The 127,500-nt window shown below is 44.6% G+C and overlaps 4 protein-coding genes across 12 annotated transcripts; all 4 read right to left on the bottom strand.

The window, feature by feature from the left end:
• Positions 1-8,683: 8,683 nt before the first annotated feature.
• LOC125308542 (putative glycerol kinase 5) lies at positions 8,684-28,008 on the bottom strand. The gene is made up of 16 exons (XM_048265104.1): positions 27,603-28,008; positions 27,370-27,463; positions 22,301-22,376; positions 22,070-22,163; positions 20,547-20,678; positions 19,706-19,781; positions 19,543-19,604; positions 19,259-19,332; positions 16,534-16,594; positions 16,045-16,171; positions 15,681-15,785; positions 14,708-14,802; positions 13,890-13,993; positions 12,918-12,977; positions 12,670-12,803; positions 8,684-9,385 (listed from the first exon to the last, which is right to left on the bottom strand). The coding sequence occupies exons 1-16, from the start codon at positions 27,723-27,725 to the stop codon at positions 9,237-9,239; spliced, it is 1,566 nt and encodes a 521-aa protein (XP_048121061.1). The 5' UTR covers positions 27,726-28,008; the 3' UTR covers positions 8,684-9,236.
• A 6,660-nt stretch (positions 28,009-34,668) lies between these two features.
• rffl (ring finger and FYVE-like domain containing E3 ubiquitin protein ligase) lies at positions 34,669-60,222 on the bottom strand. 6 transcript variants are annotated; one of them, XM_048264618.1, is made up of 8 exons: positions 59,864-60,222; positions 55,585-56,426; positions 52,103-52,288; positions 46,007-46,531; positions 45,258-45,365; positions 38,233-38,443; positions 35,865-35,888; positions 34,669-35,576 (listed from the first exon to the last, which is right to left on the bottom strand). In XM_048264618.1, exons 3-8 carry the CDS (start codon positions 52,277-52,279, stop codon positions 35,395-35,397), a joined length of 1,227 nt encoding a protein of 408 aa, XP_048120575.1. In that variant the 5' UTR covers positions 52,280-52,288; positions 55,585-56,426; positions 59,864-60,222; the 3' UTR covers positions 34,669-35,394. The 6 variants fall into 6 exon arrangements, with proteins under 6 accessions (XP_048120575.1, XP_048120573.1, XP_048120572.1 ...); XM_048264616.1 differs by lacking the exon at positions 55,585-56,426 and adding an exon at positions 52,687-52,696; XM_048264615.1 differs by lacking the exon at positions 55,585-56,426.
• Positions 60,223-61,903: 1,681 nt separating this feature from the next.
• Positions 61,904-73,864, bottom strand: eif4h (eukaryotic translation initiation factor 4h). 4 transcript variants are annotated; one of them, XM_048265002.1, is made up of 8 exons: positions 73,695-73,861; positions 70,796-70,983; positions 69,399-69,463; positions 69,199-69,292; positions 65,856-65,942; positions 65,112-65,276; positions 64,522-64,637; positions 61,904-63,111 (listed from the first exon to the last, which is right to left on the bottom strand). In XM_048265002.1, the coding sequence occupies exons 1-8, from the start codon at positions 73,757-73,759 to the stop codon at positions 63,106-63,108; spliced, it is 786 nt and encodes a 261-aa protein (XP_048120959.1). In that variant the 5' UTR covers positions 73,760-73,861; the 3' UTR covers positions 61,904-63,105. The 4 variants fall into 4 exon arrangements, with proteins under 4 accessions (XP_048120959.1, XP_048120961.1, XP_048120963.1 ...); XM_048265004.1 differs by having other exon boundaries at positions 65,862-65,942; positions 73,695-73,860; XM_048265006.1 differs by lacking the exon at positions 65,112-65,276 and having other exon boundaries at positions 65,862-65,942; positions 73,695-73,864.
• Positions 73,865-88,235: 14,371 nt separating this feature from the next.
• On the bottom strand, positions 88,236-90,897 carry si:dkey-35i13.1 (uncharacterized protein C11orf87 homolog). The gene is made up of 2 exons (XM_048264851.1): positions 90,533-90,897; positions 88,236-89,909 (listed from the first exon to the last, which is right to left on the bottom strand). Exon 2 carries the CDS (start codon positions 89,755-89,757, stop codon positions 89,278-89,280), a length of 480 nt encoding a protein of 159 aa, XP_048120808.1. The 5' UTR covers positions 89,758-89,909; positions 90,533-90,897; the 3' UTR covers positions 88,236-89,277.
• Positions 90,898-127,500: the final 36,603 nt, after the last annotated feature.

Genomic DNA, 127,500 nt, shown 5'->3' with positions numbered 1-127,500 from the left:
CATCGTTTTGCTTTCCCCCTTGTTCTGTGATTGGTCCCCTATTTCAGGCGAAAATTTGCTCCATGGTCTCCAGGCTGCCTTAGCAGCGTGAATCAAATCGTGCGCAAGGCAGCATGGGAACACCCAGGCTACTATCTACTAGCCCAAGGATAAGAATGAAAATGGCTTCCAAATGTCTCGGAGTTTGGCCACTTCTCAATGGTGAGCTAGTCTCATTTATGATGTGTGAGTGTGATCGTTGCGAGCTGCACGACTAAATGCAGCCTTGAGATTTGCTAATTGCATTAGTTAAAATTGTGAGACTGATTAAGAATTTATTAATCTTTCAGTCGTAGTTGTGTGTGTGTGTGTGTATTTCACCATGTAGCCGATATATTTCACGATGTAGCCAATCAACACAAACATGGCCTCATAAAGATGCTGCCACACACACACACACACTGTACCACCCCCTACTGCTATGAGAGTTCTACTCAGAACGTCACAGTGGCACTCATCCTTCTCTGGCTCAGAGCCACCAAATTCCTCCAGTCGTGGTTGCAGCCGTCGTCCTCCCCTCCCCCTCCCCTCCCACTCTTCTATTCTATCATCCTCTTTTTCTCCACTCCATGCGCTCTTCTCCACTTTCTCGAGACGCGCTCTTCTCCACTTTCTCCGAGACGCGCTCTTCTCCACTTTCTCCGAGACATCTCTCTCTCTCTCTCTCTCTCTCTCTCTCTCAGAGAACAATGCTCCAGCAGAGGGGGATGGAGGCCCAACAGGACTGCACAGAGGAGGAGAGAGGAGGAGAGAGGAGGAGAGAGGAGGAGAGAGGAGGAGAGGAGGAGGAGAAGAGAGGAGTGGAAGAGGAGAGAGGAGGAGGAGAGAATATGAGGGGTTGAAGAAAGAGGCTGGTGGGGGGTTGGTGACCGTCCACTCAACGAGGCAGAGCTGAGACACCATGCTGCACTGGGTGACCAGCGACCCCCCCTCTCTCTACACACACACACACACACACCGCCCCTTCCCACCCCACCCTCTGCTTCCCTCCGTCACCATCTGTCGCGGTAGCAGGCAGCCTACAGCGACCCTGCAGGAACAAGGTCACACACTGGAGCACTCACACACACTGCTCTCTCTCTCCGTTTCTCGGTCTCTCTCTCTCTATCTCTCTAGAACTCTCTCCGTCTCGGTCTCATCCATTAATATGCAAGCACCCAACACCACCACCGTGCTACACTGCATAGCGCTGCCTGCTGCTGAATTATTGAGTGCATTGCACGTCGGCAGCATCCTATAGATCTATAGGCATCCGAGTGCTAATCTGGCATGCTAGCAGTGGTGGTGCTATCTTAACTAGGATGAGGGGATAGTGAGACTAGGAGGACAAGAGGAGGAGAGAGGAGAGGAGGAGAAGAGAGGAAGAGAGGAGGAAAGGGAGAGAAGAGGAGAGGAGGAGAAGAGGAGGAGGAGAAGAGGAAGAGAAGAGGAGAGGAGAAGAGAAACACACTGAAGAGTTCTGCACGGAACACACAGATGAGTTCTGCACGGAACACACAGATGAGTTCTGCACGGAACACACAGATGAGTTCTGCATGGAACACACTGAAGTCTCGGCACAGCTGCCTCTACCTGCAGAAAGAGAAGTACTAGGCACACAGCTGGCAAATATGAGCCAATGAGCCATACCAAATATGAGCCAATGAGCCATACCAAAACAAGCTGATGAAACAGAAAATGGTGACTGATTCTGGTAATCCCATGTTCTGCTCTTTTTACCTTGATCTACATATGCGGGCTCTGCACTCAGGCACACACACACACACACACACACACACATATACAGCTGTCTGCAAGAATTGAAATGGAACCACAAAGACCAAGTGTGAGTGTGTTTGTGCGTGCGTGAGTTTGCGCGCGTGTGAGCATCTCTGCAGAAGACCTTCGCGCTTAAACGTCAAGAGAACGTGACTCATGGCAGGTCTAAACCACACCCGCTTACTGAAACACGCGACACACACACACACACACACACACAGGCACAGTGAGGGCAGGGCTGCAGTGGGTGACTACAAACACCAGGCTTGCAGTGCAATGCTACAGGACATGGTAATGCTCACTTCCTAAGCTCAGCGGGGGTCATCTATTTAGCTGAACTTGCTTTGCAATGCAATCAGTGGCTCCGGAAGGGACATCAATTTAGCTCATTTGGCAATTATAAGCACCTGGGCATTTGAATACTGCAGGCAGCTCAGCAGCGCATGTCAGTTTAACTCAGTTCATCATGCAGCGTGTTGTGCATGTGGATCAGTAATGGAGAGAGCCAGTCTCTGTTGCTTGGTGCTCACTAGGGATGCACAGAGTTCTGTACTCGGTGCAGTCATATCAGCCAAATAAGAATCTGTGTAATGATGGACAAGTGAACCCACTGACATGTCTGACAACATTTCCTGTTTTCTACGAAAAAGTCACACATATAGTTAAAGCTCACAATAACACACACACATGTTTCCAATGTCTCGCCTTGCAGGTTCTGCCTTGAGACACACACACACAGAGAGAGAGAGAGAGAGAGAGATACCCAGGAGTGGCATTTCTTACAGCCCAGCTCCAGATTCCCGTGCCAGCCCTTTTAAGGTTGCAGAGTGTGTTGCAGAGTGAAAAGCCAGCGGTTTGGAGAGTCGCCTGTAGCCTGACTCTGGGCACGACAGCCACGGCAAAGCCAACAGAGGTCTTCACGACCGGCCTGTGGCTGACTAACATAGGCCTACTGCTGATAAAACACACTTTAATGTCTGTGAAATAATGGGAAGATTTTTACTCACACACACACATGCACGCGCACACACACACACACACACACACACACACACACACACACCGTCAGCGGGTTTGAGCAATCAGGGAAGGGAGAGCAAAGTGGAGCAACAGGAGGCCAGAGAAACGTCACACACACACACACACACACACACACACACAATCGTCCTAGCTCAGGGTGTATGCGACTTCTCTGTGTGTGTGTGTGTGTGTGTGCTTGCGTGCGAGTGTGTCAGTGCTGGTTTGCTGAGTGCCTGCTGTGTGTAACTTATGCCCTTCTCTCATGGGACACTCTACACTAGCGACAGTGGAACGTGCCCTGCATGCCTGACAGCTGGGAAATTGGCGCCAAATGGTGACAGGCAGGCAGCCACACACACACACACACACACACACACACACAACAAAGACACACAAACACAGGTGCACATCCCATGCTGTACTACCTCCGCCATGTTGCAAACCACGGGTTGTGCAAGCACAAAAAAAGACTGTACACCACCAAACCGCCAAACAGGGTGCTTTGTACTTATGAAATGACCAGAGTAGCAGGAACAGAGAGTGCTGACTCAGGACTACAGCCTTCATCTACCTCTCCTGACACTGGCACAAGGATACCACACACACACACACACACTTTTTTCATAGACAACAAAGCCACTCTTTCTGCCACTTGCCTCTACCCTGTAGTGCCAAAATACCAGGATGGGTGGGTGAGGGAGGGGGGACACCTGTCATACAGGCACTGATCTTATGGATGACTGGACCCCCCTCACACACACACACACACACACACACACACCACTCCCACCGACTGGGTGGATTAAAGGTCCAGGCTGTTTGTGCTGTGTGCGGGAACAACAGATGTCTCCCTCAAATCTGACAGCCTGCTCTCCATGGTCTCAGTACAGTAAGCCAACACCAACCCAGTAACCCCTCATGGGCTGGCTCTCCGCACTACACCAACCCAGTAACCCCTCATGGGCTGGCTCTCCGCACTACACCAACCCAGTAACCCCTCATGGGCTGGCTCTCCGCACTACACAAACCCAGTAACCCCTCATGGGCTGGCTCTCCGCACTGCAAACACCCCGACTCCAGTGACCTGATGAGCAGCACACCCACAGGCCTGCCTGCACACTGCTACAGGCGGTCTTGTCTAGAGCTGGAGTTGCTGAGAGAATGGCTCTGTAAAAAAATGGTTGAAAATGGATTTGTAGAATTTTGCAGAGAAAAATGCATCTGTAGAATTTTGCAGAGAGAATGCCTCTGTAGACTCTTGCAGAAGGAATGGTGTGCCGTTTTACACAGAGAATGGTCCTGTACAACACTGCACAGAGAAAGGAGTGGTACAATTTTGGCAGTGCTGCATCTATTTGAGGAAAGAGGAAGCACACTCCAGCACCACATCCAGCATCCTGCCACTGCAACATAGTGATTACATGACTTCTGGTCCATCAACTTGGACAGAATTGGCCAATCTTTTTTTAGTCCAACAAGTTGAGACTTTTCTTTTGAGCAATGGGAAGCACAGCTGTGTTAGCGCACGACACAAACAGGACAGAGATGACCCAACCAGGAGGACCGAGATGACCCAACCAGGAGGTTGCAAATTGAGCACACAGTGCTGCAGCGCACTGTGGTTTTGAGATCATCTGCACTACAGCATCCAGCTCCTCTTCTTACAGGCCGACCCTGCACCCGTCTCTGAACACAAAGACACCACAACACGACCCCATGTGTCACATGCCAGTCTAGGGGCTGGAAACTGGGTCTCCCGACACAAGCTCTCTCACACAAAGGCGTGAACACCAAACACCAGACAAGCCCACCGCACTATGGGACTTTGCTCCTTTTGAAGTGGGACTCACCTTGTCATAGGTACCCACCCAACCACACAGGGCAACCCAACTCCCTTTCTCCCAGGGTCCACCATGAAGTACTCCTATGACACCACATCAATCATGTCAGATATTTGTCCCAGACTTATACCTTTACTTGACCTACACAGACAGACAGACCTATACTTGAATTTCCCCTAGGGATCAATAAAGTATCTGTCTATCTAATAGCGTACAAATACTTATAGCAAATAGTGTTCCAACAATGCACCGACCAACAGCTCAGTACTGCATGGAATATTATTAGCTGGAACCTGCACACAAGCCGTGCAATAGACGATTCACGAGTGTGGAAGGCAAGTGGTGTGCGTTTATTTTTACGCTGCGATGTCTCACCAAGCGGGAGGCATCTGCATTAACTGCTGCTTACATCAGATGTGATGTGAAGGATTTTGTCCATTAAGTCATCCAGATCACAATCTAGACAACAGGGATAATTCTGGTCTTGTGGGTAGTCTTGCTCGGTCTAGCACAGAAGGCTTAATCAACACGGCGGAAATGTGCACAGTAAAAAAAAAAAGTTTACAAAGGACAACGCCCGGCACGAACATCGTAAATCTTGGTTTCAGTATGACCGACAACGATAACGGGTGCGACAAACCTTCACCATAACGTTATTCGTTTATCACCAGCTAGCTACAAAAAGGGAATGAACACTAGGAATACACTTCCGACGTCCAATAATACCAGTACCACAAGACAAGACCGCTTTCAAGATACATGATATCAGCAGACTAACATATTAAACGTTCAATCATGTTAATATGGTCTCTAATAATGTTCATGCAAAGAACTGTAGAACCGCGAATTAGCCATTTGATAGCTAGCTAGCATTACAATGATGGCCAGTGGAATTTCATCCATCGGCCAATTGACATTTTTCCATATTCCCCAAGTGCAATAATAGCTGCGTTAACAACTCATCTAGAAGTAAATCCTGCGACCAAGGACAAACGTACTGCTAATTTTTAAGTCATGGAAGGCACTTTCCAGAAGTTTTCCTTACAGGTAAATATTATTTTAACCTGTCTACGACTGCGGTCAGGTCAAAATTGCCATTTTGGGTTCGGGCTAACAAGCTGACACAAGCAAGGCACTAACATTAACATCATTCATGTTAGCCGAGCAAACAAACCCATTCTACTAGTTTCAATGAGATAAAGTGATGCTCTCTTAGTTTACCTTTTACTTGGCTCCGGTCTGCAACACGTCGGAAATGGTTCGATAAAACAGAAAACAAAACTAAAATCCAGTTCTCTTTTGTCTAGTTCTGTGACAGTAACGACGAGAGAACTCTTCTGGCCCTATCCTCACTTCCTGTGTGCCGAACTCCGCACACAAGCTTGGCGGTGGCAGCCAGCTGTCGTCTCTGATTGGTTACACCCAATCGTGATGAGAGACGCCAGATGGACGCAGATTGGATGTCCCCTCGGAGATGTAAACAGCTTTGCTGCACACAAAAAAAAAAACACATGCTATGGGATCATCAGACAAAAAGTCATTAAACCCCATGCGATTACTCCCAATTAGTTTCAGAGGACAATAGAAAAGTAAGGTGATGAATGAATTTAATTTCGTGCTAACTTTGTTTGTTCCCTTTGCAGTACGGAGAAGTTACCGTGACAGCTGCTATTCACGACCCAGTGATGAATGGTTATGCCCAAACAAAGACAGATTTCACTTCTAGCTTACAGTAAACTTTGCCCCCCATTGATGACAGTGGCATCCCCTGATTACTGAAAAGTCAGCAGTTTGGGTCATTGCTATCCTGCTCCCTATGCAAACAAAGCACATGAGTGACAATAATATTTGCAAACAGAATTTCTCGGAGAAAAAACACTAGGCTAAATGACAGAACTGAGAATTCTTAAAGCCAATCTATGGATCTTTTACCTTCTAATGCACACATCATCATGTGTTACATAAGGGAAGGGAATGGAGTAGGTGATTATTCAAGCTGCAAACTTCCTTGGCATACAACACCCCAATTCATGTCTTAGATATTTTAGTGCTGTTGCCACAGTTCAACCTTTAAAACCAAACACATACACAGAAGTCCAGGACAAATGTATATGAAACATTTACCAAGGTGCATTTCCGCATAATTCTGACATTCTTGTGTTTTCCTCTATCCTGGGGCTATACATGTACCTGTGAAACTCTTTTTTGAAGCGATTTCTATTGAAAGATATGGAGATGTATGAAGAGTTTGGTTTCAAAATGCTATATCTCCATTTTTTAAAACATTTGTCTGTGTGTCATGTTATTTAATTGTGCATTTCAGGTAATATAAAAAATGCAGTTGTATTGTTCTGATTAAGTAAAGATAATCAAATAACAATAACCCAATTACTTGGAAAACAAAATAAATCAAAACAAAATGGGAGGACAAAGCGTTTTGGAACCAAACACTTTGTATGTTTAAATTCTGTGGCTGTTATTGATAAACAGTCTGAAAGATAATGCTTATTTTACTGTGTGGTCAAGGGGGTAATACAACTGAATCAAATCATGTAAAAATTAATCACATTTGTTTTGCTAAAAACAATGTCAAACATATTTATACAAAAACAATGTCAAGAAATTACACTATTAAAAAAAAAAAAAAAAAAAAAAAAAAAAATGTTAATACAAAAACAGTTTTGAACAGCATTTTAAAATAATCGTAAAAATTACATATTCATAGTATCTAGATTGTGTTTAGCTCATGTGTTAAAAAGTGTTTTCTTGGTTTCCTTGCACTAAAAACACTCAAACCTTAGGCGAGGCAAACCTTCACTCATTGAAGGTGTGAGGTAAACCACATCTTGCATGTTAGAGCACATAATCAGGGCACAAACACACACATTTTTATCACGCAGTCAGTTAGAGTGAGTGCTGATGAGATGCTGATACCAGGGTGAATGTGGAAGGGAGTGGTGCTCCCCAGCATACCCAGAGGCCACACCTGTTCCTCTACACATCTGCCCTGCTGTAGAATTATGATGCCGCCGCCGCCCCCCCCCATCTCCTCTTGCAGAAACAAACGTCAGACAAACGCACAGACAAACCTGATGCAAACGTACAGACAACCGTGATGCAAACACACAGATAAACGTGATGCAAACGCACAGACAACCGTGATACAAACGCACAGATAAACGTGATACAAACGCACAGACAACCGTGATGCAAACGCACAGATAAACGTGATACAAACGCACAGACAACCGTGATGCAAACGCACAGATAACCGTGATGCAAACGCACAGATAAACGTGATGCAAACGCAGACGCAGAGACCTACATGAGAGAAATACTAAGACCCATGTGAGTGAAATGCTTACAAACGAAAGAAAGATGCACATATAGACCAAAAAGAAACACAGAAAAACATCAGAGAAACACAGAAAACCATGACTCAAATTCTCAGAGCGACATGAGAGAAATGCACAGGCAGATGTAAGGGAAATGCACAGACAAATGCAAAGATGAGCTGTGGAAGTAATGCACAGATGAGCTGTGCATCGATTCATTGGAATACATTACGCAGTGCCACAGGAAGTGAGAAATTCACATGACCTTCAAGCAGCTTAGTGTACTTCTTTCAAATGACATACTTCAAATTCTGCAAGTTCACAGTACTTTCAAAATCACTCAAAGTGATAAAATGCTTGCTAATGATAAACTTTTGTTGATCTGCTAAGTTTGGCTTGGCATATCAAGAGCATTTAAAATTTCAGCAGCAGCAGCCGAAAAAACAAAACAAAACAAACAAAAAAAAAAAGACGACAAAAGAAAATAAATCATAACTGCCCTTGGGACAGCCTGATGACAACATCATCTTTCCAGGCTGTCTTTCCAGGATTCATCAAGAGGAGGATTTCCTGTTGGGGAGGGGGCCAACAGTGTGCCCCCCCTCCCCCAATACCCAGAATACTCAGGGTGTGTCCATCCCATATCATCCTGTCTTAAGACCCAAAGCCCTAGCACCCCCCACACACACACACACACACACACACACATCTAACAAAGGCACTGTATCCGTTACTGAGGGACTTTGACATGAGGTAATCTTGTTAGCAGATGAGGCCATCGCAAGGTCCTCAATGTGAAGGGTTTTTAAGCTACAACCATTCTACTTGATTGTTTACTTCAAGTCTACTCGTACTAGTAGTAGTAAGTGGACCACAAAACTGATTTCTCTTGGTTTAGTTCCTCAAAAATATGAGTCCACTCAGTCAAATAATACAGTTCAAGAGTTCAAGTGTGAAAACACAAAATGAAGTAACTTATATTCTCTGTGACACTATTTACAGATAAAAAGTACTAAAATGATGTCCATCCTGAGATCCAGTTCCGAGAGTGCAAGACTGTCTGCATGGCAGGAAAGAGTTCACACACCTTTGTGTGTTTGACACTAAAGGCACCACTTAATCTTAATAGAGTATGCTGATACGCAAACTGAACCGAGATACTGTCGTCCACCTCAGTCAGTCTGTCTGGCTGTGGTCAGGCTGTGGGGACTGTGGGTTGGCTTGGGAGGACAGCGCCCCCCCCTCAGGCCTGGCTGTACCAGTGCATGGAGCGCCGCAGTGCCCTCTCCCAGCTGCGGAGGTTGGTGGCGTGGTGGCGTGCCGGGCTGCTGGGCACGAAGACCCGCTCAGTGGTCCTCAGCTGCTTCAGCTCCTCCTGGCTCTTCCACAGACCTGCGTGGAGGACACACACACACACAAAACACAACAAGTACATTTATATGTATTCACTTAGCAGATGCTTGGATCCAAAGCCACTTACAGAAGAGTAGCACATTCAAGCTACAGTGCAGAGGAAACCTTAGCTAGGAATCACTACTGCATCTGCCAACACTATTACTAGAGAATAGGAATTATAACTACATCTGTCAACACTATTACTAGAGGATAGGAATTACTACTACCGGTACATCTGTCAACACTATTACTAGAGGATAGGAGTGCAGACATTAAACATAGTCAAGCAGGAATAGGAGGAGGAAGTGGTAAGAGGAGGTAGAGGGAAGAGGGAAGTGTATGGTTATTAGAAGTGTTGGAGAGGAGGAGGAAGAGTCACACAGTGAGGAAGAAGATGAGGAAGAGTGTCCACTGGGCCACCAACACATGCTCACACAGACTCTGCTATCACATACACAACGGCTGACAAATGTCTGAACTGTCACTTAAACGTAGTTAGTCCACTTCAAAGCATTACGCCTGTCGGAGGAACTTGTGACTTCCATGAGAGGAAGGGAGAGTATATGGAAATAGGAGAGAGTGAGCAAATAAGCGGACACACACACACACAAACACACACACACACAAACACAAACACACACACACACACACACACAACAAACACACACTGCTGTCCATAAAACAGAAAGAAAAAAAGAGACATAATAAAAAAGAAAGTGAGTGTGAGTAAATATAAACCATGTGAAGAGTATATTCACAGCAAAGTCAAACCCACAATGACACTGTGAGATTGTGTGCGACGCATGAAGGTGGATGCGGAAGGTGGAAGGTGGCCTGCTCTGTTTTACACAAAACCCTATGTGCTACCAGAGAGACATCATCACACTACAGTACAGTACTTACTTATTCATTTGGCTGCCACTTTTACCCAAACCCACTTACACGTCAATTAGTACAACTGTCTGCCCTGAGCAACTCGTGGTTAAGTGCCTTGATCAAGGGCACAATGGTGACAGCCCGGAGTTGCTGCATGCTAGCCCAGCTCCTTAGCCACTACGCTACCACCGCCCCATTCACTGGCTACTGCATGCTAGCCCAGCTCCTTAGCCACTACGCTACCACCGCCCCATTCACTGGCTACTGCATGCTAGCCCAGCTCTTTAGCCACTACGCTACCACCGCCCCATTCACTGGCTACTGCATGCTAGCCCAGCTCCTTAGCCACTACGCTACCACCGCCCCATTCACTAGTTACTGCATGCTAGCCCAGCTCCTTAGCCACTACGCTACCACCGCCCCATTCACTGGCTACTGCATGCTAGCCCAGCTCCTTAGCCACTACGCTACCACCGCCCCATTCACTGAATACTGCATGCTAGCCCAGCTCTTTAGCCACTACGCTACCACCAAGCTCAATATTATCTGAGAAGCTGCTGCTCCAGTATATGATTACACATGTATCCCTATAATGTGCACTCCCTGCACTGGGCCATTTGCTTAGATGGAGTGTGTGTTAAATGTAACAATAGCCCAACTGTATATATTGATAAGAAGATTGCTTTTCTTAATGTTGTGTGTTGTCCCCAGCTGTGGTCAGGAGAAGCTGATTTGCTGATGACCGATCCGGTTGTGCTGCGTAATGTGCATCTGGAGAGCAAATACAGAATCTTCAATAAAAAAATCGATATGTTTGAGGTTTGAGAATCATTTCAGAGCACCGCTGTAGATCTAATCGTTGCACAACCTTGCAGCAGTGTACAACAGTGAGTCAGTGATTCGAGGACAGGGTGATTTCACCTACTAACTCCTATTACTCAAATCAAATCAGTCACGCTGACCTCCTTAGAGAAGTGAATGAAATTAACCTCTGAAAATGCTATGAAAAACGCTGCAACCGCTCGCACAAGACACACATGGATCTCTGCATGCAGTCCTGCTCGGTACTCTGTACGGCAGCATGTTGATCACAGTGCCCAACAGATGGCGTCCACAATGATTCATCTCTGTAGCAGATGAGAGGAAACACGAGTAAACATGGCAGAGACCGAGACAGTAGATGGATCAGACTCGGCATGGCAGAGACGTACATGCACACTTCAGCCACATATACTTCCTGCTTTGCACAATTCTTGAATTTCCCCTGGGGATCAATAAAGTCTCTATCTATCTATCTATCTATCTATCTATCTATCTGTTCAGAATGTGCAGATGCATGGAAGATATACAGTTAGCAGGTCTGTGCAGCTAGTTTGATGTGGTAGTTAAATGTTGCATATCTAGATCATATTACATCTAATATCATCCCCATTTTTGCAGATTGTGCTTTCTGTTAATAACTTAATAACGCAATAAACCATACATGCCCATACATGCCTGCCAGGACACCCACTGCACCCACTTGGCAGAGAGTGCGGGCGTCAGGGGTGGAGGGCAGAGAGGGAAAGGTGCTGAAGCACGAGCGTAGACAGAGGGCCTGAAACGGCAGCGTCCGCAGCTCAGCAGCAAGCAGCGCACATGAGCAGCATCCTTGGCCAGCTGTGTGTGACTTACAAGCCCAGCTACAGTATGTAAACACTGACTCAATTAGGTCAGCCCCACCCAGCCGGGGAGCCATGGAAACCAGCCGCCCGTTACAGCCTCAGAACCGGACAGTCACCAGAGCACTGTAGGCTAGGATGGAGCTGGGTATAGAAGGACTATCGGAACGTCCCCTATTACCGCCCTCTTACGTGTATGTGTCACTTAATATTCATTTCTATACAAACCAAGACTATGTACCAAAAATGACATTTTACCGTGACTCGAAGAGCTGTAAACAGTGTTGTAAGGCTGCGTGTACAAATCCGCTTGGAGCCCCAGTGGAATTTTGATTTCGCAACAATAATTCTCGGTCTAACCGTTGATGTGCCTGTGAAAGGGCAGAAATAGAACTCCCACCAGCCCAGCACTAAACTCCGAGCATGGTAAACATAATCGGATATTTCAGGCAGTGAAAGCCCCGGTAAGACCCAAACCAGATTTTGTTCAAATCTACACACCAATAGCTACTGAAAATGTAAGGTTCATTTATCAAATGTTATTTTGAAGTATTAAAAAACACTGTTGTTTTAGAATTTTCGAACGAAAGGGGCGGTAATTGGTGCTTTTACGATAGGCTCCTTAACTCCATTCCAGCCTCAAAACCAAAGCACTGTAGGCTAGGATAGAATTGGACATAGAAGGACTAGGCTCCTGAACATGGTAGAGGACCACAGGATGTCGGAAGCGAAGGAGGGTCTTACCTGCACCAAGGCCGGCGACAAACGCAGCGCCGAGGCTGGACATGTCAAAATGATTAGGCCGATCAATCGTCCTGCCTAACAGGTCAGCCGTCAACTGCATGACGAAGTTGTTGGAGCAGACACCTCCATCTGCCCTGTAGCCACACACACACACACACACACACAGCAGTATATATTATGATACGATAAAAGCAGAACAAAACCCCCCTGATAAAATAACCATAGCTTAGGAGTGTAGCTGATATTACCTGATATTTGTTATGGGTATCCGTGTTTCACGAATCATGATGTCAAAAAGCTGTTTGTTCCTGGAATAAATATCAACAGTGTTCATTGAATCCATTGTAAAATCGATTTTTCATGTCTAAAGACGTTTCCATTTTCAACGCCAAATATAGGCCAATTCACAAACAACTAACAGGCATTAGGGCCCTAAGCGTAAAGAGGGCGCTTTTGTAGGCGCTTAAGCCAGCAATATTTCTGATGTTTTATTGGCATGAAGTTTCGCGCACAATGACAAACAGGAGTGCAACATTCTCGAAAAACAATAAGCCGACTGCCATTACATCAGTGACAAACATTACTGCAGTCTTCAGCGTATCTGTGCTTACGATTAGAAATGTCAAACAAATTTCGCCTACATAGAACTCGACTGCACAGTTTGCATAGCCTACCGCTTTGTTCTTCTCCATAGTTTGATATACCAAAAATCCAAAGTACTTCCACATCGAACTCCTCAAGTTATTAGGGCCTATCACTCGTCTCTCTCATGTCGCACAGGTTGATCGCGTGGTCCTCCATTTTTTGGAAAAACACGAGCAGCACAGCAGCTGATTGAAACAGCGGTTTCCGATGCGTAAAATTGGTGGGAATTTTCTTTTTAGCTTTCGCAATGCTTACTGCACTTCTTTTATATTCTTATATTCTTGTTTGTGAATTTTGAGAGTTGAACACAATAGTGTGACTACACAGCTCATATGTGTGTAAGAGTTAGGCCATAAGAGAGTTGAACACAATAGTGTGACTACACAGCTTGTATGTGTGTAAGAGTTAGGCCATAAAAGAGAGTTGAACACAATAGTGTGACTACACAGCTCGAACTGTATGTGTGTAAGAGTTATAAGAGGCTATAAGAGGCCGTAAGAGAGGGCTCATCTGTAGTTATAAGAGAGCTATAAGAGGCCATAAGAGGCCATAAGAGGCCATAAGAGAGGGCTCACCTGTAGGCCACAGACTCCAGGATGGCACGCAGCAGGTGGGACTTGGTGGTGGAGGGTTTCAGGCCCATAAATGCAGCACATGCCCCAGGGTCGTTTAAAGGCGCCTGGAACACATATTGGACATGCTGTGCATTACATCGGGGACACCCTATCTGTGCCCTGAGCCCTGCCACTGAAGCTTCACTTACACCACAACAACAAACCACCCAGCTCTGCTCCATACTACAGACATGCTGAAGCCAGCGCACTGCTCAGTTTGCTTACATTACAACAGTCAGATTACATTCACAGGGCAAGATGCTTTGAAGAGAGAGATCCATAGCCACAGAACTGTAATCCATTTCCTCTCGTCATAAACCGTAAGCATAATCCCAGCCCTCTGGTCAACAATATGTCCCTGTCTTTATAAACGCAGGAAATGGATTTACAAAAGGTACTGGGACAGACGGCTCAACAGTTCAACGGAAGAAATGGATTACAGTACATTTACTTTGGGGATGCCTTATACATGAAGGGAACAGATTACAAATCTGTGGCTATGGTCTGTCATTCCTCTGTAGACTACTATGTCCACCTTCAGTCCCACTTCAGACCTCGTTCAATGAAAAGACGATCACATATCAATAACCCTACTGTAACGAAGAATACAATTACATATCAGAAACGTTTCTGCAAAACAGTCATGGGCCTAGCGGTGAGTGCTCCTGTGGACATGCTAAAGGCTGGGCCTAGCGGTGAGTGCTCCTGTGAACATGCTAAAGGCTGGGCCTAGCGGTGAGTGTTCCTGTGAACATGCTAAAGGCTGGGCACATGTTTACCTGTAGGCCACTGAAGGAAGGCACAAAGCACACGCCGTCAGAGTTGTCCAGAGCGGTCACTATGTCCGCCGTCTCCGCCACCTCAGAGAAGAGCTCTGAAACACACACACACACACACGTTTCTTTTAGCTCTACACAGTAAGTACACACACTGAAGGCTTTAGTTCATATCATACATTTTCCTTGTCATTTCCATATCTCTTGCTTCAATCCCAATGAACTAGTACACAAAATGATATGGCAAATGGCACTGTCATATGATTATGCGAAGCCATTACTGTATCTCCACGGGGCAGGTGTGTACCGGTATGTGCGGTATGTGTGTGTGGGTGTCTATAAGTGTGTGTGTATGCTATAATTGTATAAACTCGGGGTAGTGGTTTGCAGTATTTGCACTTGGGCTCTCCCCTATCTACCTCCATCTATACTTCTTAGAAAACGTGGAAAAAACATGGGAAAACGTGTTCTGCAAGGGCAAGCCGGCTAAGCTGACACATATGGCTGTGAGATTAGTCAGCATTGTGCTCATCACAGAGATCATCTTTACTTTTCAAGTCTTTCTTTGCATTTCACATGAAAAGATAAAACTGCTCAGAGTATTTATCCTTTTTCTCCTGATTCAAAACCAGAACACAACAGACATTACAGACAAAGACACCGCCAGCTGCAAGGACTTTGGTTTTGTCTACAGCCGACACTGGACAAAGCATCAATCAAGGGAACGTAGTAACACCAGTGACAACAAGATCTTCATTTTCTCTTGTCCGATCAACTGAGCCAAGCTAATGTACAATTATATATTGGCAAGAGTTGTTCTTTTCGATATACAAAAGTGTATCTAAAGCATTACAACGTCTTGACCATCTGGTGAATAAGTAATGCAATTATGACTCATTATAATAAGGCAGTCTCTAAACCTCTTAACCTCTAAAACTTTGGATTATTTACATGAGTTTCCATGCCAACACCTTACCCAGTTCCTGTGCCCACTTGATGGCAGTGCCCGTGTCCGCAGCGTTGCCCTCTGCCAGGTACGTCACTTCTGAGCCGATCTTCCAGCCAACGATGGGGTACAGTCCTGAGAAGGGCCCGGAAGCATTTAAACAGGTGTTTAAGGAGGGGTTCTCCTGTTCTAGCAGGTGTTTCTAATCATTCCTGCTCTGCACACCTGATTTCAAATCATCATACCTGAACTCTTGGTCGATAAACATCATTCTTCAGGGCAGGACAAGCTTAGAGAACCCCTGGTTTATTGGATTTGGTGCAGGGCTCCCCAAAATATTACTGCCCCTTTGATCATAAATATGTCGGTGAAATACCGCAGGCCACAACCTCACCTGTGAATGAGGTGTGGGGCTCATTTCCTGTGTTGATGTCCATGAATGTTCCTGTTCCCATGGTGATCTTTACATCTCCCTTGTTAAAGCAGCATTCTCCAAACATGGCCGCCTGCTGGTCTGCCATCTGCAGGACATAAATGGTACTACTGAACACTCAAATGGAACACTACCCATGCTTCATCACAGTGGAGGGAGATTACGTAAACTATGTTTATGGCATAGCATGTAGCTTTATAGGGGTGTGCCGAATGTGATAAATATTTTAGTGATAAATATTATGGTATGAGAAGGTGTTGGAATAACTGTAGAATACAGCTTCAAGTGAAACACTGCTGGTCAGTTCAAGTGGACTCACATGTCAGGGATTCATTAGGGACCCCATTTTAAATACGATGCACTAATATTGCACTCCAGTCAACTTCAGGGACCCCATTTTAAATACGATGCACTAATATTGCAATCCAGTCAACTTGGCTTGAAACTCACCAGGGACATGATGGGAACAGGCACACCGAAGATACCCTCATCTGTACAGCCAAAGAAATAGCTGCAAAGAGAAGAAGGGGGAGAGAGAGAGGAATTTAGTGGACAGATAGTGGACTTCGGCTCTAACAGGCAGGCTACAGGCACGCAAGTGTTCCATTCTCCGAGTGTCTGCAGCAACATTAGTTCCCACTATACATATGTAATCACTGGGACTGAACCAGACATGATAGTGGCGCATACATGCAAACCATTTAGATAGAGCGCTACATAAATGTAATGTGTATATATGTACATAAAAGTAATGTGTATAAATGTATATAAATGTAATGTGGATAAAGGTATATAAATGTGTATAAATGTGTGTAAATGTAATGTATATAAATGTAATGTGTATAAATGTAGTGTGTTTAAATGTATATGTAATGTGTATAATTAAGCAATAAGCGCCGAGAGGCCGTAGGTTACACTGATTCTACAACTGTTACTATAAATACCTAAAATACATAAAGGCAAAGCAACTAGATATATAATGACTTATTCTTAGATAATCATTCTTCCGCCAAGAAATATATTTCCTGTCTGAATTGTTGCCAAGCAACGTCGAGACGCAGCTACTTTATCTTTTGTATCAAGTTATGGTAGTGCAGTAATGTAGAACGAAATGCATTCAAGGTGTATGTTTATACTGCATCTTACAACGGCATCGAACGTGATTCAGCCAATCACAATCAAGGACTGGAACTATCAGTTTTAGAAATGTATATAAATGTAATGTGTATAAATGCAATGTGTACAAATGTATATAAATGTAATGTGTATTTATAGAAATGTAATGTGTATAAATGCATATAAATGTAATGTGTATAAATGTATATAAATGTAATGTGTATAAATGTATATAAATGTAATGTGTATTTATAGAAATGTAATGTGTATTTATAGAAATGTAATGTGTATAAATGCATATAAATGTAATGTGTATAAATGTATATAAATGTAATGTGTATTTATAGAAATGTAATGTGTATAAATGCATATAAATGTAATGTGTATAAATGTATATAAATGTAATGTGTATTTATAGAAATGTAATGTGTATAAATGCATATAAATGTAATGTGTATAAATGTATATAAATGTAATGTGTATTTATAGAAATGTAATGTGTATAAATGCATATAAATGTAATGTGTATAAATGTAATGTGTATAAATGTATATAAATGTAATGTGTATAAATGTAATGTGTATAAATGCATATAAATGTAATGTGTATAAATGCATATAAATGTAATGTGTATAAATGTAATGTGTATAAATGTATATAAATGTAATGTGTATAAATGTATATAAATGTAATGTGTATAAATGCATATAAATGTAATGTGTATTTATAGAAATGTAATGTGTATAAATGTATATAAATGTAATGTGTATAAATGTATATAAATGTAATGTGTATAAATGTATATAAATGTAATGTGTATTTATAGAAATGTAATGTGTATAAATGTACAGTACCCTCCAGAATTATTGGCACTTCTGCTAAAGTTGATTAAAAACCGGTATAAAAAAACAATCTGTTGGTGATTTATTGTAATCTCACAATGAAAAAAATTAGGGAAAATCCAACCTTGAAGGGAAGCAAATTTGTGACACTGGCCCACATTTTAGCAGGGTGCCAAATCGCTCTGGCTCAGGGGAGATATAGGTGGCGGCATGACCAAGTGCTCCGAGTGATGGCTGACATTTTCGAGCAGGCCAGGAGAAGACCACAGCTGACCAAGCCACAAGTACCATCAATGCAATTCGTCAGGGCAGGAGGAAAGCCATCCTCTGTTAAAAGAGCCAGGACCAACATCCTCCAGGGGGCACAGGGGTGGGAGATGTCAGTCGACCTGGGGAAGAAGCTCACTTTCCCACCCATCGTCCAGACCACCTTGAGGCCTGACGTTGTCATCTGGTCAGAGCAAGCTAAGAAAATCATCCTGGTGGAACTGACTGTGCCTTGGGAGGAAGGCTGTGAGGAGGCCCATGAGAGGAAGAGCCTAAAATACCAGGACCTCATCATTGGACTGCAAAGACAAAGGCTGGCAAGCATGGCTGTTTCCAGTGGAGGTCGAGTGCAGAGGGTTCCCAGCACAGTCGATGTGGTCTGTGCTCACTGCACTTGGCATATCTGGCAAGGAGAGGAAGACAGCTGTGCGCAGGGTTGGGGAGACAGCAGAGCGAGCCTCATGCTGGGTGTGGTTTAACCCTTAAAGGGTTAGTTTTTTGAACGTTCTAAGTTCCGCAACAATTGAAGGTTCTAAAATTCTATGTTGAATTCAATGAACCCAGATATTCTTTAGAACGTTCATTTCTCAACATTCCCGTCACACCAGTGTGACGGTACTCCTTTAAGGGTTAAGAGGGAGGAGGGGGGCTGGAGGCCTGGAGATGATGGGCAGTGACCTGGCCACCACTGCTGACCCGCCAGCTGGAGGGTGTAGCGGTTAAGGGTCGAAACACCCGAGAAGGTTGGGCACCGTCTCATGACATCAGCTCCAGGCCAAAAGCCACCCACAGTCACTTTAGGGAGTGGCTGTATGTATAGCATCACGTGATGTATTCAACAAGTATATAAATGTAATGTATATAAATGTGATGCATATAAATGTATATAAATGTAATGTATATAAATTTAAGGTGCTGCTGTTGGCCGTTTCTAGTCCTCACTCACTCACCCTGTGTTCTCTACTGCAGGGAAGATGCTCAGAGGAAGAGAGACAAGGGAGCACAGCAGTCCACTCCAGCACATCTGAGGACACACACACACACACACACACATCACGCAAAATACCACAGGTCACATGGCAGCGCACACACACACACACACACACACACACACACACACAGGTCACATGGCAGCACAAACACACACACCTCATTTCAGCATTCAATTTTATTTCCACACGGACAAAACAACAATTAGGCTGCCTCAGTACAATACATTGGTGCAGTTGTGTACCTGGTACGTGTCAAACACTCCTGTGGCGCTGGCGTTGGAATAGTCAGTGAGGTATGCTGATCCTGCGCCACATCAAAGGAGAAATGAAAACTGAATTGAGTACAGGGGGCTCCATGCGCTGTTCAGCTGTACTGGAGGGAACTGTTGTGTGAGCTGTATTTACCCTGTGTGAGTCTATAAAGCAGCCAGGTATCAATAGTGCCAAAGCAGCAGGTTCCTTTTTTTACGGCCTCCTGCACCTAAAACAATAAACATTCAAATCTCAACAACTTAAAGTTCCTCGCCAAAAGTTGCCAAAAGTTGATTCGCCACATTTTCACAGCAGTTTCTCTTCATATTTATAGAAAAAAGAAGAGGTGAGGACTCAACCAGAGCTATGCTGACCATATCAGTACCGCTTGACCCCTCGTCTATGGCTTGACCCCTCGTCTAAAGCAATCCGCATATAGGCACCGACATCAGTGCGCTGACACTTTCTGTCAATTGCCCACACACACCAGTGCGAACATTTTTAACTGACCAACATTGGAGAAGCAATGGATTTTACTGCAAACAGAAACAGAACTGGAGCATGATACACAGCAGTGGCGGAAGGGCAGTGGTGTGAGGGGTTGTGTTGGATGGAATGGAATGGACCAATGAGAGCGGAGTGAGCCACCCATGTGGGTGCCTATGTGCGGAGGCATTTAGGCGGGGATCACATTAGCCAGCAGCAACGGTAAACGTAACGCAACGCTCAGACCATAATAAGTTTTATCTCGTTCCCAAGCAACACAAACGGTTTGTCAATTGAATACACTCGCGTTGTGCTTTGAAAGTTGAACCAAGTTCAAGGCTCAGCTTGTTCAAGGCTAGCGTTACGCCAGCGCTGCCACCGTTCTGCTGCCGAACCATAGAGAACAATAGGAAACATGCCGCTTGCCGCTGGCTGATGTGTTCCCCGCCTTAGAGTAACATGAAGCAGATGGCCATCCGTCTTCCAGTGGTCCAAGCAGCACGTTTACCTCAGGGCAGTTCTGCAGGACCCAGGCCAGACGGAATGTGACGTGCTGGGGAGAGAACACCATGATGCTGGCCGCCTGGAAGGTCTTCTGCCGTGTGACCAGATGCAATATAGTGGACACACCATGGACGACCTGCAGTCAAAACACGCGGTCACGGTCACACTCCTTCAGCAGCCTCCTCATTACAACCAATCTTGATGGCGTAATTAGTTCGCCAGGCACCAGGTGCATTGCTGAAAAGGGTTGTTCTTATGTTTCTAAATCAGTCATGGGTGTGTTTTGGGTGTAACTACCATTGAGCAAGGAGCTCAAATTCAAGCATCAAACAGCACGTCGGTATTTTGACAGACGACAACAACAACAACAACAACAACAACAACAACAACAACAACAACAACAACAACAACAACAACAACAACAACAACAACAACAACAACAACAACAACAACAACAACAACAACAACAACAACAACAACTTCACACACAGTCAGGGCATCTGAAGGAATCTGCTTGCACGCGAGATCGTGTACTGTCTGCAACACTAAACCTTGCTTTACTGAAACCTGTGTGTGACTAGCAGAGTATAATCCTACATGCATCATTATTTGAACTCATAGGAAAAGTGAAACTAACTTCACTGTGGTCTCATAGGCAACGACAAACCAGTTCAACAGTTATTTACTTTCACTATTGACTGACAAAGGGTTACAATCGAAAACATAGCCTTACCCCAATAATGTTGCCTGGGACTTGTTGCTAAGGGCTGCTTACATCTTGTGACTGAGTCTTTAAAATAGCTTTGTTTTATATTCCCCATTCGCTATAGACCAGGTGTTTCAGTCTGTGACATAATGATTTTTAGTGGGTGTAAGACAGCGATTTTTGGGTCATGTGCCTGACCACACCTATTTTTTTAATTGACACGGCGGTGGGCGCGACGTTCTATTGAACTGAGCGCATGGTGAACATTCTATGACTGCCTTGGGTGTAAGATAGGAACAGGGCTTGCGTCGTGCTTGGCGCCATGTTGTGCCGGGAGTAAGATAGTGGCCATAGTATACACACATGTTACACCATACTTACTTACTTAACTTAGTGTAGTTACAATGTAACAAGAGAGCACTAGAATATAAACTGTATCCACTGCCGGTGGAGATTTCAGTAGAAGTCAAAGAGGCACTTCCCTAATGTCCACTTCTAGATCAGGATGTGGAATAATAGAGAGCAAAGCACACATTCAAAAGAGCAGGTCTGATCTATGAAACACACACACACACACACACACACACACAAGAAAGGGAAAAACATCCACACATTGCTTTACCCTCCTTTTAACACCCTAAAATGAGTTTAATCATTTATAACTAAGGTGACCTTAAATTGTTTTGAACCAACGTGGACAGGTCAGGGCCATGATAGGTAAAAAAAAAGCAGTAACGAAGCAAACTCAGAGTAGGAGGAAGATAAGGCAGTTAGATTGCTATAACTGGTTTACAATGCTGTTGTGCAGCATTCCCAATCACCTTCATTGTGAAAGATTCATTCCATGAGGTAGTGAGCTCCGCGCCACGCAGATCCTGCCAGCTGATGAAGTTATGGAAAGGCACTCCCGTGCTCCTGCAGGCCAACACAAGTGCAGGAATCACATCCTTATGTGTGCACATACATAACTGCATCTTTGTGCATCATGTACACATTCCTCTACGTGACTCAATGAAGTAGTCAGTAATTAACTTGCCCTCTGGCAAACTCACTTGTCCCAGGTAGTGAAGGTCCCCCTCTGTGTGGATATGCCAAGGGCCTGGATTTGATTCATTTGCAAGCCTGCATCTAAAGATCAGATTGGAGATGTTAGTACTGGAATCACCCAAGCCTTAAAGTCCCTGTAAAGTCCCAAAATTGGATATTTGTATTTATAAATTGGATATTTATAAACTACTCCAGAAAACATGTGTAAAGACTGTAAACTGTGGTCCTGACAGGACATCATCATTTTCAGTGATTCCATTTTTGGGGCGGTCCTATAAAGGCATTTTGATGATGCAATAATTTCCCAATTTAGCATATCCCCTCCCCTTAAAGCAGTACTTATAGAAGCCAACATGAGTCATTTTTTATTTTCCCACACTCATCTGTGGCACCGTGTTTAACTGACACGCATTCGATAAACAACAGGCTTAATTGAGTGGCGCTCAACAGCTTCACGTGAGCACATGAAACTAAACTTTAGATTTTTTTTAGCTCATGTCCCTTTAGGAGCTCCGTAGAAAATGCTATGCTAAATGGTTAAATATCTGGGAAATGCTATGCTAAATGGTTAAATATCTGGGAAATGCTATGCTAAATGGTTAAATATCTGGGAAATGCTATACTAAATGGTTATATCTGACAGAAAAAAGGGAGTGCAGAGGTGAGATGATAAAGGAAAACACTGACTTATGTTGACAATAATCCTGTCTTGAGCCCTCGCTTACTGTGTGTGACAGTTGTAGAATACTATGGAATTATATCATGGAATTAGAAAATACCGATTGGAAACAGGGGATGTACAGACTGGTCAATATTTCTGAGAAATGACACACTTCCTTCTCTCTCTGCCCTTCCTCTCCTGTAGCATTTGATCAGTGCTGTTTAAGTTGAACTAGGATAGTGCTTAACTACTAGCTACTACACACTGTTGTTAACTAGAATACATTCTTCTACACATGGCCATATCAATGTTGACACCGTTTTAATTTTGTAGCATTTGTTGTGATTATATAATCAAATTACACTCATGTTAATTTGAGATTGAAGGACAGAATATAGGAATGACATGTAATTGATGTCCACAAGCACAAATCTCACGAGACAAATAGGAACAAAGTGTTCCGGTAAATGCAACCCAACTGTTGTAGCTAGCCTACCACTCTGCCTAGCCTAGCCTACCACTCTGCCTTGCCTAGCCTACCACTCTGCCTTGCCTAGCCTACCACTCTGCCTGGCCTAGCCTACCACTCTGCCTGGCAGAGTCTGCCTAGCCTAGCCTACCACTCTGCCTAGCCTAGCCTACCACTCTGCCTAGCCTAGCCTACCACTCTGCCTAGCCTAGCCTACCACTCTAGTTGTAAACAAACGGTAACGTGACATTATGACGTAGGTGCAAAACCTTAATAACGGTGAGTATAATCCAGCTGCCATAACCCAATTAAGCTCATATTCTGAATACTAAAAACCGGAATAACACCCCTAGCATATTAGCCTGGCTAACGCCAGTCCTCATCTCAATCTATTACATTGAGATTCTGGTCTGGGAACCACATATTCATTTTCTCGTATTTGAGGTGTGGTTTACGAATGCCCAGAGCCGTTTATTGGACGCTATATCTATCAAATACGTCTGTACTGTAGCTCATAGCCAATCGTATCCAAAGATCCGCTTTAACCCTCTCTGTCGTATCTGTTGGTAGCAGGGCAAAGACATCCTTTTGGTAATGAAATAGTTTAACGCCAAAAAATGCTCTTTTTTCAAAATAAACTTGCGTTCTAAACTACTTAGTACACTATCTAAGGCTGCATTGAAAGGTAACTTTGCATCTGCTGCCATGTTGGATCCATAGATATAAACAAGCAACAAGCTTCGGTGTGTCGCAGAGACGTCGTCGTAATCGTCTTGCTGCCGTCCATTCTCGTTAATAAAGTCTCTGACAGTAGCATTTTTTTCTTACAGCGCAAATTTTAAAGATGGCACGGCTGCAAATGCAGGATTGACCGTCTGGCTTAAGAGTTGGACCAAACAATGTAGACCTAAAGTTTCACGCAGCTTCACGTCACGTAATGCGTGAATGAAGTGGCCATTTCAAATTAAAGCCCACTGTGGGTTACTAAGGGTTCCTATGCACAGTGAAAAGTCCCTGCCCTGAGGTAGGAGCTGAAACAGTTACAGGAACTGGGGTCGGAGGAACCCAATAGTCCCTAGTTCCATGCTGACCGAATGCTCAGAACAAGGTGTTATGGGAACTGCAAAAAGTCCCATTTAAGAAAAAGAAAAAAAAAAAAACTCCCACATGTCCAAATTCCCCTATGATCACAGGGAACCATGGTAACCATGGTAATATAGCCACACAAAGCCATACCCAGAAAGCAAATGCAGATGTTACACAACCAGGTTTTTGAATATTTGCTTCTTTGACCACAGAATTTGGACTTATTTTCTATACCAATGCACAGATTTATGTTCATATGATTATAGTTCTGGTTGTAATGTGTTCAACCCTCAATGAAATAAGATAGAATGGCACACGAAAATGAGAAAAACAGTATTAGACATTATTGTTTAAAAGAAAACATAATAATATAAACATCTCATGTGTTGGTGAATTTGTGCAACAGAATGGCAAAAACTGATTTCATTTGGTCCCCCCAATGTGCATTCTCCAGCTGCAACCTTGATTGGAAACATCCATTGAGCGCTGTAAGCGCAGGATGCCGCACTTATGTTGCCACCTATGTGTGTGTTGCTGGCGTGTGTGTGTGCGCGAACGTGCGTGTGTGTGTATGCCCATGTGTGTGTATGTGCGGAGCGCTTTAAAATAGTTGATTGAAAAGATGGACAACCTCCAAAAACATACAGTCACATGGATACCGCCTGTGCACTTAACACAGGTGATATTAGCTATTAGTTACTAATTAGCTGATTTACTGGCTGAAGAGATTGGTTAGCAGTCAGCAGACCTGCTACACACAGTTTAGCAGAAGATAACCCTCAAATGTTCCTCATTTTGAAGCATAATTTAACAATAACATACATGCATAACATACATTTTTTCTGAATGATTAATGATACTTCTCTGATATGATTAACTCAAATAACATATTTATTTTTGATTAACAGGGACTCTAAGATCAGAATGAAAGTGATGTAAGAGTTTATCCAAAAATGAAAAAAGCCCCTCAGACCCTATCAATGTTTTACCTTCTCAGATGAAATCAAAATACCTTCAGTCCCCAAAGTTTTGCTTTGGCGGCTTGAATGTTGCAGCGTGGGCATTGATATTAATTAGCATGATAAAGTGATGTCATGATAAAGTGATGTCAATGGTGCATTTTGCCCATGTTCAGGGTGGAAAGTGAAAAAGAAAGATTTGCATAAGACAAGTCAAATTGGTGTTTTTAAAAAGAAAATGGAGAATAAAGAAAAAAATATTTTAAAAAATCTTTGTATATTCCCACAAGGTGTTTAGGTGCTCTGAAAATGAGAACCAAAATGATTTTTTAGACTTCTAAGGTCTGCTGTTCAGACCCTGAAGGAATTTATTTTCTGTTCATTGTTTTTTGTGAGAGTGTTTCTACTTATCTCAGTAAGGAAAATAAATCAAGAGCCTATGTTGAGTACAAATATGTCTTCTGAAGGCTTAAACAGAGCCCAGCCAAAAACTCCAATAAAATTTGTATCAACTTTGAGGGACAGCTATGACCATGCAGGATTATCCAGACCAAACGTGACGATTTTGCTACATACTATTCCTATTTATGTACCAGCATGCACAATTTGAGCCTCCTACATGGTTTAGTTCTTGCGCTGTGGGCTTGTGAACTTTGACAACAAAAAAAAGAGGCTGGACAAAAGACACCCCCCTCCCCCTGTAAAACTGGCTGTATCTAGGAAAATATTGATCTTACAGAAGAGTACTTTTACAGTGTGTCTCCTGAGTAACATAGGTACACCTGGTAATTTTTTCAGAATTTTTTGAGACCTAAGTGCGTGGGCCCTGGTTGAACTGACGTGGAATGACCCACATACTTTGCCGAGGTCATTTTCACACCGCCAGGGACCCTAAAGGGGCCTACCAGCTCTCTCTCCATGATTCTGGCCCAAAACATGACTCCGCCACCTCCTTGCTGACGTCTCAGCCTTGTAGGGACACGGTGGCCATTCACCAACCATCCATACTCCATCCATCTGGACCATCTAGGGTCTACTCATCCATAAACAAAACTGTTCGAAAATTAGTCTTCATGTATTCCTGAGCCCACTGCAACCATTTCTGCTTGTGAGCATTGTTTAGGGGTGGCCGAATAGTAGGTTTATGCACACTTGCAAACTTCTTGAGGATCCTACACCTTGAGGATCACGGGACTCCAGAGGCAACAGCGGCTTCAAATACCTGTTTGCTGCTTTGCAATGGCATTTTAGCAGCTGCTCTCTTAATCCTATGAATTTGTCTGGCAGAACCCTTCCTTATTATGCCTTTGTCTGCATGAACCCGCCTGTGCTCTGAATCGGCGACAAATTTCTTCACAGTACAATGATCACGCATAAGTTTTGGGGAAATATCCAATATTTTCATACCTTGTCCAAGGTAGTACACAATTTCACGCTTTTCAGCAGCAGAGATCCTCTTTCTTTCCCATATTGCTTGAAACCTGTGGCATGCTTAATAATGCGGAGCATCCTTCTTAAGTAGTTTTCCTTGGGCTCACCTGGCAAACTAATTATCACAGGTGTCTGATATTGATTTCAATGATCCAAAGAGCCCTGAGACACAATAGGGCCTACCATCCATGAGTTTAATTGAAAAACAAAAAAATAAATGTTTATGGCACTTAAATCCAATTAGCATTATCATTTGGAACACAGTGTTTGCTTGATGTCTGTCAGTGGGCTACCGAATGTGGGGTAGGGGGTCAAATAAGTAAAGACAGTGCAAACAGGGATTACATGACGATGTGAAGGGGAGTTTATTTGGTGCCAGAGTGCCAGTCAGGCAGTCACTAATCTATACGTCTAAACTTTGTTTACCCCCACACACACACACACACACACACACACACACACACTCACCTTGAACAGCACCTTTCACCACTGCTACGAAACTCTGCCACAGGTCTTCTGGATCCATTTCGACCCAACCCGGTTTGGGATATAAGGGAGACACCTGAAAATATTAAATTAGCCCGCCATAAAATTGACATGTGAGTTACGTCTTGATAAGCACACACGTGACATGTCAGTCTATGCTATTAACTGTCTTATCCATTAACATTTCCTAAAATCGGTGGATTGCTTCATGTTACCTTTCTCGTGGATGATCCTCTAACATCAGCCTCCTTGTCATACACGTGACATTTAATTCCCGTTGTCCCCACATCAACAGCGACAATGTAGCTTTTCTTACAGAATCCATTGCGAGTAGCCATCACAATACAAACTTGAGATAGCTTGGGCTCAAGCTAAATGTATGTCACCGCAGTACCTACTCGCAGCAAAATCGTACAAAGTGGTTTCTTGAAATTGTCTACCATGCCCTGTCGTTGACACAATCTGATCGTTAGCTCGTGACAGAAGTTACAGCTGGTGATAGTTCTGGTACGCGTCGCCCACAACACCACCATCGATCATCAAATTAGTGTTTTTCTGTCAAAGGCTTGCTAACGCTTTCCGCTCCGTTCCCTGAAAAGCATGTTTTGTTGTGAACCACTTTGCTCTCGCCCACTTTATGAACACGCCTAGAAAACAACCAAAGACCCGCCCCATATTGTGAAAGGGCGCAAAATTACTTGGAAATAAGACCCCCCCACACACACACACACTCAAAAACACTCAAAAACAATCGTTTGTATCGGCTGATTTTTTCCCCCTTCATGACTAACACTTTCACGTTCAACTGTCAAAGTAGGCCTAATAGTGTCATCTAAAGCTTTTGTCTGACTATGAGCACTGATGACATTACCACTGTTTTGCCATCTCTAAGGATGACTCGATTTTTGTTATGTAAACTTTGGTTAAGTGCTCTTAACACTGATGATAAAAGTGAGGCCCTTCATTGATAAATCTACATTGGTTCTACAAAGCGTAGCTGTTTTTCAGCCGTTTGAAACAGTTGTCCCAAGTTTCCTCAGCAGTGATAGTACGAATTTGAGGTGCTATAAGACACAAAAATTCATTTTAAAAAACATTAGCCTGTGATTATAAATTGGTGCCTATGGAGTTTTGACCTTGCCTGTGAGTGTGTGTGGAATGCTCTATTAGAATTAATACATTCTAAGAAAGCATTCCATATTCCGATTTAGTTTCTGGAATGCAGTACAACAGACGAAAGGAAGGAGGACAAAAGAAAAGCTGGAGGTGAGGCACACTTGCACTGGCTAAAGAGGGAAGTTCACACTGGGGAATGGATCATGCAGCTGGCCAAATAAGGTGAGAGCATCAGGTGAGGGCTGCAACAAGAGCTGAGGGCATAACCAGCATGGCAAAGCTCCAATTACAGTTAGCAAGAGAGGGCAAAAGAGGCCTAGCACAGGCTTGCCCATAGGACTAACCCTGCAGTGATTGGATGGTATTATTTCAATCAATTAAACTTGATTATTTGAATTATTGTATTATTTTACTGAAGTGTATTATAATATGTAAGTACATGCACAATCTATTCTATTTCAGAGTCATCTAGGGCCTAATAAACAATAAATAGTCTACATAGTCTTGAATGGAATGTCATGATTGATTTGACAAGAAAACAGTTCACAAGCAACTTGTCTCTTTCTCTGTTGTGTATTGATTTTTAGAGTAGCACTCAATAACAATGTTTTCATGTCATGAGTTCATGAGGCCACGTATTGGAGCTCACGTTTTGATATAATGGACCCAACTTTACCAGAGTAAACTGTGCCATGCGCAGTGTTGGGAAGTAATGGAATACATGTATTCTGGATTACGTATTTTAAAATACAAAAAATGAGTATCTGTGTTTTAAATACAGTTACAATTTAAACGGCTGATATTCAGAATACAGTTACACTGATACATTCAAGGGATTACAATTTAAATCATTATAAAATGTAGGCCAAGCTCAAATTAAAATACTTTAATCACAACATGTAGCCTCAGGTGGCTCCTTTAGCTTTCCCTCTCAGTTTACATTGATGGCCTAAATGAAAAACATCTGAGGGCATGTAGAGTAAAATGAGTTTTGTTGTAGGCCAATAGGACCTATATCCAGCCAGCATGTCTTAGGTCAGTACAGGTTCTCGTTTCTTGACAGTGTTTTGCAAAAAGGCATGTAATTCCTCTTGTGCTGTTGAAATTCATAAAAATTAGCCTTTCATCCAATGCGTAGACAAAACATCTCTGTTGTAGGTTCTGTTTCATAGCACATAGGGTTATATATCAATCCATCCTCACTGTAAAGCAGGTTGTGGGTTGTTGTTGACACTATGGGTCTTACAACTTCACATGACCTCACATAAATGTTTCAGCCACTGCTAATAAAATATAACACAATGCTAATGTAATCCAAAATACGTTACTCACTTTCAGTAATCTATCAGAATACATTACAACATACATTTTAGGGCATGTATTCTGTAATCTGTAGTGGAATACATTTTAAAGGTAACCTTCCCAACACTGGCCATGCACTGACATATTGGACCCAACACAACACACTGTACATGAGCTAACTGAGCCCTGTTCCGGTGCAATGTGGTGCAAGGATGGCCTGGTGAACCTCATACCTAACTGCGCTCCAGTGGGACCATTGCCAGACAGATCTGCAGAGCAAATTCAAATGCGCACACAGATTGGTCTGGGTTCACCCAGGCTAGTTCAGTGATCCGCCCACAGATTGGTCTGGGTTCACCCAGGCTAGTTCAGTTATGCACCCACAGATTGGTCTGGGTTCACCCAGGCTAGTTCAGTGATCCACTTGTTGGTAGACATTAGTTTGAGAGAAACACAGACACTATAACCCAAGACCGGTGTTAGATTATTTGAAAGTCATCTAATCTAACTCCAGGCATTATCTCTTAGAGAATTTTGTATTCAAGTTCGTTATTCAGCTCAGGTAGACACCGTCACTATCTAACTTAACTGTGTTAAGTTCGTTATTCAGCTCAGGTGGACACTGTCACTATCTAACTTAACTGTGTTAAGTTCGTTATTAAGCTCAGGACACCATCTAACTTAACTGTGTTAAAGGGGATCACATAACTTTAGGACAGTTGAGAGACGGGAAGCGAGTGAGGGGGGAGAGAGGTGGGGTGGGGCATGACTGCAGGTCGGAACTGGACCTGGGTCCCCATGGCCTCTGAGTCCCAAATGTGGTATGGTGCTGCCGCTTGCGTCTCAGCTCTCCAAGTGCTCTTGCTTTTGAATTAGAACCCTTATTTAATTTTTTTAAAGTAATTTCATTGTTTTAACATAGTCAATTCTATCAGATAAGTCAATGTGAATTTAGACACAATGACCACTAGAGTGTGGTGTTGCTCAGTTCATAACTAGTGTTCTCAATATTGAGGAAAGGCCATATCTGCCTTGGCCACTCCAATTCAAATAACACAAGTGTCACTTGCATATTGCTGGACTGAAGTTGGACTTTTACTTGGCTAGCTGCTAGTTAGTCTCTTTCAAAAACACAAAGTTGCTTCCAAGATAACAGGATTTTTGCACAACTAGAATTTTGTAAAGGTATTCATCTGTTTGAACTGGAATTATGGCCAAATGATTGGATTTCTCCATAGCCACAAACTTGTGTAACCCATACAGATAACTCTGGAATGTCAACATAAGGATGCTGAAATGTTCATAGATATTGGAAGATAACTCAGTAATACACATTAAAGAAGATAATGTCAAACTACACATAGGTCTACAAACGAACCACGCCTCTCTCCTGACTAGAGGCTTGACAAACAGTGACATGACTGTTTTTGATAGGAGACTGTTACGTGCAAAAAAAAACAAAACCCTGGGGCATTCCACTAAGCAGCACTAACTGACTGAATTGTCGACATATCCGCAAATACGCAAAGTAAATGTGGAACTAGCACTTCTTTATAAAGAAATCAAGCCACTGTTCCAGATTTAGGGTATTTCTGGCCATACCTTGGCTCTGCTAACTCTGGAGATCACAGAGTTGGTCTAGGTTTGTTTGTGTTTCTTCCTAAGCCGAGGCTCATTTGAACAGTAAAACTCTACCACAGTGCCGGTCCTCTGAGACGTGATAACATTACATCATCTGCGTAGATACCGGAGGACGCTCGTACGCCCCTGGGACGTCACTACCCAACTGGGTGCTTGTGTTTGAGAGACAACAATAACCAGGAACTTCAGATGAAACCTCACCTTCCTGAGGTAAATGTTATTAATCCACAGAGAAATACGACTCCTTCTCCCAGCTAAGTTGAGTACCTTAATTAAATTCTGTGCACATGATTACACACCCATACAGACACCAGAAAAACCTGTTCCTATGTTTTCAATGAGGGAACGTGTACAGATCGGAGACACCAGTATCAAGTGACAACTGAGTGATAGAATTACTTTTTATTATCAAATGTCAACAAGCAAACAAGAGCACACAAGAAAAAATGGTAGTTCAGATATGTAAAAAAAATATTTCCACAGTATTCAGAAAAAAATAAATCATTAGCTCTTATTAAGAAATTAGAACATTTGGCTCACACAACTATCAGATCAATAACTTTGAGAAATAGTTTGAGGATAGTCCCTTTGTACAGCATAAACTCTAAAGACTAAACAATGATTCAAAATAAGTCAACCTTTGTTTAACAGTTTCAGGTATTTTGCTTCGGTTTCATATTATTAATCGATATTCACAGTCCCAATATTGAGAAAATATATAGTTTTTTTTGTCATTGTTTTTTTTTTTTTTAATCAGCTAACATGTCACAGCATCACTTAACGCTTATTAATAGATTAGAAATTCCCACTGTACATTTGTCACTGCAGTCTGACATATGAATGCTTACTGTAATTAAGGGCTTGGAATAACTATTTGGTTCAATCGTGATTTATTGTTAAAATAATAAAAACATTGAAAAACAAAAATATTTTCAAAGTTGCAGGGACGTGCTTATAACACACTACTTCCTGGAATGTGATGTCCATTCCATTGCTGCTTGGGTGGAAGGCCAATTATGAGGGGCATCTCTTAAACCTCAGTCTGAGGTGCCACTGGTCAGGTGGAAGGCCAATTATGAGGCACACTTCAAAAACCTCAGTCTAGGCTCAAGTGCCAGCGGATGAAGTTTCCATCAGCTCGACTGACTGCACTCATAGCGAATTATAGATCAATACCCACTGTCGGAGAGAGGTCTTCAAAAATAATGGATGGGTGTGTGTGTGTGTGTGTGTGTGTGGAGGCGATCGATGCAAACATGGACATTTGCCGGTCATCTGAGACGCAGTAGCTATAGATAGTAGCAGAGGGAGGCAGACTAAACAGCAGCTTGTGCTGGAGAGGTTGCGGCCCAGATCTGGGATGGATCAGGGCCAGATGCGGCAGCAGCTAACAGGAAATCTGCACGAGGAGCACCGACCTACTGCCCTGTCCAAGCAACCCCATCCCGTTCCCTTTTCAGGCCAGTTCGGGGCAGTAGCACGTCCATGCTATAAAGCACTTTAGCTCAGGGCTAGGCTACCAAAGGTCAGCCCGATGCCTGTCCACAGCCTAATGACAGATGAAAGCTGATAGAGGCTCTTTGGGTAAAAGGTGTGTGTGTGTGTGTGGACAGTGAGTGGAAGTCTTCAGTTAGCTAAGGACTGTACTGCACATGATCAACACAGGAGAAATGATGTGAAACTGTGAAAGGATGACTCACTCCAAATGTAGAGCACACATGAGCAGGGAGCAGTACATGAGTGTGCAGTCGTTGGTAGCCTAAAGGAGCTTGCGCACTGCTCCAACAAACACCAACAATCTCAAACATTCTAAAGTTGGCAGTTGTTGGAAATAGTCTTTAGAATGTTCATAAAACCAACTGCCAGTCCACACTCGGTGTTGTGGGTACCTGATCTGCATGTCTCCCGGCCCACACTGACCCAACTGTTGGTGTTTGTTGGAGTTTGTTGGCGCAGTGTGCAAGCTACTCTTCCTCCCTCTCAAACTAAAACCCACATTGAGTCGCATGAAAGTAGATAACTAGCAAAAGTTTAGCACATCTTTTATCAATTAGCATGGAAAATGCTATGCAGTTTGAGACCACAAATTAACACTCAAATATGCAAGGAGATTTTTTTTTTTTTTTTTTTTTTTTTTTTCATAATGTAAGGCCACTTCCAGATGGCCCATCAACTGAAGGAATCTCCCCTCTGATACAACGAGTACAGACAGATGACAGATATATGACTTCCTAATGTTGCTGCAGTGGAACAGTGGTGAACCACCACCATCTCTCTAAGTGGTATGGAAAGGGTGCAGACCACTGGTGACTGGTAAAAGCCATAAATCACCATACAAAACCCCAACCAAAGCCACCATGGCGAATCATTCTCATCAATTACACAGACACAGACTCAATGAGAGAGGGCAGGGAAAGAAAAAGACAAAAAAAAAAAAGACAGACAATGAGGAAGGAAAAAGAAAGAGAGCAGATGAAAGAACCAGACCACAACGCCACTTGCAGATGAGCTGACCTCCATTTTTGCCCGCTGGGAGAAAAAAAACAATGCTTTACCTCTCCGCCAGCTCTTACGGGACTGGCTGTTGGGTATTTTTACACATTCACATTCTCCGTGGCATTTTTGTGTCAGAAGACAAGAGGAGTAGAATTCTAAGTTAGAATCGAGTCGAACGGGGGGAAAAAACATAAGAGCTCTGCCACCAGTGTCATGACTGAAAGTGCTTTTGATATACGTTCTCCCAGTAGGCCCCAAGGACTATGCACATTAACCGTTCTGCGGGTTCACCAGCCGAAACTCAGTTTTAGCCAAGGGTTCATTGTTGTGCAAAATCACTATGCTCACTCTCTCTCCTGCTCCTTTGTCGTGGGCAGACATGGCCGGCGGGTCAAACGGGGATGTCTGAGTGTGCCACCCGGCCGATTCCACCCGGCCGAAACTAGAGCCCGCCAAGCTGCCCAAAGCTCAGCCACACCAGCGCTTAAGGCAGAGAGACTCTCTCTGTGTGTGTGTGTGTGTGTGTGTGTTGTTCACCAAGCAAAACAGGGAGAGGAGAGGTTAGGTTAAGCAGAGAGAGAGAGAGAGAGAGAGAGAGAGAGAGAGAGAGAGAGAGAGAGAGAGAGGCTGGCAACTGTTTTGCTCACCCCATACATACATACAAAACAAACAGACATACAAAACAAACAGACAAACAACACACACACCAGGCACAACAGACAAACAACACACACACCAGGCACAACAGACAAACAACACACACACCAGGCACAACAGACAAACAACACACACACCAGGCACAAATGGTCATTCCAGTCATTCTTGACGACCGTCCACGTGATCGCTGTGAGCGGGAGCTGCAGGTACAGGTCAGCTGTTGCTCTGCATTGTTCTAGAAACAAGTGAGCCGGCCATGTTCCCACTTGGAGTCCGCACCGGAGCCCCTCCCCCTCCCCGTTCCCCCTGCCTGCGTAACTCACGCAGACACACTTCCTCTTCCTGGTTGAGTCCCCAGGCACTCTGTCACTGTGAGGGGGGGGTAGGGGTGTGGGGTTGAATGCATCTGACCCATCCATGCTCTGGCGGCATTCAGCTGAAGTCGGTCATCCCAGCGCTGAGCAGCCACAGCACCTTTAGAATCATTCATGGCTTTGATGGCCCCAAAGTCCAGTAATAAAAGTGTCATTATCTAGTTCCTGAACAGAGCAGGCTGTCTGCATGAAGTGCAAACAATCTCTTTTAATAGACATTAGCAGAAGAGGGGGGGGGGACCACCTTGTTCCATCGCCGGGGGTAAAGAAATCTGGACCGCACCAAAGGTCAGCATTCAGTTTATGGGTGTTTGGATGAGTTTGTGTGCATTTGCATGAGAGCACATGTGTGTATGTGTAAAAAATAAGGCACACAGGGCTGTGTGTGTGTGTGTGTGTGTGTGTGTGAGGAATGTGGGCTTCAGGACCTGAAAACGTGGACAGCGCGGACCACGTACTGTCTGCAGATTGGACACTCGCTCATGCGCTTGCCACACTTGGTGCAGGTGACCATGTGGCCGCACTCCAGCAGCACGCAGTCTATGGGCGAGTCCATGCAGATCTTGCACAGGTTCTCCTCGATGACCGGGCCCGACGTCACATCTGAACAAACAAACAAGGCATGCTCTTTCAGTGGACAGTCTTCCATGGGTACTGATAAGCTACTGTACAAAACATTCTGTATTACCACCACAACATTCAATTGTTTCAAATACTACAGATGTGAGCATGTTCGCTATTTAAAATACTAAAGATGTGAGCATGTTCGCTATTTAAAATACTAAAGATGTGAGAATGTTAGCTATTTAAAATACTAAAGATGTGAGCATGAGTTCAGAACAGCATACAGTACTTCTAGTGAAAATAACCGAGGACAAAAGGCATACACACCTGTACCGTCAGAGGTATTTGAAACTGAAAAAAAGACAGATATATATCAGTGAATATAAGACTACATTTTATGAATAACCCAACTATGTCTATTTTTTGTACAAGAGACTTGCATGTAGTACGTTTGTGTGTGTGTGTAAGTGTGTGGTTCTCTGTATGCTGTGGGACTTGTGTTTTGATCTTAGATGATTTTATGTCTGTAATGGGCAAATATGACAAAACTCTAAACATTGGTCTTCTGTCTGCTTCAAGTCAATGCTGTGAGGTCTCTGGGCTGTAGAGGTTGTTTCTGATCAACAGCCCCTGTTCTCAACGTACACCTGTGGCTGATCAACAGCCCCTGTTCTCAACGTACACCTGTGGCTCTTTTCCATTACGGGCCGGGGCTGGCCGACCGTCTACAAGGCTTTTCTCCCGGTCTTAAACACCGGGGCTGGCCCAAGGCTTCTCCCCGGTCTTACACACCGGTGCTGGCCGAATGCTTTTCCCCGGTCTTACACACCGGTGCGTGGCCTGGGTGTTGTGTTTCCATAAGGAGCTGTGACATCGGGGACATTAGCTACTGTAACAATGCTAGAAACTTCTAAACAGTGCTTAGCAACGACACCGCGGGCATACGTCCAATTAATTACAAGGACATTTAAACAAGTCATAACACTGTAAGAACCTCTATCCTTAATTATTTTGCAAAGTTTTTATATATATATAGATGTAGATTGTTTTTTTCTTCACAAAAATAGGCAGTCACTTATGTTGCTAGGCAACCCAAAACAAATGCTATTTCTCCGGTTTTATTGTTGCGTCGTATTCCGTTCCTAAAGCTTGGTTCTGCCCCGATTCGGCCCTGTCCTACTCCAGGCTTGGTTCTGCCCCGATTCGGCCCTGTCCTACTCCAGGCTTGGTTCTGCCCCGATTTGGCCCTGTCCTACTCCAGGCTTAGTTCTGTCCCGATTCGGCCCTGTCCTACTCCAGGGCCACCTGTGGCCGTTTGGGTCGCGGCCCCGGTCTGGCCTCAATCATGGAAATATAAAAAGTCCGAGGCTTTACCCCAGACACCGGGGTTTTACCCCATAGTGGAAAAGGGCCACGGGTTACCAGGGAGGGGTACAATCAGCACTACTGTTATGTAGTGGACAGTCAGGGAAACTACACACTGATATGAGAAGGCTGTGGAAGCGTCAGCTGATTAGTGGGCGTTGACGCACCAAGGTTTGAAAATGGGAAACAAGTGACTGATTAAGGAGGAGCGCATTTCCCATGATGTGAGTTTTCTGTGTCTGCAACGCAGCTTGCCCATGACCTCTCAGACCTTTTAGGATTTTTCTTTTGGACATTCTCCTTTGGTGGACTACCGTCGTCGTAAGACAAACTTTAACTTGAAGGACCTGGAGCTTGGGCTGGCCACTCGCTGGAGCTTGGGCTGGCCACTCGCTGGAGCTTGGGCTGGCCACTCGCTGGAGCTTGGGCTGGCCACTCGCTGGGAGTAGGGATTGGGTTATTTGGAGTAAGGATTGGGTTATCCCGTCGGGAGTAGGATTGGATGGTAAGTTCTTGACGCCCTGGCCTTCTCATTAGTCGCACCCACAGTTCATCCACACTGACCTAGGTTTCAACCTCACGTTTACACATACACTGCAGGGCAAGTTTAACATTACAATCCAGGTCCTAGTTAGCAGGTAGTTACTTTAGAATCCCTAGACAACGTAGCAGGTAAGTGAGCTAGCTTTGTAACCCTTTTGTTTGTTTTGGTTTGTCTTGGCAGTTTTCATATTTTGTCGGGGTGGACTTGGCATATTTGTAACAATTACCTCTAGGCAGGCAGCATCAGCCTTGTTTGCCCAATACAGGCCATCACGTACAAGGCTAGATGCACTCTTTTGCCACTAGTGTCAAACACTGGATTAAACTGGTTTGGAATATGGAGTGGAGCCGAGCTATGCTGACTGCGTAGCTGAAGATTTGATAAATTCCTATGTGACCCTGGAAATCCAGAGTTCTCGCGAGAGCACAATGGAATTGTGCACAATGGAATGGAATGGCAATGAGCAATGATGCACGTTACTTCCAACTGCGTCGAAGTTCGGAATCATTCAGAGTAAACATGGGTCTAGTGTTATCCAATTGCATGCAGTGAGATTTTCAAATGCATGCTTGGTGCCGCCCCTCGAGTTGGGCCATTACATTGTTCGTGGCCAGACCCTTAATCTTTCTAGATTACCAGGGTCTGGATTGTCCAGGCTAATGTGACAGGAGTGTGAGGGAATCTTAGAGGGGCAGCTCTCTGCAAGTTCCATTACCACCAAACAATTCTGTCTGCTTGATTTATCGTCGTGTTTGTGTACCAGTGTGTGTGTGTGTGAGACCATACCCAGGTTCTGGAGATCCTTTTGGTCGTGGTAGAGGCGGGTGACCCGTTCCATCAGCTCCCACTTCTCGCAGCAGCCCTTGTAGTCCACAAAGTTCCTGGCCAGAATCTCCTTCAGCTGCCGGACGCTCAGGGCGTCGATGTCCTCCACCGACGACAGGTCCGACAGGGACGCCCGGCGCCCAGGGACCAGCACCTCCTCTGTGTCAGACGACTGGGGACACGGCAGAGGGGAGAGGAAGAGGGAGGAAGGAGAGAGAACGAGGGAGAGAGAAAGAACAAAAAGAGAGAAAGAGAGGGAGAGAAAAAGGGAAAAGGGAGAGAAAGATACAGAGCAAGGGGAAGAAGAGAGAGAGGGAAAAGAAGAGAGAATGAAAGAGAGAGAGAGAGAGAGAGAGAGAGAGAGAGAGAGAGAGAGAGGAGAGAGGATGGGAGAGAGAGAGAAAAGGAGAGGAATGAAAGAGAGAGAGAGAGAGAGAAAAGGAGAGAGAAATGAGAGAGAGAGAGAGAGAGAGAGAGAGAGAGGATGGGAGAGAGAGAGAAAAGGAGAGAGAATGAAAGAGAGAGAGAGAAAAGGAGGATGAAAGAGAGAGAGAGAGAGAGAGAGAGAGAGAGAGAGAGAGAGAGAGGGGGGGAGAGAGAAGAGATGGGCCTGGTTAGTTTAGTTATTTCAACTTGACCACCTTGCACTGCTCACAAAATCACATTTTTGTAATCTCTAGTAGCTTACTGAACATGCAAAACAGAAATAGACTGTGTGTGTGTGTGTGTGTTTATATGTATGGGTGTATACACAGGTTCAAACAGTTAAATAATACACCAGAGAGAGTGAGCGAGAGTGAGAGAGAGAGAGAGAGTGTGTGAGAGAGAGAGTGAGAGTGTGTGAGTGAGAGAGAGACAGAGAGAGTAAGAGTGCGTGAGAGAGAGTGAGAATGTGTGAGAGGAGTGAGGGAGAGTGAGAGTGTGTGGAATAGGGTTGCACAATTATCGCAATTGCAGTTGCAATATGAACCAATGCAATTACCTAATCGCAAAAGCTACAAATAATCATGCAGTTAATTCTGTCACATTTCTGACTATCAATATTCATTCCATCCTCCTTGTGGCGAGGATGTGCCACGTCTGATTGGTGAGCGTGTGAGGGGCACAGGAGCTTCATAGTCAATTGGGGGTGCTGTGCTTCTTGTGCACCAGGCCTGCTCGCCAATCAGGGGTGGCACAAATCAAAGAGAATTTGGAATATTGAACTGAATCAATTTATTGACATTGAAAAATCCTATCGCAAATCGCAATAGATGTCAGAAAAATCGCAATTGGATATTTTCCCTAAATCGTGCAGTCCTAGAATGAGAGAGAGTGTGTGTGAGAAAGAATGAAAAAGTGTGTGAGAGAGAGAAAGAGTGAGTGGGGTAAAAGTGAGTGTGTGTGATAGAGAGAGGGAGAGAGAGAGTGAGAGTGTGTGTGTGTGTGAGAGAGAGAGAGAGAGAGAGAGAGAGAGAGAGAGAGATGGAGAGAGTGTGTGTGAGAAAGAATGAGTGTGAGAGAGAGAGAGAGAAAGAATGAGAGTGGGGTAAAAGTGAGTGTGTGTGATAGAGAGAGGGAGAGAGAGAGTGAGAGTGTGTGTGTGAGAGAGAGAGAGAGAGAGAGAGAGAGAGAGAGAGAGAGAGAGATGGAGAGAGTGTGTGTGAGAAAGAATGAGTGTGAGAGAGAGAGAGAGAGAGAGAGAGAGAGGGAGAGAGAGATGGAGAGAGTGTGTGTGAGAAAGAATGAGTGTGAGAGAGAGAGAGAGAAAGAATGAGAGTGGGGTAAAAGTGAGTGTGTGTGTGAGAGAGAGTGAGAGTGAGTATGAGAGAGAAAGAATGAGTGTGTGAGAGGGAGAGAGAGTGGGAGTGTGTGAGAGAGAGGGGTGAAGGTGTGGAGTAGGGGATGAAAAAAAACGTGGGAGGAGTGACCACTGCCCAAGCAGATATTCTGAGCCGCAGTGCTGGGCACTGGGCAACAGCTGAATGGCCTCCTCTCTACCTTCTCCTCCCTCACAGCTACATTTGGGGAACTTCTGCTGCTTTGAAGCCACTCAACAGTGAACAGGATACATCCTGCCTCAGCCCGCAGGGTCAAACCACAACCCTCCTGTCATACGGCAGTACTGTCACAAGCTTGCACAACAGAAACGTGCATGACTTAGGAACCACATGTTTCTGCAAAATGTTACTTTGCGACACAGCTCTCCACAGAGGTTAACCCGACAAGTTCATATGACAGACATGAAGTGATACCTATCGCTACACAGCCGCAAAGATAAGTGCATGATTAATGTGTGTGTGTGTGTGTGTGTGTGTGTGTGTGTGTGTGTGTGTGTGTGTGGGTGTGTGTGAGACAAACTTGTGTTAGAGAGATGAGTGTGTGTATGCTGTATGTGTGTGTGACTTGTGCATGATACTTGTTTGTGTGTGTGTGTGTTTGTGCATGTGCATGTGTGTGTGTGCGCGCACATGCACTCACACACATTCCATCACCTGAATAATGCACCAGGGTCAGCAGCGCTGGGCGATCCAAAGGTGTCCGTCAGCGAAGGAGTAACTTTACAATGGAAGCCATCCGTGACACGGCCTTCACTAGCACATTAAACCCCTCTCATAATGACCCTAGAGCTCCATAGGCATGGCCATCCACGGCAATCACCACAGACGACAAACACACACCACTGCACACACACTGCTGACAGCCATTGTAAGAGACGCAAGGGAAGCAATCACTCACACACGCACACACACACACACGCACACACGAACACACACTCTGTGAGGAGCATCAGAATGTGCAAGAAGAGGGGCCAGCAATTCTGTTGACACGGTGATGGAACATGTGCAATGTTGAAGGCAATCACATCAACTGATTGGCTCCTAGCGTTCTGATTTCAAGTTCATGGCAAATTACTCACTGATGAGCAAGTTGACCAGATTAATATCCGTTTCCCAATATCAATTGTGAAGTGGCCAGACTGCATCCCTTAGCAACACGCTCCTGCAACACTTGTTACTGGAGCTTGAGAGGGCAGTTAGGGCCAAGCAGTTTGGAGAGGGGCAGTTAGGCTAGCGTTGTGTTTGGAGCATAGGTGCAGTTAGGCTAGCGCTAGCGTTTGTGCTTGGAGAGGGGCAGTTAGGCTAGCGTTGTGCTTGATGGAGAGGGGCAGTTAGGCTAGCGTTGTGCTTGGATGGAGAGGGGCAGTTAGGCTAGCGTTGTGCTTGATGGAGAGGGGCAGTTAGGCTAGCGTTGGCTTGGATGGAGAGGGCAGTTAGGCTGGCGTTGCTTGGAGAGGGCAGTTAGGCTAAGCGCTAAGCGTTGTTATGGAGAGGGGCAGTTAGGCTAAAGCTGCCAGTTTGGAGAGGGGCAAGTGAGGTTAGCCAGCTTGGAGAGGGGCAGTTAGGCTAGCGCTTGTGCTTGGAGAGGTGCAGTTAGGCTAGCGCTTGTGCTTGGAGAGGTGCAGTTAGGCTAGCGTTTGTGCTTGGAGAGGTGCAGTTAGGGTAGCGTTTGTGTAGTCAGGCTAGCGTTTGTGCTTGGAGATTTTGCAGTTGTATTAGCCGCCAACTGTGCTTGAGAGGTGCAGTTAGGGCTGGCTTGTGCTTGAGAGAGGTTGGTTAGGCTTGCGTTTGTGCTTGGAGAGGTGCAGTTAGGGTAGCGTTTGTGTAGTTAGGCTAGCGTTTGTGCTTGGAGAGGTGCAGTTAGGCTAGCGCTAGAGCTTGTGCTTGGAGAGGTGCAGTTAGGCTAGCGTTTGTGCTTGGAGAGGTGCAGTTAGGGTAGCGTTTGTGCTTGGAGAGGTGCAGTTAAAGGCTGCGCCCCAGCGCTTGAAAGGTGCAGTGGAGGGCTAAGCGCCAGCACTGTGCCGGAGAGGTGCAGTTAGGCTAGTGTTGTGCTTGGAGAGGTGCATCTGTGCTGGATGTCATTCGATAGTTTGTGTTCACAAACTAAACTTTGTATTTACTTTTTTGAATGGATCCAGCTGGCTACTGAACAGTTCAGTAATGCAACATACGCTTATGCAAAGCATTTCCCAATAATATGCAATATCTATGCAATATTCCTTATTTGGAAAAAGGAAGTAACAATATGTAAAATGTCTCTCAGCAGATATTACAAAAACAAGTGTTGACATTGTCATCATGACACTAACACTAACTGCTGTGTAAGTTTTTTTGTGCCCATTGGTAGACAAGCATGACACTTCTTGTGCTCATCATCTCATGCTTTAAGTTCCATTCTGAGTCGTGTGTTAATACACAAATCTCTAGAAATTGTGTAACTGCGGTCTCAAAATCTTTGTTTTGTCTCTCTGTGTTTGGGGTGTCGTCAGTGTCTGCTTCACACCAAATCTGCCCTGGCTCTGGACTCTCTCTGGACTCAGGACTCTTTCTGTGCACTAACATTGGACGGACACACACACACACACACACACACACACACACACACACAAACTCCCCAAAACACTGGCCTCTACATAAGCAACAAAGCATTAGAACATCATCAACTACAAGTAAAAAAAAGGCTCTTCTCTATAAATCTGTAACCATGGAAACCCACATGGTTTGTGTAAACAGTTTAGATTTGAATCTTATTTACCATACTCCATTTTAATAACCAGGCAGTCAGCGGACTTTTATAAAGCATGACAACCGGATGAACTGTATCTGCGGATTCAACCGCATTAACCAAACACCGTGCAGGGTCGGTGACGGAGGCACACTGTCTTATCACACCCTGATAGCCCTGCAATAAACGCAACAGCAGCCTGCATTATTAGAGCCTTCATTATTAGAGCCTTCATTAACTGTTATTCAGCTCGGTGGGAAATGGCTTTATAACTGGCAGTTAGTCAACAGTGACAGGCTCTGGGTTAGGTAATAGAGATGGTCTCTGTCCATTGAGGAAGAGAGCGGAAAGGTGTGTGTGTGTGTGTGTGTGTGTGTGTGTGTGTGTGTGTGTGTGCGCGCGCATGAGAGAGACATGGAGAGATAATAAAAGAGTAGCCTGTACTGGAGGCTTTAGTACCTCCAGTACAGGCTGAGGTAGTGAAAAAGACAAGAGAGCAAAAAGTACCGGGAGAGAGAGAGAGGGGGAGGGGTAGAGGTGGACCAGTAGGGGGTAGGGGGGGTGGGTGCGGAGAGCTATGAGCACTATGAATATAGGCTAAACAAAACCATCCAACAAATTAAAATGTTTCCAAACATTTTTTCCAAACAACTTTTCCATCAATTCAGCCAAATTCGACCTCAATTTGAAAAATGAAGACAGGCTCCCATACTTATGCTGCTTTTTATTTGTCTTGTAAATCATCGTACACCCACTCGTACAACATGTAGGAATGAGTGGCTATAGGAACGCGTTTCTCGAGCCAATACGGGGCATTAGCAGGAGGCTAGTCATTGTTATTGTTTTGTGCTACATGTAGCCCTCTAGCTAAAACGGCTGGAAAACAAATTGTTACATTGTATTGCAGGCACAGCAAAACCGTGCAATGCATGAATTGGTGACCGGATTGAAGCAGCAATGTAATCTAGTGTGTAAGAGCATTACATCAACATTAACATGACCAACACAGTACATATGCAAAAAAAATACATGTCATCTCATCTCAACTATGGGCGCAGCCATGTTTGTTGTAAGGTCGTACATCCACCTCGGGGTACTCTCAAGTACTCCGAGGTAAAGTGGACGTGCCTGCCCAAAATGCCGCAAGAAAGCTGGGTAATTTACACTTTCCAACTCGGTGGATTTACTTTGCGATACAAATAGAAAGCTGGGGAGGCACACAAGTTGTGTTAAACTAGCTGCACAGTACCTGTTAACATGTCATAAATTGGGGAAGTGAGTGACTCACATTGTAACATACTTTACTTTCTATCATTAATCACTACCCATTATAGCACATTGATAACTATACTGTCTACTATATATAGTAACACTATCATTATAAGTTATAATTATAATTAATTTAATATCATTATAAGTTTCAGTTATTTTTATTTATATTGTTTATTTTAAACAGATGGGCCAATAGAGAAAAGAGAGAGAGAGAGAGAGAGAGAGAGATGGGCCAATAGAGAGAGAGAGAGGAGAGAGAGAGAGAGAGAGAGATATGAGCCGATCAGGGATGGAAATTAGCACTCACCACCGAATTTGGTTCACGTACCAGCCACTGTGGCAGGTAAATAAATAGAGCATACCACAAATAGTCAGATCTGGTCTGATTGACTGTTAAAAAAAAGAAATTGCCTATAAGGGTACATGGCGCTGATTTGAAGTTATCTACAGTACAACTAGCATAGCCTATAGGTACTGGTGCACCCCTTCACTTTCTGCCACTACCATTCAGAAACTGTTGCTATGCTTTCATGTGCCACTGCTATCTTATTTCAGGATCACTGCATAAACATAAATCTGGCGAGATCTGTGGATCTGCGTTGTATCTTCACAGGCTAATTTACTCAGGCGAATAATTCTCTTTTGAAGTGGCCCGTATAGCTATTTTAATCCGGCCCGCGACACCTTCATGGAAAACTATGACACGCTGCTGTTTAGACCTATGATGCAGACGGACATACATCTCCACACCCATACGTTGTGGTGGAATATCTCACAAACTCAAAGAGACAAAACAGAGCACAAAGAGAGGAGAAGGATGAAAGAGACAGAGAGCAAAGAGAGGAGGAAGAGGAGAGAGAGGGAGAGGCAGGAGAGAGAGGAGTGTGAGGGGGAGAGAGAGGAGAGAGGAGAGGAGAGCATGAGGGGGAGAGAGGAGAGGAGAGAGGAGAGAGGAGGAGAGAGGAGAGCGTGAGGGGGAGAGAGGAGAGGAGAGAGGAGAGAGCGTGAGGGGGAGAGAGGAGAGCGTGAGGGGGAGGCAGGAGAGCGTGAGGGGGAGAGGAGAGGAGAGTGTGAGGGGGAGAGGAGAGAGGAGAGAGTGAGGGGGAGAGGAGAGGAGAGAGGAGAGAGCGTGAGGGGGAGGCAGGAGAGTTGCCGTGGCGACTCGGTACCTGCGACTCCTGCTCTCCCTGCAGCTCCGCGTCTGCCGCATCCTCCGGCCTAGAGGATACTGGCACAGACGGGCCGGTCCTCCTAGAGGACACTGGCACAGACGGGCTCTGGGGGTCAAAGGTCAACACACTCAGAAAAAGGGGGAAAAATAGCAGATGAAACACAGATACCCAACTCAAAAACCTTAAAGAGAGGGCGTGTGGTGGGTTGAGCATTACATTCCAAAGGCATTCCGCCATGATATTTTCTCCCCCCCCCTCTCTCTCTCACACACACACACACACACACAAGTACTGAAAGCAATGTGTGTGCCGAAAGCATAGAGTGAAATGGCCGCATGTCGTGAGAAGATAAATTGTTGAAGCACCTCTACAGATGTATGGAACAGAGGGTGTGTTCTCACACTCTCACACACACACACAAGAGATGTATGGAACAGAGGGGGTGGGTGCCTGGCTCTGTGGTTAAAAGAACAGAATGGCTGAATGGGAACTCAAAGCTCACAAGTACACTGCAGGAAACTAAGAAAGAAAGAAACGCTAACGGAAAGGAAAGGTGTCAAACTCAACAGCTGCTTACAGTTTCCTATTTACGCCCTTAAACCACTTATGCAAGCAATCTGAGGGCGATTACAGCCACTTGTCTACAGTCTGGGAGTTTGGGGACGGTGTTTGTGTGTGTCAGGGTGGGGTGTGAACTGTGGAGCAGCTCAGCTCGTGCTCAGGTGAGCTCAGCGGGGCGGCCTCACCTGTGAGTCGTCCTGGAGCGGCGTCGGAGGCCTAAGGGGTTCCATCTGTGGCTGGGTCACCGTTGCGCCCGCGGGAACCGGTTCCGCTGACGGTGCCGACTGTCCGTTCTGCTGAGGCCCCTGGTGGTGGTGGTGGTGCTGGTGGTGGTGGTGGTGGTGTGTGTGAGTGGCGCTCGGCGCGCGGGCGTGTGTGTGTGGCATCGGCGGCTGAGTGGGCAGCGGAGGCTGCTGAGTGGGCAGCGGCATCGCCCGCGTGTTGTTGCCGTTGGCGATGCCGCCTGGGGGCGTGGGCTGCTGTTGGCCGAGCACCAGGTCCACCAGCTCCTCCTTCTCGCGGCACGTCTGCGTGGGCACCTCGTGCAGGTGCAGGTAGTCGCGCAGGTCCTTCACCTTCAGCTTCATGAGCTCGGGCCGCTGGAAGAGGGTGGCGCACAGCCGCTGGCACGTGTGGCACAGACGCGGACGCGGCGCCAGCTGGGCAGAGCAGCGACCGCAGAAGTTCTTCTTGCAGTCCACACACACGTGCTGGAGGGAGGGGGCACAGTCAGTACAGGTGACGTACACACACACACACACACACACACACACGTGCTGGAGGGAGGGGGCACAGTCAGTACAGGTGACGTGCACACACACACACACGCGGTGCTGGAGGGAGGGCGCACAGTCAGTACAGGTGACGTGCACACACACACACACACACACACACACACGTGCTGGAGGGAGGGGGCACAGTCAGTACAGGTGACGACACACACACACACACACACGTGCTGGAGGGAGGGGGCACAGTCAGTACAGGTGACGTGTGCGCACACACACACACACACACACACTCACGCGTGCTGGAGGGAGGGGGCACAGTCAGTACAGGTGACGTGCACACACACACACGTGCTGGAGGGAGGGGGCACAGTCAGTACAGGTGACGTGCACACACACACACACACACACACACACACACACGTGCTGGAGGGAGGGGGCACAGTCAGTACAGGTGACGTGCACACACACACACACACACACACACACACACACACGTGCTGGAGGGAGGGCACACAGTCAGTACAGGTGACGTGTGCACGCACACACACGCACACACACACACACACACACACATACATACATACACACATACACACATACACACACACGTGCTGGAGGGGTAGAGGACACACAGTCAGTACAGGTGACGTGCACACACACACACACGATCGACGGCATCGCCAAAGAGCGACGCACAGTCAGTACAGGTGGCATGCGTGCACACACACACACACACACACACACACAATAATTGACTGTTTTTTGTAAATGCAAATGTTGCTGTTGCTAGGAGGAGCTGAGGGGACAGAGATCCAATCAGCTAGAGCCACAAACACAACTCTATTCAAACTTTAGATATGGAAACGCATAGATAGATGGTGTCAAACATTGTACCTGCTACTCAATCTGCAAGTGAAGTCAATGTTACTTCCAGCCATTCACATACCATGGAGGCATACTGCATCTACTTTATTCAACATACCAGTTTCAGCCAACTGTTATTAGCCAAACTATTGTTACTTTGAATTGTTAATTTATACATGGAAGAACTCGTTTCACGTTGGGATTTTTTTTTACATAAAGTTCTCTTTGAGATCGCTGGAGCATATTTACTGGGCTAGTGGACGCTGAGGAACTGGTTTCTGTGATCGGGAACGTCCAACAGTAACTGAAAAGTGGTGACCAACAAGAGACAAAAACAATGAAAACAGTAAAAATGGAAACTCTGCACACTCAGTTTTTTATTTAAGTCTGCAAGCTTTCAGTCATAGCCCTTCCCATGGCAGAGTAGTTCACACGTGAGTGTCCAGCAGGAGTGGGGAGGGGTTGGCCCCGGCCGTGGCGCAACTGGCTGGGGCACCTGCACCGTACGCGGGCGACCAGGGTTCGATTCCCGCACTGTGGTCCTTTCCGGATCCCACCCCGACTCTCTCTCCCACTCACTTCCTGTCAGTCTCCACGGTCCTATCCGCAATAAGGGCATAAAAAAAGCCCAAAAAATATACTTTAAAAAAAGAACTGAGAAGGGGAGGCAAGGGACTGACTATCCTGGGTTTCACCTTGCTGCCTTACGTGCGCGATTTTATTCACGCTGCTAGGCAGCCTGGATTCCATGGACTTCGTTTTCACCTCAACGAAGGAACCAATCACAGAACGGAGGGGGGGCAGCAAGGCGATGACGCACACACCGGCGGTTATGAGCTACGCATTGTGACGCGTTTGATAGACATTTGTGGCCTAACAAACGGGCTCTGGGTGTTCAGGGAACTACAAAACAAAAGAAAATTATTGTGTAGTTCCCAGACCCCCATCTCAATGAGATGAGGTCTGGCGTTAACCAGGCAAGGGACTGTCCACTGAGATGAGGTCTGGCGTTAACCAGGCCAGGGACTGTCCAACCTCCGCCACCAATCACGGCGGACGCTGTGAACAACGGAAACTAAAACGCCGCCAAACTAAATCCCACGGACACAAAACAATAACAAACCATGATGATGCAAATCATTGTGTTGAGCTTACCGGCTGGGCAGGGCGGCTTACTAACGCTTTGATTATTATCGGACAAGCCGGTCACAGCTTTACAATATGACTAGGTAAAAGGACGCACACACACACACATCGCCACAAGACACACGCCATTATCACGCCTGGGCCGACTGTGATAAGGAGAACAGCCATTGAAGCCCCTGCCCGGGTGACCAGGAAAGTGAATGCAAAATGGGGTGAGAACATGACATTTGAACAAACTGCCTGTCCAGCCCTCGCAATCCGACAGTCGTCAGACACAGGTCATCCAATCACAAACACCTCAGGTGCAATAAAGGGATCCCAATCACAAACACCTCAGAGGAGAACAGTGCAACTGAGAGAGAAAGAGGGGCAGGTTGACACATGTCTCAGAGGTCTAATATGCAACAGACAGGCAGCCAACACAGAGCTGCTGGTACAGCATCTGAAGAAAACCCCTGGACTTCATTAGATTAGATTAGAATCAACTTCAGAATTGTCATTTAGCAGAGCACAGGTACAGAGCCAATGAAGTGCAGTTGAGTTGAGTTCTCCTTCCTGGTTTACATGATTAGGTAAAGTGACTCAGGGGCGCGCACACACACACACAAACACACTTATCTTTCCTGGTTTACATGATTAGGTAAAGTGACTCAGGGGCAAGCTGCACAGGACTGCAAACACACTGACTGCTGTAACATACACACTTCTGACAGCTGTAACACACACACACACACACACCTGACTGTCAGTGCCTCACATGCATGCCCAGAAGGTCTGAGGAATTCCCCATGCTATGGGCCAAGCGTGACACTGTGACTTCATTGTTCTGCCTGTGAGCCTCTATGTGTGGTGTTGCCGTGGTGTTGCCGTGGTGTTGCCAGCATTCCATACTGTAGGTGGGTGTATTGTTTGAGTTTGACTCATACTCGTGTGAAAACAGGCATGTGTTCGGAACAGCAACAGGCGTGTGTTCGGAACAGCAACAGGCGTGTGTTCGGAACAGCAACAGGTGTGTGTTTAGAACAGGCCTCCATGGGCAGCCTGAGTGGGGAAAACCTGTTTCCCAACATTTGCCGTGTGTGAGGCAGTGAATCCCCACAGGGATGCAGGAGATGTGAACTGCACACTACAACAAGTGCCTGGCCCTCCCCTACACACACACACAGATGTGCACACACATGTAAATAATACAGCATAAACACATGTTGCACACACGCACACACACGTATGTCCATTATATGAAAGGACACACTGCTGAGGTACTGTCCCATGTAAGCACACACACACACACACGCACCAGCACAAGTGCACACAGACTTAGCTCCGGTTACCAGAAAGGGGAGTGGAGTATCTAAATGGGCCTGAGGCCATGCCATTGTGTGCTGGGAGTTACGCACGGGGCATGTGGAGCAATGTGACAGGACAGGCCTGACGCCACACACACTTTGGGGCGCAGGTGACGCCGTGTGTGTACAGAGTGCTTTCTACGGGGGCACTAGCTGTCGCAACAGGGTCTGTAGCCAGCTGTGTGTGTGTGTGTGTGTGTGTGTGTGTGTGTGTGAGAGAGATTGAGAGAGCGTATGTATACCGGTAAGTGTGTGTGCAGTCTATATAGTGTGTGTGTATGTGTGTGTGTGTGAGTGAGAGAGAGAGAGAGAGAGAGGGATTGAGAGAGTGTATGTGTGTGTGTGTGCAGTCTATATAGTGTGGGTGTGGGTGTGTGTGAGAGAGAGAGAGAGATTGAGAGAGTGTATGTGTAAGTGTGTGTGCAGTCTATATATAGTGTGTGTGTGTGTGTGTGTGAGAAAGATAGCAAGAAAAAGAGAGTGTGAGTGAGTTTCTCACACACCTAACATAAAGGGCTAACAATGTTGACGCCGAGATGGTGCAAGGGGAGGGGGGGACCGCTCCTAACAGCCACAGGGCTACGTTGCTCTTTAGCGGAAATCCTCCTGCATAGGGCACAGGAGTAGAGCATGAGCTTGCTAGCCCTGGACACTGGCTTGGAGATTAGCATCAGGCTCCAGGCGTCCCTCAACACAGCCTGTATGGGTTGGCCCCTGCCTGCACCTGCATGCACTGCGTTGTGCTGACAAGGCTCCTGTCCTCTTAACGCCACATTGAAGGAGCTTGCTGGCAGTACATACAAGTGAAACCATCAGCTACAAATTAAATATCGAATTAGCAAAACCGTGCCGATTTTATCTCCACAAACCAGACTGAACCAGTTCGAATTTCTGTAGAATGGGGACTCCACTTTCCAGGAAATGATCTCACACAGCTCTTGCCAACTTTAGTGTCTTTCCAGAACGCTTCTCTACAATAAAGACAGAGACAGTGGGCCTAATGGAAACAAAAATCAAATCCTGCCTTCTAAGATTCAGAGGCAGCAAGCATTGAGGCATGTCAGAATCCTGACTATCATTCTGCCTTTTATGATACAGTTGTAAGGCTGAATTTTGAAGCAGTACATATGAACAGTTTATGCTGCCTTCAAATAAAATCTAATGTCTAATGTCTTAAGTGTCAAACGCATGGATCAAACGTCATTCTAATAGCTGACTTATTATACGTTTATATATATTCTTTATTCTTGATAAAAGTGTTTCATCTTCTCCTCTAGACATAAAACACAGTCTATGGAGAAGACAAAACCACATAATTGTATTTGTTCATTGAAGATGTCATATAACTATTCTGATGAGCTAGATAAACTGGCAAAAGTGTTGCAGTCATTTCCTGTGTTTCCTGTATTAGCCGCATTGTGTGTAAGCAGCAGGACAGGGTTTTATGCAAGTTAAAAGAAACAAAACCATATTAATACCATATCAACTGCCCCGGGGTATTAACGTCATTGCTGAAGAAATTTTGCAAAATCAATGTATAAGCCGTGGCTAATAGTTGGGAAATCACAGTACAGTCTGAAGTTGGTGACAGCTCGATTGAGTGACAGTGAATTCCTCAGCCCCTACAAACTACCAGCTGGCTCATGGAAAAATTACCTGAGCAAATGGCTGATTGATTGGTGTCATTTTTTTAATTCACATCAGTTGTCCATTCGTCTGTTTTCACAGAGTCGTCCCAAAGCGGAAGTGGCCACGATATCCTCCATACTTTCATTATGAAATATGAACATTTGCCCAGCAAAGAGAATAAGGTTTGGTCCATGCCTTTACACTTAAAGGAAAATTCCGTTTTTTAGCACTTTAAGGCCCTTTTCTGGTTTGTTTTGGATGAACTAGAGTGGTGGACACTGAAATTTTGACGATTGGTCCTGTCTCGACTTTTTCTGACTGCGTTTTGAATCGCCTTTGACTGCTCAGGGTGGCTGCCAACAGGCATACTGTAGGCTACTCAAAAATGTCCTAAAACAACCCTTAACGTTCGTTTTCAAAACTGTGCAACTCACCGAGTGGTTATCCCTGTGTGCGTGTCTGTGAGAGAGTGTGTGTGTCTGTGAGAGAGTGCGTGTCTGTGAGAGTGTGTGTCTGTGAGAGTGTGCGTGTGTGTGTGTGTGAGAGAGAGTGTGTGTGGGCTCACCTTCCTGGCCAGCGTGTCAAAGCGGCCGCCGCAGGCCTTGCAGGTGTGCTCCACGGCGGTAGGTGAGGGGTAGCTGCTGTAGCCGGAGTTGGTGTAGGCCTGGTGCCGCGTGCTGCCACCACTCTCCTCCCCCGGGGCCGAGTCCAGACAGAGCCAGTTACAGCACGAGGCCCACATGCTACTCACCTGGGACAGAGAGAGAGAAGATGGAGGAAGGGAAGAAGAGAGGGATGGGGGAGGTAGAAGAGAGAGAAAGGATGGAGGGAAGGAACAAGGGAGGGGGGGATAGAAGAGAGAGAAGAGACAGGAGAGAGAAAGAGATGGAGGGAGGGAACAAGAGATGGACAGAGAAGAGAGGGAAGGGGGGAGAGAGATAGAAGAGAGAGAAGAGATAGAAGAGATGGAGGGAAGTAACAAGAGAGGGAGGGGGGAGAGAGGGAAGGGGAAAGAGAGAGAAGAGACAGAACAGAGAGAAGAGATGGAGGGAAGGAACAAGAGAGGGAGGGGGGAGAGATCTCCGTTATTAAAACTGAAGCTGACACTTTCACATCAGTGTAGTAAAAATCGTTTCATGAATTTAGTACCGTTGGCAAACTAAGTCCATCGTGAGAGAGAGAGAGAGGAGGAGAGAGATAGGATGGGGAAGGAGGAGAGGTGGAGAGGAGAGAGATGGGACGGGGAGGAGGAGAGGAGGAAGAGAGAAGGAGAGATGGGATGAGGAAGAAGAAGAGAAGGAGATTATTCTAGAGGATTGCGGATGACAGTGAGACACACAGTGAAACTGACAGTAAAGACAAATAAAAACAAAAACAAAGAGGATGTGAACACCGAGACAGGAAGAGCCTCCCCTGAGTACCTCATGCCAAGAGGAGAGGAGAGAGAGAGAGAGGGAGGGAGAGAGAGAGAGAGAGAGAGAGAGAGAGGGAGAGTGTGCAGGTATCTGACAGAGGGCAGAAAGTGAGTGAGCAAGAGATAGAAAAGGGGAAAAAAAGTGAAAGAAAAAGAGATAGACAGAAGTGTTGTACAGATACAGAGTATGCAAACATACAAACATGACAGACAGCAGGTGAGTAAGAGAGAGAGAGAGAGAGAGAGAGAGAGAGAGAGAGAGAGGGGGGTGAGAGAGGGGGGGGAGAGAGAGAGAGAGAGAGAGAGAGGAGAGGGAGAGAGGGGGGAGAGCGAGACAGGACAGGTGAGTTGGATGTGGTGGGGAGGACTGCTCAGGATGTGAATCTGATACGGAGGGAGAGGGGGCCAGCCAGCCGTCTCCTGGATGCACAACTAGGCCTCCCATCATTAATTCAGAGCGCTGGCGGGCCGAGCCATGAGGGACGCTCTCTGCACCACGCCTGCTAGGGTGTCTCTGACCAACACACACACACATGCATGCACACACACACACACACACACACACACACACACACACACACACACACACACACTCACTCACACTCACACACACTCACACACACATGCATGCACACACTCACACATGCATGCACTCACATGCATGCACACACTCACTCACTCACATGCATACATACTGTACACTCACTCACATGCATTCACTCACTCACATGCATGCACACAGGGCCCTATTATGACAGTCTAAAGCGCATGGTCACTAGTAAAAAGCTTACTCAAATTTAGTAGGATATCCAGTCTACATTGGGAGTGTTTTTTCGTTATCAAACGTTGGGCGGATGGCGCAACAAGGCGTTCCTAGGTTTTGTTAACCAGTCATAGGTGTGTTTGGGGCGTAACATCATTTAAACCAATGAGAATGAAATCTGTCATTCCCTTTCACAGCACGAAACATGACGTCAAAGAATGCATCGGTATTTTGACAGTCAGCGGGGCATTTGAAAATAGCATAGCCTTCACGCATTTTGCATTCGTCTATTATTTGAACTCATTGGCAAAGTGCAACTTCACTGTGGTGTCAGTCAAAGACAGTACACAGTAAGTTACTTTCACTATTGACTGACAATGGGTTACCATCTAAAACATTGGCTGGAAAAAGTAACACTTACCCTAATAATGTTCAAATGACTGAATAAAACAACATTTATCCTGCAGAGGAGTTGCTTATATCTTGTGACAGTCCGTCTTCAGCTGTGCTCCATATGTGTCTCTCGCCTCTCCCCTAATCACTTTTAACCGTCATTACCAATTTGCAAATGATGTTGAATAACTACTTGTGAGATGTATTTCGTAATATCTTTATTCTAATTATATGTCCCATTGTAATCGTGTAATTTGTAATGTTTTGCATGGACGTGCGCTGGTGCGCGCTCATGGATGATAGAAGGATGGTGCGTGCACCTGCCACTGATGACAATGTGCTCTTAAAATAACATTTAAACAACTCACCATAGACTTCTGACCAGGTTTCTCTTGGTCAGTGGCGGAATGCATTTTAGCCAGTGTACTATAGCGATTTTTAGACAATGTGCTAGGCCACTTCCTAGGTTGTTAATTGCCACACCCCTGGGCGCATTGTTTAAAAAATAGACGTGCAAAATAAGAAAAGAAACTTTGCCCGAGGGTGGAAAACGCTTCGCCATAAAGCCAGGGTGCTTGACTTTACAGGGGTGCGAGCTTTCGCCAAGCCGCCAGGGTGCGAAGCTTTACGCATGGCCAGGGCGCGAAGCTTCGCCATGCGCCAGGGTGCAAAATAGGGCCATGCCAGGGTGCGAAGTTTTACTACGCGCCAGGGGGCGAGCTTTTACTTGGCGCCCAGGGTGCAAAATAGGGCCATGCCAGGGTGCGAAGCGCACTTTACGCCAGGGTGCGAGCTTTACGCCATGCGCCAGGGTGCAAAATAGGGCCATGCCAGGGTGCGAAGCCACGCCTACGCGCCAGGGTGCGAGCTTTACGCCATGCGCCAGGGTGCGAGCTTTACGCCATGCGCCAGGGTGCAAAATAGGGCCATGCCAGGGTGCAAAATAGGGCCATGCCAGGGTGCGAGCTTTACGCCATGCGCCAGAGTGCGAGCTTTCGCCATCGCCGAGTCGCGAGCTTCGCCAAAGCGCCAAGGTGTTGAAGCTTTACGCCATCGCAGCCAGGAGTGCGAGCTTCGCCATGCGCCAGGGTGCAAATAGGGCCATGCCGAAGTCGCGAGCTTTACGCCATGCGCCAGGGTGCGAGCTTTACGCCATGCGCCAGGGTGCAAAATAGGGCCATGCCAGGGTGCGAGCTTTACGCCATGCGCCAGGGTGCGAGCTTTACGCCATGCGCCAGGGTGCGAGCTTTACGCCATGCGCCAGGGTGCAAGATAGGGCCCATAGTCACTCACACTCTCTCTCCCTCTCACACACACACACAATCACTCACTCACTCACACACATATATCCAAGCACACACAGACACACACTAAAAAATAAAAAATAAAAAACATAACATAGAGCCTACATATATCCAGCGCAGACCACTGCACACATCTTACAAACAGACAAATTAGCTAAACAGAACTTACTTACAGAAAAACGACTCTGGGGTAAAATCAGTCTGGGGCAGAAAAGAGTCTGGGGTAAAAACGACTCTGGGGTAAAATCAGTCTGGGGCAGAAAAGAGTCTGGGGTAAAATCAGTCTGGGGCAGAAAAGAGTCTGGGGTAAAAACGACTCTGGGGTAAAATCAGTCTGGGGCAGAAAAGAGTCTGGGGTAAAATCAGTCTGGGGTAAAAACGACTCTGGGGTAAAATCAGTCTGGGGCAGAAAAGAGTCTGGGGTAAAATCAGTCTGGGGTAAAAACGACTCTGGGGTAAAATCAGTCTGGGGCAGAAAAGAGTCTGGGGTAAAATCAGTCTGGGGTAAAAACGACTCTGGGGTAAAATCAGTCTGGGGCAGAAAAGAGTCTGGGGTAAAATCAGTGTGGGGTAGAAAAGAGTCTGGGGTAAAAACGACTCTGGGGTAAAATCAGTCTGGGGCAGAAAAGAGTCTGGGGTTAAATGGGTCCCACTCAGCACTTCCAGCAGCAGCTCCATCTCAGCCAGCCCGACCTCAGACTAAACACTCTCCGGAGCCATTACTGTCATTGCATCAGCTGGAACAGGCAGCGGATGAGGCAGACATTTCACTAACGTCAGGCCAGGCCAACTGTTTACACATCCACAGTTCACTGGGCGTTGGGAAGGGACCACCCTGCAGTGATGTCAACAGTGGGGATAAATAAGTCCATTTATCCTACATGTCTTGGTGCTCCATCCAGCCCTGGGGAAGCCTGTTTACATGCAGGCTATGGATGCCTCCTCTCCTTCTCTTTACATATGAAGGCAGGGGTGGAGTGCGCTGTTCAGGCAGTGTGCCATTACTTCTTCTAGCCTGTACAGAATGTTCAGGGCAGCACAATTAAGACATGTTTAATTGAAATTGCATTATGAACTAATGCAATTAGCTAAAGGCTGCAATTAATTGTGCAGCTCACAACTCTGTCCAATGGTGAGTGTTGTCCCAGCTATGATTTTTTATATTCATGTCATTGTCCTTGTGTGACAGACAGTGAAGCTCACCAATCAGGAGTGCTGTGCTTCTCATAGGCATGCTCACCAATCAGAAGTGGTCCAACTTAAACAAAATTTGGTATATTGAACTGAAGGTTGACTTTCAAAAATGACGTCGCAAATCAAATCACAATTGCAAAAACACAATTAGATATTTTTTCCCAAAATCAGCCACTGATGCACACAGGAGACCAAATTTGCTACAGCTGATCATGCACCATCTGCTCTAGCAGACACACATCAAGGCACCTTCTAGATGGGTCTACAGATCAGCCTTGTTTATCATTAACACTTCTAGAGTATTCCGTTCCAGCTGCTGATCATTCTGGAGTGAAGGATCAGTGTGTGGTCTGTTTACAGTGTTAAGTAGAAGACTTCCTGTTTAAAGCAAAATGACCGATCTTTCACAAGAGCGACATCATCCATGTTTACTCATAACATGTCCGTGAAATAGGCTACCTGTGTGTAAAGCAGGTTTAAAATGTCAACATGAGTTTATTTATAACTATTATTGCAATACGGATATACGGACTATAAAATAACTATTGAGTTCACAGGGTTCATGTCAAAATACAATAGCAAAGAATAGTGTCATGATATGGTTATAGGATATACTCATTCATGCACTTGCATACACATTCATGTGCACACACACACACACACACACACACACACACACACACACACACACACACACACACACACACACACACACACACACACACACACACACAACGGCTAGCTAATTCAGGTGTCAAATAACAAGCTAGTGATCTGATGATGGGACTTGCTCCCCGCGGTGTTCTATTCATGGCTCACTGAGGTAACGATTTACAAAGTCAATTATCCTTAGAGAGGCACTGTCATGGCGACCGGGCCAGATTCACCTGGCTCCGTGGTAACAGCTGCTAGGCCTGTGGCTGTGACCAGACAAGAGGAAAGAGAGGGAGGGAGGGAGAGAGGCAGAAAGAAAGAAAGAGAGAAAGAAAGACAGAAAGAAAGTGTAACAGCTGCAAGGAAAGTGACCCAGCATGCCCCTGGGGTGGACAGACACAACCCTTTTCTCCCTTTCTCAGAACAAGACAAAGTCTAGAAAACGACGACAGACGACATCTTTTCACTTCCTGTCCTTCTTGGGACAATGCATGAAGCTCAGTTCTACTTCTCTCTTAAGGACAATGCATGAAACGTCTACATCTTTTTCACTTCCCTGTCCCTTCTTGGGACAATGCATGAAACGTCAGTGGCTTTGGCTAAGCCTTATTAAATGCCATTTATGAGGACAGAGCTTATCGTATTCAGGTACTAACAGATGGCTGTGTCCACTCATGTGTAAAGCCATGACCCTTCCACCCTCCTGCTGTCCCCAAACGTGTTAATTAGTCAGATGATGTAATCTAATCCAGCAGAGAAAAACAAAATAATAAAGTGATTTACTGGGCGGCGTTGACGACAATTGGCCCGTGAAAGCGGCGACATCTTTTCACTTCCTGTCCTTCTTGGGACAATGCATGAAACGTCAGTGGCTTTGGCTAAGCCTTATTAAATGCCATTTATGAGGACAGAGCTTATCTTATTCAGGTACTAACAGATGGCTGTGTCAACATGTGTAATAAAGAGGTCATGACCCTTCCACCCTCCTGCTGTCCCAAACGTGTTAATTAGTCCAATGATGTAATCTAATCCAGCAGAGAAAAACAAAATAATAAAGTGATTTACTGGGCCGACGTTGACGTGACAATACTTAAACTGTTTGTTGGGCGTCAGCCTCTCTCTTGCCAACATCGAGTCCCAACCCAACTACCAAGCCTAAAGCTAGCTTACCACTTAGTGTTGGCGGTGAGAGTGAGTGTGTGTGTGTGTTCTCAATATGACTCCCAACCCAACTATCAAGCCTAAAGCTATCTTAACACTTAGTGTTGGCGGTGAGAGTGAGAGTGAGAGTGAGTGTGTGTGTGTGTTCTCATTCACTGACTTTTCGACCCAAAACATTGCTCTATGTCAGCAGTTACAGCGGGCCGCGCAACATCCAACACAACAAAAGGAAAGGGCCGCCTCCCACACTCTCCTCTCCCAAACTGATGCTGTATTGTCCCCTCGGTTCCCCCCGCTATCCCACCCTGCATGGCTCATACTGTCAATGCACCACCACACAGACACTACCGGTACTCTCTCTCTCTCTGACAGACTAACAATAGCCGGGGCTGTGCAAGACAGCGGGCAGTGAGTCGGCTACTCAACTCTCAGGGCTGTGGGGCCTTCATGCCCCTGCAGGCAAGCAGGAAGTAGGAGGGCAGTACTGACTGGTCATGGGGAGGGAGTCATGGCCAGTCATATCCTCAGAGTAACACATGCAACAGGGAAGCGCCACATACTAACCAGCCCACCAACCATCAAGGTTAGCGCACTGGCATACTGTAACTTGTATGTACAACTTTGCAGTTGTTCAGCTTTGAAACTAGACAGACTGAGTATGAAGGCATTGCCTGATGATGTGAAAAAATAACAACAAAATATAAGACCACTCTTCCTTCTTCATTATCAGCATATCATTTGGTTACTGCCACTATGGTTAAAATTACACACAAAATCTCTACTTGGGGACAGTCCTTTATGACCTATAATTACACCTTCTCAATGTTTATCCTCCCTTTCATTGCAGCGCTAGTGAACTGCACAAAAGCCTCAGCTCATGAGCTGGATAACCACCACAGAGGTGCTCCTATGTCACTATCTTCTGTGGGCGAGAGGAAAGTTTGACTACTGCCGAATTCAGGCAGTCATGTCGACTGTTTCAAGTCCAAGAAGAGAAACGCATGGATGAAGGAACAAGGAATCATTTTGTCAACAAACCAACATGAATAAATGGACAGATTAAACGTTATTTTTTAACTTTGTAGACTGAACATACAGAAAGTTACCGCATAAGTTAGAACCGACTCTGGATATTTAGTATCTGCCTAGGGTGCCAATATTTATCCTTTCTCAACTTCCTTCTGTCAACAAACATGACTGACACAAGTATCACTGTTATCACCAGCGATAGTTTGCCTCTGTTTCTGACGTTGGCGTTAGTTACCTGATATAGTGACAGTAAACTTATTATAGGAAAATATAATCTTGTATAACTTAAGAAGAACTACCAACAACTCCAGCAAAGTCGTTATAAAGTGGAAGTTAACTTAACAAAGACAAAGATAAGTCAGAAAATAAGTTGGCGAGAACTTTTCAAATACTTTCAAAAGACATTCTCCTTACCTCAATGAGGAAAATGTATCCAAAGAACGCTACTGTAAACTTTTAAAATTGCTTTAATATCTTAAGGTTGATTTTTAATTGTTCGCTAACAGGCTAACTAGCAATAGGTCGCAAGTTGTCATAGGTCTAGCCTACTTTGTAGCCTACAGATCCGGGCAGGTTGCCTTGTGTTACAAAGTTGAGCTTTCAGCAACAAGTTCCATAAACTATAATTGTAGACACTTCCGCCCATTCAATAATGACACTTATTCGAAGTGTAAACCTATTAAATGCTGCATTAGATGTGTCACTAACGCCTGAAGTTTAGAGTCTGGCAGACAGCTACACACGAACTGCACTTTCATACCATCTCTCTTCCTCTATCGGACCGAGGAGAATTCAACGTCATGGGCGCGCACGTAATTTTTGAACACCACGCACCCGCACGTAAAAAACAACATTGATTGATGTCGCGCATGGTAAATTGGCGACATCTTCTGGTATCTTCAAAGACTGGTGAATCCTATGTGCGCACTTTTTCGAACAGGTGGAAAGTCATTAAAAGACTAGACTAGGCCTATACGAATAATACAAGCATATTCAAAATCGTGCTGTATTGTATTCCACATAGGCTACAATGAACACTGTGACCAAGCATCTCTTTCAGCAGCTCGCTGAATGAGGCTTGCTAGGCAGTTGTCTATTTGAGGTTGATTAGCATTACGTTTCTGGATCCCCGTCATTGACAAATTGATAGCCTATATCGAGATTTGTTTCAAAGTCTTAAAATAACCTACAGTTCACACGGATAAATAATCAACGAAATGTGAGATTTAACCTTAATGAGCAATTTGTTTACCACAAAAACGTCCCGACATGTTTTGCCTAATAAAATTGCAGTTATACTCTTTCAAATAGGTTGATGATTTGATCACTTAGAGAATATTTACTGACAAATGTGGTTAGGTCGAAATAATAAGCTTTGAAACAACTTTAAAATAATACATGAAAGTAATACTTCTTGTATTGCTAAACTTCAGGCTGCATATTCTTGTTTTAAAAAAACAAGAAAAAGCAAAAATATTCAAATATCTTTTCTTTTATTTAAAAGTCATTCACAAACAACAAAACATTTTACATTTAGCCTTACCTTCTGTTAATATTCCTGTTTGTAGCTTGGAGTTTCTACAGAGATCATAAGATCTTTCTCAATACAGGGCAGTCGAACAATTAAACACACGCAATTTGCGTGTCCATATTACCACCGTAATCACACATTCTTCACAAACATTGCACATCACAGTTAACTGCGTGCCCTGTATTTGGGTCACACAAAACACACACCGATTTGAGTGTGTAACAGTTAAACACTCGATCTGGATTTATATGGGGGTGGTTTTCTCCGAATAGTGGTTAGACTAGGAGCAGCCCATTAGGCTACTCTAGACCACTTCAAGGAGGCTGCGTCTTCTCTCACAACTGCTCAGTGATGTCGTTCCACTCGTAGGCAAGTCATCAGTTGATGAGAAGGATGGCGATTCTAGCCCATCTGAAGTAAGGTTGTCCATTTGCTGTATGCCGTTTGCTGCTCTACGCGGTTTTATTTGTATTGTCCAGTTGTCTAGGATTATCTATATTGACGGCATGGCGATGATTTTGAGATTGATTAGGCTACGCATTAGACCAAGCACAAAACCAAGAAGAGCGATGGTGTAACCTTTTATGATTGTAAGAGACAACCAAAATGCCTGCAGGGCCAAGCTATATCAGAAGACAACACAAGACGGTTGAAGTGATTGTGTATACCACTTATGGCAAGTGTTCACGACACATTTTCTACCCAAGAATGCCACATAAAAAGCTGACCTTTACTTCTACAGTGGCAATGTCATAGTGAGAACTGACTGATTCTTAAAAGTGTGTGGGGACAATTGAACATTTATTCTTACAAAAGCTGCGTGACTGACTTACTTACTCCCAACTAGGTGTCTGTTCAGTTAACAAAAACATGTCAAAGTTGCCCCATACCCTTCCCTACGGACACATTCATTAGAAACTCTGTAAGATGATACATTTTATTGCCATTAACAGTGTAGGAAATCATGAAAACAACAACACAAAAGAAAGAATAAAAACAGCTGTTCTTTCTATAATACAGTAAGAAAAGGGTGTCACTTTCTCCATCTCATGTCCAATAAAATGTAAATAAAATGGTTGCGGCACATGGGTATCCCGAGAGATTTCTACGCTAATCTTCTATTGGACAGACAAAGCGCCTGTCACCTTAGTTTGACATGTGAGAGCGGTTGATCTTTGTTCAACAAGCTTCCTATGTATAAAGCGTTTGACTGTTAAGTGAGCGCCATTTATTATTTCACTGTTTTGAATTATTAAGTACATAACCATCAAGCCGTGGAAGTTGAATGTTGGTCGACAAAGACGTAGCTTTTAGCCCGTGGTGCGGCCATGTCAAACCTAGGGTGCATTCATGTTGCTCCTATTTAGGAAAGGGAAGGGCTGGGTGGGTGTGTGGGTGTGTGTGTGTGTGTGTGTGGAGTTATTACAGAAAGCATTTTTCTGCTGGTATTTAACAGACTTAGGTCAAAAAATCTTTCAAGAAGTTACGCCAGAAATTACACAAAGCAACAAAATGATTCAGGCTCAGATTTTTCTTCTGATTTGAAAATTATTTAACTGTTCAGACAGTGGGAAATGATTAAGAGGGAAAACTGTTCATTTCACAAATAGAAGAAATGTAGTTCAACGTTTAAAGAGACACAACTTTGACCGAGTGTCTATGAACTACGCAAACAGACTTTGCGCCTTTTTTTTTCTCTTTTTAAACCATGCACAAAAAACAATGCCTTGGGAAAGAAAGAAACACATTACACTTGATACAGTCCTTACCCAAAGGCAACAGAAGGACATTGCAGCCACTGTCTTCTGAGTTTAGTTAAGGTCTGGCGAGAGGAGGAGTTTCCCAAAGAAGGGGCATGCAGGGTGAAGATAAACCTGGGACTCAGTTTCCCAATATCCCTCGGTCCAACGTCTCCATAGCCAATCGGGTCAGGCCTGGTTTATTTTAATTGATTATTTTGTTTTTGCTCGCGTTGGCATTCAGGGATGAGAGAGAGAAGCCCAGCACCCTGCTGCCCCGCCAGCATTTTCTGTTTTCTTTGGGAAGACGTCTTTGAAAGATTTTTGGTGAACCAAGCCCGTAGATCCAGTCTAGCCTTCCGGAATAACGCAGCCACATGGATACATTAGTTCTTAGAGAACGGAAGAAAACAAAAGCACAACAAGGTCCGGGTTAGACAGGAGGCAACAATGAACAGGGTTGAAAAAAAAAAAAAAAAAAAAAAAAAAAAAAAAAGAAAAATCAAATGTTATACATGACAATACATCAGAAGATAGCGTTCCTACCAATAATTCATAGCCAGAATCTACACTAACAGGAGATTTAACAGACTGCTTTGCTTCGCAGACCACCGGTCACATTGCAAATGCCTTTTTGCACAGTTCTGAACAATCACCGACTGTGTGACTGGGCGACACTTCTTTCAATACTCGACGACCAGAGCTAAAGCGTCTAGCACAGACCATAAACCCCAGCGAGTGCCTACTCTAGCCCTCTAGCGACTGTGTCGCGTTATCAGTGTGTGAAGTAATGGCCAAGGACCACTGTGGTGTGGTGCACTGACTTTGGATTTGTGTGTGCGTGCGTGTTTTACATAGGTGGGTCTCACTCCCTGTTCAGCAGTACTCAAGATCTTAACGCTGAAGTTCAAGCTGCCTCCACCAGAGCTTCAGGTCAGCTTAGTTAAGGTGGACTATTTCACTGCACTAACACCAAAACATAAAATCACTGCAGGTGACGTTGAGCAGTTAGGAAGCCACTGTGGGAGATGGGAGACTATGCCCCACAAACTCAAAATCTGAAAAGTGCACACCATTACTCACACAAGGTAAAAGGGACCAAATCTTGAGCACTATATATCTACAATTAATAATAATAATAATAATAATAATAATAATAAAAAAACAGATATAAATCAAAAGGGGGCAGGGGGCTTTAAAACCAAAATAGTGTGCATTCTTCTTTTTAAAACAGAGCAGCTCCATCAAAACAACAAACAAACAAACAGAACAGAGCAAACACCTCTCCTTAATGTTCAGCCCACATGAATGAACCTCCTCAGCTGAGCTACGGTACAAAGCAGGCACTAAAGTCCGGGAAGCAGAGGTGGACATAAAAAACTGTTTTGTTTTTGTAAGGTTTGACATGCATTCACAAGCTGCTCATTTGTGTGTGTGTGTGTGTCTGTGAGAGACAGAGCGCAGCGCGACAGTGATCTGAATGACGAGAGTGTGTGTGTATACTCTGGATTTTTTTCTCTCTCATTATTATCTTTTTTTGTTTGTTTTAAATCCCTCTTGAATAAATATTTGCACTCGCACTGAATTGAGAAGGAGAAGGAGGAGGGTCTCCACTCGTCTCGTCCGGCAGGAATGATGACCAAGGCGTTTATCCTATCCCCCTGTTGGCATGATGTGTCTAGACCACCTTCTCTCCCCAGCCCTGCCCCCCCCCCCCCCCCCCTTCTCCCTAGCCCACTTCTTGCCCTCCATTCCCGGTTGGCGCAGGCGGCAGTCTCTTAGTGTTTCTCTTTGGACATTACCTCCTCCCGCGGCTTGGCGCCGCCGAATATGGCCGAGTTGGGATTGGCCACTTGGTTTAGTGGTTCGCTGACCGTGCGCGGCTTCAACTGTAGCCTTGGCCTTTGTGCTCTTTCCTCTGGAGAAGGAAGGAGAGAGAAGAGAGAAGAGAAATGAGTATCAGACCATGATGCAATGCATGAGTCTTAGAAATAACTTATAGATAACACCTTAAGGCTTCATCAACAAGAAAACAGAAACTGTAATAAACAATAACTAAGTGGTAGTTAACTAATATTTATAACGGTTTTACAAATTTCGCCAAGAGCATATATATATATATATATATATATATATATATACACACACACACATATAAATGATGGCAGTCCGCCACAACCTGGGACATGTTTGGATAGTAAAAAGTTAAAACTGTTGCTGTTTTTCAGAGGTTATGCCAAGATAAAACTACAGCCACTAAAATGGCAACACTACAGAGTGAATGCCAAACTAAATCTACTGGCCTGCATTTCAGCCCTCATAATTGAACCCTACTCTCCCCTCCCATCTACAATGCCCGAGTTAGAGAATAGAGATGGAATGGTTGCGCCACCATCAGAGGGTTCTCTGAAGTCCGTCGGGCCCCCTCGGGGAGGTCCATCCCTGAAGCGCCCCATGCCAGGGCCGCCAGCGCCACCACCAGCTCCGCCCCCTCTCCGGTCCCCTGGGCGTCCGCCACCTCGACTCCTCCCACCCATGAAGTCATCCTCTCTAAAGCCTACGAGAGGAAGAGGAGTGAATAGTCACGTAAGTGAAGCAGTGACAGAACTTTTGCCTTGTTGCCCTTGAGAGCTGATCTGAGATCAGTGCAGGTCATGATTATGGTCCACAAGAGATGGATTGTAAGGGGACATGCTCTGAAAGGTTTCTGATCTCAGACTCCGCCTCTGCAGAGCAACCCTTCTCTAAGGAACGCTCCCGCACCAGTCGGTGAGCCACTGTACCCTAGTTATGACTAATGAGAATGAGATGAAGTCTGTCTGTGAATGTCGAGTTCAACATTAATCTTGCAGGTGGGGTGGAGTACTGAGGAGTGTGGGTGATGAGAGATAGGGTAGTGAGGAAACAAAAAAAAACAAAAACAACCTGCATCATAAATACTCTGCAATAAATACCTAACACTGGCATGTACAACACTTTGGCATTAGATTGTAGATTCTCCATTTGCCTATTCCAGACATTGGGCACTCAGCTTCATGACCAGGACGGCAAAAGTGTCTGGTCATTTGAATCAACTGTTTTTTAATTTCTTTTTTTATTAAATTTTATTTTATTTTGTGGCCAACGGTCATCGCACCTCCTCCTCCTCCTCCTCCTCCTCCTTCGTAGTCGTCCCGGGAATCGCGTCCCCCTCCTCTGGGACCACCGCGTGCGCCTCCACGGCCTGTGAGAGGGGACAGGGCTCAGCTTTAAACAGAGTCCAGCACGCACGCAGGCACAAGGGCCAGAGGAAGAGAGGACAAGGAAGAGGCAGAACAGAGGAAGATAGAAGAGCAGGAAAAAGAGGTGAAAAAAAGAAAGAAAGTGAAAAACAGAGAGAAAGAGAGAAAGCAAAAGCCTCTGGTGATTGCTGTAGCCTTGACCAGCTGTTTTCTTTTGCCATGCCCATTCTAGAGAGGTTAGTCTTGACTTGAGAGGAAGAGTGCGCTAGAAGCATGCGAGACTCAGACAGAAGCTTCTAGTAGAGTAGAGATCCCAAAGAGACAAGCTGCTAGTAGAGTAGAGATCCCAGAGAGAGAAGCTGCTAGTGAGGTAGAGATCTCAGACAGAGAAACTGGTATTAGAGTAGAGATCTCAGAGAGAGAAACTGCTAGAAGAGTAAAGATCTCAGAGAGAGAGAGAGAAGCTGGTATTAGAGTAGAGATCTCAGAGAGAGAAGCTGCTAGTGAGGCAGAGATCTCAGAGAGAGAAGCTGGTATTAGAGTAGAAATCTCAGAGAGAAAAGCTGGTATTGAGGTAGAGATCTCAGACAGAGAACCTGCTAGAAGAGTAGATATCTCAGAGAGAAAAGCTGCTAGTAGAGTAGAGATCTCAGAGAGAAAAGCTGGTATTGAGGTAGAGATCTCAGAGAGACAAGCTGGTAGTAAGATAGAGATCTCAGACAGAGAAACTGCTAGAAGAGTAAAGATCTCAGAGAGAGAGAAGCTGGTATTAGAGTAGAGATCTCAGAGAGAGAAGCTGCTAGTGAGGTAGAGATCTCCGAGAGAGAGAAGCTGGTATTAGAGTAGAGATCTCAGAGAGAGAAGCTGCTAGTGAGGAAGAGATCTCAGAGAGAGAAGCTGCTAGTGAGGTAGAGATCTCAGAGAGAGAGAAGCTGGTATTAGAGTAGAGATCTCAGAGAGAGAAGCTGGTATTAGAGTAGAGATCTCAGAGAGAGAGAAGCTGGTATTAGAGTAGAGATCTCAGAGAGAGAAGCTGGTATTAGAGTAGAGATCTCAGAGAGAGAAGCTGCTAGTGAGGTAGAGATCTCAGAGAGAGAAGCTGCTAGTGAGGTAGAGATCTCAGAGAGAGAGAAGCTGCTAGTGAGGTAGAGATCTCAGAGAGAGAAACTGCTAGAAGAGTAAAGATCTCAGAGAGAGAGAAGCTGCTAGTGAGGTTCTACCTACACAAGCACCTCAGAAAACAGATGGAGGTAAGTGAGATGGTTACATGAGGATGAGATGGAAGGAGAGTGGAAATCAAGTTCAAATCTCCTAAAGGCAAACGGTCAGTTTCCCATTTGGATTAAGCCTAGTTCTACACTAAAAACAAACTTCAGTGTGAATTCTCCATTGAAAAAAGGAGTTTAGTCCAGGACTAGGACTAATCCATGAGCAAGGGGTTATTCCATCAACCTCGCTAAAGGCTAAATCTGGTTTATTTCGCTAGACTATTAAGTCTCGCTAATTTTAGTGAGAGTTTAGTGTGGTTTACATGAAGCCTAGCTTGGTTAACTATGAGAATTTGTGCAACAGAACTAGTCTGCTCCGTAGGAGATTTCAAGCTTTCATGTTCTCATCACGGGTAGCCTACAACTTTTTACCCCCAACAGTGTCACCAAGCATTGATTTACATATTCACTAGTTTCATTTATTAGTGCACAATATGCATCAATAAATGAACATGAATTTCCCCTTGGGGATCAATAAAGTATCTATCTATCTATATCTATCTATCTAACATTATTCAATTTCAAAAATATTAACTTTAATTAATTAAATTTAATTAATTTTGCTACTCTTTGATATCTGTATTCTGTGGTGGTGGTGCAACGCGTAGCAAGACGATACATCAAAGTAAGCGTTAATGTTTGTTCTCTGGTTCGCTACCCACACAAAGCTTTTACATAGCTTATCACCTTGATAATTTCTATTCATTTAGAGACTTTGGCGTTTTATGCTGTAGCTTACTATTTAATGAAAGAAGTGTCATAACCTACTATTGATGAAGTGCCATGCACATTTATTAACCTGTTAAATGACAGTAAATGCCAGTGGGCTACATTAAATTTGATGCAAGGCAATTAAGACTATATAGCTTACTAATGATTAAAACCGCTTCATGTGTTGATTGTTCATGAATGTCAAATCAACTATGTGCTACACAGATTAAATATTAAATGACAAAATGAAGCCATTGCATTTCAGATAATTATATTTCACAAACACTTTGGCAGAAGTATGAGACTTATGGGGCACAATAGCCTGTATTAAGTTGATACCCTACACCTAGACAATAATTTAAAGTGAACCCTTTTAACCTAAGAACGTAGGCTTTAGCCTATCATTTTTAATAGCATATCCCAAAGTTGTTTTGAGGTAATGCTATTTATTCATTCACTTGTTTTGTTTAAGAGTGAAGACAATCAAAATCGCAAATGATTTCAAACCACGAGCATTGTTGTTTAAATGCTTTCACTATTCTCCAATTTATGTAGGCAACTATCCAATTTGTTTCTCTCTCGATGTTCAATTTTATGACTTTCAATGAAAATCCTGTAAATGGCGCTTGTAAAACGAACATAAATCCTCTAGTATTCCCTTAATTTTTCTAAATACATCCTCTTTTCGTCAATCTACTGTTTTGGTCTACTTTTCTACCTTGCACAAGCAGACAGAGCTGACCTAAGCCTTGACTGAATAAACGAAGGCAAGATGCAGCTAACTTGAGTTAATGGAACGGCTTCAGCCTCAAGTAAAAGTCTATGCTACTTCAAGCCAGACCATTTCTGTTAATCACTGCCTTCATTAGCGAGGTTGATGGAATACCCCCCAGGAAACTGGCATGTGCGTGTGTCTGGTCATTAAACCTTGAGTTTAGCACCCGAGGTTTTGTTATTTTCACATCAGATAGAAAGACTTGGAAACCAGGAAGCAGGAGAGCTCATGAGAAAACCCTCTACAGAGAAGAGTGAAAACACCAGAGCAAAGAAACAAACAAACAAACAAACAAACAACATATTCCTAATTGATTAATTTCTAAAATCATTGCATTTTTGGATTATAGTTAAACAAGGTCAGTTCTGCAAGTAGTAGGTCTATGTCCTTATTTGGTCGTTTGGTTTTTGTCTTTATTCCTTCTAGTTATGTAATGAAACAGTGATGAGTCCCCCCACAGTATGAGGCATTCATTGCCCAGGAAGTCTAAACGTGCGTAGGTACCTCTGTCATCTTTTCGGAAGCCAAAGCCTCCGGCTCCCCGTTCTTGCTTTCGGCCCTCGGCGATGTCCACCCGCAGTGACCGATCTCCCAGAAGCTGTAGGCGAAGAGACACAAGCAGTCACCGTCTGCCGCCCAGCATGATCATTGTCTACAGAGCAGTAGTCAGCATGTGCAGAATGGCTAATTAGACAGATACTCACTGCGCCATCATACGTCAAAGCTTCTTTGAGGGATTCCAAGTCGTCAAACTCTACATAACAAAAACCTGCAGCAGACACAGACAGACAGACAGACAGACACACACACACACAGAAACAAGAGATGGTTCAGGGCCAGGGTAGGAATTTCACAGTGGCCGTCGTAGCCCCTTGCGTTGGCCGTGAGGCCCCTTTGAAAATCAGAGGTTTACAGGCCACGGTGGCCTTGGTGCCCCCTTCTTTCAATATTCTGCTTTGCGTCCTACTAATAGCGATTTTTATTAAGCCTGTGCTAAATAAAATTAATTTAGTCTTTTACGCAGTGGAGAAAGTGACAGCGCAAGAAAGAAAGTGCGTCCAAATTCACCCATTCTCAGTTGAACTACTCACGAAGTAGCCTATTCATCACACAGACATCACAATTATCACATGAAAGAGCTTTTTCTTAGCTTTTAAACGATGTTAGCCGATAATTGCGAATTGTGAATAGGCTAAATACAACTTTGATCATTTTTATAGCCTACTACTGTATAGTTAACTTTGGCCTTGGTGCCCTGACATGTGGCCTTTGTGCCCCCCACCAAATATGCCCAACTGAAGGCCAAGTGGCCTTGCCCCCAGAATGGTGAAATTCCAAGCCTGGTTCAGGCTATTGTTCTGCCAACAGTGTGATTAATAAACGTAACAGCAAAGATCCTGATGAGGTATGGTTTTCATAAATCTGGCCACTGTTACATCATTCTGAAATCTCCTGGTATGGAAACGAACTGGGCAATTTGCTCCAACAAAAAAGGAGAGGACTCAAGACATTAGGATTAATCTGAGCTTTGGTCAAAGCGCTTGCTTCGGCGCCCTCTCTCTTCCGCGCTGGTGGCGGATAACGTTGTTCATGACAAAACGGCTGTTCCCATGGTAGCTCCAACTCAGTACTAGGCTACTTAACAAAAGGGTAGCTGATGGACCAATGTGTATAATTATACTGAATTCTGTTAGGTATGTGGCCAAAAACAAAATGTTTCATTAAGGCCAGAGTGGGGGCTGAAAGTCAGAAGTCATAAATAAGATGATTTCCAATCATTCTGCTATAGCCTTCAACCTTAATATGGCAGCCAAGGATGAAGGAAGAACAAAGCTCCATTCCCCTCTTTAGATCCTTAGTTTGTTGCATCTCTTGTTTTGTCAGGGTCATTTTTACCTAAAAAGACATATTGAGAAAGCTCAAAATCTGAACGCATTTAAATGCACATAAGCAGGTAGTGAGCTAGGCCATAACTGTGGTCCTCTTTTGCCTGCCATGGTCACAAATCCCTCTCCTCATTTCAACTTACAAGGGGTCTCTGGCCCAAACCTGGCCCTTGCGCCAGGGTGGGAGCAGGAGAGTCAGGCCAGCTCAAGCTCACCTTTGAATTTGTCTGTCTCTTTGTCGCGGACAAGCCGCACGCTCCTGACGCTGAGGTCTTTGAAGATGGCGTCGATGTCGCCCTGCACGGTGTTGAAGGGGAGGTTGCCCACGTAGGCGGTGTAGGGCGGCTCTGTGGGGAGCTCCTTCTGCTTGCGGGGGCCTCCTGGTCCACCACCACCCCGGGGTCTAGTGACCAAAAACCAACAATGCGTCAGAGAGGGACAATAGGCAGGCCTGCCAAACTACACAAGCTACAAACACACCAACGTCCGTCCTAAAAGCTAGCTAAGCCAGACGGTACATTCCATAATCATTTTTAATCTGGGTTGAGAACGCATTCTGTGCATTAATTTCTCATGTTCAAATGATGCGATGGTTAAACACATTTTACACATTTACATGGTTACATGCTATGGTGACACATTGTACAAGTTCTTACAGCATAATAGGGCGGGGAATCACAGAGTAACTCACAAATCAACACGGTCACAACACTTTGCCCACGACAACGATAATATCACGATTCAGCGATTCTGCAATACTCAATACACTGCAAAAGACGAATCTACGATAGGCCTACATCACGATATCTGTGTAAATGAGGAAGACAAAGGCAAAAAGCTGGAATTATGTATTTATTCACTGCATTTCACAACTGATTTTAAACAGTGTAAAGTGCATAGAGTTTTAGCTTAGTGCCTCTTAAAACCTACAAATATTCTTAAAAATTAGCAAAAATATACCTCTTAAGAAACACTATACAATTCATTTTTCTGAATATTTCAGTGTTTCTTGACCCATTTCAGTGTTTGTGCTTATGAATTTATTATTTTAGTCAAAATATTAATATATGGTGCCAGCATATCGAGAATGTATCACAAAAAGATGGCTTATATACATATCTAACATAATGTTTGACTAGATACTCATTTATGGATTCTGATAACCAGAAAAAGATCAAACAAAATTTGATCAAATATACCAGTCAAAGACTGAAACCATCACCACAGTGCCGAGGCTCATGTTCATTCATTTGTATACCCAAGCCACAAAACAGAGACAATCAACCTTTGTGCCACCTCAAAATCCACTATGACAATCTATTGACATGTATGAGCTCAAAAACCAGACAATCTCTCATTTCCATGCTGCATAATTAACAAAGAAAACCAAGAGATGTGTTTCTCCATGTAAGTTAGACCTAACAGCCAGATAATGATCTGGGGCATGCACTGGAGCTGCAGTCATATCAAACTACTGTTTGGAATTAGAGAGACATGCTCCGCCAACAACCACTGAAGTGAAAGTAGGCAGAAAGTTGCCCTCTGTGAAGTAAGTAATTTCTTGTGTATCATTTCAGACCTGGCCTAGTGTCAGGCACACGAGGTGGGGTCTTGTATCAAGTCTTGAGAGTCCTCTCTGCATGCCTGCGACATTCCTCCAGTGTCATTCAGTTGAAGACAACACCAGATACACCGGCGTGTAGACTGCACAGCTACAAGTACCCATCGTCACAAGCGAGGTGACACATGGTGAATTCTCACAGGACACAAGCAAACAAGAGCAGATAATTCCTCCAGTTTCGACAGCAAAACATTTCTGTTCTGATCATTCAGGCTGATAAAACGGAGACGGCAAATCTTAAGCCAGAAATTTAGTTGATGCTCGAAGTAGGCATAGGCTATACTGACAAACTCTTCATTCAGACTGATCATGTCTGTTTCAACGTCAGATTATATAGAATTGAATTGCAATTAAAATTCAGTGTAAATGAAGGTGGGTAGAGGTAAAACAAGTAATTGGCCCCGCTGTATGTCGGTAAAGGCTGATATGTTATATTACTCTGATATGATACATTACTCTGCCCAAAAAGCGTGCATCACAGAGAGGCGTTTTCGACGCAGCAAGCGCCCTCATTTCTTTCGGCTATGTCTCCTCGAACACGTCATGGGGCTCTGATAACACGCTATCGTTAATCACTTGTGCTTGCCAATTATTTGGCATTTAGTAGCATTGGCGGTTAAGGAACTTTTTAAAAACTACCCGTGTTTAAGACAATACGTGAGATTGTGAGCTAGCCATTTAGCTAACTCAATTAGGCACATTGGCAGAGAAAGACAAACGGTGAAGCCATCGTCGCCAACGTTGAGTGTTTACTTGATTCATTCATTTCAATGTACTGGCAACTTGCCTGTCGTATGCCGCAGCTACGACTATCTGAGGGTAAAATGGGGGACAGAGATTTGGGCCCACCAACCTGGTCATGCAATGCTGTCTATGGCTGTCTGAATATTAGCTAGCTCGCTAGCTAGCTAACTATCTATACCTTACACACATCCCTGATCAGCAACCGCTCAAGGGCCAAGTAAGTTAGCTGAACACGGACAGGCAATCTAACATAAACATAGATAGCCAAAACGCCCATCACAATGAAATGGGTGGATGAGAATAATCGACATTATGTTTGAAGCTGTGGAGTTGCTGACTATAGCACAACATGTAGTCCATGTGGGCTGTTTTTTTCCCTGAGACCCTGGCGCCAAGTGCCTTGCTGGCAAAGAGTGTAGCTAGCTAGCTTGCTAGCGCATAACTACCGACATTGGCACTGTAAAATCAGATATTACAGTTCACCAAACGAATGCAACCACGACTACAGCAATATGAGCAGCCAACATTCCCATCTGGAAGCTTACTCTAACCACGACCTTTCCTCATTCTCTAGTCCGGCCTTCCATTCATCATATCCGTAGTGTGCAGCATCGACACCCCGGTTATGAATGCTAGGCCTACACCAATCATGGCTGCAACGCACTCTTCTCTAAATGTCAAAATACACAATCTGCTGCTGCTTTGACAGCAGACGCACACTATTTCAAAGTGTTCACAAATTTCCTTACCCTCTTCCGCCGCCAAAGCTACCATAAGCCCGATCCCGGTCATCGTAGTTATCGTAATCCGCCATTGCAGTGCTTGCTATCCAGGAGAAAGCAAGTCTGATAGGTAAGGACCTCCAATATAGCGTACGTTATAGTAGTCCTGTCACTGCCTGTAACATCATGCGTTTTTTGTTCAGAAACGAAGCAAATAAGAGTGGCTTTTTATGAGGAGTGTCGAAGAAAATATAATTTCTATTGTAAATTATTTTTGACAATCACTCTAATACAAGTGCGTGTGTAATTAAGGGGCATGTGTGCCACCGGTTGTGAAAGGCCAACAACGGAGGGCATTTAATGTAGGAGGTTGCCGACATTAGCATGCTGCTAGCGAGCTTTAATGAAAGACAACGTCCCGCACCTTGTCACTTCAACATTACGTTTATTAATATTCGCTTGCTTTATGCTCCAGTTTCCAAACATGTAAACCAAGTTAATTTTAAATATGTGTAATAACAGTTACCTATCCGAATGGCGCGCACAACACAATCGCTACAGCAGTTTACTAGGCTAGCCTACAAGAGTGCAGCCATGGCGCCCGTATCCAACGTTGAATTACAAGGCTACACTGATTGTTTAATTGATTGAATGATTGGTCGATCGAATTATTGATTGCCTGAGTAGTATTGATTAGTGGAGCGACAGAGGTAACAAGAGTTTTCTTATGTAGACTAATGAGCTACCAGGTTATTGAAGACGCTCATATCACAATCAATCATAATTTTGCTGACAGTCTTTGAGGAATTTGCAGAAGGCTATTTCTGATAGGCCTAGGCCAGGGGTGTCAAACTCATATTAGGCAGTGGGCCGAATGAGACCTCATGGGGGGCCGTCATTTCATTGGTCATGATCATTTCTCTGCATTGGTATCAGAGTTTTGTTTGATGATATATTCCTTTACTATACCATTTATGAGCAAACAAGTACAAATCATTTCATCATCATATCCTGCTTTTTCTCTCTTGAAACACCCTACTTCCATGTCAGTTTTTTGGCCTCTTCCTTCCTGATGATGATTTGTAGTGCTAGGTTTAATCAATTTATCACAGAAATGATAAGAAAAAGACAGCTGAATGTGAATATATTTTCTTTCTAGTTTTCCCTTCCTAGGTTTCCAATGCCTTATGTTTGACACCCCTGGCCTAGGCTATGTGTATTTGAAATGTGTTTTTGAAACAGGAAATTGTTGTTTGTTATTTGTATTTGATTGACTTTTTAAAGAGACTTTGTTATTTTAAAATAGGAGACCTATTAGCCTAGTGTTCAATAGAAAACAAACTCCAAATAATCTACATAAATTAGGCCTGTGTCTATATGATGATGTCATAGGCCTGTTTATGCAGGAAAGGCCTCCAGACCACTTCACCCATGTTTGTGTAGAAACATGCCATGCCAAAAGATTGATACAATTTATTTAGGTCTTCATCTATTCAGTGTAATTGGCCATTTATAGCCCTGGCAGAGCGGCTCAACAGAAACTGACAAGTGACAAAATGTGTGTCTGACAAATTTGGTCACCATGGTCTCCTGCAACATTTTGGAAAGGTGCAAGCCATAAAAGTTTTGGTGACTCTCATATTGGATGCCAAGAAATGGTCTACTTGCCAACAAGGTGAACCCAGAAATTCTGAGTACACCAAAGTTTTATGTTAGAAATGTGTAGCATGGGTCCCTAGCTTGTAGAAACTGCCAGGTGCTAACTTGCATATGTTAGCACAATTAGCAAATGGCAGAAGCTGAAATACACCAAGGACCAAATCCAAGTCCTAAGGTAGGATAGAAGGACCAGTATGGTGCACCCTGAGCCTCCAGGCATCTCTAAGGAGAATCAGGAGCAACCCTCCTCGTTAAGTGCGTATTCCCCGATACAAACAGCCTTGATTGCTGCTGCATGCCTCCAGCTGGGACTCCAGGAACAGCAGGATATACTGGCCCAGTAGGAGTCCACCTGGCGAGCCTCATACCCAGCCATAAACACCCGCCATTGGTAAGAGCCTCATACCAAGCCATGAACACCGGCCATTGGTAAGAGCCTCATACCAAGCCATAAACACCCGCTATTGGTAAGAGCCTCATACCAAGCCATGAACACCGGCCATTGGTAAGAGCCTCATACCAAGCCATGAACACCCGCCATTGGTAAGAGCCTCATACCAAGCCATAAACACCCGCCATTGGTAAGAGCCTCATACCAAGCCATGAACACCCGCCATTGGTAAGAGCCTCATACCAAGCCATGAACACCCGCCATTGGTAAGAGTACACTGTGTTGATCTCATGTTTATGATTCTTAGCAGACGCTTTTGTCCATAGCGATGTATAATCAATGACACCAATGAACATAACATTAAAATTAACAGTTTATAGCAAAGTCATATTGCCTAAATAAATAAATACAAATTATTAATAGAATCATCATATATTCTATCAATGTAGACCACCCTGGGAGATGTAAGTGAAATATGCAAACCATAATCATTGTTATGTGTTTTTTATCTACTTTGATCACCATAGATTGAGACAATAATCCTTATTAAAACCTTTTTTTCATCCTCCTTTATTCCAGTAGAAACGGAAGAAATTTGTGTGACTTAGGTATGTAGGTCTACTATATTAAGCATTTAAATGTGATCAGAACTGACTTAAAATGAAATGAAAATCTGCTCAGATTGATCAAAATGCCCATTTTGAATTTTGAAAATGTCGGAAATGGATTCAACATCCTCATTAACCCCTAAAACCACTCCAACATTGTACAAATTGACAAAACAGTTTCTGAAATATTGTCATATAGCCCATTATGCTAATTTATGCGAATTATGCAAATTGCCCAACATGTGCAAGTTAGCATCTGGCAGTTTCTATATGATGGGGACCCATGCTATACATTTCTAACATAAAACGTAGGTGGACTCAAAATCTCCAGGTCCACAATGGGGCTCTATGGGCTGGCAACTAGACTAAAATGTGAAAGAGGCCTTCTTGTTCTTGACAAGGCTGTTGTCATTGTGATGTGTCATTTGATGTTAAATATGGGATATTTTAAAAATTCTTCATTATTTTGATACATGTTGGTTTTACTGTATCTGTATTTCATTTTGATACCTTTGCAATTTGAGTAGTATGTTAACAAATTTGATGTATTTTCCCCCCATCTCAAATGATTCGCTAAATTGTTGTGGCATTATGTAGCTTGTAGGCTATGTCTATTCACTCAACCTAAAATGCTTTAAATTGCAAAAAACATTTAGAGGGTCAGGGAGGTGAATGTTAATTTAATACAGATGAACATGCTGTTGGTCATTAACCTCTTGACATAATCTGGCAGACTGCTGAACTGAACTGCACTTCCACACTTCTTCCACTGGGTGGCGGTGTAACCCCACAGTGTTCAACACTGCCATCTCAGGGTGAGGCAGGGGGAAGAAGAGACAGAAAGGGACATGCTTTGTTAATATGCCTGAGGTGTACAGGCAACAAAGCCTCCTGCGACAGCCGGGCCAGGTGACTAGATTAACACTCCAGAGGAGGAGAGAAGAGCCGACAGCAGCACTGTCTTCTCCGTGCACTTTTCGCCTCTCTCTCTCTCTCTCTCTCTCTCTCTCTCTCTCTCTCTCTCTCTCTCTCTCTCTTTTCTTAGTATGTCATGGCCTTGGGGTCTTCCAAAGAAGAGAGGTGTGCAATTATAGCCTGTTAAAAGCTGTGTCTGCCTCTGTCACTGAGGAGGAGGAGGAGGAGGAGGAGGAGGAGGAGGAGGGCGACGGAGGAAATCTCTGGCACAGAGAGGTGCTGGGCACTGGCCGCCTCCTATTTGAATCTGTCCCCGTGTGATAAATGAAATCGCGGCAGCTGTGGACGAGGGAAGGGGCAGAATCCTTAAGCCCTAAAATGGATTACAAGAGAAATTTGAAGTGACCCTGAAAGTCACAGAGAGCATGTTATTCCTACTCTCAGAACAAATATAACAAATAATAAAATAAATAACATTTTTTTCCCATCAGCAGGTGTTCCTTCCTGTGTCTAGTAGCCTCTCATTCTGGATTTGCTGTGGAGCTGAAGCACAGGTGGAGGATGATGTCACTGAGCAGTCACCCACCTCACACACACACACACGCACACACACACACACACACACACACAGAATGTTCACCTAAACCTCTCTTGTTCTATGTCTCTCCCTCTGTTTCACACACACACACACACACACACACACACACATGACTGCTCTGCTGTAGGTGTCAGTGTGTGGCAGAGGCTTGTCTCTCTCTTCACCACCTCCTCCTCCTCCACCTCCTCCTCCTCCACCACCTCCTCCTTACCTCACGCCTTCTTCATTAGCATGCGCTGAAGCTAGCTGATTGATTTCCGCTGAACCAAGCCGGAGATAGTGCTGGGAGCCTCTCAGATCATTTGAATTTCCATGATTGATGAGAGGACATTTTAATAGCCCTAAGCAGAGAGTGGTAAAAGGGAGTTGAGACTTTCTGGAAATGTGTGTGTGTGTGTGCGCTGATATTTTGTGAAAACAGGTTTCCGAGTAAGGAGTCAGTACATGTCTGTGTGTGTGTCTGTGCATGTATCAGCCCTGTGATAGTACATGTTTGCATGTGGCAAACTGTGTGTGTGTGTGTGTGTGTGTGCGCTAGGAAGATGCTGTCAATGATTGAACGACTCTGTTACTTGAGCTTTCATACCACTGTTGATCAATTGTTTCAATATGTGCTGCTTCATGCAAATGACACAGCAAAGATACTGCCAGAGGCAAACCTGAATTGCAAACACAATCGTGCACTTCCCTCCACAGAAACACAATCGTGCACTTCCCTCCACAGAAACACAATCGTCCTTCAAGTGTTAGTTATTATAATTTGTATTTTAGTATATTTATATTCTTTATCTTCTACTGTCCTTATTGCTTAGTTGTGTTTTTATATTATATACTTTTTATTAGTTTTTCTGCTGTTAGTGAATGTGTGTGTGTTGTTTGTATGCTACGATAGATAGATATAAGTATAAGTATAGTATAAGTAACTATACTTATACTTATATCTATCTATCTATCTATCTATCTATCTATCTATCTATCAGAAAAACACAATCGGTGCGCTTCCCTCTACAGAAACACAATCGGTGCTGCTAGTTCTCAGTTTGCACCTTCCCCATGAATGGATTGCACCTCTACTGTGCAGTATGGATAAACAACGTCACCTTTATTACGACCATAAAACAGGCAGGAATGAGTTGATGTATTCCACACAGGAGATGCCATTTTGATGGCACATTGCACTCACAGATGAGAATTTGCGCTGTGGAAACAGTCCAGCTGTTTTGTGCGTGATTGCATGAGTGTGTTAACGCATGCCCAGCCCACGCGTGTGATATGGGCAGCATGATGTGAAGCAGTGTTTTATGAGGGAGGGGGGTTTCTTTGACCTTCCGTGGAAGTCAGGGGATGGAAAAATAAGCATGCTTTCCCCATCATGGGGTGCAATATTTCTCTACCGCAGGTTGTCATGGTTACACACACTTTGATTTTTGCACTGTGCTGATAGAGGTATTGATTAATTGTGTACATTACAACATAGAATTCTTTACGGTAGGCCTTCGTCGTAAGCCTTTTTCTTACGGAAGAATTCAGCCAACTCTTGTCGTATGTTTAGAAGGTTGCTTTTCATCAAATTCTCATTATCCCTGTGGTCATGTCTCTCTCTCTTTCTCTCTCCCTCTCTCTCCCTCTTTCTCTGGGGAGTGTTTGAAGCATGATGACAAGAGCATTCTTCCACAGCCATGTTTTAATAAACCTCCAAGCTATATAATCAGCAGAGAGAGCTGTTCTACACTTCATGCCATGACTAACTACCCAATAACCCAATGTTGTCTGCTTGTCTGTATTGTTTCCATTGCCAGGGTAGGTAGGGCTGCAAAAACAAACAGTTCATTAAAAAAAGATCACACACCTAAAATCAAGGTCTGAAAGTCATACTAGACACAGGCGTCGTCGACCTGAGCATGTGTTGCCACAGAACAGACCTGTTGATGGAAACACTATATTTACTTTCACTACACTACACACAAGTGCCTGATCAAAGAAAACATGTCAATTAAGCAATATAGCACGAGTGAGAGTGGGGTTGGTCATGGATATTCCCACGGGTGTTGTTCGGCCGTAGCCACGAGGCCAGATCCGAGGCCGAGTGGCGCAGGCAACAACAGCCGTGGAAATATCCATGACCAATCCCACGATCACGAGTGCTATATTGCTTTTATACAACAATTCTACCACAAACTAAATAACCTGAAAACACCCCAATATTGTTTAAAAATGTTAATTTCGACATCGTTCTTACGCATCAAAAAATAGTTCCCTTTTCAATAGACAGCGTCTTGGTTGCTAGGTAACCAACATTCCAGATCCCTCGTTACGGGTCTTTGTGGTTTACGTGTCTTCTTGAAAGAAATGTTGAAAGTCGGGCTGAAATCACATTCATATCTAGGTTTGCTGCATGCATGTTACAAGGACACTGGGCCATGTCATGTAAGGGACATGGTACTGCAAAAAACCGGAAACATAGCCTACATTGCAGAACCACTCAACTTTATTAATTTATGGTGAATAAATGTTACACTTCTGTGCACAGCCTGACGTGACGATGCTAGCACGTTAGCAGCGGTTAGCTAACTATGCTAACGTTAGTTATCTACAAGTCTCCTCCAAGTGACAATCATATTATACACAATGCTGGCAATGCTGAGAACAATTAGCATCCTCGTTTATCTTACTTACATTGAGTTGACTGTGTGGCTTAATCCACAGATGTGGTGAAGCACTGTTTCGTTATGGTTTGCTAAGGAGTAACCCATTGCTTAAAATAGTGGAGAGCTGGGATGAGAACATTGTGTCAAATCTTCGCATTGTATCGCGGAGTGATTTATTATTAGCTGTGCAAAGTCTGAGTTGAAATATCCAGGGATATTCCAACTCATGGAATGTCTCTCGGCCAATCAGAAACAAATAAATAGTTCCGTAGAACCCGATTGTTGTATAATGTAGAATAACAGCCTCAGGAGCTCAGCCAAACCAGCCGTGTGCATTACGGTTCTGGTCAGATGCACACAGATTTGGGCCACTGGTCCCGTGCTGTCGGAGGCCCTGCGGGAGGTGGTGGACGGCGGCCAGTGCACCGCGGACCGGATGCACGGTGCGATGGCCTTGTAGAAGTCCAATTACTGACCGCTGGGTCTGGAGTCTGGCTATTGATCCACGTGCGCCAGAGATGAGGTCCGCGTGAAGGAGCAAGGCGAGGAGAATGGATGTTGCAGGAACAGATGATCCATCAGAGAGTAGCTTCTGTCTCTCTCTCTCTCTCTCTCTCTCTCTCTCTCTCTCTCTCTCTCTCTCTCTCTCTCTCTCTCTCTCTCTGTCTCTCTCTCCGTCTCTCAGGCTGCCCAGGGCTTTGCCCGTGCCAACAGCGCCATGCTTGTGAGGCTGCTGTGGAAGGCAGGAGGGATTGGGGGGAGATGGAGGTGGGTTGAAGGGGGGGAGGCTGTGAAGAACCGGCTGTTCTGCACGCCAGGGATTCATGTGTATCCAATAGCTAAGGATAGTCAGAGAGAGAGAAAGAGAGGGAGAGGGAGAGAGAGAGAGAGGGAGAAAGGGAGAAAGGGACAGGCAGGTTGGCATCAAGCCATTGTAGAAGAGAAAGCACAAGGATTCTGTATGTGTGTGTGTGTGTGTGTGTGTGTGTGTGAAGATTGAATGTGATGCTACGAGGTATGGGTTGGGAGTGTGTGGCCAGGTCAGACCAGAGGGGGCACAGGTGCTACGATCTCTCTGTGTCCGTCAGTCATGTATGGAGCATCTGTTCTGGCTCCCTTACCTCGGACCAAAACTGCTGCCGCCACCACCAACACACACCACCACTATACTGTACACCACCACCATAAACCACCACCACACACTACCACCACCACCATACACCACCACCACACACCACCACTACCACACACTACCACCACCACCATACACCGCCACCACTACCACACACCACCACCACCACCACCATACACCACCACCACACACCACCACCACCACCACCACCATACCACCACCACACACCACCACTAACACACACTACCACACACTACCACCACCAGTAGCCCTGGGGCTGCATTACTGCACACTGTGATTCATTTAAAGCACTTATGCACGTCCGTTGACATGATATATCGATTTACCTCAAGGAGGCCTTAATTGTGAATTAATGGTGTTGTGTGCCAGAAAGGCAAAATATTTTTAAGACTAAATTCGCTTACTCTCAATGAGACGAATGCACAAAGTTAATTATTGCAGAGAGAACAGTCTGTGTTATGTTTTTATAGTGATTACATAGGCATTGTTTCTCATTTACTTGTTTTGAATCAAATTAAAAACCAAAATGATCCAATTTAAGGAGTGTGTTTCAAACAGTGAAATAAAAAGCTGTTGCCATTATCAACCTGTGCTAGTATGTTGCATATTTCGTCTTGATAATGATATCATATCGGAACCTTTAACAGATAAAATTGTCATAAAAAATGGTCTCAGTTGACGTAAAGACACCTGAGCACTGTTGCTAGTGGAAAATAAACATCATGCATTCTCCCTGTTTGCTATTTACATGAATAATAGCAAAATAAACCAGGCATCTATAGTATTCTTCAACCTGAAAATTCATTTCATTTTTTAGTACCTGCCCTTAGCATACAGCCATGTTGTGTTATTCACCATGCATGTCAGGTCCCTGGAGAGCTTCCACTACCTCATCCTCTCCTGTCAGGAAACGAGGAACGCTCTAACATTGGCCCCCGTGGATATCCGTAAAGACCAAAGAGTTCAAAGGCCACGCCTTGTCCTTTGCATCGTGCCTCGGGTCCCCCTGAGAGGTGTGTGATGTATGAAGGGTGCGTTGAATCATCTTACAGCTCACACCCCTGGAGGCTGCTGACTCTGACACCGGCTTGTCCCAGATCTGGCCCGCTTCGGATCCCCCCTGTCGGGCGTTCTCAGAGACGGAACACTGGGCCATTTAATTGGAAGACTCCAGTGTTGCCAGTGTTCCGGAACTGTCTATGTCACATGTATTTGCCACAGAGGCAACCCTGGCTTTCCCACCAGAGATCCAATTACAGGTTACAATGCCTGTCGCTGTTGTTCTGATATGAAGCTGCAGTCTCTCTGTATGTCTCCTAAAGCTTGAACAACCGGAGATCTTGTCCTTTTGGAGGTAGAAGCACACGCTCTCTGGTTGTGCTTGGCAAGCCTGGGGTGTCGTGATTAAAAGAGCCTGAAAAGCCACGAGGGAAGAGCTGGTGATGACACGGGGGTTCAGCAGGCCATTGACTCCCACATCAAAAAAACAAACAGACGCTGAAGCATCTTCCTTTTATCCTGAGATCAAACATGGCACCATGACTGAAAACATGGCTATTACGCATTGTTTCAGAGTGCAATGCTGAAATGATACTCCTTTCAATTGCAGATGCAGCCTCATGTTATTTTCCCAAAAGGCCACTTTTATATCATACACTGTAACTAAGGAGAGAACAACAGTGATTCGGTCAGACACCACAAGCAACCCTTGTTTGTCCTTAGCATGTGAAGGACAGAAAGTAAAAGAGTTGCAGTAAGCAGAAATGTTTTATACCTTTTGGCTCATAAATACTGTAGAGCCTGAAACAATCACAGAGCGCGTGGTCTTGTGTAGCAAGATGTGTCTTGCTGATAGTGTACATCGAATAAAATGAAAGAAAAGCAAAGGAGATGAAAGCTAATGGAATCTCAGAGAAACTCGTAGAAAAGACAGAAAAATGAGCCTGTGTGTTGTGGTGCATGTTAATGTTTCACTCTTGCATCTGGACAGCATGGCCCGCCTTTCACCCAAAACGAGTCTCTGTCTCTCTTTCTTTCTTTCTCTCTTTCTTTCTCTGTCTCTCTTTCTTTCTTTCTTTCTCTCTTTCTTTCTCTGTCTCTTTCTCTCTCTCTTCCTCTCTCCCCCTGCCCCCTCTCTTTCTCTCCCTCCCTCTCTCTGTCTGTCCCCCGCTCTTTCTCTCTCTCTCTCTTTCTGTCTCCCTCCCTCTCTTTCTCTGTCCCCCCTCTTTCTCTCTCTCTCTCCCTCTCTCTGTATCGGCACAGCAGGAAAGGCACTTCTGTCTCTTCCAGAACGAGAAGCCATTTCTGCTCCGTAGAGGCGTGTGGGAGCCAGCGGGTCTTGGCTGTGCCGCTCTCACTGACACTACCCCTCCAGATGCAATTATATGATAGCGACCGTGGAATCCACCCAAGGCAGCTTACATCTGCCACCTCAGTGGCCAACGCAGGGGCTGTGCTAGCTAAGAAGGCTTTCCATGCAAGAGAGAGGGAGGAGAGAGCAGGTTAAGATGGCCATTTTGTGTTGCGGTCGCTCATTTTGTCTGTGGTTAGTCATGGGTGTCGAGGTGGGTGTGGGGTGGGGTGGGGGGTGGGGGGGCAAAGAAACATGAAATCCGCCGTCAGGAACTTCCCTTATCAGAGCCACTGCTGGCAGACAATGGAGGAGGATGGTGCGGGAGTACAGAGAGACCGCACATCTGAACTGAACTGATCAATGGCTAGCCATGAATTGGGCCCCTTATCACTTCTGCTCTGCTCTGAGGTGGAGTCACTGATGAACAGTCCCCTGGAATTGAAAAGGCAATAAAGAAAAACAAATCCCATCAAGGAGAAGAGGTGTGACTATTCTGCAGCTCTTCGATTACGGTCACCTGAAACACTCTCACCTGAGAGTGTCTCACCACACAGCGAGCAATAACAATGCCCTTCCAAACAAACACAGATGCACCATAGCGGATCTATGTGCGCTCAATTACACAACACCATTCCCTTTTTTCTATTGATTTGGGTAAAATGTCACAAGGAAACGATCAACATCTCACATCTCCCCAGTCCAGATTCTAAATGCAGGTTACTATTGACTGCATTTTGTCCTCTAATATAGCGAATAATCAGGAACAATATTGCCTTGTCCTGGTGAAGTTATTAGACGACATATTGCACAGGGCTCATCATCTCCACGATCAGTATCTATCATATCAGACCATATTGTGCCCTTCAGATTAGAATGTGTGTCTGGATGATGCAACAAACTTGCATGTGAGCCACTTTTGGGCAGCCGTGGCCTACTGGTTAGCGCTTCAGACTTGTAACCGGAGGGTTGCTGGTTCGAGCCCCGACCAGTAGGCACGGTTGAAGTGCCCTTGAGGAAGGCACCTAACCCCTCACTGCTCCCTGAGTGCCGCTGTTGTTGCAGGCAGCTCACTGCGCCGGGATTAGTGTATGCTTCACCTCACTGTGTGTTCACTGTGTGCTGAGTGTGTTTCACTAATTCACGGATTGGGATGAATGCAGAGACCAAAGATCAAAAGATATACTTATATACTTATACTTTGACAGAATCCCCAAAATATTGAAGAATGTAGCAGATGAAGAACTCCGAGTTGTGTGGGTACTAGGGGATTAATCCTGGATTTAGTGTTATCAGGGTTCTAATCCCCGCACTGAGCCTTTGTTTGTGTGTCGCGCAGTGTTGGAGTTTTCTTTCATCTGCATCGGTACTGATTGAAATAAGGATTTATTTGGGTGGTACAGTAAGTGGGATATATCATCCTGATTGAAATAAGGCTTTATTTGGGTAGTAAGTGGGATATATCATCCTGATTGAAATAAGGCTTTATTTGGGTAGTAAGTGGGATATATCATCCTGATTGAAATAAGGCTTTATTTGGGTGGGATATGGGACATATCATCCTAATTTATGATCTCCATGTGACTATATCTATAGTTCAGAGAATATTTACCTTCAGTTCTGTGTGCTGGGGATAAAAGGATATGTGAATGATATGGTCATAAAACAGCCATCTAAATACACGTTTGTAAGGGTGAAATTACTGAAATACAACAGAGGTAGAACTCCCAATGTTTTATATGGTGTATGTGAATGAAACATGTAACACCAAGGACATTACTCAGGATTATGTCAGGATCTATAGGTTAAACCTGGGATGTCCCTGGGCCCCTTTACACCACTGAGGTCTTTCAATCTTTCTAGGTCTCCAGGCATAACACCATATATTCATCACAACCATTCTCTGTGATGTAGACTTTACCAACAGTCCCATGTATTAAGTATCCTCTAGTTTATTCAAGCCTTCCATGCTTATTTGTCTGAATCAAGCACCCATGTTGAGGAGGAGGGTGCTTTAAAATGCACTTCCCACGACGTGTGCAAATGCTCCAGTGCGAGGAGTGGGCGACTCAGCCAGCGCCTGGACGCTGAGAAGAGCCCTCTTCACATCCGTCTGTTTAATGTATGGCAGTTAATGTGGACACTGGCGTTTAAATGGAGCCGCTCCAGTGCCGGCCGACACATGGTGGCTCCTCTTAATGTGTGCTGTGGGCCAGGAGGGGAGAGCGCTTATATCTGGACATGCTGATGACTGTGCTGCTCGCCCGCCATAAAAAACAACACGAGAGAGGGGGAGAGAGAGAGAGAGGGAGAGAGAGAGGGAGGGGAGAGAGAGAGAGGGAGAGAGAGGGAGGGAGAGAGAGGGAGAGAGAGAGGGGGAGGGAGAGAGAGAGAGAAGGGGGGAGAAGAGAGGGAGAGGGAGAGAGAGGGGGAGGGAGAGAGAGAGGGGGAGAGAGGAGAGGAGAGGGGGAGGGAGAGAGAGAAGGAGAAATGAAGCAAAAAGAAAGAGTGACTAGAGTAAGAAATTGAATGAAATGGGAAAGAAACAGACTGTAGAAAAAAAAGCAGGCACACTCAAGGGCTTGATTCTAATACAAATTTGTATTGAGAGCCGAGGTTTTTTTCAACAAGTCTACAGACAAAAAAAAACTAGGAAACAAACGCTTCAGGCTTAGACCTTGGAGACATTGATAAAGGGCTAAGCCCAAACGTTTGTTTCCCAGTTTTTTGTCTGTAGACTTGTTGAAAAACCTCGCTCTCAATACAAATTTGTATTAGAATCAAGCCAAGTGCCTCTTTTTTTTCTACTGTACTCAACCTTTGGAGTTCACGCACCAGTCAAAACATCACAAACTTAAGGCGCAGACGCCGACTCGCCATTGCTCCTCAAAGAAACAGACTGAACGAGACATAAAAATGAGATGAGAGAGAGAGACAAAGGGAGAGAACGAAAGGGAGAGGAAGGCAGAGAGGACAGAAGGAAAGAGGTGCAGATGATAAAAGGAGGAGGAGAAGAGGCCGTTTGGCTCACCATACGTGTTGGCAAGGAGAGCTCCTCCTCCTCCAACAGGGGAGGGGAGGTATTCAGCGCCGACAGGCACGCCGCACCACATCGGAGAGAAATATCATTAACTGCTCATTATCTCTCGCAGGAAATCCATTATAACGTGCGTTAGTTAACCAAGTCAAAGGCACAAAAGGCAAATAAAGAGAGAGAGGGAGAGAGAGAGAGAGAGGGGGGGGCTGTCTGCCTCTATAGTCAAGGTTTTATTTTCCCTTTGCCAAACTGTGGATCACGTATATATATCAAACAATCAGCCTTTTGATAAAGACGGGGGCTGGATCATTGCAGTGTTTGGGGAGGATAATTGGATTACCTTAAATGGGAAAGCTAAGACACCAGGCATAACTCAAAGGCAAGGACACGTAACCGCCTGGACATGATGCCATGGCCCAACCTTCACCCTGTGCTAACGGACAATCAGGTCCTCCTCTCAGCATCCAAGAATATTTGCATAAATAGTACTGTCTGCTTTGGAAGAAAATTGAAATGACGCCCTGATGCGTGTGTGCCTGTGTGTGTGCTTGTATACAAATGATTCATTACCACCACAGACACCCATATAATAAACCATTCCAGTGGAAATTCTCAGTCTAATCAATTTCTGTGGAAAACTGTCCATCCATTTTTCAAAAGGATGATGTTTTAATAGTGCGTATTTAGCTGGTTCAGGGCTTGGTGTGTGTGTGTGTGTGTGTGTGTGTGTGTGTGTGTCCTGGTTCCTGGAACGTTCCAGTGTGCAGATGTGGGCTATTCAATGTCACACAGGCTGGAGATAAATTCAGACATTTCAATACCTCAGTGAGAGTGCGTAAAATGAGAACAATGAGAATAAAATGAGAAAAAAACTCATTTCATCAGGGTGTATTAAACTGGATTCAGGTGAGCTCCCTAGAGTCCTCCCAACCTCTCTGAAGAATTACAAATGACACACCCAAATGTGACCTGTCCTAGTCATCAGCCACATCTATTTTCCCACGTTCCCTTTGGAGATGTTCCATAATATAAGTTCTAAAATATTTTCAAGAATTATTTGTTGAATTAGCCTACTGTATAAAATAGGACTGTCCTGTGTCCCATATAAGATACACATATCTAGCATGATCTGTTTGAGAGGCCTATATGTTTCTCATGTATGTCACTCGTTGCCCTAACAACACTCTGTCAAGGAAATGCACACACCAGTTTTAAAATTAGTTCTCATTTATTGTAGATCATCATGAATTACACTTTTATAATCTTATGATTTAAATAAATTATCAAGAAAGAATATTTGTTTAGCCTATATATTTATCTAAATGCAAATATGAGCAAAAATAACGAAGGAATATTAAAGAGCAAAATAAAAGCATTAAACTGACTCCGAGCTGTATTATGACTAAACTGAAATGCTTTAGTAGGCTAGTAGTACATAAATATCACTATACAGCACCGTTACCAAAACAAGGGTATACAACCACTAGTAGCTGCAGTTTCACGTTAACAGTCTCGAAAAGGATTTAGCTGGGTATAAAATTACGTATATGTCTAGGCCAGGTTAATACGGCAGGGATAGCGCTTAGTTAAAAGTACTTAAGATGGCCAGGTTTAACTCTCGAACTACTAGGCTATAAGCTAGCTCAACTGAAGTAAGTATGCTCTACGGAAACACTTAACGTTGACTGATTTACCATGAACTCAGGAGAAGGGAATCTACAAACGAAAATGCGCGACTAACGGGAGTTCTACGGGGAGAAGAACATTAGTCCGCGTCGCCTCCTCGATTTCAGCACTTCAGCACTGGACAGCGGCGGTCTACTATACAAGATGTGCACCCGCCCGGCCCTTTCCTGCATCTCTGCTCGACTCTCCTGATCCCACCACAATACTTCGCCGGCAGGAAAAAAAGAAATAGCACATTTCCAAGTAACTGACTTGATCACTATATTACAGTTAATTCCATTTGCCTGTAGATGGTCCTCCGTTCCAACGAGCCCTAGGCCGGTAAAGTCCCCCAGGAAAGGACGTCAAAAAACCGTCAAAGATCCAGAGGCTGACTGTTCGCTCTGTATAAAGTAATTTACTGCTCTTAGTGGTTGCTTCGCGCTCCTGCTGAAGCTATAATGAAGACTTATCATTGTTCATGCTTGTAGAATTGTAGAATCTATTTAACCCCTATGGAATATAATAGTATGAATACACAGTATCTATTTACATTGTTCCTTAAATGCTTTGTGGTATTGCATTATCAAGATACCGCGACAGATTCCAGCAAGTTCTGGTCATTTGCCTGTCCCGTGTGTCGTGTGTTCGCTTTTGACTCGTTCTCCGGGATGGGTGTAACGCTGGAGTCTTTCTGAGACGGTGTGCTTGGTTCACTCCTCCGGACTGCGGCGGGTGGCCGTTTACCCGGTCTCACCATGATACACTGCCGGACTACCGGCTTCCCTTTGACGGTTTTGGGGCTGCAGTTGTCGCGTTCGTACTCCTCCTGGGCCTTCTGGATCTTGCGCTTTTTCATCTTGCTTTTGTGAAAGTGAAAAGTGACCAGGGATATAAATATGATTCCAATGATCAGTGCGATGAGCACGAATAGCACGGCGGTGGAAGAGAACGACTGGAACAACTGGTCCATCTGTTCGATGCAGGTGCCATTGTTTTGGGCAGTCCCGTTGAAGGTACAGGGTGGTATGGAAAGCGCCAAATTCTCGGATGTCCTGGCACTCATTGAGCACGCTTTTCACAGATACAGTGTGTATTCCGAGAATGACAGGGGGAAATGCTGTGAATACAATCTCCACCAGAGCGTACCTCCAAACACCGTTATATTGCGACCATTCCTCCGGCGTGTTAGGGTCTCAGAGTCCCGTAGGAATCACCCTAAAATGGAACCAATAAAGAATCACAAATTAGACAGAGCAATTCAGACAGTCAAGAAATACGCATCGGCAGTGACATATTTCCCAGTCAGATCATGACATGCATTTGAAAGCTGCAAAAGCTCCCTTACCGCCCAGTATAAAGGGGCTTCTGTGATTCACAATCGCTTCTTTACAACAATGAGCGGGGCGGTACACTGCAAAAAATCCCTCCGAGATTCAATTCTCTTTCCCCCGACAATGTCAAGCACGTCTGTTTCACGAACTGTAGCTCGGACTCAAGGTAGAACATCTGAAGGGCACTTTGAAGTTATGCCATGGACGGAATGTTAAGGTAGATCTGGAGGCTACTGTTTTCTTCGTTATGCGAGCATTAAGGGTACGTAAATCCTCGGCAAACTCAACTGAAAAAGTGAAACGTGGTCCTCACGCCTTAATTGTTAACTGCGGCATTCCTTTAGATAAGGCAGGCATCAAATGAGCGATTCAAACGAGCACGCAGTCACGAAATACTGATGCCATTAAATGATCTAAAACAAAGAATGCCGCGAACCCGCCATCAGTTCGTTCTTATTCACCCCAACCCCGACATCCATAAAATAAGAGCAGATGAAAACTGTTTACCTGACGTTACTGTGGGTTCCCGCTGTTTCGGAGGCGAAGACCAGCCGGGTTCGCAAAAACTGAGAAAAAGGAAAAGAATTCAGCCAATCCCTGCAGATCGCAATGACGTACCGTGCTTGATAATCGGCAAGCTTCACCGTGACCAGAAGCCCCATTCATACGTACACTTGATGCCAGTTGTCCTTCTGTCATTCAAATGTATGGGAGAAAACACTAGAGGACAACTTATTACTCGAAATACATAACTACTACAGGCATTCGACCCTCTCATATGCCAGGCGGATGTGCGTAAGTGTTTTCGCCATATTCAGTTGTAACTTTCCGTGCAGGCGGAGGACAGGGGGTGTAGGCTATAGCAACTTTACGGGCGTGGAAACCAATGTCGTAGATGTAACTATGAGCATAAATGCTTGGTGGAAATATGTAATCGTTGCCAAATGAACATAATGGGTTTGCAACGTGGGTTGAACAGGGCAGGCATTATAAGGCGTTTTAAGAATGCCATTTTCAGACCAGTGCCTTCGAATTCGATCCTGATTAAATGAGTTCTGATCTTGCAAGGGCGAAGTATGCATGATGGATGAGAAAAATGCCACATACTCTATGGCGCTGTTACCAAGGGGTTAACATGCAAACAAAAGAAAAAAGACAAGGGAAGAAATGGACATAAATATGATATAGCCGACATATGATTGGGTGTCATAGAGATGACAAGGTTCACCCACACACACACACACACACACTTTTTTGCCCACTGTAAGTGCAGTACTTTGTAATACCACACTGCTTTGTCACACTATTTCCATTCTATTCTATTCTGTTCTGTTCTATTTTATTCTATTCTATTCCCAGTTGTGACTCTTGGTTCTATCCTGGAGGTTTTGTCCCTGTGAATGCAACATAAAGACAATAATGTTCTGCTCAACCCAGAGGTGTTTGATTTAATGTGGGATGGCGGTTCAGGTAAAAACAAACCTGCAGGTATTTCTGTTTGCTGTTTAGTGTAGGTCTCATGGGATTTACCGATTCAGATGACAAAAGACAACCCCTCCCCTTTCTTCAAAAGAGAAACACTGACTGGCCTAGTGGTTTGATATCTCTGATAGATAGACAACTACTTGAGTGCACCATTCAACATGAGCCCTTGTGTGGACTCTATGGCTAAGAGTGTCCTTCCTTGTCCACGGTGGTTGTGCATGAGGCTCTCGTGGCCATGAAATGTCACCTAACACACACACACACACACACACACACACACACACACACGTACACACACACACATGCTCACACATGCTCACACACACACACACACACACACACACATGCACCACACACACACACACACACATGCTCACACATACACACACACACACACACACACATACACACACACACACACACAAACCACCCACTCACAGAGCAGATCTGTACTACAGCTCCTGCAATGGAGGGGTCAGTGCCTCTAAGTGTTAAAGGGAATGAGGACCCTGTGTTCACCGGTCACCTTCACCTCCCTTCTCCACGGCAGCGGCTTCTCTCCATGGAATAAGACATGAGTTGGGACACCTGGTAGTATGTCAAGGGAGATGCTTGCTACATTCACCTGGTAGTATGTCAAGGGAGACGCTTGCTACATCCACCTGGTAGTATGTCAAGGGAGATGCTTGCTACATTCAGAGATAGCAAAAGTACACACATTCCATACTGCAGATATTGTGGTAGAAATAAAAAGTTGTCAGAAAAATTAGTACAGATACTGGAAAATCTGAAAAATACATAACGTAATATTACAACAAATGTCAAACTGTCAGTCATAAACTTTTACCTTTATTGCTACAAATCAAATTGAGTGACACAACTAACTAATTAACTAACATTGACAAGACATTTCTGCATTGAAACCATTGAACTTCATTGAAGTTCATATCATACATATCAAGTCATACTCACTCCAAGACAGCAGGACTCACGTCACTTTAAATGCCTACGGCGTTTATCAAATGGAGCCTTATGAAAGTTTCATGAGGCCTTAACTGAGGCTGTTTGTATCCCGAGCTCGGTTGGTGACACTTGTCTCCGATAAACAAGGTGCATGTTGTGGCCATTTTGAAAGGCACCGGAACTCAGGGGGATAAGGACTGCTGTGTGCGGGGTCTTCGGCTGTCGAGCGCAGGCTGGATCTCCACATCTCAAGCTTTTCCTGGCAGTGGAGAGGCAGAGCAGAGTCTCTCAGATATCGGATTTAAAAATAAAGCCAGGATATATTGCTTATAAATTAGTTATGAAGCCAAACACCACACACAATACCCATGTTCACTATAAGCAGAGAATTCATAACTTTCTCATTTGTTGTTGCCCCCCACATATGCATATAAACACACACAAACAGAAATATATGCACATAAACAATATTGCATACACTCTCACACACACACACAAACCCTCTCCACCTTCTCCAAACTCCACTCTCTATCCTGTGTCTATCACTCTATCCTGTAACACTCTCTACCCCCTACCTGAGTCCTAAATCTCAGTAATCACCCCTTTTGGCAAGAATGTTCTGGAACAAAACATTGCAAAGCAGAATGAAGTAAGCTCTTTGGAAGGCCAACTCTTAAAACAATGGAAAGAATTTCATTACGTTAGCGTCACATACAGGGGAAGGGGTAATTAGATTTTCCACACAATGAAGCTGGTGTGTGTGTGTGTGTGTGCGTGCATGCGTATGGGTATGCTGGCAATACTGTTTATGTATATGCATGCACTCTGTGTGTGTGTGTGTTTATGCATATGTGTGTGTGTGTGTTTATACATATGTGTGTGTGTGTGTGTGTGTATGCACATGTGTGTATGTGTGTGTGTGTGCGTGTGTGTGTGTTTATGCATATGTGTGTGTGTGTGTGTGTGTGTTTATGCATATGTGTGTATGTGTGTGTGTGTGTGTGTTTATGCATATGTGTGTATGTGTTCACTGGAGTGGAGAGGGACCCTCTTTATTACTACTTTGATCCAGATTGCCACATCCAATTAATTCTCACAATGTAATGAAGAGTTATATGAGTTTTTCGGCAAAGTATGGTGTAATTTAAAAACCGTTATTAATCATCATCAACAACAACCTGAGATCTGAAAGTCCATTTGGATGGGGGGCGGATGGTGGCGGGCGGGGGGGTGTGTGTGGGGGGTGTGTTGGAATGCAGCAGAAATTCAATTTCATTGGTAATTACAATCAGGCCACGGCCACCACCGAGAATGTGTGTGCCTTGCTGTGATGCATCCCAGTGAAGCAGGGACACGCAGGAGAGACCTCGTTATTTAATCAGCTGGGGGAGAAGAGATTGGAAGCAAAGGGCAAAGCACCTTCAGATACAATTTAACCTGAGTCCCCACACACACAACACGCCCCCTTCCCCACACACACATACCAATTTAACCTGAGCCCCCACACACACACAATTTAACCTGAGTCCCCACACATAGATACCCCACACCCCCATCTCCAATCTCTATCACTCTATCCTGTGTCTCTATCACTCTATCCTGTGTCTCTATCACTCTATCCTATGTCTATCTCTATATCCTGTGTCTATATCACTCTATCCTGTGTCTCTATCTCTCTATCCTGTGTCTCTATCACTCTATCTTCTGTCTCTATCACTCTATCCTGTGTGTCTATCCCTCTATCCTGTGTCTCTATCACTCTATCCTGTGTCTCACTCTATCCTGTGTCTCTATCACTCTATCCTGTGTCTCTATCTCTCTATCCTGTGTCTATCTCTCTATCCTGTGTCTCTATCACTCTATCCTGTGTTTCTCCTCTGTCTCTCTTCTCATCTCTTTCTTCTCCTCCCCCCCAGATTGGGATTATGGTCTAGTGGAGAGCCACGTCTGCATTCCCTCAACATGTCAGTCCTCTCTCTTTGTCTGGATGCCTTTTCTCTCTCCCTCCCTCTCTCTCTCTCTCTCCCTCCCTGCCCCCAGTGCTTCACCCCACCCCACCCTTGTCCTCCAGTGGTCCATGGTCAGCACTCACACAGACAGAGGGAACTCTGGGTATATCACTGTCCATGTATACAGAAGGGCACCCTCTGGGTATGACATTGCCCATATATAAGAGAAGGGCATCATCTGGATATGACACGGCCCATGTATACAGAAGGGCACTCTCTAGGTAAAACACAGCCAATGTATACAGAAGTGCACTCTCTAGGTAAAACACGGCCAATGTATACAGAGAAGGGCTCTCCCTGGGTAAAACACTGCCAATGTATACAGAGAAGGGCTCTGACTACAGAGTTGCATCCAGGCCACAGTGGGACCGGAACTCCAAACTGTTTAATTGTTAACTTCTGTCTAGGAGGGATTGAAGCGCAATGTATTAATGTTTGTACCTTGATGTGTTTGTTTATGTGTGTGTGCTTGTGTGTGTGTGTGTGAGAGAGAGAGGGAGTGTGCTAATTATCCACATTTAGCACTAATCTATCTTTCATTTATACTTCATAAAGCTCTGATGTCAGCACTCTGTTCTACCTTTGTTTTTTGGAGGAGACGTTAAGGACAAATTAAATTCAAGCTTTAATTATCCTGTGCTCTGACAACGATGTCGCTGTCCCTGGCAATTTACCTTACATAACTGACCATGAAATATTAATTGAGGGAGATATCTTCTGGAGAGTTTCTACAAAAAAAAAATATTTGTTTACAGAAACTGATTTTAAGGAGGGGAAATGTGCACAAGTGTGTGCGACGACTTAGCTGTGCTGCCCACATATTTGAAAAGCTTTGGTCTCCAGAGGTATAGCGCTTGCGTAGTTCTGTGCTTACATAAAGAAGGCCTCTGGACAGATCTGAGAAGTCTACGGCATTTTTAATCAGCGCACTACCTCTGAGATGCCGATGTGCAGAATGAAGCTCCACCAGCCGGGATTAACAACATCACAGTGAGGAATACGTATGGAGGAAGACAAGAAAGCCAGAGCACAGTCACTTATTCTGACTGTAGGTGTGCATGATGTGTTGAATGATTCATCCGCCTGGTTCACTTATTCTGACTGTAGGAGTGCATGTGTTGGGCAGTCGTGGCCTACTGGTTAGCGCTTCGGACTTGTAACCGGAGGGTTGTCGGTTCGAACCCCGACCAGTAGGCACGGCTGAAGTGCCCTTGAGCAAGGCACCTAACCCCTCACTGCTCTCCGAGCACCGCTGTTGTTGAAGGCAGCTCATTGCGCCGGGATTAGTGTGTGCTTCACCTCACTGTGTGCTGAGTGTGTTTCATTAATTCACAAATTGGGATAAATACAGAGACCAAATTTCCCTCACGGGACCAAAAGGGTATATATACTTCTACTTCCATGGAGAAAAGCCACTGTTATAGCAAAGGGAGGTGAACGGTGAACACAGGGTACACTTAGAGGCACTAACCGGAGACATGCTGTAGTACTGCTCTGTGTGTGTGTGTGTGTGTGGTTTGTGTCCTTGCGCTGTCTCTGCTGGTACAGTAGAGGTCGTTAGAGGCAGTTGACTCTGCCTAATTGGTTGTGACTGCTAAGATGAGACGAGACATTTAGACGTCTAGTGTCCACCTCATCAGACAGTATCCTTTTGCGGTGGCCAGACGACTGTCCTGTTTTTCTGCTGAATGCGCAGGACATTTTGAGGAGCTGAACTCCCCCAGGGCTCCACCAGCATCACACAGACTCTCCAGACCTTCGGTGTGATGCCCATGTGTTTACCCAGAGTGCCCTTAGTGCACAGCCCTTTATAGGAATGGATCTGTGACCAGATTCAAACCAGATTGGGATTATAGTCTAGTGGAGAGCTAAATCTGCATTCCCTCAAAATGTCAGCCCTCTCTCTTTGCCTGGATGCTTTTCTCTCTTTCTCCTCTCTCCCTCTCTCTCTTCCTCCCTATCCCTCTCTTTCTGCCCTCTCGCTATCTATTGTCTGCTTGCTCATTGCATTTCTACAGAGATACTATGTAACTTTCTGATTAGTAAATCATTTTTGAATCTGTGCATGACTCAATCTCATCGAGTGGCTTCTGTGGGTGATTGATTTTAATTACAGCCAAGTTAATTTGTTTTTACGAACATATAATCAACATCTCTCTGTTTTCTTTTTTCATATGCATGGCAATTTGACGCATAATTGTGAGATGGGAAATAGGCCTCTGCATTGGCCCCCATGTTTCCATGGGAGATATGTTTATGAGCTGGGGGCTGGAGAGTAATCATTAATCAGTAAATAATTACATTCTCATTACTGTGACTTACTAAACAGGAAATGAACTTGTGAAAGTGGTGTTAATGTTTTGAAAGCATGACAGCATAGGGATGTGTGAACCATGTGAATGGCCTGGTTTTCACTCCCTCTCGAGAGCTTTCTGGTTTGTGGTGTCATGGAAATTAATTTAATAACTGAAGACACGTCTTCTCCCCGTCTTTAAGTTGAAGGTTTATTTACGTTCATAACATTAATGGAATTATCCAGAGTAAAATGCACTTTAGATCAATTTACGGATGATTGGGAGTACATACGTTGAGTTGACATCCAAATCATGTCATGCGGATGTGTTTTGAGGAAGTTCGATGTTACCGTTTTTAGTCAAAACTCGTTTGCCTGGAAGTGACGCGGGCATGTCATTTCGCCGCTACAAAATCACCATTTTTATACCTCTTCTACAGTTCCAAACAACATGACACTTTCGTGGTAGTGAGTAGAGGGTCCCTAAAGCCAAACCGAAGTATCCCGAGGTCTTTATGTGGTCGGATAGAGAGTCCAGAATGAATTTCATCAAGCCAGTACCTTTCCGGAAATGTTGCCATCTTTGCTGCCATCTTTGCTGCCATCTTCAGGGGAAAGTCCGTAGGAGTCGATTGCTGAGTGTGGAGTAACACAGCTCTGGAAATTCACAATTTAAATTAGCCCCTTTTTTTTTTTTTTTAAACCATAGTCCAGTCCATACAACTTCATTTCAATTTCGAAAGAAATACTGGACTATGTTTAAAAAAAAAAAATAAAACGCAACGAAATTGTGAATTTCCAGAGTTTCCCCTTAATTGTGTATTTTTGCCCTGCTGTTCTTGTGTTCCCTGTGAGATCGTCTCACCTTCTCTCATCTAAGGCCCAGCTGCCTCTCTTTAGAGATTTGTATTCACGCCTGTGTTTATTCCATCTCATGCTTGTGTGCAAGTTGTCGTACGGATTCTCTCCAAGTCTAGTTGCTGTAGTTTGTATGCTCATCTGTTGTTTTGAGTCACCTTCTGCTTGCTGCCTTGGATTTGTGTTTTTTGGAGTCATTGTTTTCTGTTCTGAACAGTTTTACCTATAAGCCAGCCACTAGTTTTCAGCTGTGTATGCTGCCTGGCCTGAAGGCTAACATTTTTGTGCCTACCTTGTTGTATGAACTCTGTTTGACTCACAGTTACGCTATCCACGTGTTTGCTAGCTTCCTTGGTGCTCTTGTAGTTTTCACTCTGACTGTTTTTCCTGGTGGCCTACAAACTCCTTTGCTCACTACTCCTGTGTGTCCACTATGTGGGTCCACTATGCACGACCTTGGCCTAACCGGTGGTGACACAAACCAGGATAAACTCACAGTTCTCTCTCCCACTCTCTCTCTCTCTGTCTCACACACACACCCAGTTTAGATGGGATGGGAGCTCTGGCGTATCTTTTGAAAATGTGCTCCATCTCAATAAAAACCCCAATGTTTGACATATGTTTGTGTATGCAGGGCATGCACGTGGACACCCGTAAAAAATATTTAATAAAAGAAATGTCATGCAAATAAAATGCGGCAGAATTAAATTAAACATTGATCCGCCTGTCATCCCCCTAATGGGACGAGACAGAGGCTCTGCTGGAGGTCGCACTCAACTGCAGGAGTTATGATGTCCTCTCACCCTCATCCCCAAACCTCCACCCCCCACTCCCTCACAGACAGACACACACACACACGTACATGCACAAACACACACACACACACACCCCTTTGCCCTTGGTGCACTGATATGCCATTAACACTGAGGCTGGCAGCTCTGGACACTTGCTGTGAGAGGAGGGTTGCCAGCAGTAATCTCGTTAATGTATTATGGTACTCGTGCATAAATCTCTGGCAGTTGTTGAAGCATTCAGTAGTGTGAACAGGTAGCTGTTAAAAAAGCTGGAGACTTAGTGATGTATATGAATTAGAGACGTGTAAGTGTGTGTGTGTGTGTGTGTATGTTAGTGCTTGTGTTTGTGTATGCATGTGTGATGTGTCTATGTGTGTGTGTTTGTGTGTGTGTGATGAAATAGGGACAGTTCTTGTGTTTCCATGCCAGAAAGAGAGAGAGAGTTTAGACTTTGAGAGTTGGACTTTTAATTGCCCTTTGTGTTTACAACATCCTCTGTAGTGGAGCTGTAGTTAGCAGGGCTAACGCTAACCAAATGGCATGTCATTAAGTACTACCCATCAACATGCAACCAGCAGGGGCTCATTAAAATATGTTTAGCCTTTTTTTTAATTTGCAGAGCGAAACAGCCAATTATAAATTAAGATGTAGCCACACTGGTTTCCTGTTACCTTGATTAGCTGTGTTTAGATTTGACATAGACCTCTCCAGAATAAGTCCCGCCTCCTAACTTCCGTATCCATCCAACCTTCGGTCGTCAAATGTCTATGGGAAATAACATGGCGTTTTGAAAGATCCAACCTGTCAAACTCTGTAGGTGACAAAGTAGAAAAAGCTGGTGGGCAGATTGGCCTACACACTTCTGCCATCTTGTTTCCACTGGATTTTTTGATTGTCGGTGCCGTTTAAGTAGTATAGTCTAGTGGAAACTAGATGGCAGAAGTGTGTAGGCCAATCTGCCCACCATTTTTTTCTACTTCGCTACCTACAGATGTTTTACCGGTATGATATTTCGAAACGCCATGTTTAAAACTTGTCTCTTCTCAAGTAACGGAAAATGAAATGTAACGATATTCTAGGCTGATTTGACATGGAACTATACTCTCATTCCGGTGTAATAATCAAGGAACCACGCAGAGCCGTATATATAGAAAGTTTCGACAACTAAGGAATCGAATGTTCTGAGCTATTCCGTTATTGACTTGTTCTGAGGTGGTCCCATGTTTCCTCCCAACATTCAGTAGACATTGACAGTACAGTGAACAGAGGAAAACATATCTTAATTAATTAAAAATACAATTATTAAAAAAAAACCCGCCGAACTGTTGCGTTTGTGACTGCAGTGCAAGACCGGGAAGTGGAAAACAGTTGCACAATTTCCCCCATGACTCAAAAAGGCAGAAAGTATGAGAGCAGAGGGTCAAGAGGCTAATAATTACTCAATATTGTGTGAGGTAAATGTCAATTTCTCTCATTGACTTATGATAACACATTCCATAGGAATATTATAGTAATACCATCTGTCAAAAAAAGTTCTAACACTGCTTTACAAATGAAAGAAGTTTGAAGTTAACCAAGCCTTATCCTAACGTTAACTTTTTCACTAGCATTTCATGTAAACATTGCTCCGAGACAATCAACAATATTACATAGTGCAGCATCAAGTGTTCCAGGCACACACTGGCAATACCAGAGAGGCCAATTCTCCAGATCATAAGTCAGGGCAGCATCAGAATGAGTTCGAAGCCGTCATTGGTAAAATAACTATATATGGGGTCGCCGTGACATCCATACCACCCTTGCGTCCACGCGCCTACTGAGACACGGGTCACTTCCTGTTCCACCCCATCGCTCTCTCTCACTTGCTTCTTGCCACTCTCTTCACTGTCTTGTCTGATTAAAGGCATAAAAGGCCCAAACATATAATTATGAAAGAAAGAACTGCGTTGTGTTGCCGTAAGTGTTCCTCCCCTACATGTGGTCCGCAGGCTGCACCGGCCGATGAGCCTCTGAAGTGATTGTTGGGTGAGTGGAGTAGAGGTGCTGAGTGTGTGTGTGAGCAGTGTGTGTTGTGAGCAGAGTGTGTGTGAGAGCTGAGGCTAGAGTTTACTCATGGCCTTGTGGGAGGCTGCAGAAAATCATTAGGGTCTACTAAATGAGTGCTGGCGAATCACTAAGGGCAAATACAGCTCTCCCTCCCCCTCTCTCTCCTTTTTAAGTGTATTTCTCACACACACACACACACACACACAGGTCATCATGCATGCATACATACACACACACACACACACACACACTTACACAGATCCTCATGCATGCATACACACATAGAAAGAGAGAGAGACAGAGAGAGAGAGAGAAACAGTAAATGTAGCCTTAGTTTTGCACACCAACGAAAGGCAAATAAGCCAATATAGACAGACAGATAGATGGACAGACTTAGGAATAGGACAGGCAATAGGACAGACTCTCTCTTAGAGAAAGAGATGGAGAGAGAGAGAGACAGAGAGAGAGAGAGACCATCTCAGCCAAAGAATGAAATTCCTCTGGTCAGCATACCAGCATGACTGACAGCATGCTGCTGACAGGCAGAGATGCAGACCTCGTCTTAGCCGCACCTGGGCCAGAACCCAGCCAGACCCACTGCAGCTAAACAGGGCACTGTGCTAACTTAGCTGATGCAGTTTGACCCACTGCAGCTAAACAGGGCACTGTGCTAACTTAGCTGATGCAGTTTGACCCACTGCAGCTAAACAGGGCACTGTGCTAACTTAGCTGATGCAGTTTGGTGGGATTTGTTTTAAGACTAGTGTATTCATTGCCTTCTGTTTACAAGCAGTCACTTTGGATAAAAATGTGAGTTGCTTTGTAGGTGTCTGCTAAATGAATATATGTGGAGCTAAACTAATAATAGCTGTTGTTAAATACTACTACTACTACTACTAATAATAATAATAATGATAATAATAATGATAATACGAATAAGCTAATAATACGCTGTGTTGGTGGTACCATGCCAATGCAGATCGTTAGAGCAACATACTGTAAGTTGATTCCATGGGCTCTGCTTTATGGGATTTGTTATTATTTGTAACACTTGCATAGCGAGTGGCAGTAATGTGCCTCTGATCAGGGTCAGCCCAGGGCCAAGCCTCCCACTGAATCAGCAGCCGCTTGACTCCACAGAGAGCTCCTATTATCACTGGCACTGTGTTCGAACCCGCAACTTGCAACTTGGGAGGAGAGCACATTGGTAAAACTCACAGGTGCTAGCATCTCGTACTAGCGTGTCTCTTAAGGTGCTAGCATCCCGTACTAGCGTGTCTCTTAAGGTGCTAGCATCCCGTACTAGCGCCAGCATCCCGTACTAGCGTGTCTCTTAAGGTGCTAGCATTCCGTACTAGCGTGTCTCTTAAGGCGCTAGCATCCCGTACTAGCGCCAGCATCCCGTACTAGCGTGTCTCTTAAGGTGCTAGCATCCTGTACTAGCGCCAGCATCCCGTACTAGCGTGTCTCTTAAGGTGCTAGCATTCTGTACTAGCGTGTCTCTTAAGGCGCTAGCATCCCGTACTAGCGCCAGCATCCCGTACTAGCGTGTCTCTTAAGGTGCTAGCATCCTGTACTAGCGCCAGCATCCCGTACTAGCGTGTCTCTTAAGGTGCTAGCATCCCGTACTGGCGTGTCTCTAAAGGTGCTAGCATCCCGTACTAGCGTGTCTCTTAAGGTGCTAGCATCCCGTACTAGCGTGTCTCTTAAGGTGCTAGCATCCTGTACTAGCGTCAGCATCCCGTACTGGCGTGTCTCTTAAGGCGTCGGGAGGGAGGTTCACCCTGTGTCCATACTGCACAGCTACATACAAGCTACTGTTACACTAGCACAGAAAATGTTGTAATGAAAAATACCAACGCCTGTGCTTTGTGAAAGACAGACAGATAGACAGACAGACAGACAGGCAGACTGAGTGGAGATGAGGTGAGCTGAGCTGAGTGAGGCTCTTTGGATGGTGCTGCCATCTCATTTCCCTATTCATCCTGCCAGCTGGTCCCCTGGCTCTCGGACTCGCTGTCTGGGCAGCGAGACAATGCATCTGTGGAGCCCCTGGGCCCCGGCACAAGTAGACTGCATTAGCGCTGGGCATCGATGCCTACTGCTGGGGGGGGGGGCATTAGATCAGTGGGCATCAGGGACTCAGAGCGTCAGGGGGAAGAGGAGTGGGAGAAAAGAGCAGTACGTAACCGTTCATACACACAAGTACAGGCACTCACATAGACGCACACACACGCACACACACACACAAAGATAACACACACACACACACAACCAGACACACACAAAGATAGCAAACGCACACAACCAGACACAGACACACACCCACAGAAAAAGATAACACACGCACATCAGGCACACACACACCTATGTAGCACTCTCTCATACACACAAACAACCCCGTTCTCAAATTGTCGGCCCAATGACTAACCTGTTCCAGCTGCATTTATGTTTTAGAGCAGTGAGTCAGGAACAGCCCAAACAGTGCCTACAGCAGCTTCCTCTGTTTGACACCTGCACTCAATTGAGCAGACACATTGAGGTGAATAACGTAATGATGAAAATGCTCACTGCGGGATTGCATCCTGTAGTTCTCCATCTCCTCCTGTAGTTCTCCTGTAGTTCTCCATCTCCTCCTGTAGTTCTCCATCTCCTCCTGTAGTTCTCCATTTCCTTGGTACCTTTTGAGAACATGTTTTGTGATGGACCCCAGGATGAGGTTTTCATCTGAGACCAGGCCTCACAGACAGGTGCTCGGACCAGCTCTAAACTAAAAAAAATCTAAAGTTATATCATGCATAATACATTATTCTATTATTATTCCGCAAGAAGAATTTACTGTTTAGAATATGCCATGTAGAGCATAGAAAACCTTGCCCATGTCGAGGACACATTTCAATGGTATACAACTGTGAACACAACTGTGAAAGGAAGATGTTTTGTTTGTTATTATTTTTACATCCCAATATTACACTTGATATAGCACATAAGCAAATTCAAACATTGGCTCATTCTTTGTCATAAAATCACTCATCCACCATCACCATCTTTGCTTAGTTTAGCCTGATAGTGTCCCCTCTGCATCACAATTCTACCTATAGCCCACTAGTCAGGTCAAACTAACGGGGTATTAAAGAAAGACCAAAACCAGCCCTTAAGAACTCCAAAGCTCACAGCTCACATCGTCCGTCAGCACTATGGGAAACAATGGCACCAGCTGCAGCATATTTACGATTGGAAACCAGAGGGACATGTTACTGACCCAGTACTTCCTGTTGGCCATTGTGTTGTCACCACCCCACACCTCCTTTAGCTCTTCATTTAGAAATGTACCAGATGGCAGAGGAAATAATATCTACGAGGCCCTAAGACCCTAAAGACCATTGTGCACATAGATCATATTTAAACTAGTGCTGTCAGTTAAACACGTTTTTAACGGCGTTAACGGAAACCTATTTTAACGGCGTCAATTTTTTTATCACGAGATTAACGTTCATTTTGGTGTAACACACTTTGTAGTTTTTTCACATGCTGTTGCAACAACTAGTAACGTTAGAACAACTACAACACCACACCGATCTAGCCAGACCAGAAACTAAACAATACGCACTACGACGAATGGAATGGAACAGAAAGTTGTATGTGCTGCATACACACCCCCTTTTAGGGGGAAGATGACTGATATAATGGAAATCTATGCTGCATCAAGTCAAGTCAAGTCAAGTCAGTTTTATTTAGAATAGCGCATTTAACATGCACAAAGTGCAACCCAAAGCGCTCTACATACAATACATTGACAAAAAACAAAAGACAATAAGACAAAAAATGCCAGACGGAGCGGCGTAGTCGCCAGCGTTGACACCAGATGACAAAAACATTTTTTAATCAAAGTGGAGAGCGAAACGAGCTTATAGTAAACTTACTAAATCTTGAAACAAACATGAATAAAAGGCACAAATAAGGTTGGTGTAAGAGTTATCTGTGTGTTTATGGGATTAATGTGACCATGTTTTGCTCTCTCCAGTTTACTAATAGGAGTGTCACGAATGTATCGATAGGCAACTGCCCGTGGCTGACTAAGTTCAGCAGGCTTAACTTTACATGTCATAACATCAACTAAACATAAGTCACACATTCATTCTATCACTTGTAATATGAACGTAGCCTATTTCCTACAACTAGGTGAGATAATTGGCTATGTTATACTGAAGTTCCACAGTTAGCTAGCTAGCAAGCTAACCGTTTTGCATGGGATATTATGGTAAGTGTACATGCTAAATTTGAATAATACATGGAGTATTGCAAACGAATAAGGTTGGTAATGTACATCGTTTCAACATGATTAGGTTACATAAACACAATTCTTCATAACTGCCGTGTTAGTGAAATGATTGAATGTCCTGTGAATTAATATCTAGATGTAATGTCAACGTGTGATTACTAGCTGTCTTTCAATGATATACAGTAATGTTACTATGGAGTGGGTAAGACTGTCTTTAGTGGCAGGCTAGCACATACTGTTGACTTGCGCTAGCCTAGCACCTGCAAACTCTGCAATTAGAAGGACTGGATGAAACGTGTTGAAAACGGTCTCCACTGATAAATATCACACTTGCTTACTTGGAAATGAGGTCCTATGTCCAAAATCCTGAACCACCCCTTTAACATGTTTTCCGTTAAAATGGGGCGTGATGCAGATCAAATGTATCTTTATGATGATGCGCCGTTAGTAGGCTACATAAAGGCATGCTGCACACACTTGGTTGGGCTAACGAGTCGGCCAAAGAGTAGTAGCCTAGGCTGACGCATTAGTTGTGTGCCGCCAAAGATTTTTTCACCGTCACTTGTTCTGTTATCAACATTCCTCTTTGGCTGCTACTATTTGCGATGCACTCTGCTTTCGACAATCATTTACATTAGATTCCATTCTTTTCAATACAACTCCGCACACCAGCATCGCACTTTGCAGCTGTGTAAATTCAGTTATATTTGGTCGCTGCTCCATAAAATCCATTGTTCATCCAGTGTTATAGTATATATAGTATATATACTTTTTTTTGATCCCGTGAGGGAAATTTGGTCTCTGCATTTAACCCAATCGGTGAATTAGTGAAACACAAACAGCACACAGTGAACACACAGTGAGGTGAAGCACACACTAATCCCGGCGCAGTGAGGGGTTAGGTTTTTGCCTGTTAAAAACTTCAGCGTTGATGAGTGTGGGAAGTGACAGTGCACCATAGACTGTAGGCCTATAAAATGGCAATGCACTCATGTTGAAAAGTTCCTTATTTTCAACTGAACTCAAAGATAATGAATATAGTATGAAGATAATATTTTCTGTTTGTTATGCCCTTTATAATGTGTGTAGGCCTACATTTTGTGCATGCACTTCTGCAGTAGCATTTATTTCAGTTTATATCAGCTACATTTCTGAAGAATATTGTGTTGCGTCAGGTCTGCTGCACATCTTTTGAAATTTGATTTGAAATAATCAAATAGACCTACGTCTTAAAGTTCAGTTAATAAAGTAACTTGCTTTGCTTTCATTTGAATCCCAATCAAGATAAACAATAATTGCTTTAATGTTAATATGGACTCCTGGAAAGTTCAGAAATGCAAAATAATAGAATTTTAATCATATGATAAAATATGCGATTAATCGTGATTAACTATAGGAATTCAGCGATTAATTGTGATTAAAAATTTTAATCGTTTGACAGCACTGATTTAAACACAACACCTACACACACAAACACAGACACACACACCAATAACCCCTTGTGAAAATACATCTACAGACATTTTTCACACATATGCAACCAGACTCCCACTCAGAAAGCTACAGTGCTTTCAGCCAACAGCCAGACCAATGGATACCTTGTCTTAGCTGAATTACTGAAGCTAAGCAGGTGTGGGCCTGGTTAGTACTTGGATGGGAGACCTCCTTGGAAAACTAGGTTGCTGCTGGAAGTGGTGTTGGTGGGTGGCCAGTAGGTGGCACTCTTCTCTCTGGCCAAAAAAGATCAATCCCAATGCCCCAGTGCAGTGACGGGGACACTGCACTGTAGGAGATGCCGAGGTTAAACCGAGGTCCTGACTCACTGTGGTCATTAAAGATCCCATGGCACTTATCGCAAAGAGTAGGGGGTTCCCCGGTGTCCTGGCTAAATTCCCAACCTGGCTCATTCAATCTGGCCCCCTAATCATCCTCCACTGTAATTGGCTCCTCACTCTCCACCTCAAGCTGGTGTGAGGTGAGCGTTCTGGCGCATAATGGCTGCCGTGCATCACCCAGGTGGGTGCTACACATTGGTGGTGGTTACTAGTGAGGTCCCCCCATCCATGTGATGTGCTTTGAGTATCGAGAAAAGCACTATATAAATGTAATGTGTTGTTGTTGTTCAGTAACGCACACAATGACTACACAAAATATCCTGTATATCAGCAGACGTTTTGTTTGTTATTTGTTATTCAGTAACGTCACTGCATGGTTAGGTTGAGTTTGAATCCACCACATTCCACCATTGTGAATCTGTGTGGTGTTAGATAATGTTGGCTAAATAGCAGTCAGCTTTAAGGATGGGTGATCTGATGGCCCTCTTATAGACACATGCCCGTTATGAGTCATCTTCTCCTGCCGAGACTCCCAAGCACCAGCCGCCTGAAATACTGTCTGCGGTGCAGTGCTCCAACATCCCCATCACCATCAGCGCTCCTCACCTCTGTGAGAGGACTATTCAGCTGCGTGCGTGTGTGTGTGTGGTGACCACAGACTCCTGGTTCATCAGCGCTCCTCAACTCTGTGAGAGGACTATTCAGCTTTGTGCGTGTATGGTGACAACAGACTCCTGGTTCATGGTTCATCAGCGCTCCTCACCTCTGTGAGAGGACTATTCAGCTGTGTATGTGTGTGTGTGTCTGTCATTGTCCGTGTGCATGTGTGTGTGTGTGCGTGTGTCAGTGTGCGTGTGCGTCTGCGTGTGTGTGTGTATGTGTTTGTGTGCATGTGTCAGTGTGCGTGTGTGTGCGTGTGTGTGTGTGGTGACGACAGACTCCTGGTTCTCCTCTCGTTTGTCCTAGTTAGCGGTGCCTTTTCTCAGTCCTGCAGTCTGGGGCTAGCTCACTACAGTGTGTGTGTATGGGAGTGCATGCGTATGCGTGTGTTTATGTGAATGAGAGAGTGTGTGTGTGTACGTGTCTGCGTACATATGTTTATGTGAGTGTGTGTGTGTCTGTCTGCCTTTGTATGGGTGTATCTTTGTGTATAGTGTGTGTGTGTATAATGTGTGTTTATGTGGGTATGTGTGCGCAAGTGTATGTGTGTGTGTGTGTGTGTGTAGTGTGTGTGTGTCTCTGTGTATAGTGAGCGTGTGTGTATGTGTCTGTCTGTCTTTGTATGTGTGTGTGTGTAGGTGGGACTCCTTGGGTAATTTCCTACCTGATAGGGCAAAGGCCGTGTAATTGAGGCAGCTCGTCCCCAGCTGAGACTCCAGGGTACTGGTAGGGGGGGGACATTAAACCCCGCAGGTGGGACCACTAATGACTGACGGCCACAGACAGGTATCAAGGAGGACAGCTGCTACTCAGACACTGGATCTGGCCCAGAGTCAGACGGATCTGGCCCAGAGTTAGACGGATCAGGAGGGGACCGGCCCAATGTGTCTGCCTGCCTCTTCCCAGGGTGAAGGAGAATTTGGAATGTGTGCTGAACTGACCTCCTAAAACCCGAAAACTTCCTGTGAAGTTTCAGAACGGTCCAAAGGGGAAGTAAGGAGTAGAACTCCACAAGAGCTTTTGATTGGTGCATCTGGAGCCAGCTCAACCAATGAGAGAAGAGGACTCAGAAGGACTCCGATTTCCTCTGTGATGATTGGTCTAGCTGAATTTGCCTGTGTGTGAGGGTAACTGACATTATTCAAGATCTTATTTTTGTTCCATGGTGAGATGTCAATATGGAAAAGGAACGATGAGTCCGCACACCAGAATTTGCTCCTCAGCGTTTTTAATGGTATATCACCATGTGTGTAACATTTCGGGCCCTAGCCCTTCATCAGACATGTCAATATGACAATCACTGGGCCCCAGCATTGGCGCGACTGGCTGGGGCACCTGCACCCTACGCTGGCGACCCGGGTTCGATTCCCGCCCAGTGGTCCTTTCTGGATCCCACCCCGACTCTCTCTCCCACTCACTTTCTGTCAATCTCCGCTATCCCATCTAATTAAAGGCATAAAAAGCCCAAAACATATACTTATATACTATAAAAAAAAATATATGACAATCACTGGTGACTCAAAATTGGTTCAAACCTAAAGACATCTTTAATCTCCTTTCTCCGAAACCTCTAGATTTCCTCAGGCTTGGCGCGGCCTCTGCCTTGGGCCTGCCTGTAGTGTGGTGTGGAGTGGACCAACTAGCTCCGGTCTGGACCATAATAAATCAACATCAACAGACAGACAAAGGGCTGTCCTCTCTCTCTCTCTCTCTCCCTCTCTCTATCCTCCTCTCTGCCTTTGCACTGAAGTTTCACAACTTTCAATTATGATCGATATCTCATCACTGTGTTCAGCCTGGTGAGGATAGAAGGATGGCCAAGTCTGAAGAGTGTGTGTGTGTGTGTGTGTTTGTGCGCATGTGTATGCATGTAGTTTATATGTGTGTGTGTGTCTGCATGTCTTTCTGTGTATGTCTGTGTGTGTGTGTGTGTGTATGCGTGCATGCTGCATGCATATGTTTTGTGTATGTGTATGCGTGCATATGTTTTGTGTATGTGTGTGTGTGTGCATGCATGTATATCTTTGTGTGTGTGTGTGTGTTTTATGTGTGTATGTGTGTGTGTGCATGCATATGTTTTGCGTGTGTGTGTAGGGCCTCTGTTGCTTTGAAGGAAAGTGGATTTGAGCTGTGTCAGTGGGAGATGGAGTGAACTGGGGGCTCCGAAACAGCAGCAGAATTTTAGTGTAGAGCACAGCTGGGCTCTTAATGATTGAAAATTCCACAGGCACAATGGAATGCTTGGTCTCAGCATACACTCACACACACACACACACGAACACACACACATACACGCACGCACACACACACATACATGTACACACACACACACGCACGCACGCACACACACACACACATGTACACACACACACGCACACACACACACACACGAACACACACACATACACGCACGCACACACACACATACATGTACACACACACACACACACGCACGCACGCACACACACACACACACATGTACACACACACACACGCACGCACACACACACACATACATGTACACACACACACACACACACACATGTACACACACACACACATGTACACACACACGCACGCACGCAGCACACACACACACACACACATGTACACACACACACACGCACGCCCGCACACACACACACACATGTACACACACACACACCGCACGCACGCACACACACACACACATGTACACACACACACACGCACGCACACACACACACACACACATGTACACACACACACACGCACGCACACACGCACACACACACACACACACACACACACGCACACACACACACACACATGTACACACACACGCACGCACGCACGCACACACACACACACACAAAGAAAAAGAAAGAGGGAGAGTGTCAGTGTCATCATCATCATCATCATAGGTGACTGGAGAGCAGAGCTCAGCTTTCTGAGTCGCTCTTTCTCCTGTGTCTCTCCTCAAGAACGCTCATGCATTTCAACTGAGAAAGGTACAACAAGGGCGCGACACCCCCTCCGGCTCTCTCTCAGACACACACACACACACACGTACATATATAATCATAGAGTGTCACAGTTCATGTGTAAAGCAGTTCAAGCACATCTGGCAGTCACAACACCAGCATCTTTCCCATCAATGATCCAGTCCCTCCAGGGTGGCAGCTGTGCAGTGCTGAGTGTCCACCTCTGTAGCAGACAGACTCAGAGCTGAACGTGATCATCTCCTCTCCCCACCACAAACAGACTCAGAGCTGATCATCTCCACTCCCTCCCCAGACTCAGAGCTGAACGGGATCATCTCCTCTCCCCACCACAAACAGACTCAGAGCTGATCATCTCCACTCCCTCCCCAGACTCAGAGCTGAACGGGATCATCTCCACTCCCTCCCCAGACTCAGAGCTGATCATCTCCACTCCCTCCCCAGACTCAGAGCTGAACGGGATCATCTCCACTCCCTCCCCAGACTCAGAGCTGAACGGGATCATCTCCACTCCCTCCCCACAGCACTGTTACACTGATTACAGGGACACAGCAACGTTTTGGGAAAATGGACTTATTTGCCACCGACCCCAGAGTTGTATAAGAGGATACATACCCCTCTCCTCTCTCTGTGTGTGAAATAACCCAGTCTGACACACTGCCTTAGCTTAGCATAATTAACTGGAAGTGGAAGTGTGTATTCTTATCTAACTCTCAGCAAATAAGCAAATTTCCCAAAAATGGACATGTTCCTTTTAGGAGCTCTGCAGCACCAGGCCCAAGAGCGCCTTGACTGTGCCAATGCTAACTATTCCTGTTATTAGCCGTTATTACTGTAACAGACTTCACTGTGCCAATGCTAACTATCCCTGTTATTAGCCGTTATTAACAGACTTCACTGTGCCAATGCTAACTATCCCTGTTATTAGCCGTTATTACTGTAACAGACTTCACTGTGCCAATGCTAACTATCCCTGTTATTAGCCGTTATTACTGTAACAGACTTCACTGTGCCAATGCTAACTATTTCTGTTATTAGCCATTATTAACAGACTTCACTGTGCCAATGCTAACTATCCCTGTTATTAGCCGTTATTAACAGACTTCACTGTGCCAGTGCTAACTATCCCTGTTATTAGCCGTTATTACTGTAACAGACTTCACTGTGCCAATGCTAACTATCCTTGTTATTAGCCGTTATTAACAGACTTCACTGTGCCAATGCTAACTATCCCTGTTATTAGCCGTTATTAACAGACTTCACTGTGCCAATGCAACGTAAACACTATTCTATATGGGAGAACATGAACTCCGGTACAGACAGCAATGTGTTGTGTGCTTACAGAAAGTTCTCAGTGTTAAATTGTACAAATGTGCTTTACATAAACAAAAGTAAACAGTATTAACAAATAAAAGCATAGATTAAAGTTTAAAAGGTAAAGATCATTATAAAAATGAAAACAGAAAACACACAAGGTAAAATCATTTAAAAATACAGAATAATTAAAAAGACAAAATCAAAGACTCAAGGTAGAATAATGTAAAGGCAGATGTGTGTTTGTGTATGTGTGTCTGTGTATATGTGCTTGACTGGAAGTGTATGTGTTGGCATGTGTGTGTGTGTGTTTGTGTGTGCATGTGTGTACAGTACTTGTGTGCCCATGTTGCATGTATGTGTGTGTGTGTATTGCACAAGAGTGATCAGAGCATGACACCCCACACCCTCCAGTGCCAGATCTGTCCCAAAAGGTGGCCAGTCACGTGCACAAAGCACAAAGGCACAGCAGTCATCCCCTCTGTGTATGCCAACGCCATTCGTCATCACAGCCCATGAAAATAACCTGATTTCATCAATTACCCTCCATGAAAAGGAATTATAATTCAGCGCGCCTGGCATTTCCCTCGCTCCCAGGCAGGCACGCTGAATTATAATTCCTTTTCATGGAGGGTAATTGATGCGTGCAAATATCCCACTATGGACGTGCATACCATACAACAACTGATGACAATCGATTTATTTGATGTTATAGGTTAGACACTAAAAATGACCGCAGTGTAGATTACGCTATCGCTCGCAAATGCGGAAGTAATTGATTTTAAATATAGGCGTTCTTGTGCGTCTCCACGTTTCACGATTGGCCAACATCATCCCAACACCGACAACGCGCACAGATCTGAGCTGAAAGCCTAGTTTGACAAATATATCACATAACTGCTATCGTAGTATCCCCTGAGTCATATATGTCCGATATGTCTACATAGCCTAGATATGTCTAACATGTTTTGTAGGATACCCCACTGCTCTGTTATTCAAAGTTATAATAATAATAATAATAATACATTTTATTTGAAACTTTCATGACACCTTCCATGACACATGACACCAGGTCACTTCACAAACAAGAAAGGTTGTTAATGTTATAGTCATCTCATAAAAATAAAAATAAAAATGAAAGTCAGTCAGTCAGTCCATAACCATAAGTCTGCTTTAAGTCAGTAATTGAGTGTCTGATGTAGTCTGGCAGTGAGTTCCACAGCTTGGGGGCGATGTAGCTGAAAGCCCTCTCTCCCAGGGTGCTGAGGTTCACACTAGGGACATGCAGTGGGCCTGCTGAGGAGGATCCTAGTGAGCGGGCAGGGGTGTAGACTTCTAGGAGGTCAGTGAGGTAGGTGGGGTATAATTGTGTAGGACCTTGTTTGCCAGGGGCAGGACTTTGACATGTATTCTGTAGGCAACAAGAGTTCATGAGTTTCCCAGCATACCACACACACAAACACACACACACACACACACACACACACACACACACAGTCACGTGATCGCTAGCTGAGGCCAGAGTCGACTGGAAGAGTGCAAGGGGGGAAGTGGAGGCTTGGAGTTCAGCATATCATTGTGGGTTTGAAGGGAAGTGTGTAGGGGTGTGTGACACTCCATTAATGTCTACTACTTCTCGCTTTTTCTGTGTGTGTGTGTGTGTGTGTGTGTGTGTGTGTGTGCAAATGTGTGTCAGCATGTGTGCATAAATGCATGTGTGTGTGTGTGTGTGTGTGTGCAAATGTGTGTCAGCATGTGTGCATAAATGCATGTGTGTGTGTGTGTGTGTGTGTGCAAATGTGTGTCAGCATGTGTGCATAAATGCATGTGTGTGTGTGTATGTATACAGTAATTATGTGGATATGAATAGACTGTATTTCTCTCTCTTTCTGTGTGTGTGTGTGTGTGTGTGTGTGTGTGTGTGTGTGACAGCTCATGCATGCAACAGATTGATCACGGCACCCTCCCTACCCTTCCACTGTCTGCTTCCTGCTGATCGCCTTATTGCTGCCAAACGCCACACCACACACAGTGAGAAATAACACCTCTGTTCTGTCTGACGCCACTGCGCAGCATTTCGTGTTTGTCATGGTTTGTTTACTCCTTTTCGGTAAATAAAAATAGGTGAAATTTGAAAAGTGAGTAAGAGTGCTCATGAATTGGTCACAGAAGAATAGCACGTTGGCCAGATTGTTTGCCTAGGAGGCTTGGAGTCCAACTGTTTGATTATACTGTGAGATAGATTGATTGCAGAAGTGCATGGGAACATTCATTACTTCCATATGGCTTATCTGACTCAAGGAACTGAAAACAAGTCTTATTTAGTTTCTTTGATATGTAGAAGATACAAGAGAATCACAATGAATGTAGAATCACAATGAGTTGATTATCAAGACATGAAACAGTAACCACCTGTTAAAGAGAGAGAGAAGAGAGAGGGAGAGAGAGAGAGGGAGAGAGAAGAGAGAGAGAGAGAGGGAGAGAGGGGGGAGAGAGAGAGGGGGGAGAGAGAGGGAGAGAGAGAGAGAGCTGTGAAACAGAAAACTAGACAGAGAGAGAGAATAAAGAATAGGTCTAACAGAGAAAGACAGTCAGCATCAGCCAGACCTCTCTTCTACTTTGTGTTTGTTTTGTATCATGTTTGTTTGTTATTTTATTTTTGTTTTTTATTATTGTTATTTTAGTTTTGGCTTGCTTCACAGTCACCGCTTGCATGGTGTGCATCTTTGTGTCCCGCTTGACCTGGGTCAGTAATGGTCAAGCAGAGCCAGACTCAGACTAGCAGATGCTGAGGCCTAGTTTTCCAACTTCACTAATGAGTATCACAACATGCTGCTCTCAGAAAACTAAACCAACCATACAGTAACACTGAACAGTGTTGCACAAACCTGAACTGGCCCTTTGGGAGCGCAATATAAATGAAGATTATTATTATTATAATTATTATTATTATTATTATTATTATTATTATTATTGATGTTATCAAATAAAAGCCAGCGCTATTGTGGTGGTATCATTTTTGTGTATATACTGTATGTGCAGTCAGTACAAGGCTGTGTCCTACCCTAGATTGTGAGCTCCGTAAAGAGCATACAGCCACACTGGATAGCGCTGTGTTGTAGCCCTGCTGTGTCTTCGTGGGTGGACATCAGGAGAGCTGTACATCCCGTAACATCAGTCCACTCAAAGAGCCATTCCCCTGCAGGAGACCAGACGCCATGCCATGCAGCCTCCAACCCTTTCATGCCGTTGTGTTGTGCGTGTGTTGTGGACGGTCAGTGGTCATTTTTACCACACCACTGCCTATCCATTGACTGCTCTGTTGATGTGGGACAAAAAAAAAAAAAAACACGCTTGAGCTGATGTGTCATGTTAACTGCTCGACTGGATTTAAGAACAGTCTCCCACCAGCCTATCAATTAATGCATGGCCTACTGATCGACAAGTAATCGAGAGTATTTTAAAAAATTGAAAAGAAACAAAGTGTTTGTGTGTGTGTTCGGCGTGAGGACACACTCCTCCCATGGCCCCAGGAGCAGAACCGGCAGCTGGGCAGGAGGGAGGCCCGCAGGCTTTTAGCCGGCAGTGTTGGATTGCTCTGTGATGAATTAAACATGCCTGCTATCCCCGCTATCCATTATTAAGCGGGGCTTGTTAATCGGGTTTAAATACAAGATAGAGGCAGAGAACCTGGGAAAGAGAAGGCGAGGCGCCAAGGGGGGGGGGTGCTCAGGGATGAGTACATCATGTGAAAGTATGCTGCCTTGGTTGTAAAACAGGGAGCGGTGAAAGTGAGTGAGAGAGAGAGGGAGATGTTTTTTTTTTTAAAACAAAACCTTTAGTGATCCATCACATAAATCAAGCAGACAGTGAGCAGCATACTGATTGTGACCTGCCACAAATACAGATGGATAGATATATGAATATATTTCTTATTTGCCTCTTATATAGATAAAAAAGTAAAATAAGAAATTAATATGGACAAAACAAACATGGTGTCAGTTAAGCAGGGAAAACTGTGTTGAGCATTTTGATGAATAAAAATAATGTCTCATTAACCGGATTTTCCATTGACTTTGAGACGCGGGGACTTGATATTTATCTCTTAATTTGCTCCAATGGCCCGGCGTCCACCACTATCAGGTGAAATTAATTATTTGGGCACTTCCAATTACCAGATTTGTCCTCAGTGAATGAAACAAGAGGGGAGAAGTGAGCTATCTCATGGACCAGACGTGGCGTAGTGGGCATATGAAGATTGCAATCACACAGTGCACTTGTGACATTGTAGCTGGACTGTTCCATCACAGAGAGTAACAATGAGAAGCACTCACCCTCAAGCTCTATGGGTGGAGTTTACACTGTCATAATGTTGTCTTAAAGGCACCCTTACTGTACGTACACACCGCCGACGACTTGAGCTTCCAAAGAAGCTCTGGTCGCCCTGTCAAGGACGCTTGTCAAAAAAGTCCAGGGAAGCTTTGGGACGCTGGTCGCTTCTGGCGTGACAGCATTTTACGTTCGATCATGTTCTATCTTAATACTTTATTCTATTCGATTGGTTGCTGGTCGTTGGTCGCTGAACCGCGTCATAGCTCATTACCATAAAGTTGACTGACTTTCAACTTTCTGCTTGACGCTCAAGTCGCTCAAAACGTGACGCTGACGGATTTGCCGCTTCTTGCAGCTGAGAGAAGCCAGCTTCCATTGAAAATGAATGACTTCCTGAATCTTTGGAAGCTCAAGTCGGCGGCGGTGTGTACGTACAGTTAAAGGGAAACTTTGCAGGATTAGCTATATTTCCTAGCCACTAGATGGGAGATATTCTTACACAGGGGGGCTTTGAAATGTAAAGGATTCACATAAATCAACAAGGCTATAGGCTACAGTATGTTGAGAGCTCTAATGTTTAGTACAGTGTGCAGGCCTCATTAAGAGCATTTTGCTTTGCCTGTTTGTCATCTCTAGCTTCACTGCTTCTCTGTGGGGTCTGGGTAGTGACAGCTCTCCTCACACAAAGCAGCAGCGGAGGTTTGGACTAGAGTGAGCACCTAGTGGGGCTGCCGCTGTTCGGAGAGTCACGGAGAGAGCTAATGAGTTAGCTAATAGGCGAGTATTTAAACCGGGGCCGACTGCAGCGATGGGGTCACCGCGGGCAACCCGCCACTGTCTTTCAGATCCCAATGCCGATTGAGCGTGTCCTCTTTAAAAGCCAATTGCCTTGCTTTCGCCTCGGACCCCGACCACCACAGCCACGATCTGCCTTTACTCAAACCAGATCCACTTAATTGAGTTGGGTAATGCAAGGTCGCTTCTCTCGGGTTAAAAATAGCATTTGTGGGTTTTGCATTTGACTCATGGACTCTGAGATGACAGTTGTTTTGTTGTTGATGGTAATGGTACGCTTGGTTGATGGTAATGGTACGCTGGTTCTCCTGGTGAGATCTTTTCATTTGCGTTCTTTTAATGTGCTGGAGAGGTAATCTCTTCCTCCCAAATAAAACAGCTTAGAAACACACACTGGTATAATGAGTCCCAAACCACTTTTCACCCCCCCCACACACTGACTTTTCATTTCTCTCTCTTTAGTTTAGTCTAGCTTTTCTTGTTTTTCCTTGTGTTGTCTCTCCAGCGCAGAGTCACCACCAGTAGTTTAGCGCGTTTGTGTGTATGCAGCTGTGCTAAATTGACTAGCGTATAATCTCAGGGGAGAGCATTCCCCATTATCTGCCTGACAAACAGCAGCACAGGCACCAACACGCCTCACATCCGTTACCAGGCAGAGATACATCTGCACTGTGGAGAGGAGGATGGAAAGAGGAGGAGAGGAGAAAAGAGAGGAGAGGAGAAACTTGGAGAGGAATAGAGGAGTGGAGGATAGAGAGAGGAGAGGAGGAGAGTAGAAAGTACTTGGAGAGGAAGAGAGGAGAGGGGAGGAGGAGAGAGGAGAAGAAAGGAGAAAGTGAGAAAGTACTTGGAGAGGAATAGAGGAGAGGAGTGGAGGATGAGGCACATGGAGAGTTGTTTATCAAGCTGAAATGGCTGCAGCCCAGCTAAGAGTACAGGGGGTGTTGGGCATGACAAGGACAGACTGGAGGAGTGCAGAGTAGCCCTTGGCATCTGATGATAAAACAGATGAAGGACATCGTTATGATAGGGATGCTGGGTAAAGGCTGGTTGCTAAGTCAAGGTTTGTAAAAATAGCCATGATTAGACTATTACTATGGGTGATCTGCCATAGGTCTGCTGTGAGGGGGGGAAGACCGTGATGGAGGTGTGTGTGTGTGTGTGTGTGTGTGTTTGTATGTGTGTGTGTGTGGGGTAGTCAGGAAATGGGGGCGTTGTGTCAGGACAGACCTGCGGGAGAGTCTGCCAGTAGCTGGCTGGTAGGTTCTGATGCCCGTCTGGCCCGGTGTGGTGTGGACTGGCATCCAGTCCAGCCCGGTTTTGCCAAAGGTGAGCAGAACCTTTGGCACCCCCACACACACCCCCGGTAGCGTTAGCAAAGAGCAGTTGCTCCCTTTCCCAAATTTAGGAGGATGAAATGGTGAAGCGTTTCAAGCGGAATTACTGTTTCCTCGTCCCTCGGCTACTCACCCCCCGACTGCCCACCCACCCCACCCCACCCCCACCTCCCCTCACGCAGGCTGAAATATAAATGTCAAATGTCTCCGCTGTGGAGCCTAAATACCCCCGACATCCCCCGCCACCAGAGCGCATCGCAGCGTAGCGTTCTGCACAGTCCCCTCTTCCCCCTGCCTGTAGTTGGCCTCCAAACTCATTAGGGCCTCATTTCAATTCTGCCTACAATATTTACTTCCTTGTTAAATGTCACGGCAACAGTAATGATTCCGCAGGGGGTATTCAGTTCCTTGATAGTAAAGACTCGTACAGCTGAGTGTTATCTGACCCTGGTTTGGTCCTCAGGGTGTGTGTGTGTGTGTGTGTGTGTGTGTGTGTGTGTGTGTGTGTGTGTGTGTGTGTGTGTGTGTGTGTGTGTGTGTGTGTGTGTAGGGGGCATGAGGGGGTAAATGTACTCATGAGTCCATCTGTGTGAGGGAATGGGCAGTAGAAGAGACTGCTTCCAGACCTCTATAGTAGACCCTTACAGATCTGCTGTCAGGAGTGTTGGAAAGTGTGTGTGTGTGTGTGAGAGAGAGTTTGTGTGTGTGTGTGTATGTGCATTTGTCTGTTTGTCTGTGGTTGTGTGTGTGTGTGTGTGTGTGTGTGTGTGTGCATTTGTCTGTGGTTGTGTGTGTGTGTGTGTTTGTGTGTGTGTGTGTGTGTGTGTGTGTGTGTGTAGGGGGGTGTCTGGCATGTCAGAAGCACTCTAGAAAGGGGGGCCAGACTACTCCTGAGGCAGGACCAAGCATGACAGCGGATTATCACGAAAGGAAGTGAGGAAATATTCATGCTGAGAGATACTGGCTTTGAGATCAGAGTGAACTGGGATACACACATACACAGATCCACACACACACACACACACACACACACACACACACACACACACACACACACACAACTCACACACACACACACACACACATACACACACACACACACACACACACACACACACACACACACAAACTCACACACACACACACATAAACTCACACACACACACACAAACTCTCTCTCTCACACACACACACTTTACAAAGGAGACATTCTCCCAAGCTGTTCTCCCAGTCTGGCAAATTTAGCCAATTAAACTGTCCTGGCGATGTCTTTTCAAGCTGTTCCTTTAGAACCGCTCTCCCAAGTTCTTCTTACATCCTGTTCTCGCTCACTGTTCATGCTGCCGCCCTGCTCCTCCACTCCAGGGGCCAGTCTCTCGTGTGTTCCGTTGCCTTGCCCCTGCACTGGGTCATCAAAGAGGCAGCAGAATGCAAGGATGTTGTGGCTGCCTTTGCCTGCATTGTCCCATTAAATCATGCTTAAATCAGGCGCCTGATGAATCATTTAAACTCCCCCCCCCCTCATCTTCCTCCTCCTCTAAATGCATACAGGGTCTGCTGCACATTAGTGGGAAGTGGAGGCATCCTGTAATTAGTGTTGGAGAAACACTGCCTGGCTGCCTACATCAGGGCTGCTGACAGCCTGAACCTGATTGGGCCTTTTTCTGGACGCCTCATCTGACCCAGATACTGAGACAACATTTGACTGCTGTGGAGTTTTGTGTCCATTATGCTGTTCTTTTGTGTTCCCCTGTTCTAGGGACCAGAGGGTCAGATTTACAGTAATCACTTGGAGAACTGAACACCTGAAGAGAACAGCTTTGTGTTTCCCACAGTACTGAACACCTGAAGAGAACAGCTTTGGAGTGTTTTCCACAGTATTTCTAGGCTACATGATTTGACATCTGTACTTGCCAAGAAGAAAATACTCAGACAAAATTAAATATGCTCTTAATGTGATAAAGTTAGCCCATGCTTTGTGTTACCCGTAATCATGTGCAAAAGAACATATGAACTGAGATGAAAAAGTTTGAGTGACATACATTCTATTTTGCATACTTTTTCAGGTGATTATAACAAAACTAAGCAGTTCAGAAGCTAAAATGGAGGCAACTCTCAAGGTGATTACAATTAATTGCTGAATTAATTAATTGCCTTAATGAGATTATAAATTATACATGACAAGTGCCATAAAATGATTCCAGCACTTTTACTCAGACCATTTGTTGGCACTTTAGCTGGAAATAACTTTGGTCAAAAGCAAGCCTAATACTCTGTGGCTACGTCCATATTACCAGGCCAAATTTTACCAGGCCAAGTTTTTCAGTTAATACCTGATTTGTTCAAAGTTGTTGGATTTGAGCAAATAAATAATCTGAATTGAGTATTAAGGCTTGTTGTGTGAACATAGCCTAAGACCTTAGGAAAAGGTCATTGTCACTGTGCTGCACCCTGTGCTAAAACACAACTAGCGCCAGAGCTCAGGAACAGCACATTGTCTCCTAGCACCAGAGCTCAGGAACAGCAAATTGTCTTGTCTCCTAGCGCCAGAGCTCAGGAACAGCACATTGTCTTGTCTCCTAGCGCCAGAGCTCAGGAACAGCACGTTGTCTCCTAGCGCCAGAGCTCAAGAACAGCACGTTGTCTCCTAGCACCAGAGCTCAGGGACAGCACATTGTCTCCTAGCGCCAGAGCTCAGGGACAGGACATTGTCTTGTCTCCTAGCACCAGAGCTCAGGAACAGCACGTTGTCTCCTAGCGCCATAGCTCAGGAACAGCACGTTGTCTCCCAGCGCCAGAGCTCAGGAACAGCACGCTGTTTCCGTCACTCCAGCAGGAACTCCAGGGCCCCAGCAGGGCTCGCGAGACAGCCAGACAGTCGGCAGCTCTGAGTGACTGAGCCTCTTAGCCTCCAGCCTGAGTGCTTTAAAATGTGTCTGGCGTGTGGTGCTGGAGCTACCGCCGGGAGAGGAGCTCATCTGGAGCACGGACGTCAGGCCACCACACACACTGATGCTGCCATGGCCTCAGTGCTGTTACATTACAATATGAGTATCTGTAAGAACAAATACAAAGAGTACAACACACGTTCTGTGGTACAATCACACACATGCAAATACAGTATACTCATATATATAAATACAGTATCCTCATCTGAATAGAGTATACTCATATATATAAATACAGTATCCTCATATGAATAGAGTATACTCATATGAATAAATACAGTATCCTCATATGAACAGAGTATACTCATATATATATATAAATACAGTATCCTCATATGAATAGAGTATACTCATATGAATAAATACAGTATCCTCATATGAATAGAGTATACTCATATATATATATATATAAATACAGTATCCTCATATGAATAGAGTATACTCATATATATAAATACAGTATCCTCATATGAATAGAGTATACTCATATATATATATAAATACAGTATCCTCATATGAATAGAGTATACTCATACAGTATACTCATATAGTATATTCATATGAATAGAGTATACTCATTTTTCACATTTGAGCAATACCAGCCCCCCACCAGAGCTTATCTTGAGAAGCTCAGCTGCTTTGAGCACTTTTAATCTGCTTCGGAGGAAATGATAGATCATCTGAGAGAGACACATTTTAGCTAACTTAGTCCTGAAGAGAGGCTGGGGGGGGGGCGGGGGGCTCTATTTCTGACATTTCAGAGGTGGATAAACTGTGTTTATTTGCGTTTAGCCTCCACCACATCCCTGGTTATGTAAAGAATGCAGCAATGTATGTATGTTTCCTTTTCCTATTTACTATTTACTCCTTTTCATTTTAAATTCAGATTAGTAGAGATAAACACACAGAGAGAAAAACAGAGAAAGACAGACAGAAAGAGAGAGTGGGAGAGAAAGAGAGAGAGAGCAAGTGAGAGAGAAAGAGAGTGAGGGAGAGTGAGTACTGGGCACCTGGCCTGATGCTGTTGAGTCATCCGTCCGGAGGAGTGTGTCCCCCCATCAGGAGGGAGGGATGGTGGGAGGGAGATGCCACTCTTGAACAAACAAATAAATAAACAAATAAATAAATAAACAAAAACAAAACTCTGCCAGGTGACGGGAAAAATACAATTTCCCAAAAGCCCTTGTCATGGAGAGGGGCTAAGAGCCACAGTTAGGGTGACAGGAGGGTCATTAGAAGATGCCAGGAGGGTCATTAGAAGATGCCAGGAGATGTGTGTGTGTGTGAGAGAGAGAGTCTATTTTTGTGTGTGTGTGAGTCTCTGTGTGTGTGTGTGTTTGAGAGAGTCTATTTGTGTGTGTGTGTGTGTGAGTCTCTTTGTGTGTGTGTGTGTGTGTGTGTGTGTGTGTGTGAGTATCTTTGTGTGTGTGTGTGTGTGTGTGTGTGTGTGTGAGTCTCTGTTTGTGTGTGTGTGTGTGTGAGTCTCTGTTTGTGTGTGTGTGTGTGTGCGCGCGCTCTTAGTAAATGCGGTGTGAATAAATTAGCACTTGTGTGGGTGCAGGGTGATGCTGCTGGCGGTGCTTTATGAGGCGAGCTGGGCAGAGAGAGCCTTTGGCTGTAGATCTGCGCTGTAAGTGGATGGGCCTGCAGATTTACGGTGACGCGCGACCATCCTACACGGCGGCTACGCAGCATCGCATCGCATCTCAGAAGCACAGTGGTATATCAGAGGGCTTGCTCCGCATGTAGTGACCAGTGACAGGGACGAGCAGTCACACAAACCCTCCCAGCCTCTCTGTCTCAGCAGCAGACTTTAGCCCTCATCTGGCCTAGGTCAGATTGATTTGTGCCAAAATCAGTCAACTGCTCCTTTGTTTATTATTAAGTTTATTTACATATTAACACACATTGACTCATGACCAAGAAGCATGTTTACTTGGATAAAAAACAGCGCTTGAAGAGCAAAAAGTGCTGGCACCCTAGTATGCCAACTGTCCAAATTTTGTGTTAACACATTTCACACATTTTTCTTAAAATCACACAATTTTCTTAAATATATTTAGTGAAGGAATCATTTTCCAAGCAGCATACTGTATTTCATTCTAATTTATACAAATGGCATACTAAATAATAGCCTAGAGTACATAATTTAACAACATAATTTCACACCTATTTAACAACATTTGATTCTGTTTGAGCAATTAAAGTGCTTAGAGATACTGCTGTATACAATATTAGAATATAATAGACTTTATTTGTCATTGTGCAGTAATATGGTACAACAAAATTTACTTGTGCAGACTCTAAAACAATGCTCACATTCATACTGTATACACACTCACATAATAACTAAAAAATAAGAAAATATAAAAACATTATAAATGTATCCAATATTGCGAGTCCCATTGCATATAGTCCCTATATTAATATTCTTGAATTTCCCCTGGGGATCAATAAAGTATCTATCTATCTATCTATCTATCTATCTATCTATCTATCTATATCTAGAAAGTGCAACTTTACTAAAATTTAGTAAAGTATTTTGTAACATACTGAACCATTTTAAAATTGAATTGCTAGCATATACTGCTGTTTAGAACATAAATTGAACCCTTTTGTGCCCCTGGCACAGATATAAACGTTAAACGTTGGTAGCTAAGACATTTTTAAAAAAATAACCCCTTAAATAATGACAAGTTTTTTTAAAAGAAGCATTAATCCTTTGAGACCTAGGCAGTGTGATTTGTCATTGTAAGGGCCACCTATACATGCTATATCTTGTTTTTGTTCTACTCATCTGAGAAAGTATAATGTGATAATACTTTTTTTGCATTAATGTCACCAGGAAGTTTTTGCATTAATGTCTCCAGGAAACATGGCAGTAGAAATAACTATTCATTTTAAGTGGTATTGTCTGGAATCTAGCATTGTAGGAATCATGATGGTGGGATATTCTATGGCTTAGCAATGTACTGAGTGACATAAATATTGTATTAGACCAAATGGTCCAGCAGACCAAAGACCATGTAGAAATGTGCTGGCAATGGTTGAGAAGTAGCAAGCAGAACACAAGAAAAACATGTAGAAGTGCCAGAACTTCTTCAAGCACAGGATAAAAACATATCAAAACAAGACACTGACACACTCTAGAGATTCCATATCTATTCATGAATTTTAGTTGATTGGCTGGGCACAGTGTGTGTTCACTGTGCGTGTGTGGGAGAGAGAGAGAGTGAGAGAGAAAGAGAGAGAGGCATGGGAGAACCTTTTTGGGTTACACTTTACTTGACATTGTCGACATAAGAGTGACATGACACTGTCATGAACATGTCATAAACAAGTCATAAACGTTTATGACGTAACGCTTCTGTTATTAAGTGACATTCGGTTTTTGTCATAACAAGTTAGGGTTAGGATTAGGGTTAGGTTTAGGGTTAAGGTTAGGTTTAGAGCTACAGTATGATCATGGTTAGGATTAGAGGTTAGGGTTAGGGTTAGGTTTTAGGGATATGTGTCATGACAGTGTCATGTCATTCTTATGTCGATACTGTCAAGTAAAGTGTTACCCCTTCTTGTACCTGTCACATATAGCATACTATACCTTGTACAGAGTAAGCTGCAAACAGCTATGCACAATACTACACTGCCAGAAATAGTCCGTATATAACAGCCAAGTCAGTAATAGTCCGTATATAACAGCCAAGTCAGTAATAGTCCGTATATAACAGCCAAGTCAGGTTTTGGGCTTCTGTTCCAAGACCCAGATGATCCAGGACGGTGCAGGATGGTGCATGACCTCCTCTCTCAGCCCCCTGCAGTGTTGTGGAGGCAGCCCAGGCCAAACCACAGGGAGTCCCACTGTGACTCCCTCGCTACTGGACGACCTTGACTCTACTTCTCCCTCTCTACTGGATGACCTTGACTCCACTTCTCCCTCGCTACTGGATGACCTTGACTCCACTTCTCCCTCACTACTGGACGACCTTGACTCCACTTCTCCCTCGCTACTGGATGACCTTGACTCTACTTCTCCCTCGCTACTGGATGACCTTGACTCTACTTCTCCCTCTCTACTGGACGACCTTGACTCTACTTCTCCCTCGCTACTGGACGACCTTGACTCCACTTCTCTCACTAACCATCTACTCTGACATGGCTTACATAACACACACACACACACACACACACACACACACACACACACACACACATACAGTTTGATTTGAGTGAACACAGACAGACACAGAATGAGCTATATTAACATGGAAATAATAGCACAAGTAAAAGTGTGAAAACAATATTTCATAATATATGAAACACCAATAAAACAGAGATACTGTCTGAAGCATCTGTATGAGAGGGACCCTCCTCTCTCCTCCTCTCCTCTCCTCTCCTCTCTCCTCCTCTCCTCTCCTCTCCTCTCCTCTCCTCTCCTCTCTCTCCTCTTCTCCACTTTCTCCCCCTTTCCCTGTCTCTCTCTTTTCATCTCTCTCCTCTTCTCCTCTTCTCCACTTCTCTCCTCTCTCTCCTCTTCTCCACTTTCTCTTCTTTCTTCTCTCTCTCCCCTCTCCCTCTCTCTCTCCCCCTCTCCCTCTCTCTTGTGGTAGACATTTTGGATCACTTACAAGGAGACGTACACATCCCAGGTGCTGAACAAAAAAGTCAAGTTTTTTTATGAAAAAAGTTCGCACACTCCTTGGTACTCTTTTATGAGTTTATTTTCTCATGATTTGGCAGATAACGTTTCGACCTTGCGGTCTCCTTGCGTAAGTGAATCTGAGGAAGACCGCAAGGTCGAAACGTTATCTGCCAAATCATGAGAAAATAAACTCATAAAAGAGTACCAAGGAGTGTGCAAACTTTTTTCATAAAAAAGAAAATTTGGATCACTCACAAAATCTTATGCAATAGAAGTGATTACTAATACGTTTATATGTATTAGAAGTGAATACTAATCTACATTTATTACATAGAGGTGATTTTCTTTTCTGTACAATCAATTCTATACATTAACTTAGCTTTGTCTGTCATTTGCTTTCCCCAAAAGGTCACTCCCTTTGTCACAAGTTAGGGGTATTCTGCCTGAGGCAGTGGTATTAGGAATATCCTGTGAGGGAGCATACTGTGACAAGAAAATGCTGAAGAATGTATATGTATAGTATTGACCTATTAACTTACTTCCTTGGACAAACAACATGACTTAGTGTGAGGAGCACATGCTATGTCCAAGAGGTATACATGTATTGTTGCATTTCTGCATGTATGGGGAGTTTTGGAAAAGACCATTGTATGTTCAAGTGAGTAGGACCCATGTGATTTGTATTACTACGATGTAACTAACATGTATAAGATGGGGCCTTGCCCCAGAGAACTTTGGGTAGTGTTACTGGAACGTGCTGTTGCTGGTAACTTGCACCCGGCGTTGTGAATAAACCTGCAGTGTTTTCTCACACCTGAGTGTGTCTGGAGTTTTTGACCACACTCTCTCTTCCTCTCTCCTCTTCTCTACTTTCTCTCCACTCCCTCCTTTCCTCTCTTCCTCTCTCTCCCTCTCTCTCCTCTTCTCCACTTTCTCTCCACTCCTCTCTTCTCCCTCTCTCTGTCCTCTCTCCACTCCTCTCTCCTTTCCTCTCCTCTCCACTCCTCTCTTCTCCCACTCTCTTCTCCCTCTCTCTCCTCTCTTCTCCACTCCTCTCCTCTCTCTCCTCTCCACTCCTCTCTTCTCCACTCCTCTCTCTCCACTCCTCTCTCCTCCCTCTCTCTCCTCTCCACTCCTCTCTTCTCCCTCTCTCTGTCCTCCTCTCCACTCCTCTCTGTCTCTCTCCTTCCCTCTCTCTCTCCTCTGCTGTTTGTCTCTGATTGCACGCCCACCACCGTGGCCTAATCAGGTTGGAGAGCTCTCATCATCGGCATATTGATTGAGAGACATAATACTGTCTGCAGTAGAGGAGTGTGTGAGAGAGAGAGAGAGAGAGAGAGAGAGAGAGAAGGGTCACTTGGATGAAGTCCCATCTGTCCCCCTGTCCAATTATGCCACTGGGCATAGGCTATGCTTTAGCGTGGAGGAAAGTTCTGGAGGGAACGGTTTGCAGATGACGTGATTCATCAGGGGATAGTTCCTCGTATCCTGATGCTGGACGTTGTCCTAGAGCAAAATTGTTGAAGATCCCTGATAGGGACGTATGAGTTAGTGGTGGAGATTACAGAGGAGATGTTGTGGTCATTTCTCACGCAGACCCAGTGTAATAATGCAGCAGTGGATGAATGGCGCTTGAGCTTTGACATGAAGATGGGACACATTTCCCATTACGCGTGGGTCTAATGTTCATAAATTCCCACCTGATAAGAGAGGAATAGAGAGAGGCGGATGGAAGGTGGCGTTATGGCCGGCCAATCAGATCAAAGTTCGCACCCAGAACTCTGTCAAGGTCACGCGTGTTTAAGGAGAAGACAGAGATCTGTCCGCACCCAGAACTACTGATTATACAGACACACAGGAGACACACTTACAGACTCACTGTGCACAGTTCAGTGAATCATTAT

Source organism: Alosa alosa, chromosome 15, assembly GCF_017589495.1.
Source record: "Alosa alosa isolate M-15738 ecotype Scorff River chromosome 15, AALO_Geno_1.1, whole genome shotgun sequence".
Taxonomy (NCBI): domain Eukaryota; kingdom Metazoa; phylum Chordata; class Actinopteri; order Clupeiformes; family Clupeidae; genus Alosa; species Alosa alosa.
The sequence above is the reverse complement of the archived record's forward strand: the minus strand, read 5'-3'. Positions and strand labels throughout refer to the sequence as shown.

What these genes read in the sequence shown, in the direction of transcription:
- LOC125308542 (XM_048265104.1), bottom strand. Translation starts at nt 27,725, where the DNA reads ATGGCTACTCGCAATGGATTCTGTAAGAAAAGCTACATTGTCGCTGTT. An exon ending in TCCTGCAGAACTGCCCTGAG is followed by an intron (nt 19,782 to 20,546) that starts GTAAACGTGCTG and finishes TTATTGTTTTAG; the next exon opens with GTGCAGGAGGCCGTAAAAAA. An exon ending in CTTCCTTCAGTGGCCTACAG is followed by an intron (nt 13,994 to 14,707) that starts GTAAACATGTGC and finishes TATGTGTTCCAG; the next exon opens with GCGCCTTTAAACGACCCTGG.
- rffl (XM_048264618.1), bottom strand. Translation starts at nt 52,279, where the DNA reads ATGTGGGCCTCGTGCTGTAACTGGCTCTGTCTGGACTCGGCCCCGGGG. An exon ending in TTGACACGCTGGCCAGGAAG is followed by an intron (nt 46,532 to 52,102) that starts GTGAGCCCACAC and finishes CCCTCCCTCCAG; the next exon opens with CACGTGTGTGTGGACTGCAA. An exon ending in AAAGGATCTCCAGAACCTGG is followed by an intron (nt 35,889 to 38,232) that starts GTATGGTCTCAC and finishes TCTTTTTTTCAG; the next exon opens with TTTCAAATACCTCTGACGGT.
- eif4h (XM_048265002.1), bottom strand. Translation starts at nt 73,759, where the DNA reads ATGGCGGATTACGATAACTACGATGACCGGGATCGGGCTTATGGTAGC. An exon ending in AGCTTTGGCGGCGGAAGAGG is followed by an intron (nt 70,984 to 73,694) that starts GTAAGGAAATTT and finishes TTTGGTCACTAG; the next exon opens with ACCCCGGGGTGGTGGTGGAC. An exon ending in CTTCAGAGAACCCTCTGATG is followed by an intron (nt 64,638 to 65,111) that starts GTGGCGCAACCA and finishes TTCCTTCTCCAG; the next exon opens with AGGAAAGAGCACAAAGGCCA.
- si:dkey-35i13.1 (XM_048264851.1), bottom strand. Translation starts at nt 89,757, where the DNA reads ATGAGTGCCAGGACATCCGAGAATTTGGCGCTTTCCATACCACCCTGT.